Source organism: Limanda limanda, chromosome 14 (assembly GCF_963576545.1).
Source record: "Limanda limanda chromosome 14, fLimLim1.1, whole genome shotgun sequence".
NCBI lineage: Eukaryota > Metazoa > Chordata > Actinopteri > Pleuronectiformes > Pleuronectidae > Limanda > Limanda limanda.
Genome location: NC_083649.1, coordinates 3,771,779 through 3,915,957, shown reverse-complemented (window position 1 = coordinate 3,915,957; position 144,179 = coordinate 3,771,779). Strand labels below are relative to the sequence as shown.

Below are 144,179 nucleotides of genomic sequence, written 5' to 3'. Positions count from 1 at the left end.
GACCTATGACATCACTCTCAACAGATTCTGAATGAAAGGTACGAGCGTGAGAGTGATGCTGAAGCAGGAGATCTGACTGTCTTCATGGAAGGTAACAACTTTGTGGCTTTGAGCGTTCATGTGGCAAATGGAGCTGAAAGTTAGAGAACTACCATTACTAGAGTATTAGTATAGCTTTAGCCCTGAAGGAGGTTTCCAGAAATCTAGTTTACTTCCTCACTCACCTTCCTTCAGACAAACGCTTATTCACTTTTTGGCAAAGATTCAGATGAGATCATCAAAATCTCTGTCATGTCAGTACGGTAACTTTGAACCAGCTGCCATGAATCTTTACAACAGCCTGGTTTTGACCAAAGTCTATAAAAACTCTTGCTACTAGCGACTGGAATGTGTGAATATGAGATTTGTGGTTTTCCAGGAACATTTCTTTGCAGTGACCTTCGCTGGTGACCTCACGGTTCCCCAACCTGCTGCCTGTGAACAACACGTTATCCGGAGCAGCCGTCTTACCAGTCCGGCTCGGCTCGGCCGCCCGCCCACGGAGGAAGCCACCGAGCTGACGGAGCTGATGGAGGAGCTGCTGGGGCTGTGGACCAGAGAGGAAACGCCCATGGCCATGCGCTTGCTCTTCTTGGCCTTGGCCGGGCTGGTGGAGGGGAAGCCGATGCGGATCACCTTGTGGATCGGAGCGAAGAGGCCGAACTTCTGAAGACACTGAAAGTATCTGGAGAGGAAAGAGAGGAAGAGGGTCAGAGAGGAAGACCTGAACACGGAGCTGATTTATAAGAATATCATATAGAATATATATATCTCCTGCAATCGAGATTTGACTTTTAATTTGGGGTTTTAACATTTTTTATTGGATAGAGTATTTAAAGTGTTTATAAAGGTATTTCAGTTTCAAACAGGTGTACAGCTTCTCTGGGTTTCTCATTTAATTGTCCTCAGATTAACTTTAAATCCTATTTGTGAAGGTTAGAAACTTTGGAAAAACTAGACTCAATCTTTGGTATATACTATAAAACAGGACTGCATCTGGATTTGGATTTCTACATGAAGAGCGTCAGTGACTTGGCCACTTGGACAACTTTTTATTTCCATTCTTGGCTCTATATTTCCAGCAGCGCTCCAAAATGTCTGTGAACCGACAATATTTCACCCGTTTTAAACAGTTTCCCACGTCGGCCAGGAGACAGAATGTTGTCAGACGCTGAAAAATGTGTGTGAATCCTGGAGGGTGAATTATCGCAAATCATAAATAACCATAAATGTGATAAACATCATGAAGAAACAAGCAGGACCAGTGGGATTTCATGGACGAACACATGAAAAGACGAAGGAGTCGATGTCCTTTTAGGGGCAAAAGCAAAGGAATTTGGAGAGTTTGAACCGTGTGTGTGTGTTTGTGTGTGTGTCTCTGTGTGTGTGTGTGTGTGTGTGTGTGTGTGTGTGTGTGTACCTTGTACCAGCTACTGCCCCATCGTTCTTCCCCAGGGGCTCGTCCAGCTCCACCCCGCACCACTCCCCCTTGGCGAAGTCCGTCTCTCCCATGTAGCGGATGACCCCCATCTTCGATCCTCCCACCTGGAGACAGAGAGAGAAACACACTCGACTGTCAACATTCATAAAAACAAACAAAAACAAAACAGAAACAATTAAATCACATTAAGCTGCTGATGAGGAATAATCAACACTGATTCTTAAATCATGTTTCAGCTGCTTGAGGATCATTCTCACAGTGGGTGTGGTGAAAACTTTACTTTGACAATAGTTTGTTTTAAGAAACCCCATTTCCCATGATCCTCTTTGCTTCTGTAACCATGACGATGCTGCATGGATCACATGTGTGATGACGTCATCGCCCATAACTTGTTGCATACATAATAATAGTGATGTATATGTATGGATCATTTACTATATACTGCTATTGTATTGGTATAATTACTATCATATATAAATATATATTATGTTATATTATATACTATATATGCTGTACTATTTTTATATACTGTCTAACAATAACATTACCGTCATATCATCAGTACTATTACCATCATCTTGCCACTGCACCTTATCTACCTATTTATCTTGTGTTTCTGTTTTTATTCTTTCTACCTCAATATTTTTTATTTTATTCTATTGTATTTTATTGTATTCAAATATACCGGCTGCTATGACGACTTATCTATCTATTTCCTTCCAAAAATAAGTGAGATATGTTTTTGTATTTTGAAATAATCTCTCTGTTATGTAGTTTTCCACAAAAGACATTTATTAACTAACAAGTTTGCAGAATAATGTTCAGAGTTAAATGAGCTGGTGTGAAAGTGGCAGAAACATCAGTGTGTGGATATGACACATGTGTTTGTCATAGATTGCTAAAGTGATGTGTGAGTGTTGTGTGTCTTGATGTGCCTGAGGGAAACTCGTCTTGAGTGTTGGTCATGTGACTAACAGTGCGTTGTTGTAAAGTGTCCCTCATGATGTTTCACCCGATGAGCCTCACCCCCCCACTCCCCCTCTAAAGTATCTTTATAGAGTTTCTTGAAATATGTGAATCATCAGCGCTTGCTCATAAAAGTCAAGGTGCCACATCTGCAGTTGACACATTTTCCCAGTCAGACTCAGTCAGTCAGTTTCCTGTTAGGAAGTTTAAATACACACACCCCCACACACACACACACACACACACACACACACACACACACAAACACACGCACACACACACACACACGCACACACTTGGGTCAAGGAGCATGCAAAGCTGACTAATGCATCTGCTGAATGTCGTCCACACATGGTGACCACATGCATGAGACGCAGATTCATCAACGTGTGCAGACATCTCACTGCGCAGTGTTTCCTGAAAACCTCCGAGAGGAACCTCCACACAACATACTGTACTGATTCACTTTGATTGACTCAATTTACTCATTCGTTTTTAAATCTTCCAGCTAATTACTTTAATTCCCACTGCATCTCTACCAGTAATAGATTACATTTACAGGGAGAGGGATCCCCTTCCCAGGCAGATGTGGACAGAATGTACAGAAGGAGCAACAGATGTTTTCCCACAACATCTTCCCACAGATTAGAATTTGATACCAATCGTTTATTTAATCTGTAAAGAACCATTTAAAATGAAAGTCCACTTCCTGCTGCTGTTTATAAACACACCGAGGCCAGAGAGGAAAGTGCTGAGTCACTGGTCAGGAACCTGCGCTGGTTTGCTGTCAGCTTGTTTGTGTCCTGTCCCAGTGACTCAGTGTCAGAACAGCAGCAATGCTGAGACACAGGTCAACACCGGCATCCATCTTGGCTCCTGTTGTTTCCAATCCAATCTAAAAGCTGCAGGAAAGTGATTCTGCAGAGGAGATAAATCCTGGAGCAGGATCCTCTGGGTTTCAAAGACACTAGTGGTGAATGTAAACTCATGATGTAAGACTGGTTAATGTCAAATCAATATAGATTATATCTCCGGTTCTATTGATTTGAAAGAGTTGAAGCATTACCTCACAACATGACGTCATGACGACATCATTCCTGAGGAAACAAGGTAATAAATCCACACGACTGATTCTTATACGACTGAGTTCTGCCTGATGGGAACATTTCACTGACTCACGGCCATTTCTGTGGCTTTTCCAAAAATCCAGATAAACACCAGACGCATCACATGCAAACCCACAGAAGGGAAAACGCTCAATTTAACCTCCAACAAACTGTTCAGACGGCCTCTGGTCCACAGCTCGTGGAGAGGAGGCGTCAGAGGAGACTTCAGAAGGCCTAAGATATAATCATGTAATCAGGCTCTGAGGCTGTTTTGGGAAATTGTTTCTGTTCTCTTTTAAAAAGTTTTCTAATTTCTCTTTAGGCACTTATCAGAAATTCAAGTGTTGACCTCGGCTCAGGATCAGACCAAGACCAGGACCAGGCTCCACAAGGTCGTAAGTCTCCATCAAACACAGCATCAGTCCCTCTAGGTGTTCCTGACATATTACATTCACAATAATATAAGGTCACTGGGACCTTTGACCTTTCAAATCAGTTTAACATTGAGTCCAAGTGACTTGAAGTTGGTCAAAATCTGAAAATATTCCCTAAAAACGTCACCATTGACTTTCTACCATCCAAAATCCAATACGTTAATCCTTGAGTCAAATTACACGTTTGTACAAAGTCTGACAGGATTCCCTTTACGTGTTCCTGACATTTTGCATTCATAATAATATGAGGTCACCGTGAACTTTGACATTTCAAATCAAATCAGTTTATCTTTGTGTCCAAGTGACTTGAAGTTGGTCAAAATCTGAAGATACTCCCCAAAACAGACCATTATATTTTACCATCAAAATCCAATCAGTTAATCCTTGAGTCCAATTACACGTTTGTACAAAGTCTCACAGGATTCTCTGAAGGTGTTCTTGAATTATTGTGTTCACAAGGCAAAAAATATGTTTCATAAGGTGACAGGGACCTTAACCATTGATCACCAAAATCTAATCAGTTCATCTTTGAGTCCATAGTGAATGTTTGGACCAAATTTGAAGAAATTCCATACCAAAAACCCACAAACATAACGTCCTTTAAAACGTGAATAAAGACAAGGAGTCCTACTTTCACTTAATTCAACACCAATGTGTAGGCGGAGTGATTCTCTTTGTGCCTGTCTCGCTCCTGCTTGAGTTGTGTCTCCGACGCTGCAGGTGGAGGACGGCAGCACGTCCACGCCCCCCCCCCCCAGCCAGATGGATTACATGGGAGAGGCTTTGGAAATAGATGGATCCACTGATCAATGTGTCAGCAGTGGTCTCCCTCTCTCTTAAGTGCTGAAAGTAATCCGGAGTGATTTACAATATTGACCAGCAGGAAGGCTCCTCCTGCTCCAGCCCCCCCCCACCCCCCTTTCCCACTGCACAGTATCTGATGTAACTGTCCCCGGGGCCCGGCAGTAAATGGAGAGCAATGTGACCCGGGCAGAGAACATGGTATATACACACTCACGGGAACATAAGCAATAACACAGCGGATGAAAATGTTATTTCTCCAGACGTCTCCGTGGGATTCGAACCTGCATCAATTCTTCTCTAGTGAAAACCTGCAGGAGATTGTAATGAAACCTGGGATGGGACTCTGAAATATGATCTGTATTGAATTACAATAGAAAAAGACTCAATACATGAACTAATGTGACTTTAAATGGCCAGAAACGATATTAAAAACACTTATAGGTATAAAATCTATATAAAATAACTTGCTTATATGGTAAAGAGTTCATTTCATACGCTTCACACTTGGCATGTTTACTGTTGAAGGCCCGAGGAAGTGCAGTGTTGAATTTGAGGGAATATATTCAGTATTAATAAACATTGAATTTTTAATTCTCCAGTTCAAGCTGCTTCTACTGAGGCAAGGATCACTTTGTATAAACAGATGAACAGCAAAATTTGGCACAATGTGGGAATATATTATTTGTTCCTGTTAAGTTGACATGTCAACAGTGCAGCTCTATTAAAAACACATATAGGGAAAAGCATATATAGCATATACCACATTCTGGAGTGGACAATTACTATTTCTTTACCTCTGGTTTTATTTTCATTTTACTTGTGTTTTCTTTTTTCTTTTTCTTTCCTTTTTTAATTTAATAAATTATGTATGTAATCAACTATTTATTCTTATTCTTATCCCCCCTCTTTTTCTCTGGGAGTGAGCACTGTTTGATGTTTGTTGTTCTTTATATGCATTGTACACTGTACTTGACTACCATGTATAACAATATTGTATACAATTGAAAAATGGACAAAGAAAGTAACTGTCTGAAAATGCATATTGTTTTGTTGAAAACTAAATAAAAAATAAGTTAAAAAAAAAAAAAAAAACACATATAGGTATAAAAACTATATAAAATAACTTTCTTATATTTAAAAAAGTTATTTTTATAGGCTTCGCACTTGGCATGTTTACTGTTGAAGGCCCAAGGAAGTGCAGTGTTGAATTTAGTGCATTTTGAAAGAGCCATATATTCATTATTAATAAACTTTGAATTTTGAATTCTCCAGTAAACGCTGCTTCTACTGAGGCAAGGTTCCATTTGTATAAACAGGTGAACAGCTTCACTTCAGTCTCTGAGGTATCAAACCATAATGTGACAAAAGTGGGAATATATTATTTGTTCCTGTTAAGTCGACATGTCAACAGTGCCCCTTCTTTAAAAACACAATCTTCTTTAGACACTTTAAATGACTTTTCCTGTCAGATAATAAAAATCATAAACTCCTCTGTCACTCACCAGAACTCGGTCTCCGACCCGCAGGTCCTTGTCTCCTCCCTTCTTCACCGAGCCGCTGTCGGACATGTTGGACCCGGACTCGTTGCCCGTCCTCACCGTGCTGTTGAGCAGGCCTTCTCTGAGTGTCACTACCACCCTCTGGCCAGTAGGGGCTCCACCTCCACCCTGCTGGGTCTGGTTCTGGGCGGACTGGGAGTCGGTGGAGTGGCTGTCGCTGCCCTCCCCGGCCGGCTGGCGTGTGAGCTTGGAGGGTCTCGTGAAGATGCCCTGGAGCGCCTGGCACTCGAAGTAGCGCACGCCACCCACTGAACCATCGTTCTTGCCAACTAGGTCGTTGAGGATCACGCCGGCCCACTGGCCCGGGGCGAACTGGGTCTCCCCGAGGTAGGCGATCACTCCCAGTTTGACCCCGTTGACCCAGACCTGCTCGCCCACCGTGTAGTCGCCCAGCACGTCGTCGCCCTCCTCGGAGATCCTGGTCTGCGTGGTCGGGTTCAGTGGAGCGTCTGGAGGAGAAGAAGAAGAAGAAGAGAAACATGACGTGTTATTTGATTCACAGGGGAAATAAACGTCCATGTGCAGGGAAAGTGAAGCAGTTTTTCCCTCTTATCATCAGTTTCTCTCAGATAAAAACCTTCCTCTGTGGAGCGTGAGGTTGGAAACACTGAGCACATTGTGAGAAGATCCTCATTCACAGTCCGGCAGAATCGCCCTGGCAGCGCTCGTCCTGCTGGACCGTGGTTAAAGAACCCGGCTCGGGGGGGGGGGCAGCAGCCAACACAACAGTGCAGTTTGTGCAAAGACTAGGCATCGTTAGTCTAATTCCTCCGGAGAAGTGGGTCAGAGAGATGCTATCTGTGCCGGTGATTAACCCGAACCACGCCGCCCGGTGATATCGCTCGTTTGCGACATAGAGGAGCTGGAGCTCGGGGGTTTTTCCACAGCAGCATTAGCACGCGGTCTGCTGCACCACACACTGCTAGAGTCGGCTGCGTTTATCTGTCTGTGTGTGTCTGCCCCCCCCCCCGACACCCTGAGAGCCGGCCTGAGGCTTCGTGGAGCCCGGTGCTTCCGGCTCTATGCCCCAATCGCTCCCATATGCTGTTGATGTGAGTCACATTCTGCAGAAATGTAAATGGGTCCAAGTTCAAACGGGGTTTTAACTCGTGTTTAGGGTTGCAAAATTCCGGGAATATTCAAAGTTGGAAACTTTCCATGGGAATTAACAGGAATTAACGGTAATCAACTGGAAATGTTGTGGGTAATTTATACTAACTGTATTTACCTTGTCATATACAGACATAAATATAAACATTTTGTTTTGTCATAGGCTGATTTGAGCCCTGAGGAAACTTTGGGCACTTGACTATATGCTTCTGCATCGTTGTGTCATTCTTAACATAGGTCTTTGCACAGTATTTGCAAATGTACACAGCCTTTCCTTCTACATTGGATGAGGTGAAATGTCTCCACACATGAGAGAGTGCACGTGGCATTGTTCTGTAGAATAAGATGAGAAAAAAGTTTGTAAAAAACACTAATGCGGTGCTAGAGATATAAATAGTTAGCCAAACAATTGGAATCGTCTGTGAAAATATTTTATAATTGATGGATAAATGAATGGAAATAGGCTAGATGAACAGATGAACAATCAATCAGAAATTTACCGGAAACTTTCCGCCCCTTTGCAACCCTACTCGTGTTATTTCTTCAGGAATGTGGTTCCTCACGTGGAAAACACTTGAGGTCAAACAAGTCCAGTCTCAAACAGGAGGAGATACTGGCAGCTCTCAGACTCCTCATCGATCGGCCTCAAGTCAGAATGGACGTCTGACGTGAAGCATCAGTATCGGGGGATGAGGTCACTGGGTGTTTGACCCCGGCCGGTTTGAGCAGCCGGATCCGTTTCCAGCACCAGAGACGGTTTGAAGACGCGTCTGAGGAACGTTCACGAGCTCACGAGGTCAAGAGGTCACGAGCTGATAATCAGGATTCCACTTAACGGCCATTTCATTCACTTTATGAGCGACAAGGGAATGAAGATTGACGACATGACAGCTCCTAAAAGTGGAGCCAATATATCTGGAGCTGACTTGTGATTGGTCAAGCTCCAGTCCAAGATGGCAGCGCCCATATTAGGGATGTCTGGGTTTCATCCTTTGTACAGTAGGAGGAAGAGAAGAGGAGGTTTTAAAGCAGATGCCCATATTTCTATTTATCCCCTTATTGCCTGAATTAATTTCCAATTATATAAAAAAAAATATTATTTGTGTTTTTGGCTGTCAAACAGATGCTAAATTAAGTGGAGATTGTTAGTTTCAATATAGCATATACAATAGATATAAAATGTAGGTATGAGGCAAATTAGCGACATTAGGCATAATGGGGCATAACCGTATTTTAACAAATTTTTCTAGTCTCTGGTATGTAGATTATTATATTGATGCTGCTTTTGCTTGAAATTGAATAACAACATATGTTTCTGTACAATCATTGCTGTTCCATCAACACAGTTGTATTTCAAATATAATATCTCAAAATAACTTTGCTGCCCAGTACCAAGGGGCTAGTATGTATTTTCCACTCCGACCACTAGATGGCAGCAGAGTGTTTCCAATACCTTCATGGTATGTGTAGTATTTGCACCATCAGGCATTAGTGGGATAAAAAGACCGGAATGGGGTTTGAGGCGAATTCGCGACATTCGTCTACAAGGGGTTAAGTGTTTAAAACAGTTCACTCTCTTGAGTTTCAGGGTTAAACCGAAGCCTCACGTGAAGCGAAGCCGCATTTAAAACCCAGAGCCGACCCATGATCTGCGTTGCCGGGGGCAACAGGAGAGCGAGGGTAAAAGGATCCTGGGCAGAAGGACGACTGGAAACACAGGCCTTTACTTTCACTATTGTGTTGGTCCTGCACCTCCCACCACCATCTGAATCCCACTATTCATCCGCTCGGCACAATGAACCCTCCACAGCTTCCTCCTCCTCCTCCTCCTCCTCCTCCCCCCCCCCAATTATCCCCTCATCTCTCCCTACTTTGGCTACACTTACACACACACACACACTAACACACTTTCTGTGGCCTCCTTAACTCTGTTTGTTTGTGATTATTTCCCACAAAGACGATTATAGAAGTGGTTGTTTGTGTTTTAATGGGAGTTTATTGGTCAGTGGAGGTTGATCCGGTGTCTTCAGGTCGCAGCAGCTGCGTTTAAACGTCTGAGCAGCAGGGACGGGAACAGATGGAGGGGTGGGGGGGGCAGGCTGGGCTTTAATGTTCCTGACTTCTTTTAATGTGTTGCTTTCAGACGCTCTTGTGCCTTTAGGTTAATCTAAGTGTGTCCATAAGGGAAACCAACGCAACATAAAGTGTATAAATCCTAATAATAATGCTGTTTCATTCTATGTTTAAAGGACAGAAAAGTGGAGAAAAACTGGATTTGTCCTGATTCTACTGAAGGAGCCAAACAGAATAGATTTGTGTTGATATTTAATTTACTGGGTCGTTGTGTTATGATTGCCATTGTTTATTAATTCATTGGAAGAGTCAGAAATGTGTCTTTTCCCACAGAGTCGTACCCATGAGTCGTAAATTAATTTCTCCTAAAGCAGATAACAACCAACATGTAGACGGGAGTTTATCTGCAGATGATTCACTTTTTAAAAGTTGTACAGACAACTTTAAGGTGAATGGAAATATGATCTGATGATATGGAAAATACACCTACAGCGCTTTTTCATTCACAAATCATTCACACAGTCCCGGATGAATCTGAGGATTCAGTTTCTTGCCCAAGGACACGTTCCACCTCCTGAGCCGAAGCCACTAGAATAACAGAGAAACAATCTGAAGCTTCAATAGATCAGAAAGTGGTTTATCATCATATGATCTGAAAATGACATCATGCAGAGTTAAAAAATGCATTAATAAGATGCAGGTATTTCTGCATCATATAGGACTTTAGACACGACCTGAATAGGCAGGAAACAGTGGCCCTGTGGTACAGTGGTTAGTAATATAGCTTCAATGCAAGAGGGTTCGAGTCCTACTGTCTTTCTCATGTTCTCTACATGTTCGTGTGGGTTTTGTAGTTTGTAGAGTCTGTAAATTGTCCATAAAAGTGAATGTAAGAGTGGATGGTTGTTTCTCTGTATGTTGGCCCTGTGATATGAGACCTGTCCAATCGCCCAGTGTCAGCCACCCCACCATCCCCCACCCGAGACCCTCAAAAGGAGAAGCCGTATAGATGATGGATGGATGGCAGGGATGACATCATCATGACGTCACTATGAGGTCAGAAAATGACGTCATATTGTAAAGTAATTCGATGAGAGACAGGAGTTCTATCTAATTTAGTTTTAAGAATAATGATATAATCATACGATATGGTATTTGTTCTGAGCCATCGTTATCACTATAAGCGGTTGATTCCTCTAAAGGAAGTAGCTTGTGGATGATGGTCCTGAGGCTTTGGAAAATCTTATAAGACTTTAGACCTATATAGACAGGAAACTGTGGCCCTGTGGTACAGTGGTTAGCAATATCACTTCAATGTAAGAGGGTTCGAGTCCCACTGTCTTTCTCATGTTCTCTACATGTTTGTGTGGGTTTTGTAGTTCTCAGGTTTTATCCTGTAGTCCAGAGACAAGCAGCTTACATGGACTGGAGACTGTAAAATGTAAATTGGAGAAGATGTGAGAGTGGATGGTGGTTTCTTTGGCCCTGTGATATGATGGCAGGAATGACATCATCATGACGTCACTATGAAGTCAGAAAATGAGGTCATATTGTAAAGTAAGTCAAATAAGACCACCTTTGTTCTGAGCCATCGTTATCACTATAAGTTGATTCCTCTAAAGGAAGAAGCTTCTGGATGATGGTCCTGAGGCTTTGGCCTCTTCTCACGATCCTCTCGGTCAAAACCAACAGACACGTGGGTTGAGGTTCGGAGCCGGAGGCCGGGTCAGTGTGAGGCAGGAAAATAATCCCTCTGTGAACTCACTGTGGATTCAGCCCTGTCAGATATTCTCTGAGTGTTTCATGTCAAACTCAACAAGAAGAGGCCCATGAATTAATCGTTATCATCATAGCACAAAGCCTCTTCATAATTAAAACACAGCAGATCTTCCCCTCAGTTTAATAAATGATAAAAACTGTGTGATGAATCCTTTTTGAAATCATGAAGGCGTCTTCACAGGACCGGGAGCTGGGAGCAGTGAACACATCCCTGACGCCTGTTAATAAACAGGAAGTGAGCAAACTAATGAGTTCACGAATGGCCCAAACAAAACTGTTTTAAGAAAAAAATAAACAGAGGCGAGAGTTCAGACGAGCGCCGGTCACGTGACCACAGCAGCAGCTGACGGGAGCTGTGACTTGGAGGGATTAAGGTTTAGAGCTGGTTAATGGACGAGTTCAAGCAGGGAGAAACTAAAACGACCTTCAGGCTCGTAAACTCGGGACAGATGAGAGAAAAGCAATTTGGGTTAATTCTCTTTCACAAAGGTTCTTAAAGGATTTAAACAAAGCACGGAAAGAATATTTGTACTATGATGAGACGGGTTTAGAGGCATCATCTGAAAACACATTCTTTAGAGTTTCTTCTTCCTTTTAATATGATTATTTTAGTTTTCAAGATCTTTGAAGATGAGGAAGTCTTACTGTAATTTAAAATTCACAGCAGGTAGAAGGTTCACATCCAATCATTATAAACTGCAGTACCACAGAAGTACTTTAATACTTCACAGCTTAGTCTCTCCCTGTGATACCATTACTAAACATAACATCACACTAGAGCTGCACTCAGTGGAGCACACCCCCCCCGCCATGTCTCCTAAAACTGAATCAAGCCGTATATCTAAAGCCACATTGCTTCCTCTCAGCTGCACTTTGCTGGTACTTACAGGTGTGTAGCTCTATTAGTTATCGTAGAGTGGCTGAATAAAGCCTATACACGCCTTATGAAATCACGTTTAAATCCATTTCATCTGCATCGAATGGTAGAGAGTCCCCTAAATGTGGCTGATTTGTATTTATCAAGATCCGTGAGTTATTCCCGGGGAAATCTGCGAAACTGTCAAAAAACAAAACTGTGTGAGATTCATGTCTTATGTGACGGAAACAACTTGTGAAGCTGTAATTGTGTGTTTTTTTTCTTTTCTTCCATGAAATTCCACATCCAACGTGAACCCTGATTCACTTGTAGCTGCCTCTGATGAAAAGGCACAAGCAGGGCACTATCAGCCGAAGAAGGGCGACTATTCTTCTGGGGCGTTTGCTTCAGCTGCAAGGGAAAGCTGTAATTTAGCAGAAGTGACGTGTGCGTGTGTGTGTGTGTGTGTCTGTGTGTGTGTGTGAGTGTTTTTGCTGTGCTGTTATTCAGTAGCTGAAGGATCAGAGCCACGATGAATTATAACTCTGCTCATATCTTATACTTCTGTTATTTTAAGGACAGAAGCCAACAGAGATTTAGCTTCGCCCTCAATACTTTCCAACTTTCTTATCCTGCATCTCAAACCGTAAACTTCACTTTACAGTTTTTCCTAAAACAGCTGGGCATCGTAGTTTCCTTTCACTCAAAGAGGAGTAAACAGTCTATTTCAAAAGAATCGTGTGTGTTGCCAGGTTAGTCATTTAGATTAGATTTATTTATTCCAACATTTGCTGTACGTCCCAGTGACGGAATCCTTTCGGTGAAATACAGCCATAGACATTTATTGTCGTGTCCTCTGGAGTTGGAGCTCACCACTCTGTAATTGCCGGCTGCCAGAGCCGTGTAGAGGGTGTGTTGCCACCGGAGTTAAAGTGTAGTGTTAATAAGACACGTGTGGTGATGTTAGTGTTGCCTGTGAGCAGGGAAACTATTCCAGTACAGAGATCAGGCACCGACATAAGAAACCGAACTCTGTGCTGTGGTGAAGGAAACAGACTTCGGAATAAAAAACCTTAATAATTAGTGACGGGTAACTTGAGCTAATTCCTGATCAAGAGAACGCAGCACGTTACTGTTCTCAGGAAAAACAGCACGGAGACAGATGACTAATCGTTTGTGCATTTATAATAAATGGTGATGTTGCATAACGGCAACGGGAAACACAAAAGATATCGAGAGGCTACGCAAAAGTGATGTTTTTCTGTCTTTTCTCTGACATTTCAATCCAACGAGAACTCGCATTTGTTTGAAGTAACTTTACAACAAGAGAGAAAAAGCTGCAGTGGAAGATGAAGCTACAGAAACCAGCTTCTGTGGTCGAGCTCCAGTGAGTCACAAACACAAACACACGGTCTGACCCACTTCCGGGGATGAGAAGGAAAACAAGTGGGAGAAAGAAGTTTCCTGTCCTGTTTTCCACGGGGTCAAGAGGAGGAAGTGACTTACTGTCTTTAGGGGGGACGGGGCTGGAGGCGGACCCCGATGAGCTCCTTCCCACTGGGCTGGAATGCTTGGGCCCGCGGCCAGGGATCTTCAGTCCGCTGGACTTGAGCATGTTCATTCTGTGGCGGCGGGGGGGGGGGAAGGCCCGGGGACCTGAGAGCTCCTCCCTGGGCGATGAAGGTCTGTGGATCAGGCACTAGACGTGGGAGTGGTGGCTGTCGCGCTCCATGTTGGGCTGTCAGGAGAGAGAGAGAGAGAGAGAGAGAGAGAGAGAGAGAGAGAGAGAGAGAGAGAGAGAGAGAGAGAGAGAGAGAGAGAGAGAGAGAGAGAGAGAGAGAGAGAGAGAGGAGGGATGAGGACGTTGCACATATGGGAACAATTGACAGAATATGTAAGAGGCAAATAGGGAAACTACCACATGTGTGTCAAACCTCCACATCTGTATGACTGGACTAGACTGGACCACGAACATGGAGGCTGACAGGATGTGAAATATTTATCTCAGAGTTTGTTTGGAGGTAAAAAACAAAACCTCATTGGCCGACGCAACAGGATTTGTTTACGTTTATGAGTCAGATGAGTTTCACCATCTTGTGAAAAGTAACACTTTGCCTCAAGGGTTTTATTTCTGGATATGTTCTCATGGCTTTCTTCCCACATGGCTCTACTAGACTTCTTCTGTTGTGCCCCTGAGCAAGGCAGGGAAGCCTCAGCTCATTAGTCATCAACCTTAAGGCTGGATGAGAACAGAGAAACTCCATCAGACCAAACATGACATATGGTTTAGTCAGATTTCCATAAAACTTGGTCGGAGGAGGAGACAAGAGCTGAAAAAGAATTTTGGGCCCAAATCCAGATGTGTTTTTATCACTTTCTTTGACATTGTGAGATATAACACGTTTATTTTTACTTTTTCATTAATTTCCCAGAGAATAATTCATCGTTCTTGATGAGAAACCAAATCCGACATATTTGGGAGACTGATATCTACGAGTGTTTGGTTCAGCTTGATGGATTTAAAGGGCTGTTGGGCGTGAGTGGACGTATACATTCTCCTGATTGGCATTAGAGTTTTTTTGTTTGTTTGTTTGTTTGTTTGTTTGCATAAACTACTGAAAGATTTCCATGACACCTGGTGTGAGGATGGGACCCGGGTCAGAAGAATCCATTAAATATTGGAGCAGACATAGAGAAATGTGCTCTATAGTCAGGATTATGCAAAAACGACGTCACTGATTTTATTGATTTAAAGGTTCAGGGTGTAGAATTTGGTGACATCTAGTGGTGAAGTGTCATGTTGCAGCTGAACACCCCTCCCCTCATCCTCCTCTTCCAAACATGACAGGGAACCGGTGATAGCTTCAGTTGTCATCAAAAAATCAAAAGGTTTAGTTTGTCCCATCTGGGCTACTGTAAAAAAAACATGGGTGCCTCCGTAGAGAGGAGCCGCTCCTGAGGTAAATATAAAGTATTTAAATATAAAGGAACTATTCTAGAGTAAAGAAAACAATAATTTAGATGAAACAAACCAGTGAAAACATCACTGGGAATATTTCAAAATCAATTTCTGCCAATAGTAGTTTCCCCTAAATCTCACTGAACCTTTAAGGAGGCGGATCAAGGATTTATTTTCCACTTTCTTTAATGAGAAAGGACAGTTTTTTATTTACGCTTTCACCAATTTCCCAGATAACAATGAATCAATATTGATGAAAATTATCAGACCTATTTATTGGACTGATCTCTTTGAGTGTTTAAGCGAATTCAAAGGGACTTGGTGCAATAAGAGTATTTAAGATTGTTTTTGACTATTTTTACATTAGCTTCGTTCATTAAAACACCTGAAAATCCATCTGAATACATTTAAAATCATGTCATTAATAAGAATAATACAGATTTGAATCATTAGTCACTGTTATCATTAATAACACCCCAGTTCTTCTAATGCTCAACTTATCAATTTCCACACGCAGGCTGTGAATATGACAGAAAAGCACAATGTGGGCCGGTGGCCTGCTAACCACTGCAGAGACCACCAAGCAGATACAACACCAGTACAGCTGATAATAAACAACACACATCTGGATGAGGCTTTGCAGCTGGACCCTGGGCACCAGGGGGAGAAAGGGACAGATTCCAGGCATCTCAAGTGCAGATTATGACATTTTTACATCTATAAAAGCAATAAAAGCCCAGTGAGCCAGTGGTGGATGATGGTTTTATCTGGGATTTGGGTTGGGATGGAGGCCTCGGAGTGGTTTCCACCCACAGGCCTCCTCCTGCATGCCGCCTGATCCCAGTGAGCACAGGGTGAGGGGATGATGGTGCACCTCCACCACATGCAACACAGTTTGATCCATTGTTGTAGCTGCAGCAGCAACGTGCTCCAGGCTCCGGCTCCTCCGCTTCTCCTCCTCCACCCGGGCCACCAGAACCACCACCAGCCCCACAATAAACCCTCTTCCACACATGATGTCCACTCACCTGCCGGGGGTTTGAAATCCGAAGCTGCAACTTGGAGCCTGTGCCCGGGATGAGGAGGAGGAGGAGGAGGCTGCCACTCCCTGGGCTGCAGACCTGGATGCTGATGCGGGGGGAGGCGACGGGAAGAGCCGGCGTGGAGCTCCTGGCTGGGGGGGATGGGGAGCAGCTGCAAGCCGGGTCCAGGAGGCTCGGGTCCCCGGGAGGAGAGGACGGACAACGGGGACCGAGGGGTGGCGTGACGTGTAGCCGGGCTCAGAGTGGCCCAGCCCCGGCTCGCTTCCACAAGAACAACCGCAGCATCAGCGGGACTTAAAAGCAACTTTCCTCGGGCCGGGCTCCGGTGAAAAGCCGCTAACCGGGTCTGGAACAAGGCGGATCGGTGGGGTCCGGTTCTCCTGCAGCCGGTGGTGTGTTCTCCGGTGTTCTCCCCGGGTTCCTGGGGCTCTGCGGGGGGTCTGCCTCCCTCCCTGCCTGACTCAACCCACCGGCGACACGGAACAAAGGGGCTGGGAAAGAGGAGACGGGTGTGCGAGGCTATCTCGTCCCCAGCACCACACCCCGTCGGGAAATGTGCAGATTTAAACTCAATTGGGCTTTTCTCGTCAAAAAGCGTGACTCAGCAATAATAAATCAACTGTGTTAGCTGTTGTTAACACTCGTTGTTAATTCGGCTTCAATAAAAACTCTCAAAAAGACGTTTTTCTCACTGAAATCCTTCCATTCGTCCTGCGACCCCCTGTGTTCTTCACCTCCTTCGACAGCACGTCTTCACATGGAAAACATCTGGCGTAGCAATGATAAAAGTCTGAATTCACAATAAAACGTCAAGTGAAAACGAATTTACATCAGCCGATTTAAAAAGTGGGTTCCCTTCTTCTATAATAAGAACTTAAATATAATAAAAGTGCGATATATTTTCGTAAGTAAGACAGAAAACGTTAAATAGAGGAGTTTCTCAATTAAGTCTGGTACGAAGTTCCTCTTTAAACTGTTTTAAAGATATTTTAAGTTATTATTGTTCATTAAAAATATTAATTATAAATAAACCTGCGTCTAAATAACAGCTGTTTACACGTGAAACGCAAAATACGCGTGGGCGGGGCCACAGCCTGCTTTATATGGACCTCTGTGGCGTTTCCGGTCGGATTTAAATATTTTGATTAGTCACAGCAGCAGCACTCGGCTTCTGAAACCTCCTGTGATTGGTCAGATTCTCTGCTTGTGGGAGGGACCCAGTTTGACAGCTCTGCCGCGAAACAGAAGAACAGAGCCCCCTGCTGGACTACATGTGTAATACTGACACTACTACTATTACTACTATTACTACTAATACTACTACTGCTACTACTACTACTACAATTATTATTAATAATCATATTATGATAAAAAAAATCAACAACAATAATACACATTGTACATATTACATCAGCTATTTGTACTGGTACTTTTTAACTCTTAACCTGGGAAGGACCTGAGACTGTAAATACTACACATATAAGTAGTATACTACCCAAATAAGTACTCATATTCTACCCATATAAGTAGCTTATGTAGATGAGAAATCGTTTGTATAATTGTCCACTTATATTATTATATTCACCGATGCATAATCTGTAATTTTCTATGTTGTCTTCTGATCAGAATAAACCAGGTAATTTATATACAAACCAAGCAGAAGTCATTCTACATTGTGTAGTGTAGTTTACAACGTGTAGTTTATCTACAGTAAATATTATCACCCAGTACAGCAGGTCCACAGTATTGTACAAATATTTGAACATGTGTGTACAGAGATTGAGTTGTGTTATGTTTGAGATTTGACATTTGATAAAACTGGCTCCATGTTGCTGAGTTGTCGACTTGTTGAGGAACCTGATGAACGAGGAGCTGATGGAGTTAAAGAGTAAAGGCCAATTTATGCCTCTCCGTTTCTTCTATTACGGACAGATAAGACCGCCCTATCCGTCGTGAAACGTCCTCTCCGAGCGCCTCCGACAGCTTTTCGTACACGTCTGATTTTTCTAACTATCCGTCTTCATGTTGGAGACCCGACGGACCGCTCTTGGCTGTGATTGGTCCGCGAACGACATCATTTCCGTATGACGTCATTTCCGTATTTCCGGACCTCAAACTTTCTGTTTACATGTAGCAACAAACACGAACACAACTATGATTCTACGATTAATGTGACGTGTGTGTTAAGCCAGCGGAGTTGTCCGGCTGACGGTGGCTCGTTCGAGCACTGAGGGCATGTGTGCACGGTCACAGACGGTTATAACGAGCTTTCAAAACGGCGCTAGCAGGCTAGGCTAGCGGGCTAGGCTAGCCACCATGCTAACTGCGGTGGTAACAGTGCAAAAACCCGCCGTCACGACTTTAATTCCACTTCTATCATGACACTGTTTCTATAATACCGTCAGGTTAGAAGCAAACACTGGGTAGTAGTTAGTGTCGGGAGTCCCTGCTGACTGTGTGTGGAAGCTGGAGGGGAGCTAGCTCCGGGTAGCTTCTAGCTACATGTAGCCTCAAGCAGATTCAAGCTGTGGAATCAGCAACACAGTTCGGAAACAAGACCGGGGAACCGCTGCGCTAAGAAACTATAACATCAGCATCTTGACCCGCTGGGTGTCACTTTATTTAGTTCTGTTAGTTGCCATGGTTCAGTGTGTGGGAGGCAGGCTAACATGTAAACAGAGACACGTGGACTTCTTCTTCCCAAATGGGGAAGGCTTCTCTGAGCTCGTCTTCCGTTGCGCCACCTATGGGTTTGGCGGGGAATTGTTTTTAGACGGATAGTCGTCGGAGAAGTAAAAATCAAAAAGACACTTTGTCTCCCGCTGAGACCTCTCCGAGAAACGGATACGTAGAAGTATATAAGAGCCTTAAGAAAACACGACTGGGGGGGGAAGTAGCAACAAGTGGAAATATTAATGGAAAATATCTTAAATGACACAGTTCTGGGAAACGTTGGTGGAAACTGATGTTGACAGTATGGAATTTTCTGTGTATTTAAAGTATTAGTATGAACAACGACAGTTTGTGTTACAGCCATTTATTTTCCTCAAGAGCAAGAACAGCTGGAAAGAAAGAAACGTAAACTTCACAGACTCTGGAGAACATTTGAGACGTTCAGCCTCTGCAGAGGTTGAGCGGGTGAATGTGAGGAAGTTGTGTCCGTGTCCGTTCAGCCGCAGAATCACAGACAACGACTGACCCCTGACCCACAGGTCGACTCTACCCAGCATGCCTTGCATCGTAAACAGACAGTTTAAAGACAGGGTCACCTCCAGGCCACGGAGCCGAGGTGGAATGTGTTGAAAATACGTTTTCCCTCATCACATACAGGAAGTAGAAATAATCTTAGCTCTTTTTAAACAGAGTAGCAGATTTGTATATATAAATACTCAGTAGTAGTCAATACAATTAAATAAATATGTAGATCAAAGATTTAAAGGGTCAGAATAGATTTGGGTCTATTTCCTGTTGTTCTGCTTTGTTTGTCAGATAACGTCAAATCAAGTCTTATCATTTCTGCCAAAGATGCAGAAAGTTAAAGGAATCTTACTTTAAAGTTTTTAATTTCCCATCATCCATCACTCCTCAGACTGCAGCTGGAACACAGAAGGTTCTTTAGCACCATCTAGTGGCACTGACTAAAATCCTCCTCAGGTAAAATCTCAACAGCTGGATTCAAAATATGTTTTCTGTATAAACTTTACTCATATTGAAGTAGTCTGGCTTTTTTCAGATAAATAGAAACAGGATTTGATCATTTGTGTGTTAAATAAGAAAGTGAAGCCAGAACAACTCATTTGTTTGAGGATTTGTATGTTTTTCACTTATATTGAAGAAATATTAAACTCTTTCTTTAACTTCAACATCAAATACCCCTATTGTATATGTATAATACATATAGTAAGTAGTATAGTAAAAGTATTTAACCTAATAAATTGGATTTGCCTCGATGACAGTGATTACTGTGTTTCTCTCTGGTGGCACTGTGGTTAAATTACACATGATATGGTCAAAAGTTTGTGGACACTGGATTCTCTTTTTTCTGGAGCTGATGGATTTAGCTTCTTATCTTCACTGAGGTCAAATCCTATTGGACAGATTCCGATTTTTGTTTATGTTTTTAAAGTTTCTAATCAAGAGGATGTCTCAAGGTTATTGTGTTTTCCTGTTGAGCTGCAGTGGAGCAGTGGCAACAAAACAAGGAGCTGAATGAAAATGCTTATGTAAAAAAAAAATCCAGAAACGAAAAGATTACTGTTAAAAATCAGTGATGAAATCGATAAGACTCTTATTGCTTTTGAATGAAGAATGGAAGGAAAGAGTCTGGTCACTGGTTTCTTAGAGATTCTGCACCAAGTTGTTGTTTCTTATGCGATGATCTCGAGAGGATGATGCAAAATAAATGTGATAAATGAACAATATATTGGATTGTTTGTCCTACAACTGACCAGAAGTTGTTGGAAAGTTCAGCTGGACGAGGATTAAATGAGGCAGGTTTACAATGATGCCAGGAGTAAAGGATGAAAATGTGTGAAAACAGAGATTATCCAGGATTAAATGTGATTGTTGACTGGTTCTGCAGAAAAAACAATAAACAAGGGAAACATTTAGCATTTAATTAAATCTATTTTCTGCAGTGAAAAGTAAAAAAAAAAAGCATAAATCATGAAGGACAAACACAAAAGACACCAAATGAAACATGTTTTCATGGAAACACCAATAAATATTCATGTAATCTGTATGCTAGTGATGTTCAGATTAACTTTAAGCATCATTACAGTCAGTGTTTCCATCATTCATCCTCAGTAACGGATTTCCAGCTCAGCACCAACAGTACAGGACCTGATCTGCCTCATTTATATGCAGCGTTGCCATATAAAGCCCCTCTGTGGTTTATAATAATGGCTCAGTGTTTTGTGGGTGTGTGGACGTTGCCCTCTCAGTCTGCTTCATAAGGGGAAGTGACTGGATTACACGCTAATCCCATTATGAGGCCGCTGCCATGTGAGGCCGGCTGCAGGGATTAGAAAGCAAAGGGTGGAACTTCATCAGGTCGCTCCTGTAACTACACACACACACGTGAGCGTCTCAGATGAGACTCTGAGCGACGAGGGACCTTCACATGTGGGTATTTGTTTGTTCTTCTATAACTTCATGCTTTTGATTTAATCTCATCAGAGGTTTTCAAACTGCAAATACCTGATGGATGATGAAACACAAGCTGCAGCCAAGTCCGGTGTGGGATTAAAGGAGCTGTAAATTCTCATCTTATTAGGGCAGAGGGAAAATACAGTAATACACTGAAGAAAGTTGTTTATCATCTGTAAAATTAACAATTGTGTTGGGGGTAGTTATGTTTTCAATAAGTAAACCAATGATTATCTTTCAGTGTGTGGAGTCTCAGAGGTTTCAACCAGATGATTCTCAATATTTACATTGTTTGATTATAAAAATATAGTATTTACATGATTTTATATCTAAATACATTAATAAACTAAAATTAAATGTACTCAAGATAAAAATAGGAGCATTATTCTGTCTTTACATGATTAATTCATGTTTAAAAATATTAATAATTATTTAAAAAAATATTATTTGTCATCACAAAAATGTATTTAAACGTCTTGTTATTTCATTTACAAACAAACAAAAATATTATTAATTAATCATGTTTAAACACTGATGAAGCACATATTAGTGATAACTTTCCACTTTCATTCTCATATTGTATGATGAAGTATAGCTTTAACTCTGTGTTATCTATATAATAAGAATAATAAGAAAGTGAGGACCAGCACACAAACACTTCACCGTCTGTGTGTCTGAAACGTCTCTATGAGAAAACCCATGACTAAAATATGCAAAGATTAAATTAAACAAAAATAAAAAAACACTATTTGAAAACTTTTCTCCTTCCTTTTGCTTCAGGGCCTCGTTGTTTTTTGCCGACTTTAATTAAAAATAACTAAAAAACGCTCTCGAGCAGTTTCTGCAGAGACTCTATTTCCAGTGACATGAAAGGATAACTGATTTCAAAGCTCTGTTCTTTTTTAATAAAGTCAAATCTGCGACCATGAAACAGATTTAAACCCAACTGCTGATTTCCTGAAACGTTTATTCACAGGCTCCAGTTTTTGTTTTTGGACCGAGCTGCTGCCGATGCTGTGCCAAAGGTCTGTTTTGGAAGCAGGAGAGAGAATGATTAACCCGACTGGCAAAGAGGACGAGTGTGTCACTGTCAAAGCTGTCACTGTCACTGTGTGTGTGTGTGTGTGTGTGTGTTTGTGAGTGTGTGTGTGTGTGACAGGAGGTGAAGGTCTGGATGAGGGACAGACCTCTCACTCTCAACAAACACAGCAGAACATCTGAGCGGGACAATGTGCAGGACCACAGGCTGTGACCGTGTCCAGAGTCCTGCAGCCTGAGCAGCCTGTAGCTTCTGCAGCAGCATCTATGAGACACAAAGGATTGTAGTTCCTCCTGAATAGCACATGATCTGAAAGTGTGCGTTGGCTCCAAAGCAGCCAGTCGAGTAAGAGCCTTTTAAAACTCAGCAGTAGCACAAGAGCTGCGACTATGTCTGAGGAAACACTCAGAGTCTGAAACAGCCAGAGAAAGAAAAGTCGAGTTTCTCTCCCACTGAAGAAGCTGGAGCGGTTTCATTAGAAACACCAGTGGTGAATTTGCAGCCTCCCCTGGATCTTCATCATCGTTCTCCTCCTCCTCCTCCTCCTCCTCCTGTAACTTCAGCTGCTGCAGCTCGTCCACAACCTGCAGCCGACTCAGGTGAGTTTCTCACTGTGAAGCTGATTCCTTAACTTTGCATTAATGGTTAAACTGTCAGTGAGATAACGATCCAGGGATACTGGTTTCCAATTAGCAGCATTTAATTGATGTGTTGCCATTAGCACTAGAAATCGACGGCAACAAAACAGATTCAAACATTAGGAATCTGGAAATTAAGGACCAGTCACGAGCTGAAACTCACCAGTGCAGATTTGATAACTGTTACCTAGACGACCTACATATCAGTATTGGCAGTGTTGATTTAGAAATAGTAATTTTCATGTTGTGTTGAACCAGTCTGCTGTTGTGTTGTGTGTTTGTGTGTTTTTGGACTTTGCCTCATAGAACAAGTGGGTTTAGTTTCCCAGAAACAGATCATTGCCTAATCACAGAGATTGGAAGAGAACTAATTCTTTCACAAAACTGATTCAGCAGTTTTTGTGTAATTCATCCGTCTAAAAAAACAGACAAAGAAATGCTGAAACGTTATTGGCTGAGGTGGAATAACAATCGTCCACGTTGGCTTTGATGTACTTTTGAGATCAAAGGAATTTCTGACACCTGCAACAAACTTTGGTGAAATGGCTTCAAAAAGCCCAAAACTCTCACTAGCGGCAAATTTATCTAAAAACACTTCTTCATAATCCTTATATTTAGGCCCGGTATCTTAATCTGATGGATAAATTGAGAATTTAAAGAAGTTAATTCCATAATTTGCTACAAATAATGCACAGAAGTTATTATTTAAAAATGAACAGCCCTCTATCCATTGAACGTTGGTTCAAAGGAACACTGGCAATTGACTTGTTGACTTTGATCTTCTCCTCCACCCAGGCATCGTCATGGCATCAGCAGCTCTGGAGCTGATGGGTTTCTTCCTGGGCCTGGTGGGATTACTGGGTACCCTGGTCGCCACTGTTCTTCCGTACTGGCAGATCTCCGCCCACATCGGCTCCAACATCGTCACGGCCGTGGCCAGCATGAGGGGCCTGTGGATGGAGTGCGTGTACCAGAGCACTGGGGCCTTCCAGTGCGAGACCTACAACTCCATGCTGTCCTTGCCCTCCGACCTGCAGGCCTCCCGCGCCCTCATGGTCATCTCCATCGTCCTGTCCGTCCTCGGAATAGCCCTGGCGTCCCTGGGGATGCAGTGCACTCTGTGCCTGGAGGGCTCTCCGGTTAAGAGTCGCGTGGCCGGTGCCTCCGGCTGCTTATTCCTCACCGCCGGCTTCCTGGCGCTCATACCGGTGTCGTGGACCACACACGAGGTGGTCCAGACCTTCTACAGACCCAACGTACCCTCCAGCATGAAGTTTGAGCTGGGAGAGTGTTTGTACACTGGTCTGGCCTCAGCGCTCATCTCTATGCTGGGGGGGGCGATGCTGTGTGTGTCGTGCTGCGGCGAGCCGGACAATGGTCGTGGGAGACGAAACGCTGGAGGGTATCCATATCCTGTAGGAGGCGCCATGTCCGGCAGCGGCGTACGGACAACCTCACAGCTCTACCGCAATCCCAACCTGCAGGGGGTGGGGCTTAACCTGCCCAGCAGGGGGCAGACGCTGGTACGCAATACCAGCGACAGCACCCACTCCAGTGCTCACGTCCAGGGCGCCAAGAAGCCCACGGCGGCAGGATATGACATCACAGGATATGTCTGAGGTCACGGCTACTCCGTCACACTTTGAACTGACAACGTACATCCACTGTTATGTATTTATACAAAGTATTTAATCAAATGTTGTCATCACGAGACGCTGCCGCTTCGTCTTCTCTAATTTGTTGGTGGATCTTTTTATTCTCTTGAGCTTTTTGGAACATTTGTCAAGTAAAGAGAAGTTGTGACTTTTCACAGGAAGAACAGAAAAGATGATGAACAACAACAACAACAACAACACAACAGGGACTGCAACTGTTTATCATCTCCCTGCAACTTCTCTCAAGACTCGACTCTTATTTTGAAATTTCGCAGGATGTCACATCATTGTCTAACATGGGTAAAAACTAGATTGTTAAGTAGAAACGTCGTAAATCTGTTTATCATTTGTATAAAATATATGAAAATATAAAAGTAAAAAACTGTTGGATTTTTGTTATAATTTAATCATTTAGACTCTGAGCTGCTGACACTCAGTGAAAGGAACTCAAATGTACTTTTTTCTGTCAATATTCTGCAAACCAACCTTCACTGGAGAAGCTCCACCCGACTCTGACCTTTGTGATGTGAACCCAGTGAAACTCTTCTCACACTGAACCTCATCCCCTGAAACTCAGACCAGTTTTTCACGTGAAGTTTAACAATTTAAATGTAGCTCAGCATCAGTCAGAGACTGTTCATCGTCACTGTGCCTTAATATCACCAAGATCTTATGTTTGGATTGTAAAGGAGTTTTATTTTTTCACTTTTCTACTTCTCTGTCGATCGATGTAAACCCAGTGGATGAATTTACTGACTTGTTGTTTCACAATCAAAAAATCACATTTTCTTCTGTAATCTTTATTGTTTTATTCTCTTTCTTCATGTCGTTCTTATTGTGTCTTTTTTTGTTGTTGCACATCCATGATGATTTTCAGGGATGTTTTTACATTTCCATGTTTCAGCTGATTTGCGCAAAGCATCAATATTGTTTTTATTATTATTTTATATTTTGGAAATAAATGCAAATATTTCTTAGAGGCACTGTTTACTCATTTTTTCAGGCACCACAAATGGTTAAGTATGAGTCAGGCTGACATATCTCCAGCAGCAGGTGTTTGGATCTGGTATGGGAGAGAAAACACAGGTGTATAATATAATATAAGTTTAAATGAAATGTCGGTTTTAATCTCCTTGTTGTGGGTTGGACTTTTTTTCCATTTACTGCTCTAAATTTACTGAAAGTCCAAGTTTACAGTCTAAACATTGTTATAAGTGGCGGATGAAGGCCTCTCTATTCTCACTAAAAGATAAAGAGTGATTCCAGGCGCTGGTGTTGTTAAAGTGTGGAATGGGGGAAAGATCACAGCCCTGAACTGAGAGCAAACAGAACATCAACACAAACAGACCTGATCAAACAAAGCCTCGGCTCGAGAGGACGGTCGATGACGGTTTGAGTTTCACCAACGGACCGATCGTTACTCTGACCTGCTCCTGTTCACCGGGTCACTTTACTGTGATAGAGCTTTTAATAGTCAGTTTTAGATTCAAGGCTCGGAAGGTGGGGGGGCACTCGTTGTATTTGAATCAGTGCAGATGTTCATGAGTCTGTAATCGACCTTTCACAGGGTCAGAGAGGAGTCTGATGTGAGCAGCAGACACTGGACCTACAGGGCAACACATAAACACTTTATTATAAGTCTAATGGGTTTTATAATAGAATAAAGACACTGTATTTCTACAGTTATGTTCAGTTTTTAAAGTGTCCAGAGTCTTGAGGTCAGGTGGGATTCAGGTTATTTGACCAGTGGTGTTTGCTCCTACTCACTTTTGGAAGAATTCAAACAGAAACCAGCGCTCCAGCTCGTCGAGCTCGGGGGGGAATTTGGAATCTGGGGACTGAACTTGACCGAGGGAGCAGCAGAGATAAGTGAACTACATGGACCAGCACACACTGAAGCTGTGAGAAAGACAAACACGAGCAGTGGCGTTTTATTCTCTTTCTTTATTCTAAGAAAGAGAATAAAACGATAAAGATTACAGAAGAAAATGTGATTTTCTTGATTGTGAAACAACAACAAGTCAGTAAATTCATCCACTGGGTTCACACCGATCCACAGAGAAGTAGAAAAGTGAAAAAATAAAACTCCTTTACAATCCAAACATAAGATCTTGGTGATATTAAGGCACAGTGACAATGAACAGTCTCTGACTTATGCTGAGCTACATCTAAATTGTTAAACTTCACGTGAACAACTGGTCTGAGTTTCAGGGGATGAGGTTCAGTGTGAGAAGAGTTTCACTGGGTTCACATTACAAAGGTCAGAGGTCGGGTGTAGCTTCTCCAGTGAAGGTTAGTTTGCAGAATATTGATAGATGCAGTAAAAAGTACATTTGAGTTCAGCAGCTCAGAGTCTAAATGATTAAATGATAACAAAAGTCCAACTGTTTTTTACTTTATTTTATACTTATATTTTCCTTTATTTTATACAAATGAAAAACAAAAGTAATTTAAAAAAGCTTACGTCATGTTGCCAGTGGAAGGCGCCATCACTTTAATTACGTACAGACTCATATATCTGTTCAAGTAGGCGCTCTGATGTAGCATGAGCAATTTTGTGTCAATCGGAATATGTTACCACAACGTAATTTTCACACTGATCAGAAGGTGGCGCTATGACCCTGAACTAATATTAATATATGGATGTGTTTAGGTCACGATTGTGATCATAGGTCAGTAGTTCGGAGCCGGTTGGATAATGCAGAGTGGATTTACAAAGTACTCAGTAGGTGGCGCTATGACACTGAGGAAATAATGACACATAGAGCTGTAGTTCCTGATCATGAGACAGCAGTTTGGTGGTGATAGGACAATGTGGAATTATGACAACATTGTCTCCTTCGCCAAAGGAGACAATGTTGTCATTGATGTGCGCACATCAATGTTTACACGGTTTGAGGAAATGTCACAATGCTGACCTTGACCCAATTAGGTGACTGAGCTGTTTGGCACCCAGGAGTAGTGCATCAAAGTATAAAACATGTCACCTCCTGTTGCCAGCAGATGGCGCTGGGATTTTAAGTCATGTCTGTGAAAATGTCATCAGGCCAGGACTCTTGTCTTACATGTCTAGTTTGGACCCGATTGGACCAAATATGCCAGAGATACAGAAGCTCGTGTTTTGATGTTGTGTAATCAAACTTTGTTGGCACACCACGGTCACACCGTGTGATGAAAACAAATATGCCGAGGTACTTCATATCTCCGTCTTGTTGAGATGACATTCCCAGAAGTTGAAGTTGATCTGATGAAAGCCTTACGACAAGTTCGTCAAAGTACAAATGTGGAAAATGACCAAATTAGTGTCATGAATCCATTTTTCTAGATGTCGGCCAATAGTAGTGCCGGGGCTGCTCTTTATTGGGCCCTAATCAGTTATTTTGCCACGCCCATTCCTTAAAACCATCTGAATGTATGCAGGGGGGGGGGGGGGGGGGGGGGTATGTGTGATAAGGGAAGGTCGGTGTTTGATTGACAGCTGATCTCTGTGCGGAGCAGAAACGTCACCACGACGAACTTTGATCAACAAACATGGAGACAAAAGAAGTTAAAGATTTACACACAGAATCTAAATCACTGCTTTTAATGACTCAAGTCTATTTGAGTTTACAGAACTCAGCTGTGGATCCAGGATTAACCCAAACTCCAGCATAGAGAGGCTGAGTGAATGTGGTCTGGACTCTGTGGAGGAGAGTCATGGTGTCAGAGACGCTGTAGAAGGACAGAACACCTGCTCTGTGATCCTGGTACACTCCTACTGTGCAGGACACAGGCTCTGACACTAGAGTCTTGATGCTGTTGTAATAAAAGTCATAATTGTTTTTATCACAAGATAATGACCAAGATTCATCATTGTATCCAAATATACATGCATGTGTGCCTCCTGCTCTCCTGATATTCTTGTATGTGACTGCTACACCAACTTCTCCCCACATCCCCCTCCCCACCCCCACCTCCACCTCCCAGTAACAACGTCCAGTCAGACTCTCTCTACTCAGGACCTGATCCCAACAAGTGAATCTGTCTGTGTGATCAGAATAACACTGAGCTTTTCTCATATGTGTTACTTTTCTGTTTCCCTCAGATAATAACAGATATCTGTCTGCTGTGTTTGGATCCATTGTGATTTCCTGTGAATATTTTAAGAAGTCAGCTCTGGTCTCTGGCTCTGGTTGTGGCAGTAAAACATCCACTTGAGACACAATCTGTAAAATCTTTGTCTCTGTCTCACTCAGAATGTCCTGTAGTCGACCTCTGACCTGGGACACAGCTGCTGTCACGTCCTCAAAGTCCCTTAGAGGACGGATACTGATGTTGGATGAGTGTGTAGATCCACTGAGTGGTGACAGTGAGGGGTAGTTTTGTAGAAGCTGGTTGTGATCCTCTGTGTCTGAGAGCTGCTTCAGTACATGGTCTTTCCTCTTCAGCTCAGTGATCTCCTGCTCCAGTCTCTCCTGAAGCTCTCTGACTCGACTCACTTCAGTTTCCTGCTGGGATCTGATCTGCTGCTCCACATCAGAGCTTCTTTCCTCCAGCAGACGGATCAGCTCAGTGAAGATCTCCTCACTGTCCTCCACTGCTTTATCAGCAGAGCCATTGACGGCCTCCTCCTCCTGTTGAAGCAGCTTCACGTCTTTCTCTGTGTCCTGGACTCTCTGCTGGATTGTTTGTCTCCTCAGCCCGAGCTCTCTCTGCCTCTCAGTCCTTTCTGCTGCAGCTGACACTGTGTTCTGGTCTTTATGTTCCTCCACAGAGCAGAGATAACAGATACACTGCTGATCAGTGCGGCAGAACATCTTCATCACCTCGTCGTGACGAGAGCAGATGTTCTTCTGGAGCTTCTCCGAGGGCTCCACCAGCTTGTGCTTCTTCAGTGGAGGTGACTGAAGATTAGGCTGGAGGTGTTTTTCACAATAAGAGGCCAAACAATTCAAACAGGACTTGAGAGCTTTCAGTTTTCTCCCAGTGCAGACATCACAAGCCACATCTTCAGGTCCAGCATAGCAGTGATCAGCAGGAGCAGCTTGGAGTCCAGTCTTCTTCAGCTCCTCCACTAAATCAGCTAACATGGTGCTTGTCTCCAGGACAGGCCTCGGTGTGAAGGTCTGTCTACACTGAGGACAGCTGCAGCTTCCTCTCTGCTCCTCTTTGTCCCAGTGGGTGTTAATACAGCTCTTACAGTAGCTGTGTCCACAGACAGTAGTCACCGGATCCTTCAGTAGATCCACACAGATCCAACAGGAGAACCTTTCTCTGGCCAGGTGATTTTCTTGTTTCTCCATTTCAGCAGCTGCCAGAGACTGTAGAACAGATTCACTTCCTCTGAACAGAAACAGATCTCTGCTCCTCCCTCTCTCCTTCACTTCCTCTTTCCCCCACGTTTGAACACACTATTGAAAAGAGCAACAGTCTTACCTCTCCTCAGCAGCTGCTGCCTTTATGCAAACTGTTTAAAGGCAGCTGCCTTTAGTGTAGCTGCCTTTAGTGTAGCTGCCTTTGAACAGTGTGACATACTGTTTATATGTTTAGACTTTGATGCTGGCCAATTAAAAGTGGATGGGGGGCCGCAGTTGGCCCTCGGGCCGTGATTTGGACACCCCTGGTCTAGGCCCTGAAAAAGCAAAATATGGCATATAATAATAATAAAAGGAAAAATCCTTACAATTTCAATAGGGCCTCCCACTGCAGGTACTCGGGTCCTAATAAGTTTTATTAAAACATAGAAACAAGAAAAAATCACAGAATCCAAATTAGATAAAAGAAAGTAATTATCATCTGGATTTGACTTTACACCAGAGGATTTCAAGTTATGTTATTTAGGGCCCGAGCACTGACAGGCACTGACAGGTGAGGCCCTACTGAAATTGTTTTAATTGATCCCTTTAGATCAGTGGTGCCCACACTTTATAGGCTTGTGAGCTACTCTTGAAATGACCAGCTCAACAAGATCACCCCCCCCCCCCCGTACAAAAATGTACTGGAATAAGAACAAATGAGGGTTAAGCTGCATTGTTTCAAATCAATTAAGAGATTTATTAATAAACTAAAAGGTAACATGGAGCTATAGTTGTAACTTTTACTTAAAGGTGACATATTATGCCCATTTTACCACAGTTGATATGGTTCCTTGGGGTCTTAATGAAATGTCTGAAACATATTTTGGTCAAAATACCACAAGGAGCATTTAAAACCTTCTTACCCTGTCTCAAGCAGCCCTCCTCAGAGTGACCTGTTTTGAGTAAAGCAAAGGAAATAAAATGTGTGCAGAGGAAATTCAAATAAAAGTACAAGTACATCAAAGTAAAAATGTGGAATATGGCCAAAATGGCCACTAAATTTAAAGTGGCAGGCTTCCTGTTGTGTTTTTCCAATTGCACCTGGAGACTTTTTTGTTTGTCTGGTCATGATACACCTGTATATCGATTTTTGTGAAGATCGGTCAATGTGAACATGTTCCAGGGGTCTCGGGGGGGCACCGTTGAGCCCTTTTGCGACGCCCATTGAAAATTCCTTCAGAATACGTAAATTTTCACCACTTTCTAACTTTCTGCAAATTTTGGTAAGAAGTTGAGCATGTTAAAGGCCTCAACAAGCCAATTCATCCACTGAACAATTTAGTTTTTACCCATGTAATACAACAAATTGACATCCTGCGCAATTTCAAAATAAGAGTCGTGTCTTGAGAGAAGCTGCAGGGAGATAATAAACAGTTACAGTCCCTGTTGTGATGTTGTTGTTGTTATTGTTGTTGTTCATCATCTTTTCTGTTCTTCCTGTGAAAAGTCACAACTTCTCTTTACTTGACAAATGTTCCAACAAGCCCAAGAGAATAAAAAAGATTCACCAACAAATTAGAGAAGACGAAGCGGCAGCGTCTCGTGATGACAACATTTATTTAAATACTTTGTATAAATACATAGTGACGTCACATCTAAGATGGAGGCAGACAATGACTCAAGGATTCATTCTTTTTTTCTCTCTCTCTCTCGCTCTCTCACACACACAGACCCACACATCACACACACAGACCCACACACAGACCCACACACACACACACACACACACACACACACACACACACACACACTTTGATAGACACAGACAGGTACACACACACACAGATACACATAGATGAATACATGTGTTTTCTAAATTGTGATAAATGCTGCTGCTGTTGTGATCTTTGAAATATGGGAGTTTGTTAAGATGATGAATCATTAAATAACACTAACTTTATTTCACATGCACACACATAGACACACACACACAGAGAGACACTTTGACACCGACACACACACACCGAGACAGACATACATAGGTAGACCGCAGGTTACATGTATTTTCTGAATTGTGATAAGTGCTGCTGCTGTGTTTATCTTTGAAATATCGGAGCTTGTTAAAATGATGAATCATTGAATAACATAACTTTATTTCCCCTTTTTAATAAATGCTTTTGTAATTAAAGTATCTGTAGTCTGTGATTATTTGTGCATATGTATGTGATTGCAGCTGGATTATAATTGCCTGTGCTCGAACTTAGAAGCCTTCACTGTTTATTAAGTAATCGTTAATATTAAAATATTGAGGTTATTAATTTGACATTTATCATTATGAGACTGATAATTATAGTTTGACTCGTTGGTCCCTGCAACCAGGGAGGTGCCCCTCTACGATAAGTTATGGCCTTATCATTTTTTTTTATTATTTTTAATAAATAATATTTTATTATTTTAATAATCATATTTCATGATTATTAATAATTAGCCAACGTCAAGTCTACTCCTATTGCCCAACACCACTGCCGGACATGGCGCCTTCTACAGGATATGGATACCCTCCAGCGTTTCGTCTCCCACGACCATTGTCCGGCTCCCTGCAGCACGACAAACACATCAGCCCCCCGCCCAGCATAGAGATGAGCGCTGAGGCCAGACCAGTGTACAAACACTCTCCCAGCTCAAACTTCATGCTGGAGGGTACGTTGGGTCTGTAGAAGGTCTGGACCACCTCGTGCGTGGTCCACGACACCGGTATGAGCGCCAGGAAGCCGGCGGTGAGGAATAAGCAGCCTTTACTGTGATAGAGCTTTTAGTAGTCAGTTTTAGATTTTTGAGGCTCGGAAGGTGGGGGGGGCACTTGTTGTATTTGAATCAGTGCAGATGTTAATGAGTCGGTAATTCACAAGGTCAGGAAAGAGTCTGATGTGAGCAGCAGACACTAGACCTACAGGGCAACACATAAACACTTTATTATAAGGCTAATTGGTTTTATAATAGAATAAAGACACTGTATTTCTATAGTTATGTTCAGTTTTTAAAGTGTCCAGAGTCTTGAGGTCAGGTGGGATTCAGGTTAAGAAAGATCTAAGAAAGAGAATAAAACGATAAAGATTACAGAAGAAAATGTGATTTTCTTGATTGTGAAACAACAAGTCAGTAAATTCATCCACTGGGTTCACACCGATCCACAGAGAAGTAGAAAATTGAAAAAATAAAACTCCTTTACAATCCAAACATAAGATCTTGGTGATATTAAGGCACAGTGACAATGAACAGTCTCTGACTTATGCTGAGCTACATTTAAATTGTTAAACTTCACGTGAACAACTGGTCTGAGTTTCAGGGTTTGAGGTTCAGTGTGAGAAGAGTTTCACTGGGTTCACATTACAAAGGTCAGATGTCGGGTGGAGCTTCTCCAGTGAAGGTTGGTTTGCAGAATATTGACAGATGCAGTAAAAAGTACATTTGAGTTCCTTTCACTGAGTGTCAGCAGCTCAGAGTCTAAATCAGTGGTTCTTAACCTGGGTTCGATCGAACCCCAGGGGTTCGGCAGGGGTCAAGACACACACAGTATAGCCCGGTTCACACTGGCAATATCTGGCCGTTTTTGTCAGCCGTCAAAAAATTGGCTGCAGACAATTTTTCTTCGCCGTGTCAGATTACAAATATTTTGTTGCTTAGTAAAAATTAGTTACACAAAAGAAATTCAGCCCACTCGTATTATTCGTGAAGTCCCCCTCCGCTTGGCTTTCATTGGCTGCAGCTGATCACGCCACATTGCTTAGCTTTGATATCTGTGCTGCAGGGAACTTGGTGCGCTCAGTAGTCGACTTGTGGCTGTTGTGATTGTACGTCATTCAGCAGAGACAGCTTCAACAGCAACTCTTCAGAACAACAACGCTCTCAACGTTTTGGTGACCCTTAAGATACTCACACAGTTTGTTACAACTTATTTTTGCGAGCGATGCTTTTCGGGGATGGTAGACATGAAAATTATGAAAAGGAACGGGCTTTGTTTGAAAATGATGTAAGAGTCGCACTTGCCAAGGTGAAGCCGGGCATTTCTGACGTTGTATCTGTAAGGCAACAGCAAAAGTCGCATTGATTTGAAATAAATATTATTTATTATATTAGTTATGTTTTTGTGTGAAATTCCTGTTTGTTGGTTTTGTTCTTTGAACACAGTGATTTTGTGTGCACCTGATGCATGGTTAATTTTGTGCACTAACAAAATATATGCCTATGTTTTGAAGAAATAATATTTTATTTGTCCAATTACGAAGGGTTCGGTGAATGCACTGATGAAGCTTGCAGGGTTCAGTACCTCCAATAAGGTTAAGAACCACTGGTCTAAATGATTAAATGATAACAAAACTCCAACTGTTTTTTACTTTTATACTTATATTTTCATATATTTTATACGAATGGAAAACAGATGTTGTGCAATAATGGTTAGGAGTGATACCATAAGATGGTGTGCCTTTAGGCATTCAATAAATTTGGTTATCAAAATAAAATATAAAAAATTAATATTTAAATTTTTTATATTAAATCAGAACTTTAGTTTGTTTAAGTTCTCGCAGGGCCTAACCCTAACCCTAACCCTAACCCTAAGGGAAAAGATAGCCAATTTATTGATTAAGATCAGTCTCATTTAGATCTAGTTCAATTAGAAATCTTAATATTTACTATTAAAGATTACATAATGAACAGTTAAGGTTTATAGAGTTCTTGGCAGTGTAACGGTTGGCAAAATTCACTTATGCAACATTAATGACAGGACAAGTTTAAAAGAAAACATTTATTATGAAAATAATAAAATATAAAAACACAAATTATTAACAAAATATACTAGCTAAACCAAGGTGTGTGTGTGTGTTTGTGTGCGTATGTAAATTAGGGTGCTTTCAGAATGGTGGTTTGACCCCCTAAGATAGCACCCCCATTCTTCTGCAGAAGTCGTTTTACGACATGCAGTGGGGTCTGAGCTAATGAGGTGAGGAGATATGCGGTGTCTGTGAAAATGCTTATTAGATAATGGCAGAGTCTGAGTAGAGCCTAGTTCACATTAACTTTCATTTAGCTTGTAACTACAATAACACCACATATATCAAACTTTAAAAACACCACACAGAATCAAATAAACAGTTTTGCTTCTAGTCTATTCTCATTATTAAGCCCAGTATGTTACCAGTCCTTGAACAGGGAGAAAGTTGCTGTGCGGTCCGCAGTTCGTCCTGGCTTTGAAGTCTCTGGTTCGTGTGGTCTCTGCTTCCGCGGTTCTGTTGAGCTGTGGCTCAGATGCTGGTTCGAAGTTCTTACTTACAGGACACGAATCGCTGCAAGGAGTTCGGAAGATGCTTGAGATACGTGGAGGTTTCCTTGAGAAGATGAGCTGTGCAGCTCGACCTTTGCCCTCCGGTTGTTGGATAGAGAAGATTTGAGCTTCAGGCCGCTGGAGACCAGGGCGCTCTTACGGCAGCAGTAACGGAATACAGTTACTCATAATTTGTATTCAAAATACGTAACGCCGGTACATGTATGCCGTTACTCCCCAACACTGCACACTGCACACAACAGCAGACGGGTTCAACACCACATGTGAGCAGGACACTGGACCTAAAGGGCAACATATAAACACTTTATTGTAAGTCTGTGGGGTCTTATAATAAAATAAAGACACTGTATTTATTTTGTTATGTTCAGTTTTTAAATTGTCCTGAGTCTTGAGGTCAGGTGGGATTCAGGTTATTTGACCAGTGGTGTTTCCTCGTCCTCACTTTTGGAAGTATTTCAAACAGAATTCAGAGCAGCAGAGATAAGTGAACTACATGGACCAGCACACACTGAAGCTGTGAGAAAGACAAACACGAGCAGTGGCGTTTTATTCTCTTTTTTTATTCTAAGAAAGAGAATAAAACGATAAAGATTACAGAAGAAAATGTGATTTTCTTGATTGTGAAACAACAACAAGTCAGTAAATTCATCCACTGGGTTCACACCGATCCACAGAGAAGTAGAAAATTGAAAAAAAAGAAACTCCTTTACAATCCAAACATAACATCTTGGTGATATTAAGGCACAGTGACGATGAACAGTCTCTGACTCATGCTGAGTTAGGTTAAATTGTTAAACTTCACGTGAACAAACTGACGATCAATGAAGGTTCAGTATGAGAAGATTTTCACTGGGTTCACATCACAAAGGTCAGATGTCGGGTGGAGCTTCTCCAGTGAAGGTTAGTTTGCAGAATATTGACAGATGCAGTAAAAAGTACATTTGAGTTCCTTTCACTGAGTGTCAGCAGCTCAGAGTCTAAATGATTAAATGATAACAAAAATCCAACTGTTTTTTACGTTTATATTTATATTTTGATTTATTTTATACAAATGAAAAACAGATTAATGACGTTTCTACTAAACAATTTAGTTTTAACCCATGTAATACAACAATTTGACATCCTGCGCAATTTCAAAATAAGAGTTGAGTGTTGACAGAAGCTGCAGGGAGATGATAAACAGTTACAGTCCCTGTTGTGTTGTTGTTGCTGTTATTGTTCATCATCTTTTTTGTTCTTCCTCTGAAAAGTCCCAACTTCTCTTTACTTGACAAATGTTGCAAAAAACTCAAGAGAATAAAAATATCCACCGACAAATTAGAGAAGACGAAGCGGCAGCGTCTCGTGATGACAACATTTGATTAAATACTTTGTATAAATACAAAACAGTGGATGTACGTTGTGAGTTCAAAGTGTGACGGAGTAGCTGTGACCTCAGACATACTCTGTGATGTCATATCCTGCCGCCGTGGGCTTCTTGGCGCCCTGGACGTGTGCACTGGAGTGGGTGCTGTCGCTGGTATTGCGTACCAGAGTCTGCCCCCTGCTGGGCAGGTTAAGCCCCACCCCCTGCAGGTTGGGATTGCGGTAGAGCTGTGAGGTTGTCCGTACGCCGCTGCCGGACATGGCGCCTCCTACAGGATATGGATACCCTCCAGCGTTTCGTCTCCCACGACCATTGTCCGGCTCGCCGCAGCACGACACACACAGCACCCCCCCGCCCAGCATAGAGATGAGCGCTGAGGCCAGACCAGTGTACAAACACTCTCCCAGCTCAAACTTCATGCTGGAGGGTACGTTGGGTCTGTAGAAGGTCTGGACCACCTCGTGTGTGGTCCACGACACCGGTATGAGCACCAGGAAGCCGGCGGTGAGGAATAAGCAGCCGGAGGCACCGGCCACGCGACTCTTAACCGGAGAGCCCTCCAGGCACAGAGTGCACTGCATCCCCAGGGACGCCAGGGCTATTCCGAGGACGGACAGGACGATGGAGATGACCATGAGGGCGCGGGAGGCCTGCAGGTCGGAGGGCAAGGACAGCATGGAGTTGTAAGTCTCGCACACGAAGGCCCCAGTGCTCTGGTACACGCACTCCATCCACAGGCCCTTCATGCTGGCCACGGCCGTGACGATGTTGGAGCCGATGCGGGCGGAGATCTGCCAGTACGGAAGCAAAGTGGCGACTAGGGTACCCAGTAATCCCACCAGGCCCAGGAAGAAACCCATCAGCTCCAGAGCTGCTGATGCCATGACGAAGACTGAGGTGGAGGAGACCAAAATCTGAAGATAAATGTCAAGAGATCAAAGGACCCGGACATCAAAGTGCAAGATTCTTTAAAGTCAATTGCCAGTGTTCCTTTGAACCCACACTCAATGGATAGAGGGCCCTTTATTTTTAAATAATAACTTCTGTGCATTATTTGTAGCAAATTATGGAATGACCTTCTCTAAATTCTCAATTTATCCATCAGATTAAGATTCCGGACCTTAATATAAGGATTATGAAGAAGTGTTTTTAGATAAATTGGCCATTGGGAGAGTTTGGGGCTTTTTGAAGCGATTTCAACAAAGTTTGCCGCAGGTGTCAGAAATTCCTTTAATCTCAAAAGTACATCAAAGCCAACGTGGACGATTGTTATTCCACCTCAGTCAATAACGTTTCAGCATTGTCTGTTTTTTTAGACGGATGAATTACACAAAAACTGCTGAATCAGTTTTGTGGAAGAATAAGTTCTCTTCCAATCTCTATGATTTGGCAATGATCTGTTTCTGGGAAACTAAACCCACTTGCTCTATGAGGCAAAGTCCAAAAACACACAAACACACAAACACAACAGCAGACGGGTTCAACACCACATGTGAGCAGGACACTGGACCTAGAGGTTAACATATAAACACTTTATTGTAAGTCTATTGGGTCTTATTATAAAATAAAGACAATGTATTTATTTCGTTATGTTCAGTTTTTAAAGTGTCCAGAGTCTTGAGGTCAGGTGGGATTCAGGTTATTTGACCAGTGGTGTTTCCTCGTCCTCAGTTTTGGAAGAATTCAAACAGAACCCTGCGCTCCGTCTCGTCAAGCTCGGGGGGGAATTTGGAATCTGGGGATTGAGCTTGACCGAGGGAGCAGCAGAGATAAGTGAACTACAGGGACCAGCACACACTGAAGCTGTGAGAAAGACAAACACGAGGCTGAAAATCAGATGCTCCTGCACACGCTCTGTCACAGTGGGAACATCCACTGGTTCCTGGGGCACTGGGCACACAAGAGCTGCTGGGAATAAATACATACGGTGGAAGAAAACATATATATGTGAATAAAATACATACAAGCAATAACACATGTACTGTTTCTGATCTCAGATGGTAAAGGTCGTTCAGCAGCTGCTGAAGCCTTTTATTTTCTTTCAAGAATATATCAAACTACGAGTTATAGCTCATATTATTCCCTCTATATCTTGACGCTTGACCCCAACACTATTCTATAGTCTTCATATGTCCTATGGTTTCTATATAAATTTTATTTTAATGTTGAGATTAAAAACACATTATTCTTTTAAAGTCAATGTGGTTAAATCGGTTAAATCTAAATTCCCGAAAACAGAAAAGAAAAACTTTTAGGGGAACATTTATTTTCCTCAAGAAGAAAACTATTTTTGTTGTTCATAGGAAACATCAACTTTTCAAAATTCAGTAGAAAGACAAGCTGAGTCTTCAACAAGCGACTTTATAAGTATATTATATTTATTTTTTAATGTGTATGTTTGAGGGTTTGTGTGGATACTCTCCTGATGTTAATGGTGATGACTGAAGAACTCCATCTAGTGTCCAGACTGAGAATGACGTATGTGTTTACAACAAAAAGTCTCATTCATATAAAAATGTTCAGCCATTTTCGATATGGCAGTTTATAAAGACATTTGAAAGAAAATATTAAAAATATCAGAAATTAAATACTTATTTATATGAAGAACTATTGAAATTTGTATTAGTCTAAACATGATATTAAATATACATATTTACATGTTTGAGGCTGATCTGAATTAGTTAAGGAACCAAATCAAAGTAAAAAGGATAAATTCAATTAACTATTAATTGAAAACATGAGAATGAACAATAGTTTTCTGTTTTTGCTTATGCTTATGTTGTCATAAATACAGAATTATCAAAATAACAATAGAAAGTAAAAAGAGAAGTTTTAATATTTCATAATAACACTTTGATGTAAAACAGCCATTTATTAAAAACGAAACTGCCGAAGATTACATGCTACAACTTTTTTACAGTAAATAAATATGTACTGATGTATTATTGATGTTTAATAAACATTATAAATTATTTTCCTCCTCCTGCTGCTCTTCAACCACAACCTGCAGCCGACTCAGGTGAGTTTCTCACTGTGAAGCTGATGCCTTAACTTTGCATTAATGGTTAAACTGTCAGTGAGATAACGATCCAGGTATCCTGGTTTCCAATTGGCAGCATTTAATTGATGTGTTGCCATTAGCACTAGAAATCAACGGCAACAAAACCAATTCAAACATTAGGAATCTGGAAATTAAGGACCAGTCACGAGCTGAAACTCCTCAGTTCAGATTTTATAATTCTTACCCAGACGACCTACATACCAGTATTGGCAGTGTTGATTTAGTAATAGTAATTTTCATGTGGTGTTGAACCCGTCTGCTGTTGTGTTTGTGTGTTTTTGGACTTTGCCTCATAGAACAAGTGGGTTTAGTTTCCCAGAAACAGATCATTGCCAAATGAGAGAGATTGGAAGAGAATTTATTCCTCCACAAAACTGATTCAGCAGTTTTTGTGTAATTCATCTGTCTAAAAAAACAGACAAAGAAATGCTAAAACTTTATTGGCTGAGGTGGAATAACAATCGTCCACGTTGGCTTTAATGTACTTTTGAGATCAAAGGAATTTCTGACATCTGCAAAGAAACTTTGGTGAAATGGCTTCAAAAAGCCCAAAACTCTCACAAGTGGCCAATTTATCTAAAAACACTTCTTCATAATCCTTATATTTAGGCCCGGTATCTTAATCTGATGGATAAATTGAGAATTTAAAGGAGCTAATTCCAGAATTTGCTATAAATAATGCACAGAAGTTATTATTTAAAAATGAAGGGCCCTCTATCCATTGAGTGTGGGTTCAAAGGAACACTGGCAATTGACTTTAAAGAATCTTGCACTTTGATGTCCGGGTCCTTTGATCTCTTGACATTTATCTTCAGATTTTGGTCTCCTCCACCTCAGTCTTCGTCATGGCATCAGCAGCTCTGGAGCTGATGGGTTTCTTCCTGGGCCTGGTGGGATTACTGGGTACCCTAGTCGCCACTGTGCTTCCATACTGGCAGATCTCCGCCCGCATCGGCTCCAACATCGTCACGGCCGTGGTCACCATGAAGGGCCTGTGGATGGAGTGCGTGTACCAGAGCACCGGGCCCATCCAATGCGGGATCTACAACTCCATGTTGTCCTTGCCCTCCGACCTGCAGGCCTCCCGCGCCCTCATGGTCATCTCCATCGTCCTGTCCGTCCTCGCAATAGCCCTGGCGTCCCTGGGGATGCAGTGCACTCTGTGCCTGGAGGGCTCTCCGGCTAAGAGTCGCGTGGCCGGTGCCGCCGGCTGCTTATTCCTCACCGCCGGCTCCGTGGCGCTCATACCGGTGTCGTGGACCGGGTACGAGGTGGTCCAGACCTTCTACAGACCCAACGTACCCTCCAGCATGAAGTTTGAGCTGGGAGAGTGTTTGTACACTGGTCTGGCCTCAGCGCTCATCTCTATGCTGGGGGGGGCGATGCTGTGTGCGTCGTGCTGCGGGAAGCCGGACAATGGTCGTGGGAGACGAAATGCTGGAGGTTATCTATATCCTGTAGGAGGCGCCATGTCCGGCAGCGGCGTACGGACAACCTCACAGCTCTACCGCAATCGCAACCTGCAGGGGGTGGGGCTTAACCTGCCCAGCAGGGGGCAGACGCTGTTACGCAATACCAGCGACAGCACCCACTCCAGTGGGCGCCAAGAAGCCCACGGCGGCAGGATATGACATCACAGGATATGTCTGAGGTCACAGCTACTCCGTCACACTTTGAACTCACAACGTACATCCACTGTTATGTATTTATACAAAGTATTTAATCAAATGTTGTCATCACGAGACGCTGCCGCTTCGTCTTCTCTAATTTGTCGGTGGATTTTTTTATTCTCTTGAGCTTTTTGGAACATTTGTCAAGTAAAGAGAAGTTGTGACTTTTCAGAGGAAGAACAAAAAAGATGATGAACATAACAACAACAACAACAACAACAACACAACAGGGACTGTAACTGTTTATTATCTCCCTGCAGCTTCTCTCAAGACTCGACTCTTATTTTGAAATTGCGCAGGATGTCAAATTGTTGTATTACATGGGTAAAAACTAAATTGTTTAGTAGAAACGTCATTAATTTGTTTTTCATTTGTATAAAATAAATGAAAATATAATTATAAAAGTAAAAAACAGTTGGATTTTTGTTATCATTTAATCATTTAGACTCTGAAATGGGGGGGGGGGGGGCACTCGTATTCGAATCAGTGCAGATGTTTATGAATCTGTAATCGACCTTTCACAGGGTCAGAGAAGAGGAGTCTGATGTGAGCGGCAGACACTGGAGCTACACTGCAACACATAAACACTTTATTATAAGTATATTGGGTCTTATAATATTTTGTCATGTTCAGTTTTTAAAGTGTCCAGAGTCTTGGGGTCAGGTGGGATTCAGGTTATTTGTCCAGTGGTGTTTCCTCGTCCTCAGTTTTGGACGAATTCAAACAGAAACCAGCGCTCCGGCCCCTCGAGTGTTTCTGATCTCAGATGGTAAAGGTCGTTCAGCAGCTGCTGAAGCCTTTTATTTTCTTTCAAGAATATATCAAACTAGGAGTTAGCTCATATTATTCCCCCATAAAATTACATATGACTTCTTGATGTTTGACCCCAACACTGTTAAGATCACGGTGATCTAAGACTTTTTACTTTGTGCCTCCTGCATGTGTTTTGTTATTCCATGTGTTTCCCCTGTTTATTTATGTTGTCATGTGCTTGTTGTGTTTACGTTGTCAGGCCATGTGTTTTCTGTTATTGTCCGGAGACTCCGCCCTCTGCTGCTTCCCGCTCTTTGTCCCTCTCACCTGTTCCCTATCATTACCCTGAGTGTTTGCCTCATTTGATCACCTGTGTCTTGCCTTTGTTCCTCCTCCTATATAAGCTCAGTCTTTCCGTTGTCCCCTGTTGGATTGTCTCGTTTGTTCCCTGTGAGAAGCAATGCCAGTTTTTTGAGGTCTGTTACCTGGTATGTTATTTGGATTTCTGATTTTTGAACCTCTTTATTTTTACCATTTTTTGGAATTCTGTTTTGCCTTTTTGGATCCTTGTTTTTGCCATTTTTGAAAAATAAACAAGTATTTTTTGCATTTGGTCTGCGATTGGGTCCTTATACTGAGAAAGCCTAACAAACACTCTTCTATTGTCTACATATGTCCTATGGTTTCTATGTATATTTTATTTTAATGAGATTAAAAACACATTATTCTTTTAAAGTCAATGTGGTTAAATCGGTTAAATCTAAATTCCCGAAAGCATCAAAGAAAAACTTTTAGGGGAAATTTATTTTCCTCAAGAAGAAAACTCGTTTTGTTGTTAAATAATAAACATCAACTTTTCAAAATTCAGTAGAAAGACAAGCTGAGTCTTCAACAAGCAACTTTATAAATATTTTTTTTTTATGTGTATATTTTAAGGTTTGTGTGGATCCTCTCCTGATGTCTATTATGACTGAAGAGCTCCATCTAGTGTCCAGTCTGAGAATGACGTATGTGTGTAAAACCAAAGGTCTCATTCATATAAAAAGTCATTTCTGAAATGGAAATTTATTAGACATTTTAAAAAAAACATTAAAAATATCATATATTATTAAATAATTATTTATATGAAGAATTATTGTTCCTGAAAGAAATTTTTATTTCAGTCTAAACATGAAATTAAATATAAATATATATATATTTATGTTTAAGGCTGATCTGAATTATTTGAGGAACCAAATACCAAGTAATTTATTTAAAACTGGAGATAAATTAAAGCAATTTATTAAAAACATGAAGAAATATGAGTTCATTTTTTAAAAATAAAATCTGAGGCTTATGTTGTCATAAATACAAAGTTATCAAAATGACAATAAAAAGTAAAAAAGAGAAGTTGTTTTATTTCATTTTAACAGTTTGATGTAAAACAGACATTTATTAAAAATGAAACTGCTGAAGACGACAACTTTTTACAGTTAATAAATATGTACTGATGTATTATTGATGTATTATAAACATTATAAATTATTCTCCTCCTCCTGCTGCTCTTCCTTCTGTTTCTCCTCCTCCTGTCGCTCTCGGCCAAACTCGACCACCAGCGGTTTCCCTAGCAACCGGTATCCATGGATCAACCGCAAAGCATTCTGGGCCGTTTCAGCATCTGCCAAAGGAAAAAAAATGAATGCATCTAATAACAGAGGCACTGTGGAACATGATGTGAAGTACGGAGCTGAGGTTCAGACCATCAGGACCAACAAGTCCCTGGTCACAGAGGGTCGGAGGCTCCATCCCTCCTTCCCTCCCTCCATCTCCTCCTCCCTCTGTTCCTCCATTACCTCATCTCCCTCCCTCACCTGGCAGAGTGACGAAGGCCTGACCCTTCATCCTTCCCGTCAGCAGCCGGTAAACGACTGAAGGCCCGTGCTCCGGCTCAAACCTGGAGAACAGCGCCACCAGCTGGGCCGCGGACGCCTGTGCACTCAGGTTCTTCACACACAGAACCTACAGCGGGTCACATGAAGACAGACATGACGAGGACGCACACATGTGAGAAGACACGTTGTGGAGTGTGTCTGCATCACATCCTGTTCGTTGTGCTCGTGAACGTCCCCCTGAGGTTACAGCTCAGACATGAAAGTCACATCCACATTCTCATCTCACTCCTGTAAAGACAGCAGATCACCACATGTACAGTCGTCTCAGTCCACAGCGAGTTTCACTCTGACACAAATCAAATCTGTGCGTCAGTGGTTCTCACCCCACTGATGTTAATCTTTCTCAATTCAATACTTTTGAAGATGTCAAAGATCTGCGGATTAAACCCGGTATGTTCTGATGCTCTCATTTTCTTCCTGAGGGACGTCACTGCATTTCAAAGTGTTGAATACGTTTTAAAAGCAACATTTTATGACTGTTTATCACCAGTGACAAATAAAACTGGAAGTCAGATTCAGAATTTAAAGTATAAACTCTGATGGACCACAGTTAGATGGAGGTTTATACTTTGAGGTGATATAACATCTCTTATTGTAGCTCTGTTGCAGAAAATAACGACTGGAGAAGAGCTGAGAGAATTTCTAAACTAGCTTTTGTTTAATACATTTAAATGAATGTGGACTTTCTGTACTAATGGTAATTCTTTAACATATTTTTTTTTACAGTTTTTCTCTATAGAAACATCTGATGAGCTGATTAATAAGATCGTCTTGTTTCCTCCTCAGATTCTAAATAAATAAAGATGGACGACATGACCGGTCCGTAAAAAAGTGAAACCAAAACCAAGTTTCTTTTAGGTTTGTTCAGGTGTTCATGTTACTGATACGTTTGGTTATTTGAAGATATAAAAACATGGTGAAACTTCCGAGACAGCGTCTGATGCTGTCTCGTGATTGGTCGAGTGCGTTTATCGGTGGGAACCTTGATAAAACTACAGCTCAGACTCTGGCTCTAAATGACTTCACCAGCACAAGATGGCGGCGCCCATATCCTGAATATTTTGGAAGGAAGTGGAGATGTGACGTCCATCTTTACTGACAGTCTATGTTTGTGGCCACTAGGTGTCGCTGTCTGTACCTTGGAGGGTTTTCCTGGCTGGTAGCTTCGGAACCTCGGGATGCTCCGGATCCCGTCCTCACATTCACGGTTCTGCAGGATTTCCTCGTCCGTGATCGTCTCGATCTTTCCTCTGAGAGTCACTGGCCCCGCCTTCGCCGCTCCATCCAGACTGCCGATTGGCTGGTTGATCTTCATCTTTGTCGGAGGAGCTGGTCGTGTCGGCTCCTGTTTGTGTTGCTGCTCTGAGGCGTCTCCACCGGACTCTGGTTCCTCTGATGATCTCCTGTTTTCATCCTTCGGTGCTGAGAGATTCTCTGTCCTGTCTTGTGATTGGTCGTTCTCTGTCTGTGAGGTCTGTGATTGGTCAGATAAAGTTCTGTGTGTGGACACTTGTGATAGCTCCTCCTCCCAGTCCTCTGAAGACGCTTGTTGTCTCTCCGCACTGAGAACGTCTCTGTAGAGAGTGTCCATTTGATTGGAGGACGTTGTCTGCTGTTGTCCATCGTGTTTATCTTCCTCTGAGGAGAGAAAACACATCAACTTCAATGAGATAATCTGATTTAAACAGTGTCTCACTTCTGTTGTTTCATATAGATTTATTCATCCTGTAATAGATTCTGTCAACACAGGCCATTTATCAAAATTTTATACATATTTCTTATACTCTACATTCTAACTTCTTTAATTTATGTGATAATTCCACGATCATAGATTTGTTTGCTTGCTGATTTTATTGCTTTTGATTTGAAAGATGTTTATTTCAAATAGAAAATTAGACCAATTTTACAATGAGTCAAAAGTAAAAACAACGACTGCTTCTTAAAAGAAACAAACTCCAGTATGTTATGAAGTAAAAAACAACGTATTTAAGACTTTAATAACTGATTTGAGGATGTATGGAGGCTTTGATTAAAGGCCTGATATGTAGATAAGATCATTTTACCTAATTTAGCTTTTAATCCATCTATTCTCATTTACTTTAAGCAGTGAATAAACCTGCTCTTTTTTCTTTTGCATCTATTATGTTTGGGCTTGAGTGGCTCCATCTATTCATTGTCTTCCTTTATATCCAAGGGCAGGATGTAGTGGCACCAGAACTAAGCAGTAAGTCCCAAACAATCTTCTCCACATCTCCTGACGACTCTCTAGCTTTCCGTACCTCGGTGGTAAAGTGCAGAGAGGAAACCCAGCCGCTCGTTTCCCTGGAACAGAGCTTGTTCGATCTCCATCTCCCGGCGTGACAGCGGCTGGCTGGTGGCGAAGCGCTGTGGGCGGGCCAGGAGCTCGTCCCGCGCTTCGATCTTGTCTCTGATCACCTGGAGACGCTGCTGCTTTGCCCCCGGAGCTACGCACACTCCGTGGGACTGTGTGGGCAAAAAGACAAGCGTCAGAGATTGGTTTAGGGTCTGGTTTATATTTAGCGTGTACTTCTGTGATAAAGGAAGTTCGATTTGGTCGTTAAGAGAATATATATACATATGCAAAGCAGTAGAAAATGGGAGAAGGGTTTCACACAGAATAAAGGACACCGGAGTTGTCAGGAAGCTCACTGTCTCCAGCTGGTTTTACCTTCTCCATCGCCCCAGGTGTGTCTCTGCTCTGCCACACCTGGATCTCAGCATCAGTGAGGCCCAGCTCCCGCAGACCGGCCTGCTCCTTCTCCCCGTCCTGCAGGGCCTGGAACTGGGACAGGCTCCTCACTCCGGCGGCCTGCTCCCCGAACGGCTTGTAGAGCGCTGCTGGGGCGAAGCACTTCTTCTTGGCTAGACATCTGTGAAAAACAGCATAAATATGAGCGTGAGATTGTGTAAACGATGACATAGGATCCACTCACAGCTTAAAAGAGGCGGCTCTGTGGGACTCTGTGAAGGTTACATAACAGAGACTTGACTGACACTTTCATCCAAAGCGCCTCAGAGTCACAAGAGTGTTGGATTTTCTTTTTATACCCACAGAGGATTCTGGTAGAGATGATGCTGCAGACACTCTGTTCCCACAGAGCAGAGACAAACCAGCAGGTCGGATTTTCTCAGTTTAATCTATGTTTGTTTAGTGTTGATTGTGAATCGCTGCTGTACAATTCATCCATGTACTGTCACTAGGGTTGCAAAATTCCAGGAATATTCAAAGTTGGAAACTTTCCATGGGAATTAACGGGAATTAATGGGAATTAACGGGAATTAGCAGGAATTAACGGGAATATACGGGAAATGTTGTGGTTATTTATACTAACTGTATTTAGCTTGTCATATACAGACATAAATATAAACATTTTGTTGTGTCATAGGCTGATTTGAGCCCTGAGGAAACTTTGGGCACTTGACAATATGCTTCTGCATCGTTGTGTCATTCTTAACATAGGTCTTTGCACAGTATTTGCAAATGTACACAGCCTTTCCTTTTACATTGGATGAGGTGAAATGTCTCCACACATGAGATAGTGTACGTGGCATTGTTCTGTAGAATAAGATGAGAAAAAAGTTTGTAAAAAAAACACTTATGCAATGCCAGAGATATAAATAGTTAGCCAAACAATTGGAATCGTCTGTAAACATATTTTACAATTGATGGATAAATGAATGGAAATAGTCTAGATGAACAGATGAACAATCCTCAATCAGCATGCTAATATGTTTTCCCAGTAATATCATGGAAACTTACCTGACTAGTCCTTCACTCTACAGCAGGCCTCAGTAGCCCTGCTGTAGAGTGAAGGATGCTGGGAGTTATCTGTGCATGTGATGGAAGAATGACCAGTGGAGGGTTGAAACTCAACGTTCCATACGTCTTTAAAATAGAGTTTTGAATGATGTTTTTATTGCTCAGCGTTTAATTTCCCGAGCTTAATATTCCCGTGGAAACTTTCCGCCCCTTTGCAACCCTAACTGTCACCATCACGTAATGAGAGGGTTTAAAAACTGTATTCTTTTAAAACTACCATGTCACATTTTCATTCTAATAATAAAATCCCTCCTCAGACACAGACAGATGTTCTCTGACCGTTGGAAGTCCACGTCGGTGTGAAGCTGCTGCAGCAGGAGGCTGTGAAGCTGCCGCTGTCCCTCGGTCTCCTGCTCCTCCAGCAGAGGACCATCGTCACAGGGCTGCCGGCTCACTCTGAGGAACACAACACGGAGAGATGATCTTACAACAAAACTCAAATCCTCATATCACAGGATTCTGTGTAGAAACCTGCTCACTGTACCACACCCAAACTGTTAATGTATCAGAGCAACTAAAATATATAACACAGGAAAAACACATTTTGTAGAAGTAAATAGAAGCTATGCAAGAAGATAAATACATCATTTTATCTTAGAAGATGAGTGTGGGGCGGTAGATTATTTGCATTTATTGAATTATTGGATGCTTAGTCAAATAAATGATTCAAACCAAGAAGATATTCAGATTACAATCTCCTATTGAAAAAAGAAATACAAGTTGAAGTCTGCGCATTAACCAACAAATTGACTGAATTAACCCAAAATATGAATAAATGTCGGAGATTTTTCTTTACTTTTAATATGTAGTTGGGATCCATTTAATATCTTCTTGTGCATGAAGCCATTGTAGGGCAGTTTTTTTTACAAGGAAATTTGATAAATTAATTTGTATTTTAATTTGTCAGGTAATGTTTTCTGTCAAATACAATCTGGATTTTAGTTTACTTTCAATACTTATCATATGATATTAAATATATCATTTGGTAGATTTCATCAGTAATTTCTCACTCAACCACGTATTTACAGTATCTGACGTATCTTAATTACTTTTAAACATTTTACAGGTGTAATAGTCCAAACAAAAACTGTAAAATGTATTAGTCAGCTGATGATTTATTATTTCCCTTATATTAACTTTCCTTGCTTTGCTGTCCAAGCACTTTGTAATATCTGTTTTTAGAAAGTTCTGCATTAATAGAGGTTATTATAATTATATTAAATATGAACATAAATAAAAGACACGTGTTTCTCCAGCTGCTGATACAAACCACCTTCACCAGTTTAACACACAGAGGAAAAGATACTCATTTGCTTCTACTACTTTTAACTTTTAGATTTCTTTATAATTCGCTTTATTAATAATTTCTCAAGAACCCGGATGAGCACAGATGCTACACGTGAGTCTATGCTAAGCTAAGAGTTAGCACAGTACGTTAGAATAAAAGTAAAACGTCACATTTAACATGTTTTCAAATCAAAACATAAAGCGTAGCCAGCTAGCCACTGCTAGCTTAGCAGGCTGCGGCTATCTCCATGACAACAGCGCTGCCAGACGTGAACTACGTAAAACGTACGCAACGTAAAGTTATAATTAAATTAACCATGCAGTAAAAACGAGTTCAAAAATAAAACAAAACACAGTTTAAATATTCAAACTGGTGTAAATGTACGTGTGTGTGGTTTGTGTTTACCTTCGCATGCTTCCGTCTTTACGCTTCCGGTTCCGGCGAATGGGGCGCAAGGGATCATGGGAAATGTAGTAGATTCACGGTTTGAGGCCCAAACGAAACTCAAGTGCGATTTTCTCTCATTCTGTACCTTCTGGCTGAAAAAGAAACCGACAACAAAGACTCCAGGTTCATTTAGAGATCAAAAATATAAATATATTATATTATATTATACATATTATATAGAAATAGATGAGATGGTTTGGATCACCCTCATTATATTTCCTTCATGTAAAATATGAATCCTGAAACGTGCCACACCCTGCTTCATTACCCGGGGTGTGGTGCTATCTGTGCTCGACTGTGTGTCCCGGTGAAACAGGCAAAATGCTGCAAAGCCTCACAGAACCCCCCCACTCTCCTCCACCCTCCCCACCCAGCCCCAGTGTCCTCAATTAGCCTGCTGGCTGGCTGGCTGGCTGGCTGACGTCAGTAAAGGTGACAGCAGCGGCTCTTCTCTCCACTGTGAGCCGCCCCGCTGCTGCAGCAAGGCATACATGGATGTGGATGTGGAAGGGGGGGCTGCACTGTATGTGAAGGTGCCTGGTTGCATGCATGTGTTATTTAAAACAATGATCGTGCACTAGTGAGGTGCTGGTGCTCCTCCTGCAGCCGGTGTCAGGTGGCCTGGCCTGGCTCGGCTCGGCCTGGCTCGGCTCGGCTCGGCTCTCCTCTGCAGGGCTGCGCAGCTCCTCCTGACTGACAGAGAGAGAGAGAGATGAGGGGTGGGGACGCAGGGTGGGGTCACGAACAGGGAGAGGCGGAGGAGGAAAGAGAGAGAGAGAGAGAGAGAGAGCCCAGCCCTTCGAGTTACAACAACACGCCGGCACGCAGAGGAGAGAGAGAGAGAGGGAGAGGGAAAGAGAGAGAGTGAGAGAGAGAGAGAGGCAGCGAGAGGCAAGAGGTCTTTATTTTTTATTTGGGGGGGTCGAGGATTTTCAAACAAAAAGCAAGGGAGGCTTTCGACGCTGCGGATATGAACTGGAAGAGGCAGGGACACCCCGAGACGTCACTGTAACAAAAGGTGGAGAACCAGCCCCCCCCCCTCTCCACCTCCACCCTCCACACCTCCTCCAGCCCCGGCTCTTACACCCAGCTGCTCCACCCCTCCGCTCCGCCGGAAACCGAGATGCACACGGAGACCCGCAACAAGAAAGTAAGTGCACCGTGACTTCTTTACACCCGGGTGGTGGTGGTGGTGCCATGGAGGAGTGGAGGAGGAGGAGGAGGTGAAGGTGAAGGAGGTGGAGAAGGAGGTGGAGGAGAGCCTCGGTGGTACCTGTGTGGTGCGCCTTTACGCACGGAGGGAGGGTTGTCGCTGTCAGATCAACATGTGCCAGATATATGAGAGAGAGAGAGAGAGAGAGAGAGAGAGAGAGAGAGAGAGAGAGAGAGAGAGAGAGAGAGAGAGAGAGAGAGAGAGAGAGAGAGAGAGAGAGAGAGAGAGAGAGAGAGAGAGAGAGAGAGAGAGAGAGAGAGAGAGAGAGAGAGAGAGAGGGCCAGTTTATTTTGCAATTAGCTCAGGAGTTTTGTAACAGCGACCTCATTACAACAAGAGAAACCCTCACCTCTCTCTCTCTCTCTCTCTCTCTCTCTCTCTCTCTCTCTTCTCCCTCTCTCTCCCTCCCTCCCTCCCTCTCTCTCTCTCTCCCCCTCTGAGGTGAGGTCGGTTCTGGGTCCACAATCCCTGAAATGCTCTGTGATCTCAGAGGAGGAAACGGAAGGCAACACAAACTGCAGCTTGTAGGACACCATCTTCTCTGTTAAAGGGCCAGCAGCCTTCCTCTGACACACACACACACACACACAGACACACACACACACACACGCAGACACACACTGGGCCTGGGAAGCAGCCAGGTGCACTGCCTCCAGCTACACTTTCAAGGGCCCTGCTGCCTGACTTGTGCCTGTGAGTGAGTCCCTCCTCGGCCTGATTGTGTTGTTGTGTGTGTTGTTGTGTGTGACAGTCAGGCTGCCAGGTCGATCCCAACACTGGGGAGGACATGTGGTGATGGGGTCAGACTGTCGGGGGGGCACGTCAGATCCACGTCTGATGGTTTGAAGAAGGATGGAGACACGAGAGTCAGAGGCTGAATCCACCTGTTCTACATCCACACGACCTCGGATGTCTAGAGCCGCTATAACGGAGAAGTTTGGTTTCGCTGTTTTAGTTTGAAACTTCTTAGCTACGTTTGCGTCTGGACGGGCTAACAGAGATTTTGGGAAAACACCCGTTTGCTGATGGTCATCGTCATTCGACTCCGAGCGCCATCAGGGAAGATGTCCTGTCACAATCAAATCTTTAACGAGCCAATCAGCATGCATTTGTAGAATTCTGTGTGTCTTTGGGAACACCTCCTTCCTTTTAAGAGAAGCGATAAATAATACAAAATTTGTCTGCGTGGAACCGTTACTAGTTTAAAATTTGGGATTTGATCCAGTTTTCCTAATTCGCATTTCCTCCGAAAGAGAATGCTCCTCTTCATAACTTTACATGTACATCACCCACTATAGTTAATCCAATTAAACCTGTGCAGATCAGTGACTGGTTATGTTCTATCAGTCTATCAAATCCATCCACGTGTGTGTGTGTGTGTGTGTGTGTGTTGCTGGTGTTGTTTTCTCCCTGTGAGTTGTGTTATCTTGGTCAAACTTGGTCCTGGAGACACTGAGTACAGTGAGAACGAACTCAGAGCAGATTTCTACTTCTCTGGCAGTTTATTTTATATCTGTGTGTCATAAATGTGCAATATGGCATCACAAAGGATTTACAGGTGTGTGTATTTCATAAAAACGAAAGCAAAGCTCAAACTTGGGTGTGGTCAGGTTTGAGTTCTGAGGAATCCTCGGTCAGAACGTGTATCACAGCTGGTCTGAGGCCAGTGAAGGATGAACTCATTAGAGACGTGTTTAACAGACGTATAAATAATACAGATACTGTAAGTGTTTAAATATGGGACCTAAGTGGAAACCGATAGATGTGTGTGTAGCTGTGTGACTGAAGGAAGCTCTGCTCTCTACACTGCACTGAGTCACCGGCTCCGGATCGGCCAAACACACAACATCTGCAGCCAGACTCCTCAGCTGGTTCTGAACAACACAATGGAAAAAAGATTCAACCTGAGCTGCTGCACATTTGTCTTTGTCGCAGGCAGATGTGTGAGTCTGGGAAAAAGAACACAAGAAGTTCAAGCAGCAGGATTGAGAAGAAATGACCAAAGACGAGCAGCATCTTCAGGTTGATGATTTTAATTAGTGTAATAACTTGAAAAGGTTCACGTGCTGTAATGTTCAGAAAAAGTCCTCAAACTGTCCGTTGCTGCAGCTCCTCTTTTCAGCCTCTGTCTGAAACTCCTGGTTTTAGCTTCTGTCTCTTTAAGACACGCCTCCTGATGACGCCATGGTTGCTCTCATTGGCCGGCTGGTCGATTATTTTGTGATTGGTTTTCATCTGCTCTCGTTCAGCCTGGACAAAACAATCTAGCAAAAAATATATAGTACACAAGCGGTGTCGCCTTAAATATCCTTTTGTGATACGAAAACGTTACAACTATGGCGGCTGAGAAGGTCAATCCTGGCGTTCTTATGTAATTGACATATAATAACTTCATTATAAAAATACTTACAACAAACACGTCTTCTAACATTTTCAGTTTATGCGAACACCAAACAGCAGCTGCCCAATTTTTTAGAAAACTGTATCTATTCCGATGTGTCTCTGTCTTTTTAACAAGGGGCGTGGTTCATACACGAACGCTGCTGATTGGCCGACACCCACCAGACCAGATAAAAACATAACTTGAACCTTCAACCTGGAATCTGTAACAAAACGGTTTATGTTAGTAGTTGTGCCAAACTATCAGCGACATACGTTTGTAATATGACATCCTGGGAAGTTTGGTCAAATTTTACATCCACACAAAAAGGAAAGAAACACCAAAAATCCTGATTTGTCTCCTTTAGGATTCCGTGTGTTGAATTCAGATAAAGTTTGGACTTTGTTTTCACTTCATCTGAGTATCCATGAGGTCGTTGTTGTGTGTGTTTTCTTTGTGTTGCACTTGTGGGATTGTGACACAGAGGTTTTCCGCTGACCCCTGTTAATCCAGGGTCTGATAACTTATTATCATATTCAGGCCGACCCAGGTGGACCAGGGCCAGCTTGTGTATCTGTGGCTCCCAGCTCACTCCCCATTGGCTCTGATCATGTGGTGTTGGTATAACCGGTGCCGTCAGAGGAGAGTGTGTGTGTGTGTTTGTGGTGTGAAGTTCAGTAAAAAAGTATTTTAGTAATTATTCACAGTTTGGATCCGGTCCCGTTGTCCTCGGTGAAATCTTCTCTTGCAGCTGTTTGGGTCACATTTCTTTCTTCACTTATAAAAAAGTACTTATCAACTCTTGTTTAAAACTTAGACTGTAAAAGCTTTTACGAGAACACTGAAGTAGAAGTATTTATTCAGACTGTCTAAATATTGTGAGTTATTACTTTAAGTTGTGTGGTGTTTCCTCACTTTCAGAAGAAGAAGTTCCTGTAAAATGTAATTTAATACCAGCAGGTAAAGGGACTATAATGAACACATGAGAGGATTTGTCATGGTTTCCTCATTAGTGGCTCAACATTAAAGTTTATGAAACTCTTGTGAAACTTTTCTGTCCCTCTGACTTTGTGTTTTTTTGTGACCTTTGATCCAGTTGATCAGTTTTTTTGACACGGTCTTATCAGAAATCAATTTCCTCTCATTGTTGTTGAGGTGGTGCGATATTGGAAGCGAAAATAACTGACAGCGGCGCATGCTCAGCTGTGGTGTGTGTGTCTGTGTGTGTGTGTGTGTGTGTGTGTGTGTGTGTGTGTGTGAGTGTGTGTGTGTAAGTGTCTGTGTGTGCGTGTGTGGCCGGAATCAGCTGGGCTGTACATTCCTGGGCAGGGCATAAGCAGTAAAGGCTTCTTGAATACAAAGTCTGTCTGTGTGGGAGCATGTGTGTGTGTGTGTGTGTGTGTGTGTGTGCATGTGCGTGTGTGTGTGTGTGTGTGTGTTTGAGTGTGTGTCAGTGCGAGAGCCTGTGTGTGTGTCTATGGTGATTCCGTACAGTAGCTAATAATTAACTTTGCTGTACAACATTTGGCCAAACTAGTCGGATATTGGACGTTGTGTCTGTGTGTGTGTATGTATATGGCCCCTTCTCCACATAGGAACAGAAACACACACACACACATGGTGGACACACACGCACACACTCAGCTTACTGAGTTGTCAGGATGACATGGATGGGTGGAGGGACTAGAATCAGCCAGCTGTTGCCAGTGTGTCACGCCAGCCTCCAAATTTCAGTTTGAATATCCGAGCAGCGACTCTGTGGTCAGATCGACACTCGTGGTTATCTGTGTTTAAAAACATCTAATTAATAAATACAGATAATAAAAAACTGTTTGATCAGCATCTTGAACGTTGTGAACTTGATGAACTGAGTGGTGTCAACGGAAGAAGATGTTACACAACTCTTCATTAAACAGGTTTTCATGGGAGTAGTATGTACACAACGTCAGGGATACCAATTCTAATTTTCCAGTCATGGAGTTTTGGTGAACTGTTATTTGAACTGGTTATTTCAACATCCTCTTCGGTTCATTGAGCAGAGCAGAGACTGGGTGTTGGTTTGAGGAAAACACCTCCTCACCTCAGCTTAGTTTATACACCACTTAGTTTTCTCCCTGTCTGGACACTGATATGTTCATGATTATTTGTTTCTGACTGTTTGCTACAATCATACTTTTACATTTGAGTTTTTTATGCTACATTCATTAAAACTCAGGGGTCATGTTTCAGTCTGGAAGTTTGGAAACAAATTGCTCTCCTCTAGAGGTTAAAGCAAAGTGTTGAGACGTCAGTAACAGTTCAACCTCATTGTGGGTCCAAGAAAAGAAACTCCTGCTCTAACTTTTCACCTTTACTGTTTCTCATTTGTAGTTCATCAACCAACCTGCTTCCTGTTTACAGCTGCACACACTTTATATGGTCATGTGCGGACGATAGACGGACAGAGATTATAACTAACAGAGCTATTGTCCATAGCCTCTGAACTATATCTATACTTTCTTCACTTTCATTCTCTGAGCGTAAACACCTGAAACTCTTTGGAGCCCCAGTGCAAGGGCCCGTCTTCCACCTTTAAAACCTCTCAGCCTGGATATCAATCACAAGAGAGGACAAATTCTGCCTCTAATTCTGGGTTTTGACCCAGGAAATGGTTTGTGTAACAGTAATTACACGAGCGATTGACAGTGGAAGCGTACAAGTTGATTTACAGCCACCGACTGCAGGTCTTCCACAGAGAGGAACCCATGTGGGAATCCTGATTGTGCAGCAACTTAACAGCAACACTGCAGAAAACATTATAGCTGTTATAAAGAGAACTGCGTGGTGTCCAATATGCGTTCTTGCTTCTTTGTAAAACACCGGATCCACTTAATTTCAATACATCGTTAAAATCAACCTGCAGAGACTTGTGCGAACGGCGTCGCCCACAATGAAGCGTCACCTTTATGTGTTGTTGTTGTTGCGTGGCAATGCAGTAAACACCCGAGAGTGATTTGAGGAAAATAACTTCATTGCAATTCAATTAACCTCAACGGGACATCTGTGTTTGCTTGTTTTTCTTAAGTGGTACTTTTCAGAAGATCGCAAATCGTGCTCCGATTTCGGAGCTTCCTTGAATGTGCCACCAAATCGTTTTTTTTTAAAAACTGCTTTTAAAGACGGAATGTGACCTTCGCTGTCGGCCTGACCCGGGAGCTCTGGTCATTTTAAAAAGTGGAAGCAGGGGGAGGACAGTTTCAGTTGAGGCTCAGCGAATGGAAGTGAAAACGTAGTTAGTTATTCGTTGAATCCACCAAAGAGGAAACGTTTTTTTTAAACTCTCGTCCAGTTGTTTGTTGGAATACGCAAAAAACATTAGTTTATTAGAGTTATTTGCAGAGGAATTACCTGTTTGACAATCTTGCGTCAGGTTTTTGAAACGTGATGTCACAGATGCTCAGTGCACCAATTCCCCCCCGGTAATGGCTGGTGAATGTGACCTTGCTGTGACTTCTTGGAAACGTAGGAAGACCCACAGTGAAGGAGGTATATGAGGTAATGGTTGAAGGGGAAAGGAGGAGGAATCGCACCTCCTCAACACAAAGATGGACTTGGCACATGCTGGATGTCATCAATCGATTGTAATGAAGTAGAAGAACCTGGGGGTGCATTTGTAATTTAAAGGCGGGTGGAGATTAGGGCTCTCACGCCTCGCCGGCTGAGCTGAGCTCCCTAATAAGTGTGCGGAGAGGGTTCTCCAGGTGGTGTGGAGGTGTCGGCGCGAACTGGCTCACTGCACTTTTCCATTTTCTGTTTTTATGCGATGCTCTTATTTCAGAGTAATTTACGGCGGTCGCAGCGGTGCAATAAGGTTCAGTTCCTCGATCGCCAACATTAAAAAGCGACCAGCGGGGACGATCGGCAAGGGGACAGATGAGGGTTGAGTGTGCCGACATGTGTAATGTCTCGGTGAACACTGGGTGAGATGGAGAGCCGGGGAGAAGAAGGAGAGGAGAGGTGAGACGGTGATGTGTTCCCTCATGGTGGCTCGTTTCCACCTTTAACCAACTCGGCCGGCTCGCTGCCTGAACGCTGGTGTGTGTGTGTGTCGCCGACAAAAGAGATAAATCAGAGGCACGAAGACACAGTGTGAGGAATGGACTGGGTGCGTTAGGATCATCACAAGGGTCATTGCTGGCGAGTGGCGTTCTGTCCGGGGCCATTCAGTCACTGAATCATTGAGAATTAATGGGAATAGAAAGGCTGGAGAGCAGGAGGGAGGTGGATGTCACCTCATCCGTCTCTGTTGTCTGTATTAGACCACGGAGACAAATAAGAGCTGCACAGATAAGCAATATTTTCATTAAGGTTTAATTTATCATAAAGAAACCGACATTTATTTGGATCTGCACCAAACTACTCACAGTAGACATCAGTCCCATAAATGTTAGATCCATGAATTACCTTCTGGGAACTTGCTGAAAATAATAATATAATAAATGGATTTGTTTAGCAATCATCTTAACAAGGTTTTGCTTCACAAAATTCATGGCAAAAAATGAATGAACCAAAACAAAAGCTATTCAATTCAGTTCAATTTTAAGAGACCTTCAAAATGTATAGAAACACCCAACATTTAACATGCGTCCAAATTTAATGAGTTTTCACTCGGCCTTCCTGGTTTTGTGGAAATCCATTCAGTAGTTTTTAAATAATCCTGCCAACCAACCAACCAACTAACCAACCGACAGACAGAGGTGAAAATAAAACCTCCTCGGGAGATGTGATATAATAAAAATGCATCTACAGATACCTTGTAAGAAAATGCCTAAATTATCAGTTATTTGAGCCTCTTTCATATTCCTGATAAAGTATATTTTGACCACGTGCTGTATTAGGTGTAAATATAAACTTCAGCCAAATTAACCGAGGGCTTTACTGAGACAAACAAGTAGTTGTTGTTCAGTGAAGCCGGAGTTTCTGGGATGGAAGAGAGAGAAGGAAAGAAAGAAAACCACACTGATCCTATAAAACTGCAATCAGTGACACGCCGTTTCATTCATGCTCTCCACTGTGAGGTTATGATACACAACGTGATTCATTCTACACTTGATCCTCTGCTGACGCACGATCGAGGTTCATAAAATTTGTTACAGGAAGAACAGTGAAAATAAAAAACCCAGTGAATGAGTTTCTTGAGAAGGAAAAAAATCAATATCAGGAGAGTGCAGCTTAATAAAAAACCCACTATTCACCTGATGAGAGAAGCGTCTTCCTTTAGAGCAGGAAGTCCCAACATCTGAGATTCCATCTTTCAAAGAACATTTCAGGAAATTAACACTTTGACAACATGATTTTAAGATAAAGTTAATCTTTGAAACTCACTCAACTTGAATCCTATCTACAAATTTGGATTCTTGTCTTTTCGATTGCTTCGATAAGTTTGAGGCGTTTCCTCCTTTTTCATAAAAATCCTCCCTATTTGGTCATATTGGTCATATCGTTACCACAGGTCGTAGTACAACATTCCTTCCTGTCCCACTCGCTGCTGCCACTGGTGGTTGGAGGATGAAGTACATGATAGTATTGGTGGAACATACTAACATCTAAGCACATTTTCCTCATCGGACTCCACAGCTCATTGTTCCATTGTTTGGCTCCTTGTTTTACATTACAGCCACTGTTATATTTTTGTTGTCCAACTTTGTTTCAACTTGCAGCAAGCCAGCTCCATAAAGAAGTGGTTGTCTGAGCTTTCTGAGCTGGTGTGGAACGACTTGAATGACCTGCACGGAGCTGTGAACAGGGAGATCTTGCCTTTTCATGCTGGATCTCATTGATGCTCTTTTGGCCGAATGAGAGCAAATCCTTGCAGTCGGATTTTTGTATTTCTTAGGGAAAAAACTGAAACGAGATGTTTGAGTCCGTTGTAGCTGCAGAGAAATGACGACGGATTTGAAAAGAGATGATGAATCACTCGTGTTTGATTGTGAGGTTTGGTTAAGTAATGAAAAATGGTTTAAACTTCCTTCTGAACAGAAACATGTTGCGTGAGGGTCTGATTCTGCTCAGATCTGGTGGGAACGGCACATCTTCAGATTTGGTCGTCCACCCTGCGTCTGCATTATTCAGGCGAGAAGGCGAGTTCACTTGCTGTTAATCTGCTGCTCTGGATCCTGCGGTGTCTGGGAGGCAGTTTGCAGACTTTCCTGCCTGGACTCAGCAGAGCAGCTCAGGGGAGAAGCAGAGTTGTTGGTGGTGGGTTTTCTGTTTTTTCTTCCTGTTTTTGCCAGGCAGCCTTGCTCAGGCTGGCCTGCTCCCGGGGTTTAGAGCTATTTATAGACACACAGCAGCATTTACATGGCGATGGCAGAGCAGGGAGAAACGGGCGGATTCCACCGTCACGAGACCAGAACTCAACCCTTGACACCGTCGCTAAGTTCACGATGTTTTGAAGCTGATAAACACCGAGCATCGAGCGACGTGTGTCCACGCCTCACACAGAGTTCAGAGGGCGATGCTGAGCTGGAGGCCCGACCTTCATCTTTCAATCTCCTCTTCCTCACAACTCTGAACCAGAGCGGAGCAGCTTTCTCACCTGCACCGAGGCAGATGTCAGAGTGAGTCCATGGAAGAATACAGAAGGATCATTTCAGCAGAATTCCCAGTGTAGGTGGGCTGAATGAAATTATACATCTCAGAACACATCTCATATTCATGGAAATGAACTTTGTCAGTTGAGAAATATTAATGGTGGCCTCTGAAATCAAATATTCCCTATTACTTCCTCATAACTCTTGTGCTTCTTCTGTGGAATTTCACTCAAACAGAAACCCGTCACCCTGTTCTTCCACTATTTGTCAGATCCGTCAACATAATACTTCCTTGTTCTCCTCCTGGCCCGAGAAGTGTTGACTCGTTTTTAGGGGAAATGGGATCTGGTCCAAGTTGTGATGGACACAGAGACAAGAAGTGGACTGTACCTCTTCATCCTCTTCCTCATCTTCATCCTCCTCCTCCTCCTCCTCCTCCTCCTCTTTATCTCCCTACAATCAACCATCTGGAGGTGACTCTGAACTGGAAAGTCTCGTCACCTCTCGCCTCCTCTCTGTTGGCTCGCGGCTCGTCGGTCTCTGCCACACCTCAGCATCTGTCTCATCACTGTTAACTGGCTGATTAATAAATGAGATTAATTTGTTGGTTCAGCCAGCGAGGGGCGGAGGAAGTGACACCGAGCGCCCGGCAGCTGGAAACCTTGAGATGGAGAATATTTTAAAGGTTAAACAGACTCAAACATCGATATTCATTTGGCTAAAGGTGGATTGGGATTGTGGGATAAAAACCAGGGAGACCTTGTGGACAGTGTGGTTTTCTGCTTTGTCCAAACCTGATATGCAGGATAAAAAATTCATGTAGATAAACCAGCCAAGTTTACTGAACCCGTCTTGAACCTGAATATAGTTTCAAACTGTTCGTCCAAACCCGACATGAGCAGTGGCATCGTATATGTCAATAACTCGAGCCGTACCAATATGGATTTCTGGGGGCTGGAGGCCATTATCAAAGCTTTATGGCAAAGACATGTGATTTGAATCTTCACATTTTATAGTTTAAGCATAAACTGTATTATAACTAACAATTTTTTACAATAGAATGTTAATAAAATGCTCATAACTTTTTCAGTTTTTGTGTTGTTGCCTATTGGACAACAGGTATGTCCACAAACGGCTCATATCGGCCTTTTGCTTCCGACCCATAGAGAAGCTTTTTGTCTTGCTGGTTTCACACCATGTGCCAAACTGGGGACAGCTGATCTGGTTTCCTGTTTTATTTCTCACTGACAGTTTACCACGGGGTCAGCCGGCGGTGAGCAGGGTGTCGGCCCGGGTCATGGCGTTCTAACGGAGCCCGGTGTGGCTGGTGTTTGTGGAGCCGGCGCCCTGAGTCTCCTGGAGAAAACAATACGGGCTCTAATAGTAGGAGCAGGGTTTAAGTTTATCTGAAGGTCATGGAGCTGCTGAGGGTTTGTCATGTGAGCCGCGGCTCCAGAAGGGAAGGCTCTGTTAGGACTCTGCGGTTGAAACCGCTCTCATCTCTTCCTCTCTTCCCCTTTCACCTCCCCTGCACCAACCCTCCTCCTCTTCCTGCCCTTCATTCACTTTCTGCATTAGATAAGTACCGATCTCAGTCATGTGTTGATAATGGCTTTCCCTGCTTCACTGTTAATTATCCAGCCACATGCATCCAGCCTTGTTTATGAGCTCTGAGCCAAATGTGTCCGAGTTCATTTCCGTTTGGAGATTTCTCCTCCACGGAAGGTTCCTGCTGTTTCTCCTTTATGTGCCCTTATTTGGAAGAAGCTCACATATTTAGCATTAGCTGCTAACTCTGCCCATTAACCTACAATTGGAGAAGCAACTCTTACTCAACGGCGTCGTTCAGGAATGTGTGAATTAACCTGTGCTGGTTTGAACGCAGCTTCCTGGCAGCAAAACGGCACTTCCAAGGAAGACAAACACACACACACCCCACACACACACACACACACACACACACACACACACACACCCTGCATGTGGAGATTAAATCAGCAGTAACACGTCAACACTGACCTGGAGTGTGCATGTTGCTTCTGGGCATGGGTGTGTGCAGATTGTACAGATAATGTAAGTGATAATTAAGATCTTGTTCAAATGATCAAGAACCTTTGGGAATCGAAAAATAAAACGGTCACATGGTTAAGTGTTAGTTGTGTGTTTTGAAAAAAACAAAACCAGATCTAATATTATGGACTGAGTCACGCACCTCTCTTTGAGCTGCTCCTGTGTTTCACTTTAATATTTCCTCACCAACAAGAACTCTGATCGTTCTTTAACTTTGTGTGATTTTCCGTCTCGGTGCTTATCGGTGAAATAATGACCTCACGTTATCTGGAGCTAGTTCAGCTAATGTGCAGCTGATATTCAACACACACACACACAATCACCGACACACACAACGCACAATGCTCGTCGCATATTCAGGTTGAAGCAGTGTTCGGGTTCGCTGAAGTTTGTGTTGCTTCGGATTGAAGGGCCGCACCTCGGAAAGGTTGAAGAGTGGGTGCAGTGAAAGTGTAGTGTTTAGCTCAGTGTGTGTGTGTGTGTCTGTCTATGTGTATGTGTCTGTCTGTGTGTGTGTGTGTGAGAGAGACGAGAACTCTGCAGATAGAAGAAGAGGTTTGTTGAATACGAGAAAGGGAAGAAGCTTTTGGTGCTGGATGCTCAAGAGGGTGCGTGTGTGTGTGTGTTTGTGTGCATGTGTGTGTGTTGAGGTCTGTATGTGTGCATATATGTATGTGTGTTTGTGTATGAGTGTGTGTGAGGGGGTTCATTATAAGAGTTTTGGGTGAATGTGTGCCTCTAGTGGGTGTGAACAACGTGAATGAGTGTGTGTATGTGTGAACTATGTGAATGTTCTGTATGTGTGTGTGTCTGTGTTTGTGTGTTGAGGTGTGTATACGTGTATATATATGTGCTTGTGCGTTTGTGTGTGTGTGTGTGTTAACGACATGAATTTGTGTGTGTTGAGGTGTGGGGTGTATATATATGTGTGTGTATATCTGTATACACACATTCTTCTCAGTGGGATTCTGTGAATGGCCGCCGCATGCCAGCGTGCATTCCGGTGTGTGTGTGTGTGTGTGTGTGTGTGTGTGTGTGTGTGTGTGTGTGTGTGTCTGTGTGTGTGTGTGTGTGTGTCTGTGCGTCTGTGTGTGCGTCTGTGTGTGTTTCTGTGTGTGAGTGTGTGAGGATATTGGCCACGTCACCTCAGATTAGGCCTTGATGCGGTGGTGGTGGTGGTGGCGATGAAGAGTGACTCCCCCCCCCCCCCCCACCCCATCAACCACGCCACAGTCATTAACAGAGAGTGGGGTTGGGGTTGGGGGGGGGGAAAGAATCCTGTCACCATGGCAACGCCTGCTGCCCTGCCAAAACGGCCACAATGAAAAGAAAAGGGGACGTGGGTGAAGGGAGGAGGGGCCGGGGGGGAGGGAGGGAGGAACGGCGGAAGAGCAGGCGGAAGTGGGTGAAGGAAGGGGGGGGAGGGTGGTGTTGGGTGGAGGTACGAGGTGGGGAGGGTGTGTCTGTAATTGTGCATCTGCATGTGTGTGTGTGTATTAAGAGATGGAGGTTGTGGCAATGACATAGGGAGAGAGGGAGATGATTGGGTAATCAGGTCACACACGCACACACACACACGTGCACACACACACACACACATACACACACACACACGCACACACACACACACACGTGCACGTTGTGTTGATGCTGATTCTGTGTCTTGGTCTTGATGACTTTGTCTTTAACACAAAGATGGACGACACACAACAGTCTGTTTCATCACGTTCTTTATCATTGTGCGATTGTTTGTCATTCTCGTTTCTTAAGGAATAATCAATGGATCCTGATACTGTTGGCGGAGGAAGTTTAACACAAAACTTTAACACAAAAGATGAAACAGTCATAATGCACCTGTTGTGTGTTTGACAGAAGGCGTCATGTTGTGCGTCTGTCGGTGGCTTCTTTTTGACGGCGTCTGACAAACAGGAGCCGTGTTCGGATTGTTTAATGTCGGTTGGTAAATCATTGTGAGTTTGTGTTTGTGCGTGTGTGTCTGCACACACACTCACCAGTGTTTGAGGTTAGTTCTGGCCTGTAAGTACTTTGAATCGAGTGTGAGCTTTAGAGAAGTGCTCTGACCACAGCTTTGTGGTTTGAACACGTGTGTGTGTGTCTGTGTGCGGAGGGGTTATATGTATTTAACTAAGTGCAGCGTACACCAACGTTGTGTTATGTGTGTGTCTGTGTGTGTGTCTGTGTGTGTGTGTGTGGATAAGAGGGTGTGTAGGGAAGTGGAGGCCAGTTTTGCGTCAACAGGGTGTGGTGTGATAACACAGCTCTCTCTCTCTCTCTCTGTCCCTCTCTCTCTCTCTCTCCCTCTCTCTCTCTATCTCTCTCTCTCTGCCAGCCAGATGGAGACACACCCAGTTCTTCTCTGCACTCTGCTGCATTTACACTGTGTGTGTGTGTGTGTGTGTGTGTGTGTGTGTGTGTGTGTGTGTGTGTGTGTGTGTGTGTGTGTGTGTGTGTGTGTGTGTGTGTGTATGTGCTTTCAGACCAACATTTTAAAAAAGAAAGTAAGAAAAGAGGCCATGTCGTAGTTTTTTGTTGGTTTGAATCCACAGAGTAAAACACTTGTATAGACGTGTTTTAAAGTGTTAAAAGTGTGTTTCCGTTTCCGACACCTCGACACACCCGGGTCACGTTTGGCTGGTTGCCAGGCGCCAGCATCTGTCGGCCGTTAACGAGCCAATCGGAAGCGGCGTGTGTCGACGGAGGAAATCAAAAAAAGAACAAAAACAGCGTGTCAACAACACGGGAACAGTCTGGAGAATCACGACAACATCTGGAGACACAGACACACAAAGTGGCCACAATCTGAGACTCAACAACCGGCACGACTCATGAGTGTGTGTTGATAAAGTTCATTTAGCTTCGTCACACTCGTCTCCAGACAAATATATAATAAATATATGATAAACATGTTTAATCTTAACGACCTCGAAGGAAAACAGAAACATTTATTGACGTCAGCGTTATGGACAGAAGTGGATTCATAAACTGCAGCAGAATATCTATTATCAATATGTGTTGATCCATATTGAGAGTTTCAGTCAAACTGCTGCTGATGAAGGTGATTAAGTGGATTTAACACAATGTGTTGTGTTGATTGTTGAAAGTAAAGTTATTAAATCAAGGACTGGGAATCAAACACACTAAAGGATTCTGTCATAATTCCTTATTTTATTCACTTTTAAGATTAAATGTGAAACACAAACTGCAGCAGATTAATACAGAATGTCATCTGTCATTATGATAATAACAAAGAGAACAAAACAGGAAGCTGCTAAAAGCATGTGCATTCACAAGGTCGCACAAAAACTGATAAATAACACAAATTAACACAATGCTATGAAAATATATTTTATTCCACCTGATATATAAAAGCATTATTTGTATTAACTATGCAATGTGTGTGAATAATAAACAATGATTCACCTGAACTTTCTGATCTCTGACTCGAATTAGAGAGAGAGAGAGAGTATCGTGCAGCAGCCGTGACCTTTGACCCCGGGGCCGGTACGCCCCCCCCCCCCCTCTGCTTGGTCAATGTTGACTCGTCCAGTCCTGTTGTTGTCAGAGCCGACGAGCAGGCCGGTCGTCAGCTGTTGTTTTGACTTGCACTTCGATTCGAAGCTCTGAGGTTAGATAAGTGTGTGTGTCGGGGGGGAGATAGATAGAGAGAGAGAGAGAGAGAAAGAGAGAGAGAGAGAGAGCGAGACCTGGAAATGAGATCTGATCACAGGTGGTCACAGGAGACGCTGATCCCAGGTCTGATCCGGGTCACAGAGGGAGTCATGTCGTTGTGATCACTGCAGCAGCAAAGTGGCAAATATTTTATCTTATGGTTCAGTCATCTCTCTCTCTCTCTCTCTCTCTCTCTCTCTCTCCTTCTCTGTCTCTCTCTCTCTCGCTGCTTCCAGACGTGCACTGAACCCCAGATAATCTGCTGACATTCTGCACTGGGTCTTTGTCTGTCAGAGTGATGTAAACACGAGAATCACCTGAAACACCACCTGTCGGGAGTTTATACCTGAAAATAGATTGAAAAAAAGATGGAAAAAAGGCCAATTCTTGCCTGATATCTTTATTAAAACGATAAAAATCCGTTTGGTTGCCATCAGAACTCTGTGACTTGGAGTATTTTGCCAAATTCACAGATTCAACAAGGACTGAAATCTTTGAAACTTGCACAGATTTGTGAGATAAGTGGTTTGTTTCCCATGCTACCGTCTTGTGCTTATTCAAGATGACAGTCTTCCTCTTCCTCTCCTCTCCTCCTCTTCCTCCTCTTCCTCTCCTCTTCTCCTCTTCCTCTCGACATTTACAACATGATGCTGTTGCTCTCTTGGGGAAGATTGGGAACTGAATATTAGCCTTTTAATTCGGAAAACTACAGTTAGTACGGATGTGTGCATGGGTATATACATGCGTGTGTGTGTATATATTTATATATATATATATACATGCGTGTGTGTATGTGTGTGTGTGTGTATATATTGAAAATAAACTATATTTATTATTTACCAACCTTGTTTGTTTGTTTTTACATCTGATGGTTGATGCAAGAAGTTTATTTGTTCCTGGAACTGCAAAATAAATGGATTTAAAAAAATCAAAACCTCCTCTTCCTCTCCTCTTCCTCTTCCTCTTCCTCTTCCTGTTCCTCTTCCTCCTCCTCCTCCTCTTCCTCTTCCTCTTCCTCTTCCTCCTCCTCTCCCCTCCTCCTCTTCCTCCTCCTCTTCCTCCTCTTCCTCCTCCTCTCTCCTCCTCCTCCTCCTCCTCTTCCTCTCTGTGGTAACCTGGTCCACATGTCATGTTTCCTCATCGACTGTCACAGCAGCTCTAACTCGTCTGAACCTCCAGTGAGATGCATCCGGCCCCTGTGAGCAGGACCCTGGCCCTTTAAGAGGCGGTGGTGGGGGGGTGGGGTGGTGGTGGGGGGGGTGAAAGTGTCAGGGAGTGTCCGGGGCGGTGGGGGGGGCGAGATAAGTTTGTCCTCTGTGGCTCCGAGTGAAGCTGAAGTTTGTTCCCCTCTGCACTCGTGTGTTTGTTTCCTGCACATTTTGTTTGTGTGTATTTGACTTTAAACACAGAGATAAGAGAGTGAAGGACTGAGGTGGTTGTGGAGAGAGAGAGAGAGAGAGAAAGAGAGAGAGAGAGAAAGAGAGAGAGTTAAATAAAGAGGAAGAAGACATGTGAAGTCACAGCTGAGAGGGGGAGAGAGAACTTTCACTTCTTCCTCTCTGTCTCTCTGTGCTGTTGTTTCTTGTCTTTCACACTGACTTCTTTGGTTTTTATTTTCCTCTTCAAGCTCCTCCAGTACCCTCCTTCATCTCCTCCTCTCTTTCTCCTGCTCTTCCTCTTCTTCTATCATCCTGTTCCTGTGCCTCTACTCTTTATGTTTCTCCTGCTCTTCCTTGTCTTCTCTTCTCATCTCCTGTTCCTCTCCGCTCCTCTTCCTCTCCAGCCTCCTCCAAAACCCTCCTTCATCTCCTCCTCTCCTCTTTCTCCTGCTCTTTCTCTCCTTCTATCCTCCTGTTCCTGTTCCTTGCCTCTCTATGTTTCTCCTGCTCTTCCTTTTCTTCTCTTCTCATCTCCTGTTCCACTCCTCTTCCTCTTCAAGCGCCTCCAGAACCCTCCTTCATCTCCTCCTCTCTTTCTCCTGCTCTTCATCTTCTTCTATCCTCCTATTCCTGTTCCTGTTCCTCTCATCTGTATGTTTCTCCTGCTCTTCCTCTTCTTCTCTTCTCATCTCCGGTTCCTCTTCTTCTCTTCTCCTCTCTGCTCCTCTTTCTCTTCAACCTCCTACCAAACCCTCCTTCATCTCATCCTCCCCTCTTTATGTTCTTTCTCCTCTTCCTTTACTCTTCCTCCTCCTCTCCTCTGTATGTTTCCTCCCCTCTTCCTCTTCCTCTCAGTCTCCCTCCCCTCTTCACTCCCTCTTCCTCTCTTCTCTTCTCATCTCCTCTTCCTCTCCCTCTACTATCTTCTCCTCTCCCTTCCCTCTCCTCTCCTCTTTACTCCCTCTTTCCTCTTCACTCCCTATTCCTCTCTTCTCATCTCCTCTCCTTTCCCTCTCCTCTCCTCTTTACTCCCTCTTTACTCTCTCATCCTCTCTTCTCCTCTTCCTCTCCTCTCCTCTCCCTCTTCCTCTCTTCATCTCCTCTTTAAAATGGTGCATCACCCACTTTGACCTCGGATGCAGGATTTTTTTCAGGCCACATCCCTGCCGCTATGTCTTTGCATCGCTGTTGCTATGGTTACGCCTGCTGTCCAGGGCTACAACACAGAAGTTTGGAATCGCTGCTGCAGCCGGTTTTTTGTCTGAAGTCCTGAAGACTCTCGGATCTACAACACACAGCTGCTAGACTCCAGGAAACAGGAAATATAAACTTATAACATATCATAGAGCGTATTGTCTCACTGGAGCCTGAACTCAACACATCTGCATTTCTGATACTTTACCCGTTTGTTTCTTGTGTCTGAGGTCGAGATGCTAAACGCTGGAAGTTCTGTGAGACTGAGTTTAAAAGAATATTCGTATATATTGTTTCCAAATGTGAAGCTTTTGTGTTAACTTTGTAGTTGATGGTGAAATGAAACCGGTTGAAAGTGGCATGAAGCCTCCGCACAGCAACCGACTGCATGTCTCATCTGTGTCGCTCATTAACCAAGCTCCACCCACTGACACACACACACCCACACAAACACACACACACACACACACACACACACGCACACACACACACATAGAAACAGAAAGTAAGTAAGTGATGGAGGTCAGAAGGCGAATGAGGAAACATGCAGGCGACGAGCAGAAAGAGAGCAGTGTGTGTCTGTGTGTGTGTGTGTGTGTGTGTGTGTTCGTGCATGTGTTAATTTGTCTGCATGAAAGAACAGTAAACACTGATAGCTCTCACACACACACACACACACTTTTGTACTTGTACTTATTTACAACTTATTGTGTGAAAGTCAAACTCTGGTTAAACTCCGGAGCCAATTCTCCAGATCTCACCCGAGGGTCACTTCTGAAAAAGGCTTTGGAGTGTTTTCCTTCTTCTTCCTTAAGTGAAGGTCGACTTGTTTCTCAGGGCCGGGTGTGGAGCTGTGTGTGTGTCTGTGTGTGTGTCTGTTTGTGTGTGCGTGTCAGCGACTCCAGTTACAAGAGTTGTACAATGTTTGGACCCACAACTGGGAAACCAATGGGAACTGACCTTCCTCTCTTGGACTTCTCGTGACCTTCACTTGAACTCGTCCTGCCCCTCGGGCGTTTCCTTCCCCCGTTGATAACCGACCAATCAGGGATGAAGTGATGTCACATCCACCTGTTTGTCAGAAACGTCTGAGTGACACTCCCAGACACTGAGTGAGGCCTCCATTGTTCCCAGTGCACGGCCCACTGCTCTCCTGAGCTGTTTGCTGCAGACGCATGTTTACAGTGATTGTGCAGTTTATTCCTGAGTTGTCATTGACACAAGTCCAACAGACGGATCCGTGTCTGGGAGCAACATCAGCTTCTGGGTTTGATTATCTCATCCGGGCCGATGAGCAGCCAAAACCGCACTCGTACTGTGAACAGCTGCAACTTATACACACTTTCAACGCCAACTCGTTTTACTGGAAGTAAAAGTTCAATCGAATGACGACTTTAGAACGGCCCAGAGAGCAAATGGGGCTAATGCCAAAAAGAGTCGTACATCTTGTTATGTTAAAGAAAGTGAAACAATAAATCCTTGGTCCAGATCTGATAATTCTGTAGATTTAGGGAATATTTTAGAAAACAAATGCACAGATTCCTCAAAAGTCAAACAGAGAGAAAGACAGCCCACCTGTTATTATTACATTATTACATTGCATTTAGCTGACGCTTTTATCCAAAGCGACTTACAATAAGTAGCACTTAAATGGCACTTACAACCCCGAGGGAACAAACCAAGAACAACAAGAATCAAGAAAGTACAAGTTCTTCAAAATTAAAGCAAAACTACAACATTTTATAAGTAAGTGCCATTTAAGTGCTACTAAATTGTTAGTTTCAAAAATTGTGAGTGTTATTTTTACATTTTTTACATTTTTTTATTCAAGGTATAGTCTGAAGAGGTGTGTTTTTAGTTTGCGGCGAAAGATGTGTAAACTTTCTGATGTCCGGATGTCATTATAATTCACTTTGTTGAATCACTTTGTTTGTCAGCAGGATTACTTAAAAACTACTAAATGGATTTCCTACAAAACTTTGTGGAAAGATGGGACGTGATTCCCCATCCGTTAATTCATCTTGATGAAAGAACCTGCCATTGTTCCGCAATATGATTTTACGATCTGCATTGTGTTGTCTTCACGTTGCTTTGAAGCCTAATTGAATGTACAGTTGAGCCTTCTTGAGGGGGTCCGCTCCATCGGGGGCCGTTCTCCTTTATTGAAACGTGGTGGATGGTGATATACGGAATCCCCCGAGCGCAGGTGGTTTTACAGCAGCTATAAACCCTTCTGCTGTCTGACGAGGTCGGATAACTCTTCTTATAGAACATAAACCGCCGCTTAAACGTCAGAGGTTTTAGTGTTGGTGATTTGTCTCGAGAGCAGGGAGCAGTTTCCAGGAGAGAAGCAGGAGGAGCGTGACCAGGCCGAGCCGGGACGTTTAGGACTCCAGACAAAGTTGAACTCCCCAAAAGGAGAAGAGATATTTTGCCAAGTGTCACAAATTACTTTAGCTTCAGGACGTCCCAGCGGTTTTCTGAGTTTGAAGATGCTGACCCAGAATTCAAAGTTTGAGTTTCTCGCTCCTTTCATCTCCCTCCTCCTCCTCCTCCTCTCCCATCCTCTGTCGTCTCTCCATTGACAATATCCCCAAACACTCCAGAGCCAGACTTTGAAAACCTCGTCTTTGTCCCTTTTTTATTTCTCTGAATAATCCCGAAGGTGTCACAAAAAAATCCCTGAAGATGCGTAGCCGCCTCCTCTACCCGGAACCTGGAGCTTTGACTGCTTTGCATTCAGCGCTCCGACAAATTACTGGGTTTTTATATTTGAATAGTGTCAGTGGCGTGTCGGGCAGGAAGTGTGACGGCGCTCTGAACTGAGCGTGAACCCACAGCGGGACGAGTACAGGCGGCCATGATGGGGAAATAAACCCTTCTGCTTTTCTCTGGAGTTCGGTGATTTCTCTTCCACTTCTACAGCTGATTGTGCTCTTTGTGTGTTTGTGTGTGTGTGTGTGTGTGTGAGTGTGTGGGTGTGGACCTTCACAATTCTTTGGAAGAGCTTGGGAACATTTTTTTTTTTTTGGGTTAGTGGGCGTGGGCATGACCATACGTGAAGTGTGCTACTTCTGCGTGTGGGTGGCATGAACAGAGTTGGGTTGACTGGGGCAGTCCCCCACCCCCCACCCAAAACACACCCATGCACACACATTCACACACACACACACACACACACAGACACACACATGCAGGGCCGGGGGCTTTGGAGAAAGGCAGCGGAGCAGTGACAGAGCGGAGAGCGCTGACCCAGATAGTCTCTCTGCCCCACCCTCTCTCTCTCTCTCTCTCTCTCTCTCTGCCCCACCCTCTCTCCCTCTCTCTCTCTCTCTCTCTCTCTCTCGCCCGCTCATGCATGCTGTAAAAAATAATCTCATCAACCGTTTTTATTTTACACTCGAGTCTCTTCAATTAATGTAATAATGGATTTAAACGATATCTACTCCTATGCTCATTTTTATCGAGAAAACAATTCGTCCACATTAAAACCTCTTTCATTTTTTTTGCACGTTGCTGCAACAGAGATGTGAAGGACAAATGAGAAATATATATTTATATTTTTTTAAAGATTCCAAATTGCCGCAGTAAGACGTCACCGACATCTGCTGTTTCCAGAATGATGTGAACGCGGCGTCAGGAATGTAGTTTGTGGAAAGGAATGATCTCAACATGCGGATATGTCATTTTTTTGGCAAATTGGAATCAACACATTCTGTTTCGTACGTTAACTTCGTATAAACAGACAAGGAAATAGAAATAACGTGAAGTTGAAGGAAGTGATCGGAGAGTTTAATGTCGTTATTTTGCTTTGCTGTGTGTGATAGAAAAGCGTATATATTTCCATAGGCTGTAAATAAAGATGGACGACATGACAGCTCTCGAAAGTGAAGCCAAAGCGTCGCCATGGCCCTCTGGTGGCCGGCTGCAGTATTGTTCACAGACCCTGCCTCATCCATGGTAGCGGATGGGACATACACCATGAAATAATAATACAAAAAAGATGGTTTCTGTCATTTTACTTTGTTATTTATGCTGATGCTTCAGAAGTTCATATTTTGGATAGATCTGGTTTAATCTGTTATTTGATGCTATAAAAACGAGCTGAAACATCGTGATTGACAGCTGATACTAACTGGTGATTGGCTGCGTGTGGATTGGGGCGGGACCTTGATGACACGGCTCCACATCACGATCACCACTTCACAGACTCTGGCTCCCAATGACGTCTTTGGCTGATCTGAGATCTTTTGGCTTCTGGACGGTGTGAGGAAGAGGAGACGTGTTTCCCTTCTTCATCATTTACAGTCTGTGATTAAACTGCACTGTCACACACAGTCAGGAAGTGATGCATCCCACAAAAACCCACTGGTTCACCGTCATGTTTCCATCGTGAGGAAGTGACAGGACCTGAACTCTGCTGCTCTGAACCCCAGAGAGAGAGAGAGAGAGAGAGAGCACCCCCCCCCTCTCAGCTCTGGACTGGTTGTTCTGAGCCGGTGTGAATGTGTGGAACTGTACGAGGAGGAAGCCGAGTGTTCAGTTCACGCTCAGTCGGCCTTCAGCGGATATAAATAGATTTTTCTAAATATTCAGATTGGCCCGTTGGAGGTGCAGAGATGGATCCTCTGGTGGACGACTGCAGGTACTGCGTCTCCCCAGTAATACACCCAGTGATCAGTGGTGGGCCTCTGCACAGGAGCCACTGAGAAGGTCTATAGGGATTGATCTATTTATTATTCTGTCTTTTGATTTATCATTGAGTCTATTTTACACGTTTAAACAGAAAAATTCAAGAATTGAGGAAATTCCTTCGATGTGTTCCTTTAAAAGAATGAGACGCACAAACTGAAGCATTAAAATACAGTAGCAAAACAGGACATCATCAAATATAACAATACAAAACCCCAAAATATTAAAATCATCATAACCTAAAAAAACCTGGATCTGGTCCATTATCAAAATACTAACCCTAACCCTTATTTTAATTTCTACTGACTTTCACTGATCTCAGAACCGACCTTGAAGTTCAAGTTATACAGTTTTTGGAATAATCACAGATTTGAATCTCAAATTCTGAAAAACAAATTCCTCCAAAAATGAGGAAGTGATTCTAAAAAAATGTTGTTCCCACGACGGAGATCAGCGTCCGTCCGGTGTGGTGAAATAATAAAAATCAAATAATCAGAAGGATCTGGGACAGATATTACTGCTGACACGGCGGTTTTGTCCTGCGGGCCGACAGCTGCTGACCTCTGCTGGAGTTCATCTGAGGACGTAGAGGAAGACGTGTTCGGCTCAGTTCACACACTGAAGCCCCTCCCCCCCTTGCACGCCGCCGCTCGCCTGCTTATCCACATTTAATCAGTTTTTAAGCATTTTTTAAAATTCAACACTTGCACATCCTCGGGTCCTTAACGATACATTTGCAGATCCTCCGTGTTTTCTCCGTGTGTTGTCATGACAACCACGTGATCTCTGCCGCGGAGTTAACACGTCACTTCCATTTGAAGCTGTTGTGAACGTGTGACTGCAGGACACCCCCCGCTGGGTCGTGCATGTGTGAAAAGCAAAAGGTCACGTCTGAAATCGGCCTCATAGAAAGAGAGGAAAACAAACCCGTGGGTTTCAACACGGCTGCTGCTACGTTGTGAGTTTTGTTGGATGCAGAGTTTTAGATTTTGTGTGTTTTTTTGTATCTCTTTCCTCGACTCAGCGACTCAGCGACTCAGTCTCAGTCAGAAAGTTCGGTCTCTGTCTCTTCTGCAGCTCGTCCCTCTCTACCCCCCCGCTGACTTCCTGTGGTGGGATCAGAGGCTGACAGGGTCACACCCACCCCACCCTCTTTTATTCCTGGAACTCCACAGTGGGACCCCTCCTCCTCCTCACACACACACACACACACACACACACACACACACACACACTCTCACACACAGAGTCTTGTCACTTCTGGTTTACACACACAACATGCGCATATACATAGTCATGCAGGGTCTCGCTATCACTACTCGTTAGTGCTGGTCTACACACACATGCACACACTCACTACACACACACTCACTACACACACACACACACACACACACACACAACTCCTGACCCGTCACTGTACTCCCGGCCCTCCTCTGCCAGCAGATGTGGATCAAGTGGGATTTGCAAACCAGGACCGAGGGTGTGGTCTATAAGCTGGAGCAAGACTCCAGAAGAGTCCAGACAACTTGGGATTCCACTCCCTCCCCCCCCACCCCACCCCCCCCTCCTGTGATTTACTGCTCGTCTGCACGGAGGCGTCCGCACTGTCCTGCAGAGCTAGGCTCCACCCGGCTGCAGCTCCACCCGGGTGCAGCTCCAGATTAGGTTAAAACAAACTCCCAAGAATTTGGTGCAAATCCTGTTCGATCAAGGTCTGAGTAAAACCTCCAGAGTGAAACGCTTCTCCACAGATTCAGCTCAGCTCAGGCATTAGACAGTTTCTGGCCGTTAAGAATCATCCTGCTCCTTCAGAAGTTAAATGTTTCTCTATTTCTTCATCTGACTTCTTATAACGGTTCATCTTCTAGACGTAGGATCGTGAGTTTTCAAAGTAAAAGGACTTTATCACGTTTCCGTGTCTGACTCTTAGGCGCTGGTGGAGTTCTGCCCTTCAGCTCTTTCCCAACAGACAATAACAAATCCTCCCTCCTCCGGCTCGTCTGACACGAAACTAAAAATGTAAACAATACGCCGGCTTCAGTCGAGTCTGGAGAAACAAATCTGATTCACTCCTCCACAAACTGGACATCACTGTGTGGAAGGAGGAATGTGTTGTGGCACCGAGAGGTCACTTTCCATCCTGCGACCAGACATCGGCCATTTTTAATTCCACGCGGCCTCCACTGAACTGAATGGACAGATTCAGATGAGAACCGGCCAATCACAGAAGAGAATGAAGGGATAACGGAATCAGTGAAGAAACTAAATGCAGTTGTGTATCCTTCACAATTATCGTTGTGTCTGTAACTCTGCACAACCACAATTTATGCATTGCTAACAACTATTTAAAGTATTTCCGTGGGAAGATTGAGGCGAGGGGCGGAGCCTGTAGAGCAGTAGGGGCGGAGCTTGTAGAGGAGCAGCAAAAGGCCGGACATGACGTATAAACTCTGCTGTGGAAAGATCAGTGTTGTTGTCTTTCCAAGTTGTATCTTCGTCGTCTACGTGCACTGCTCCTCTTCTTCATCCTGAGATAGTTGCATTATTGTCGTTTCTACTTCCTGTTTCCTGTAAAAATGTTATTTAAGCCATTTTTTGATATGTATTGTTGTGGATTTGACCCCAGAGTGTAACCTATGCTGGTGCCGCAGTGCATTCTGGGATATGCCCGGCTCTGGTTGTGTGATTGTTGAGCGTTGGTGAAACTAGTCAGCTCCGGAGAGAAGAAGTCGTTTCACTCAGTGTTTCACGTCTCTGGACATCTTCTGCTTTTATATTCAACCGTAACTAAACATGTCACGTGATCTAGATTTAGTAGATCTAGAACCACCGAGTGTGCGTTGGTTTGATGTGTTGGTTCCCAGTTTGGGTGGGGGGGGGAAGGTGTGGCATCAAGCTGCCGTCACCTTTGTTTAGACGCACAGAGGGGGCTCTGTGCTCGCACAATGGGCCTGAGAGTCCTGCATGTCCCCTGTGTGTGTGTCTGTGTGTGTGTGTGTGTGTGTGTGTCCCCTGTGTGTGTGTGTGTGTGTGGGTGGGAGAGAGGGAGGGGGGGGGGGGCGCCTGCAGCCACACCCTGGCTGATTGGCTGAGGCCGCACCTCGCTGTGGAATCCACTGGAGCCAGGTCACATGTCGAGAGTCAGAACTAAACACAGTCGAGAACAATACTCGTTAGTGTCGCTGGAGGAAACGTTCACAGACGATGGTTTTTATGGATCAACCAGGATTTCGTTTTTCTCAGCGACGAATTCTCGATAAAGAAAAATCCGACAAAGACTCAAAGGTTTTAAGCTTTTTTAAACTCTTACTCTTTAAAATACTGGTTAAAAACAACAGCATGTAAGGTTTTTTTGCTGGGAAATGTGATCAAATATAGAAAAAAGAATAACATGTACATTAACAAATAATAATAATGATAAAGAAGAGAAACTTGTGTTAATATATTGAGTCTGAAACTCTTAATAACTCGATATAATATTATAAAAAGTTTGTTTCTAAACTTCAGGGTCTCTCCAGCTGCGCTAATCTAATTCTGTTTTAAGTGTTTATTGATTTAGATAAAGACCAAAACCAGCCCAATATTATTTATAAATACATTTTTGGATTTTGTTAAATGAAAAAAAGACACTTTACCTTGTTCAAACTTTTGTATCAAATCGAGTATCGATCCCTGGGTTTTGGTATCGGTAGTTTATCGGTTGTTTTCTCGGAGTTGGCTTCACCTTGATTTATATATCGGGCAGATGAATTTCTGAAATCTGACATTTCAAACGTTTGGACTTGGAGAGAAATCAGAAGAATATCACAGAGATAAAATAAAGATGTAAAACTTGTGGTGGATATTGTTGTAGATTCTGTTTATTTATCGTGGAGCTTGTTCATAAATCAGATGTTTATGAAGCAGCCGTAGTTTTCTTACTCCAACCAAACATGACTGCTCCTTTTCTATCTGCTATTATTAGAAATCTCTCAAAGCAGAAAACACCAGAGGCGAATAACGATCATCAAAAAAAAAACACAACCATCGTCTCCATCCAGCAGAAAACCTCTCTTTAGTACATTTACTGTACCACTATTATCACTTTTAATAATAATATAAACTCTTACTGATTATACTTACATTGTTTTGCTTAACTAAAAACATTTAATGCCCAAATTTGACTGCCAATAATTAAAAACTTGTATTATTTTAAAGTTAAGCTCTACAAATAAAACATATAAAAGTCCTTATATTATTATTATTATGAATATTATCTGTATGTTTTCCCGCCTGCTCTTACTCTTACCGGTAACCACTTTACTTGATTTAAACCACGTCACAGTGCTGAGTTCACTGGACTCTTTTATTTAGTCTGGATTAATTTAACAGAAGCACACAGACAGTTATTACTCATAGAATGAGCTGCTCTACATTTCCCATAAGGCAGTGGGGTTGTGCGGTGGGTCGATGGTGCAGACAGGATGTGGAGAAGTGGTTTTGTGTATCTGAGAATCAGTTTCATTGTGAGACGACGATGATGATGATGAAACTTTGTGTTAAATCGTGTTTCGCTGGTATTTAACTCAAGTAGAGACATCAATCCAGCAAACGTATTTCTGTGGTAAAACAACAAACTATAATTCATCTGAAACGTCGACGCTGATGTTATCATCATCTGAGCTCAGCGGGGAAATACAACAAAGAGGTTGAAGGGGAAGTTGTATTTGTTTAATATCTTTGTGAGAAGTGAATTAAACTGTAGATGAAGATAAACATGAGTCAATATCTTTTAATACAGGAACAGCAAAAGTTTTATAGACATGTCAATTAAGAGTCACTTCCTCCTGGTTTAAACTGAAGGAAATAAGGTCGGGCAGAATCTACAACATGGAAATCAAGATTCTACAACTTTGATTCACTAATATCGTTTCTAGGAAATCAATCTGTCATTTTAACATTTTTTGCAGCCAAAACTAGAAATAGCTTAATTCAATATCTTCCACTTTTATTATTTTGTTACTAAACCATCCTGTTATTCATATGTATTGATCTAATTCAATGTATTTATGGATTAGGAATCTAATAAAGACCAAAACAGCTCTTATGCTATTATCTATAAATTATCTTAATCTTTAAAACTTAAATAGATCAGATAGATTTAAAGCTAAAAGTTTTCTATAAGCTAAACTTTAACTCTTTTGGTTCTAAATCTGTCGACTAACAGATTCTCAAATGTTCTTTTTCATTTAAATCCCAATTTTGCCAATTTCTCCAAATTATTTCGCCAGAATTCTTCGATTTCAACGACGTTTAATGTTTAAAAACTCAAGTTTCTTTAGTGAAATGAAAGAACGACACAAGCATGGATCCTCGGGTTCTGATCTCAGTTCCACTCGTCCGCTGGTTTGTGTTGTTTTGTCGACTCACGACACATTCAGGTCACATTCTCCCTCAGAGTTGATGATTTACATCCGAACGCTGTGAATAAGTTTCTGTAGAGTTTGATCTCAGAGAAATGTTTGAGGGAGGAAGTGGACGAGCTCAGAAAATGGAGCCAGAGAAGAAGAAGAAGAAGAGAAGAGGGTGTGTTGTGTTACTAGAAGAGTGTGTGTTGACTCCCTCGTCCACGGCACTCCCTCTCCCCCTCTCTCTCTCTCTCTCTCTCTCTCTGTGTGTGTGTGTGTCTCTCGCTCAGCTTCCAGAATAGGGTGTGTCCGCCTGCCTGCCGCTGAAAGGGAGGGAGGGGTCAGCTCACGGCTTCTCCTCCCTTCTCTCTCTCTCTCTCTCTCTCTCTTTCTCTTTCTGTTATTTCTCTCATTCCCTCAGTGGCAGCCTCAGGATCAGGCCTTTGTGTCTCTACCTCCTCTGCCTCTTCTCTCTATCTTCACGTCTCTCTCTCTCTCTCTCTCTCTCTCTCTCTCTTTAAACCAGAGTGTGTGTTTTTCTCTCCTCTCCCACCTCCTCCACCTCTCGGCAGATTTTTTTTTTTTTTTTTTAGAGGAGTGGTTGTTCCTGTAGCTGAGAGGTAACGCTTCCTATCTCTGAACTCGTCGCTTCCTGTCTCGCTTCCTCTCCCACCTCCTCCACCTCTCGGCAGATTTTTTTTTTTTTTTTTAGAGGAGTGGTTGTTCCTGTAGCTGAGAGGTAACGCTTCCTATCTCTGAACTCGTCGCTTCCTGTCTCGCTTCCTCTCCCACTTCCTCTTCCTTTTTTATATTTCCCTGCTTCCTTCCTTCCTCCCCCCACCCCCCCATCCCTCTTTACCTCTAATTCTCTTCAATCCTTTCACCCAATCCCCCCCCCCGCCCGGCTTCTCCCCCCTCTCCTGGAAGTTTTGGCCTTTCCTTTTTTTTTTAAACACCTCTCACTCTTTCCTCCCCCCCCCTTCTTCCCTCTCTGCAATTCCACCCCCTCCCCCCTCTACTACCCCCTTTATCACCTCTCCTCTCATCTCCTTCCTTACCTCCACCCCCCTCCCTTCTCCTCCTCTCTACCTCCTCTCACCTTCTTCTTCTTCTTCTCCTTCTCCTCAGTGCCAGTTGAGTCCTAAGCAGAAGAAGAATGCCGGCGGCGCCCAGAAGAAGCAGAGGAGCCCGGCCAAGCCGAGCCCCCTGACCCGGAAACAACAACAACAACAACAACAACAACAACAGCCGCCGCCGCCGCCGCCATCGTCATCACCTCCACCACCTGCAGTCCAGGAAGAGGAGGAGGTGAAGGAGAAGGAGGAGCCTGTGACCAGGCCTCGGTCGCCCAAGGAGGAGGAGGAGGAGGAGGAGGAGGAAGTGGCCGAGGAGGAGCGAGAGGAAGTGGCGGCCAAGTCTGTGAGGAAGAGGAAGAAAGGAAAGGAGGAAAAGGAAAAGGAGGAGGAGACAGACATGCCGTCCGTACAGATCAAACCGGAGCCGGAGGAGATGGAGTGCACGGTGAGGAGGAGGAGAGGGAGGGAGGGATGGAGGGATGTGATTGGCTGATTGGTTTGGGCGGAGGTGTGTGACGGACAGGTGGGTGGATGATCGTCAGGTGGGCGGAGCCGGAAATCTGACGTGTTCGATCACGCAGGATTTTATGTGGAAGTTACGACTCATCTTGGCGTCGGAGAAGTTTTACAAATTAGTCGGTGATTAACTCCGAGGATCAATTTGTCAAATATTAAGACGAGTCTGAACCTGGAAGCTACGAGTTTAACAGCCGATCTCACGGATGATGCTGAGTCAGCACAACATTTTAATTTGGTCTAATTTCACCGATGAAGATAAAGTCACAGATTTATTACCCAAACTGTCAATTTTTAAATGTCACAGTTTGCTGCTTCAACTTGATTCAGTTGTTTTCAGTTTTCCACCATAACAAAGGATTATTAACTTCCTTCCAGTTGTGCTTAAAATTATTTGATGAAACCTTTTGCTTGTTTACAACCGTCCTGGTCACGTGACTGCTTGTTTCTGGTGACATCATAAACACAAACGAAATAACAAGACGACAAACGTGACACTTGAGGTTTAAATATCTAGAATAAGCATCGTCTTGAGATTCTACATCAAGAGTGAGTCGCTCTCTGCTTCCTTCAGTTTTATAAACATTAAGCTAAAATATTCAGGATACGAAAGCTGATGTGGTTTGATTTTGACGTCACTTGCATCACGTGGTTGTTTCAGACACGGATTTATTCATGAAAGTTATCAGATGCTGAAACTCTGCGGAAACTTAACGACTTGTAAAATAACAAGGAAGGATTTCACTGGACTTATCATTTTATCTCATGTCACCACGATCGCTTAAGACAATATTCAGAAAGGAAAATCTTTTGCTCTGCTGCATGTTTGAAATGATGAGGATCTGGATACATTTTTCCGGCTGTGCTGTTGTGTATGTGAACGCAGCTTGACTAAGTTCTGACACCTTTTCAGATGCCGGACATGGATCAATATCTCTTTTAGGGTATATATTGTTTTACCTTTGTTATATCACAACTTTACACTGAGGCGTATATTCAGTGAAAACATAGCAGCCCCTATACTTTTTATTATTTCTCTTGGTTCAGCAGCAGTTTGAATTTGCAGCGAGACGAAACTACCAAATATTTGCTCTGCTGAAAAGTTAGTTTCTGTTTTTTACTTCCTGAACTTTCAGATCAACAAACACTGCAATTAAATCACTGAGATTTAAATTGCATCAGCTGTTTCTCACCTCTTCCCTCCACTGAGTTTAATGTCATTTGTTTTTTTTTCAAGAACCTGCTGAGAGACACACAAACAACACAATCACATTCTTCAAAAAACACACAATTAACTTTGGCTTTTTGACTCTGAACAGAAGGTTGTGCGGTGAAATATTGAAAAGCTAAACCCAAAGCTGTGTATTGAGACATGAAACCAGTCTCTTTGTTATCCTGTGAAATTAAATCCTATTTTTCTGAAGTATTTCTGATCAGATTCTCTTGAGCTGAACTCAGAAGCTTCTGTCAGATTCTCAGGATGTTTCTCTCACACGTGGACAGATGATCACAGATGATTCCTTACAGTGACGCAGCTTCAGTCTTTCTTCACCTCATCCTCACGGTTTCATTTCAGAAAAACAATATTAGCCGCGAGAAGTTTCCTGTAAATGAGAAACAGAGGATGTGGGCGAACGATGAAGAGGAGGAACAGAGTGAGATGGAAATGAGAGTGGATTAGTGGGCGGAGCTCAGAGCGGGGGGGTGAGGCGCTGATTGAAGGAAGAGGAAGAGGGAAATTGACGTGGGGGTGGGGGGCGTGTGGGAGTAAGAGGGGGATGGACTGGTCCATGAATGGTGGGTGAGGAGAGGAGGAAGAGGAGGAGTTTGGGGACAGAGGTTAGAGTCATCAGATGCTTTTGAAAGGAGGGAAAGTGGTCATGTGAGATTCTAGTGTTGGCAATTACATCTCTTCTTCTCCTTCATCCTCTTCTTCATCATCTTTTTCTTCATCTTCCTCTTCTTGGTCTTCTTCTTTATCGTCATCCTCTCCTCATTCTTTGTCCTCTTCTTCGTCCTCTTCTCCTTCATCCTCCTCTTCTTTTTCTTCTTCGCCATCTTCTTTATTGTCGTCCTCTCCTCATTCTTTGTCCTCTTCTTTGTCCTCTACTCCTTCTTCTTCTTCTTTTCTTCATCTTAGTCTTCTCCCCCTTCGTCCTCCTCTTCTTCTTTTCCTTGAGTTTTGCCTCTTGTGGACAGCAGTGGTCTTATTTCTGAGGACACACAAGGATGCGCAAGGCAGCTGGACCTGTTTTATTTTGAAAACTCTCTGGTTGTTTCTTCTCTTTCCTTTAAATCGTTATCTAAGATCTTCCAACACTTGTTAGTCATTCCTAAAAGTCAAAGGTGGAAACTCAGGTTGACCTGCTGATGCCATCAGGACCTGAGGCTCTGGAACTCCTTGTGTGAGGAGATTACTTCTTCTCAGCACTTTATCTGTTTGTAAATCATCATTTGAAGCAGATTTCTAACTGGTTTTAAACATATTCTTTAGTTTTTGTGTCATTTTCCTTTTTTCGATTAGTGCTATAGAAATACAGTTTGGATATTATCATTATTATTTTCGTCTGGACAAACAGAAGATCAGACTCTTGGAATCAAAGAGGCCTCAGACTTTTAAAAGCATTGCTAACGTTTCCTGTCGCTCTAGGAGACGAACCCCCCCCCGACCAGCACTTGAAAGGTCCTCTTCAGGCGTGTCAGTACGGACCTAAGGTCACATGTGACACACGGAACTAACATGTTTTGGTTTTTAAAACTCCAGCGTTTTGATTCCAGCAGCAGTGAATGATTTGTGAAGCAGCTCAGAGCAGAAAACAAACCTGTGACCTCTGCCTGGCCTCTCTGGATATATAAAGATGACGGGATATATTAAGATCCTGATGACTCCACTCTGTCAGCGTGATGTCAGCGGGCCGGGCCGGGCGGGAGCAGGTAGAGCCGCCTCACGCCGAGCCGCACGCCACCGTTAAACACGTCACCGACCGAAAACACTTTGCTCTCGCGCCGCTGAAGTGTGTGTTGACATTTTGAGGGTTTTGCATTTCAAGCGGCTGGCGTTGACCTTTTGTTCGTTATTGTCCTGATGGACTTTGAGGGAGAGAATCAGTAGAATGAGCTCCAGGAAACAAATAGCGGTGAGGTCGGAGGTCAGAGGTCGCTGACAACAGGCTGCGTGAATCATTGGGAGGAGAAAAGCTTCTCTTGAAACCAAACTCCTGCCGGGGTCGAGCTGCACGCCGCCTGAACTCTGGAGTTTATCTCTCAGGATCAAAACCGTCTGAGATTTCTGTAAATACATAAAACATGTAGAGCAGTTTTATGATTTACACCGAATCAGAGAGTTTCTATAAACTGGAGGAGTTGATGTTTCTTTTTTTCTCAGATTGTGTTAGTTCATGAGAACGACTCTACCTGATTTCCCAGAGATATTTGTTTTTTGTGACCTTTACTATTTAGTCAGTTCAAATCGGAGCAGATAATCAAATCCAAATGTTTACTTACACTGTTTATTCGCTGATAGAACAGTTTTCTACCATGAGTACGGTTAATGAACAGATTTACACAAGAATATTATCTTGAATATGACAAAAAAACATGATTACTTCAAAGCAAAATTCTTTATAAAGGTTTCTATGTAATATCTGTGTTGTTTAGATTCTGCTTGTGATGGTGGTTCCTCGCTGCAGATATTATTACATGTCAAACATTCCTATTGTTCGATTACATTACATTACAGCTGATTATTGCTGTAATTTGATATTTAACTTTGTCTTGGTTAGTTTGTTGTGGTGCTTGTGATCACAGTTTAATGGATTTCCACAGAACTTGGTGGAGGAAAGTGATTTGATATTTTTCGATGTTTGTATTTGACTTCCCAGAAAATAATTAATAGAACTCAATGAAAATGAGGACTGAGATATGTGTGGATGTGTAATTTGGTGCAGCTTTATTGATTTTAAGGAGATTATTAAACCTTGATGACATATGAGCTCAACCAGGTGTTTTATTCTAGTATCGTCATATCCTCGTTGGCTAGTTTATTTTATTAGTCACATGTCAAAGAATGCCAGACTTCTTTTTTTATTATATTACATGAAATTGATTTTATCCAGAACAATTTACAGTAAACACATTCATTTCATTGCTGAGAAATACAGTAAACTGTGAAGACAGTTAAATTAGATTAAAGCCTAATGCTTCTTTCTGTCTTTATATTTTTATGACGCACATTTTTTACCATACATCACTTATTTTGTATAATAGTATATATTTATATTTTTGTCTTCATGAAAGTTGATGATATTGACCAGTGGTTATCAACCTCGGGTTTGAGACCCTGACACTGGATCCTGTGATGAATCTAAAGGGTCAACAGAGGTTTTCTCATCAGTAAATAATAAGAAAATACTCAGCAAATCATATTTACTTGTGTATTTTTGGGGCATTTTTCAAGTTTGACCTCATTTACGATCACACACTCGAAGACTTAGAAGAAAAAGCTTTGGAACTGACGTGAACAAACATTTAAAACAGCAGAAACATCCACGTCGGTTATCGTCGCCGCTCTTCTGAATTTTCCAGCGCCAGCGTGAAGACGATGAGTCGCTCGGCGTTCTCTGTTATTATCAGAGACTGAGGAAGGTATAGAATAAAAGGGTGTGAGCCCTTATGATACGGTGAGGCCTGTCCCCGTCACAGGCGCCGTATAGAAACCATTAGCCCAGCCTCCATACTGAGCTGAGAGGGGAAGGGTGTTGTCAGCTGGATGGGTGGAGGATGGGTGAGGCATGGAGTGAGGAAGCTGGAGGAAGTGTAGAGGGAGGAGGAGGAGGAGGAGGAGGAGATAGGGAGAGAAATAGAAAGGATTTGGTGGCGAGGAGGCCTGATGACAGAACGCAGATGGAGAGAGGGCAGATAGGAGGGGAAGGTGGAGAGGTGGCGAGGGTGTGGACGTGCAGATAACGACGGGCTGCACTCCAGGATTATGACTTGTGTCCGTTTTCGTCCTCTGCCGTGAAGCTAGCTGCTGCTCCCCTTGGTTTTCATGAGGAAAGCTAACAATGCTATCAGGCAGAGAAACTGCACAAAGCCAAAATCACAGAATAAGGTTGCACAGAATAAATGAACCAAGAGTAAAACCAGATTTTATTCAAGAAACGCTTAATAATCCAAATGTGCAATAAGTTATTTCAGTAGTGGTTTAATTATAGGTTCTGTGCATTCATACAAATATCAAAAAATAAATTTTCTCTGTGGTTATTCCAGATGTTTTCCTCCTCTGAAATCATTAGAGCGGCTTTGAGGCAAATGTCCGTCATCGTGACAAATGCTGGTTTGTGGTTCGTTAGCCGAGCACCTGTCACTCCCGGTGATGTGGCCCCTTTTTGTAATTGTAGAGAAAAGGAGCCGGACGTCAGCCCGATGCCCGGACCCTCAGCGAAGGCATGGCAACAGCAGAGGGGGGTTATTATCCTGTTACCTTCACTGGAAGGACCACGGATGTCGTGACGCCACCTGAAGAAGAATCTCTCAGCCTGTGAGAGTTATTCACAAGCCGAGGGTTATGGGAGATTGTTGGAAAGGTAGAACTGGGAGGGAGGAGGAGGAGATGGAGGTAAAGGTGATGTTTGAGTCACATGACGGAAGGAAATGAGCTGTTCGTCATTCTCAGCTAAGAGATGACGAATCTGTGGAATCGTGAGTCTTTGTGTGACGTCGGTTTAACCTTTAAGGCTTTTAAGTGAGAATTCAGCATCATCTTGCACAAGTTGTGATCCACGGCTCCGTGATTGATGAGATCTAACAAATCGGACCAATAGAAAACGAGCTGCAGAGACTAAAAGCAATAAAAGTAACGTTAACATATCGAGCAAATGAAGGTTTTGTTGTTCCTGAGTCTCTTGGTGACTTGATTTAGCTTAAATCTCGTTTTATAATTGAGTTTACACTTGTGTTAACTGGGGATTAGTCTAAAATCTCCAGGCCTGAGTTTTTATGAACTCTGAGTCCACAGAGAAATAATTAAATAGTAAATGAATAATCCTTTATGGCAGTGAAACAATAAGTCTGACACCTGTGAAGAGGTGGATATACTAATAAAATGAAAATAAAAAACACTTCCTCGATGAGGTACATTTGAACACGTGACTGTTTGGACTCGTTTATCTTTAGGGGAATAAAAAGCGATACCATCACACCTTTGATTAATGAGTTTATTATTCTGATCTGTTGTATAATATCAGTAATAATGTGGATCATTGAGATTTCATCAAACCGGCTTGTGCCTTTAATGTTTGTCTGGACAAGGTGGAACATTTGCTCCTCTGTTGTGTCTTTTCTTTTGTGCAGATCTCATCTTAGACATTTGCTAAACTTCTATTGTCGAGGAAACGGAAACAAAATTCCCTCACACCTGTCCAGACATGACACTGGTCAGTCAAGACTAAAACTCCTTTTCCAGTTTGTCTCTGGATCCATGACAGAAACACTAATAACCTATTTACTGTGGAGTTCCCCAAGGCTCAATACTTGGTCCTCTTTTATTGATACTCATACTTCCATTCACTGAAATGACACCAATGAGTACAGTAGCTGTCATGTTGAGGCTCTTTCACAATAATAAACGTATTCATCAAAAGGTGCTGGATCACTGTTTATTCCCCTGAAGACAAACGAGTCCAAAACAGCCACTTGTTCAAATGTATCTCATGGAGGAAGTGTTTTTTATTTTAATTTTATTAGTATATCTATGTCCAGACTTATTGATTCAAGTAACAGTAGCAGGTTACTTTTGAATTGTTAAATTACCATTTCTAAATTTGAAATTTGAGGATTGTAGTGGAAGATGAAAACCTTTACTCTGCAGGAGGAAAATATTTATATATATTTCTTTGAAGGTTCATGTTTCCAGTCATTATTGTTTCATCTGAGTCTTTATTTTGCAGAAAGTGAAACGTCGACTGTTCACCTGCTGTCAGAAAATATAATTTCACATATTTGAAAACATCTCTCGTTTCACAGGAGAGAAAAATAAAAAGCAGTGTTACGTTAGTATGTTCACATGAGGCTGTGAGGGCCGAGGCCTGGGGGAGGGGAGTGGTGGGGCCTCATGTGTGTGTCTGTGTGTGTGTGTGTGTCTGTGTGTGTGTGTGTATCGCATCGGTGTTTGTGGCATGGTGTGGTTTGGGTTAGTGGAGGGTGGGGGCTGGGTGGAGTAGTGTTGCGTAAGGCATCATTAAGCAGAGGGTGGGTGTGTGTGTGCGTGTTGGTGTGTGTGTTGGTGTGTGTGTGTGTGTGTGTGTGTGTGTGTGTGTGTGTGTGTGTGTGTGTGTTGACCACACCTCTGTAGCTCAGAGGGGAGTGGAGTTTCCTGTCCAAAGATAAAGTCTCCAGGAAGCTGATCCCTCCTGTGCTCACATGTCACATGTTACACGTCTCGTCTCAGCGTTAATTCTTTATTATCACTTTGAGTTTGTCTCGTCCAAGACTGAAAACAAATAATATTTAATCTACATATTATTTTGCTTGTGTAATAGATATAAAAATGGTAACTACAGGTGATTGTGTTTCTCAAATACTGAATCTTGTCCAATCTTCACATCTTAAACCTTAAGATATTTGCTAAACTTTGAAGAAGCAAATCTAATTAACTAAGAAGCTGGATCCAGACACATTTTTAATTTTTCACTTTTTAAGTAGCCTAATAGCCGAGGTCAAATTCTCAGCTACACATCGATGGTATAGTTACATGTCTCGAGCACCAAAAAGCCTTCACCCCTCTACATTCATTTTTAAATCACTCATCAATATCAACCGCCTCAATATGTCTGAGATTTTCCACATTATTCTCTGAGAAATCAAGGAAAATGATATATATCACAATTTTAAAGGAAGAGAAACATACTTCCTGGATCAGCCTCCTGAACCGGATCCAAACCAAAGCTTATCGGGTTCTTAACGGACCCGTCCCTCATGTTTACACCAAGTTTCATCGTGATCCGTCCATTAGAATCTGCGTAATCCTGCTGAACAACAAATAAACAAAAACAGATGAAAACACAACCTATTTTGCGGCTGTTCTAATAATTATCTGCAGGTTCTTCTCTGATTTCAAGCTCGTGTCTTCTGTTGATTTTTCCAAACTGCAAACTACAGTGTTGACCCACAATAACAACTAATACAATAACTCCCTGTGGACTGAATAGAGCTGCAGAGGAAAGAGAAGAGAATGTGAAGTAGAAAGTTTGTCTCTTGTCTCACATGAAGAGACGAGAGACAGAAGCTGGAACCTGAGAGAGTCGAACGCCTTCTGATAGTTGTGTTGACCCGAGTTTAAAAAACTTGTGTTAAAGTGATAAAAGAACGATGGAGAGGGAGGAGAAGAAGGAAGAGGGGAGGATGAAAAGACTGGTTCAAAGTTTCTCTTGAGTGTCAGAACGAGGTCAAAGGTCATTGAGCCGCCTCGTTACGGCTCTCGAGCAAAAGTTAAAACTTTCTCTTGTTTTTCCCACGACACACACACACACACACACACACACACACACACACACACACACACACACACACACACACACATGTCATCTCTCTTTCCCGCCACTCTTCTTCTCCAGCTTCTCCTCTTCCTCCTCTCTCTTCTCTTTCTTTCCCCACTGTCTCTCTCTCTCTCGCCCTAATAGGATATGTCGAGGGAGGCTCTGCTTCCGCTCGCCCCGTCGCCATGGCAACCACGGCTCTGGCGGGAGTTGCCGAAAAGACTGTGCTAGCCTGACCCCCCCCCATATATACACACAGTCACACCCCTTCCTCCTCCTTCTCCTCTTCCTCCTCCACCTTTCCAAGCTTCTCTCTCTCTCTCTCTCTCTCTCTCTCTCTCTCTCTGTTTCTCTACCTCTCTCTCCCCCTCCCTGCCCCCTTCTCACTCTATCTCTCCCCTCTTCTAATTCACCACTTGAGCCAAAGGCGAACACACACACACACACACACGCACACACACACACACACACACACACACACACCCACACACACACACACACACACACACACACACACACAGACACACACACTCTGAATACCTGCCAGCACAGTGCAGTGAATAGCCCTGAAATGTCTCTCTCTCTCTCTAGCTCTCTCCCTCACAGACACACACATGCACACAAATAGAAACACAAACACACAATGAGGTCCTCTGTGCATATGTGTACTTGTGTGTGTGGTGTGTGTGTGTGTGCGTGTGTGTGTGTCACACTGATGTATGCACATAAACAAGTCAGTTGTCCTCCGGCAAACAGGAGCAGTCATGCACAAAGACCGTCCACAACACATGCACACACATACACAAATGTACACACACAACTCTATTACTCCCTGTGTGTCCCTATGTGTGTGTTCGTGTGTGTCTGTGTGTGTGTGTGTGTGTGTGAGAAGGAGCATTGGACATAAGAGGTTAGGGGCCTATTTACTGTGCTTTTGCCAGGAGGTCTTTGCGAGCCATTGTGTGTGTGTGTGTGTGTGTGTGTGTGTGAGTGTGTCTACGTGCGTGTGTGGTTGTGTGTTTGTGTGTGTTCAGTCCATTCAGAGGACAGCACATTCACAATTTTTGGGTTACAGGGAGAAAGAGAGAGGGGGATGATGTGAGGGAAAAAGAGGAGTATATTGCAGATATCGGTCGGTGCAGTTTCCTCTGCTGGTGCAGGATGATGATGTCATCGTTGGCAGTTCCACTTCCTGCAGCGTGAAGCGTTCAGGAAGTAGAAAACAGCAGCTGTGTGTGTGTGTGTCTGTGTGTGTCTGTCTGTGTGTGTCTGTGCGTGTGTGTGTGCTGATCTGAGTTATCTCCAGTCTATTAAATCTGCTGATGTTTCATATTGATGATAGATCCCGTTATGAGATGATGTTAATAAAAGACAGATTATTTATCTGGAGACGTTTCAATTAGAGCAAGTTCAGTGCTTTTAATTTGTAGGACCGATATTGATGTTAGGTTGTTATAAATGCAGTTTATTTTGTTAAATAAAATGTTTAAATAACTTCAAACCCAGATACATGAATGTCTGTGAAAGGCTCATACCTAAGGATTTATTAATTCATAAATTAGGAAACACAGCCCCATTTTAAAGTTTAAATTTTTACTCTGGTTAGCAGAAACAATCACATTCGCCTCCTGATTGGTTCTCGTCAGTCACATGACTTGACCACCGGCGTCATCGCTCAGAGAAAATAAATTCCTGCTCTTAGCTGATATAGGATTTGATGTAACTAAGCAACCAACTGCAGAGTAGCTTCTCTGTTGACTCCACATTTTAGTTTTAAAACTAAATAACTTAAACTAAACTTGATTAAAGTAGGAAGTAGCGTGGATGTAGCCTCAGAGAGTTTTTAAGTAGAGACTCTATATCTAAATGATTATAGTGTCTCTGTGTGATGGTCGACTTTTCACCTCATCTTCCAGATATGAGCAGTTTGGACATTTTTTTCTGAACATAACTCGACTCTGAGGCTCATCACACAATCTACCTTCTTCTTCCTGCTTCGTGTGTGAGCAGCACCGATCACATACATGTGCGTGTGCTCTGTGTGCAAGAGGAGGATCTGGAAGTTTATGGATTTACACAACGTAAACAATGGTGACACTCGTGAATTAATCCGACTGAGGCAACAACAAAAGAGAAGAAGGTCACGTCTCAAAGTTACTTATTGTTTTATATCTTATTTCACCTGAAAGTTTCCGTGTACTTGAAGGCGTCGTTGAACCCAGAGAAGCTGAAGAAACACACAAGATATTTATAAGTTTACACTTTAAGATGAAGAAATATCACCTGTTGGGTGAAAAAAAAATTTGTAATTATATATATTAATAGAAGCAGAGACAGTAACACACAAAAAGCAAACACAGGAAACTGATTATTAAAACAGAACAAACGTAGAAATATACAGGAATCAAAGGTAAAAAGGAAATAGAAAGCAGATGTCAAAAGTGTGGCTGAGTGATCGACTTGTAAAGAGCTTTATGAATATAAACCATTACAGAAAATAAGTTTTATCTCGATTTTGAAGAAAGAATCACCAGTTTTCAGCAGAACATTTAAAATCCTACTTAGATATTTTTAATATATTCATTAAAATGTCTCGTTATCGTGTCTGTAACTGACATTTATCTTTAGATACAAAGTTTGAGTATTAACGAGCTTCACTGTACATTCTACTGCACGTTTACTGTTGTTCACAGATTTCACTTTCATCCCCTCTTCACCTTCACCTTCGCCCGTCTCTTCATTTCTAAAATCACCACGTTAGTAAAACCGGTTCCGCCCTGGTGAAATGAATCCACCTCGCTCCAACACAAATAGACTGTTTCCCGAGTCCGGCAGCCGAGGTGTCGCTGGGCGCCGGCGTCCTCTGTGCCGAGCGTCTCCCGGTGTTGAAGGTTTCCGTTGCCAGGACGACTGAGCCAAGTATCTGTGGTTTTTCCATTTGTTAAAAGTGATGATTTCTGGGGAAAAACACGAAGGGTCAACGGACAGTTTCATGTTTCCTCTCCCTGAAGCACGAGGGAGGTTTTCAAGAATCCACAGTTTTCCTTTTAACCCTTTTTTAAAATGTCAGTTCATTTAGATGCTGGTAATTGAGATGTTTTATTCTCAGGAAAACTGATTGTGCCTCAGCTGGATAACGTGGAAACAGATTTTAAAGAGATGCTCTACAGGAAATTCTAGATGGTGTCAGCTGATACTCCACACATTCCTGAGCATGAAGAGATAAGTTTGATTCGAAACTGGATTTGTATTCATCATAAATCCAGTCAGGTTGTGTAAACTTCTTCTTTGGAATTGAAAACAATAAGCGTCTGAATCCGCCTCCTGTCGAGCTCGTTCCTCCACATTGTCTGTTTCTAAAAAGCTTTGTTAAAATGGGTTTGTTCATAACGTAAAGAAAACAGATGAAACGAGAGAAACAGGGTTTTTATTTTGTTTCATGAGAAGTTGTCAAAATGTGCTGAGACTCAAATGAGGAAACTGTAGGAAGATGTAAATATGGATAAAGGATAATTTATTCCTTTTAAAAGTAACTGTAAGTGAGAATAAGATCCAGATCCAGCTGAGTCACTGACGTCTTGCTGTGTGTCTACATGTGTTTTTACATTTGATCTGAAGTTAGATCTTCTATTATAAAGTTAGGTTTCTGCAGAGGCCTTGAAAGGTTTTTTAAAATTCATTAATAATTAGGATTATGAGGCTAAAGAGAAATTAACTTTTGTCGGCATTTATACTTTCCAGTTTCTCACTGTGTTTTACTTGTTTCTCTGGGAAATAAACACGAAGGATATTAATTAAAAAAAACAGATAAAGACGATGATCCTGTCTCTGTCTGCAGCTTTAGAGATAATGTGGTATTTCCAGGGATATAACTTCACTTCCTGGTCTTAAAAAGTATTGAATTCAACTTGTAGGAGTTGAGTAGACGCCCAGGATTCCTCTCTAAACCTTTTCTCTACTAATATAACATTTTATGCCGATTTCAAAAGTGTTTGAACCCTTTGAGTAAAAATCCTGAAACGTCTCTTGCGTCTGAAGATGAGAAACCTGATGTCTCTGCTCCAGCAGATCCAGCTTCAGGGTTGTAGACTCTCGTCCTGTGTGGGCGCTCGGAACAAGAAGCAAGTTACTTAGCACCCAGGAAATCCACACGGGTGACTCCTCTTAGGTGACCGGGGGGGCGCGGGGGGGGGTGACACAGGGTTGAGGAGACGTGGATGTTCACACTGGTCTGGGATCAGCGAGAGAGAACAGGTGGGCGAGCGAGAGGAGTAGACTTACCGTTCAACGCAGGGCGGGGGCTGTGGGTGCTGCTCTGGGCGGGTCAGGCTGCAAGAGGTGGAGTGGGTGTGTGTGTGTGTTTGTGTGTGTTTGTGAGTGTGTGTGTGTTTGTGTGATAGGCGGGGCCGCGTGCTTCGTGGTTAATATCTCCCCCAGCTGTTGTTTTTCCTCTCTGTCTTTATTATGTCGTCTCTATCTGCCTTCACACTCTCTCTCCTCCAGTGCACACACACAAACACACACACACACACACACAGACACACACAAACGCTCACACAACACATACAAATTCACATTTAACACACTCAAACACACACATTCCCAACAAATCAATGCTTCTGTCTTTATCTCTCTCCTCCATCCTGTCATCATTTTCTCCTTCTCCTCCCTTTACCTCCCTCATTGTCCCTCCATCCTCCTGTTACCTTGTGTGTGTGTGTGTCTGTATGTGTGTGTGTGTGTGTGTGTGTGTGTGCGCGCGTGTGTGTGTGACCTCCAGACCTATGGATTTCATCCTGTAGACGGATCAGCAGCAGAGACTCAGCCCATCAGCTGGAAGGAGCTCTTGTGATTTCAGTGCATTGTGTTGGGACCTGACTCAGTTTGGGCAGAACCGGTAACTTGGCTCCGATTCCTCCAAACACCTGGAAAATACTCGTCGGTTTAGCTCAGGACCTGTTTGCTTTTCCAACGTTTTGTTTTCGTGACCTGAAGAACCTGTAAGGGACGACGAACTTGTTCGCTGTGTCATGTTTTGGAAGAATAGAGTTAAAGAGACGCTCGGAGGTGGAGATGTCCGCAGTGGCCGAGAGAATCTGCAGATGTGAACTTGGTTCCCTTTCTGGTAATGGAATAATTCATCTATGACACCAAGGGCTTGTGGGTAAGTCCCAGCAAACAGATAAAAGCTACCTCATTAAACCGCATGTTATCTATATCTATACGTAAGAAAACCTGGAAAAAATGCTTATTTATAATAATAATAATCTTTATTCTCTGGTATCTATTAAAACAATGATTCCATAAAATCATGTGACTGTAAAAGAAGTTATAAAAAAGATCAATAACTGGAGTTTGTAAGAATAAAACCGCAGACAGTGATTATGTATTTCAATAGAATCTAAAGCTCAGTGAGAAAACATCACATCGATAAACTGTAATTTCTGAAACAGACTTCTGAACCGGAGCCGCTGTCGTCGGCCAAACTTTTCTTGTAACCTGTCATCGGTGATTTGTGTGTGTGTGTCTGTTTCGTCTGCTCGGCTGCCGACAGATTCCTGACACGCCTTCACTCATAAATTATACATAAATAGTTATTACAGCAGTTAGACGTCTGCGATCTTTGAGTGGAACTCGCTTTAGTAACAACAAGTAGCTAATTCAAACCAAACGTTTGAGTAGCAAGATACACACACATCAGTTTGATGAGAGGAACCACTTTTACTCAAAGTGTATGAGTTGATCCCATTCACTAACATGGAGGAGGCGGGTTTATGACCTGTAGATGCTGCAGCCAGCCACCAGGGGGCGATCCAGATGATTTGGCTTCACTTTGGGGTTTTGTTTGTGGGTCATTTGGGATGAAATAAGAGAAACAGGACAGAGAGGTCCTCTGTTTAAAGTCACATGTTCTACACATGATGCTGTAATCACACGTATGTGGTCACATGATCTCACCGTGGCCGAGGCGTGTTTTCACCTCGCCGCCGCCCTCACAGCTGCTTCCTGCTTCTATTCAACTTGGAGATCACATGAATTAATTGCGAGGCAAAGACTGGGTGACCCCATTTAGTGTTGGAGCCGAGCGGCGTCCCCGGCAACGACCACGGCAACGCGTCTGGCGCTCAGGAAGGCTCCTCCCTCTTCGTCATGCTGCATTCACAGAGCAGGTTTTATTGTTTGTAGGTGAATTGAGTCGTGGCAGATTGTTGTGATTGTTTCAGAGACGGTTATTTTGTGGCCTCGTGCCAACGTCTGATTCGCAGAGACGTGACTGGAGCTCGACTCTGACACAGATTACAAATCATTTCTAAAGAATGAGATTAAATACGTGTGACACAAATCAGTTAATTTCCTCAAACAACTTAACTCTATAGATTCCCAGAAATGAAATAAGCAGCGATGGAGGAATATATAGATCTTTTATTTAAGTAAAAGTACAAATACAACAGTGTAGAAATACTGTTATAAAAGTCCTGCATTTAAAAAGGTTACTTAAGTAAAAGTATGTCAGGAAATTGTACTTGAATTGTACTTGAATCTTGAATCTAAAGTATAAACAGATATAATTATTGTTGAGATGTCGCTGAACTTTTCATTATGGATTAATCAGAGAAATGTGTTTTTGACACCAACCATAATTTAAAGTTGCTATAGAGTAAATCAAATGGATTATATATATTATTCTAATAAATCTGGAATCGTAAAACACTCACAGATTACAAATCATTTAAAAAGTATTTGATTAAATACGTGTGACACAAATCAGTTAATTTCCTCAAACAACTAACTTGAACTTTATAGATTCCCAGAAATGAAATAAGCAGCGATGGAGGAATATTTAGATCTTTTACTTAAGTAAAAGTACAAATACAACAGTGTAGAAATACTTTTATAAAAGTCCTGCATTTAAAAAGGTTACTTAAGTAAAAGTATGTCAGGAAATTGTACTTGAATTGTACTTGAATCTTGAATCTAAAGTATAAACAGATATAATTATTGTTGAGATGTCGCTGAACTTTTCATTGTGGATTAATCAGAGAAATTTGTTTTTGACACCAACAATAATTTAAAGTTGCTATAGAGAGAATCAAATGGATTATATATATTATTCTAATAAATCTGGAATCGTAAAACACTCACAGATTACAAAACATTTCAAAAGTATCTGATTAAATACGTGTGACACAAATCAGTTAATTTCCTCAAACAGCTAACTTGAACTCTATAGATTCCCAGAAATTAAATAAGCAGCGGTGGAGGAAGTATTTAGATCTTTTACTAGAGTAAAAGTACAAATACAAAAGTGTAGAAATACTGTTACAAATTTCCTGCATTTAAAAAGGTTACTTTAGTAAAAGTATGTCAGGAGATTGTACTTGAATTTTACTTTAATTGTACTAAATCTAAAGTATAATCCTTCTTTTTGTATTATCAGGTTATTTTTACACATGTATTCATGTAAAAGGAGGATTTTACTGTTGTAGTTTGTTGACATGTCGCTGAACTTTTCATTATGGATTAATCTGCTCATTATTTTCTCCAGCAATCAACTGATTGTTTGTTTGGTTTCTCAGAATAATGAGAAATTCAGAGAAATGTGTTTATGACACCAACCAAAATTTAAAGTTGCTATAGAGCAAATCAAATGGATTATATGTATTATTCTAATAAATCACGTCTTGATACTTTGACTGGAACATTTTGACGAACGTGTAAACGTTGTGTTGTCATTGTGTTCGGCCGTTTAATGACAATAAAGAATTTTGATGTTGGAGCCAACAACTACTTTCTTGTGAAAACTCTCTGAGTAATGAGCCGAGGGTGAAGTCACATTTTCTCGGTGCCAGCTTCCTCCTTCTCTTCCTCCGGCCCCTCCCTTATTTTGATCGGTGAAGACGATGAAGGTAACGCCCGAGCGAACGAGTTCCTCTTCTGCTCTGAGACGTCTTCCAGAGACAAACAGTGATGACACACCTCAACCTCATGTTGTTCACACCCGGCGGCTTCAGCTTTTAATTATACGTCCAAACTGAATCTTTTAAAAACACAGGACGAAGGATTAAAGGACCTGTTGGTTTTCACCTCTGCCCCGGAGCTTCTGTTTTCACCACTCTTTGTTTCTGTGTCAGCAAGATTACACAAAAACTACACAACATATTTGCATTAAATCCGGCGGCAGGATGGAACATGAGAGATCTCGTAAAAACATGTGGGCGGATCTGTTTTTTGTAAAATCGTTTTCTCGTGGGGTGTGTCTGGAGATTTTCACCCAATTTCCCAGAGAATATTTTTATGGATCTTGATGAAGCAACTCAGGATATTTAGTGGACAAATATGACGCTGTGCAGTTTTGTGAAGATCGAAATAAAAATCAGGATACAGCAGATTAAAATGTGGTTTCATAAGTGAACAAAATTATGACATTCGTTATTTTAGAAAATTCTTATGATGATAAAGTGCAATTATGAAAAACTGCTTTTAAACAAAAGAAGAAGAAAGTACTGGAACATGAGAGATCTCTTAAAACTTGGGGGCGGATCTGTTTTTGTAAAATCATTTTCTCGTGGGGTGTGTCTGGAGATTTTCATCCAATTTCCCAGAGAATATTTTATGGATCTTGATGGATACAGCAAATTTGAATGTGTTTTCATAAGTGTAGAAATTACACTAATGCTGATAAGGTGCAATTATGAAAAACTGCTTTTAAACAATAGAATAAGAAAGTACTGTGGAGTACTGTGGAGTACTGTGGAGTACTGGAGGTGCTGATGCTGGGTGTGATACCATCATGGTGTTACCATGGCAACCAGATGAAGCGCCTCATTCATGTTCTCCATTAAAACAGAAAGTCTGACAACACAACCACGTCTACAAACCAATCAGAGTCCATTATAGGCCGACTCCGCCCACGTAGGTGATGACAACGTGAAACCAGAACAAACCAGATCTAATGAAACTATGGAACCAACACGTGAAGCTTCAGACTCTTGAGGTCAGAGATCGACCTGAAGTCCATGTTTCATCTTCACTGTGAATCAAACTGTTCCTCTGAGTCTGAACCAGAACTCATCACAAGTCAAACTTCCTTGAAATCCACAGAATCAGTTGAATTTCACTCTCATCACTTTCTTCTAACAGGACAAACTTAAAAATACTCAAATACTTAAAAGTAAAAGAGTCTGGAGCCGTTTCCCTCGGCTGAGCAACGAGCTGCTTCCACATCAGAAACTCTCTCTCTTCTCCTTCCTCCTCTCGCTCTGTCTCTCCAATCAGAGCTTCTTCTCTTTTTTATATTTCTACATTTCCGTCTCGTTGTCGAGAGTCTGACAGAAGTAGAGCGGAGAGAGAGAGAGGGAGGGAGGGAGGGAGGGAGTGGGTGGAAGGAAACAAAGGTGTGGTCGACTGTGAAGAGCGTGTGATGCTGGAGGGAGAGGTGGAGGGGGGTGTGGGAGAGAAAGGTGAAAGGGGTGTGGTAGAGAGAGAGCGTCACGATCACTCCATATTCTTTCACCTGGGAGGAAGGCGGGGGGGGGGAGGAGGAGGAGGACAAGGAGAGGGTGGGGGAGAAGGGGATGGAAAGATGAGGGGACTGGGTGGGGAAGGGAGTTGGTGGTGGGTGGTGGGGGGGTGGTGGTGGGGGGGGGACCAGTGGAAAACATGGAGTCAGCTGATAGCTCCCAGTTTCCATGGCAACCCTAGGCCTTTCCCACCCACTCTCTCTTTCTCTATCGTCTCGTTCTCTCCTCTCTCCGCCTCACCCACTCCCTCTCTCTCTTCTTCTTTCACACTTCATTTTATTTTCTGTTTTTTTCTTTCTTCATTTTTTTTCTCTAAGGCCGTTCCTCAGTTCCAACGTTACAGCCCTGCTTCCTTTCCTTTCCTTTCCTTTCCCTTCTTCTTGTTCCCTTTGATTCCTTTCCTTCTCGTTTCTTTTCATTCCTCTCCTTCTTGTTCTTCTCCTTTCCTTCTTCTCCCTCTCATTTCCTTCTTATCCCTCTCATTACCTTTCCTTCTTCTTGTTTGATTCCTTTCCTTCTCGTTCCTCTCCTTTCCTTCTTCTCCCTCTCATTTCCTTCTTCTCCCTCTCATTTCCTTTCCTTCTTCTTGTTTGATTCCTTTCCTTCTCGTTCCTCTCCTTTCCTTCTTGTCTCTCTCCTTTCCTTCTTACCCCTCTCATTTCCTTTCCTTCTTCTTGTTTGATTCCTTTCCTTCTCGTTCCTCTCCTTTCCTTCTTCTCCCTCTCATTTCCTTCTTGTTCTTCTCATTTTCTTTCCTTCTTCTTGTTTGATTCCTTTCCTTCTCGTTCCTCTCCTTTCCTTCTTCTCCCTCTCATTTCCTTTCCTTCTTCTTGTTTGATTCCTTTCCTTCTCGTTCCTCTCCTTTCCTTCTTCTCCCTCTCATTTCCTTTCCTTCTTCTTGTTCTTCTCCTTTCCTTCTTCTCCCTCTCATTTCCTTCTTATCCCTCTCATTTCCTTTCCTTCTTCTTGTTTGATTCCTTTCCTTCTCGTTCCTCTCCTTTCCTTCTTCTCCCTCTCATTTCCTTCTTATCCCTCTCATTTCCTTTCCTTCTTCTTGTTTGATTCCTTTCCTTCTTGTTCTTCTTATCCCTCTCTTTTCCTTTCTTCCTTCCTTCAGCCAACTTCTGTGTCTTTATCTGTTCCCTTTTCTTTCCATTTCCTTAAATTCTTCCTTATCTCCACCAAGTTTTGGTGCATTTCTCTATTTCTCTTTATTCTTATTATGATAAATATAGAATAGTAAACACCATGCACACAATCCAGGGCTGTTTTGGTTATTGTGGATCCTCTCACCTGCTCGCCGACCCCCTGGTGGCCACAGTTGGATTTACTCTTCAGACACTAAATGGTTTTTCGGTTGACAAAAATAATTCTCCCATCGCACTGAATGTCACGTGTTGCGACCTCTGATGCAGCCGACCCTCCGGCGTGCTCCTGTAACGACGGTTGACTGCAGACGGGTGTTTACCACCGCCGCCATCGGAGCCGTGCGACCTGATAAAAGGGCGTCGTCTCCACCCTCGCCTCCTCGCCCAGCTCCCCTGGCCGAGGGCCAACTCCTGCACTGCTGCTCCCTCTCTCACTCCTCCCGTCTCTCTCTCTCTCTCTTTCCATCTGTACCAGTCTCTCTCTATGCCCGTCCAGCACTCCTCTATCTGTCCCCCTGTCCCCCCCCCCCAGTGTACCACACAGCGGCCATTGTTCCCGCGGCACATTGGAGCTTCATGGCGGCCGAGCTTCTCGCCGGCTGTGGTGACTCGTTCCTCTGAGGAGAGAAACTAGGTCGTAGCTTGAAAGAGTCAAATTATATAAAGTATGAAATCACCATAGAAACATCTGCCTGCAAATATTTGTCAATTAAACTCAATTAAAATAGATATAAGATGTTAAATGTTGAGCTGGTTTCCTCTGACAAGTTGTTTGTTTGAAACTCGGTTGAATCGTGGGAAGAATTGATTATTTTTAGGAATCGGATGAAATTGTTCTTTGGTCTTAATCTGTGATGAAGATTTGTTTCATATCTCATTCTTTCCAGCAGGCAGATGCATTGATGGACTAGGTCGTAGTTTGAAAGAGTCTGGTGCAAATGATTGAAAGTATGAAATCACCATAGATTTCATACCATAGAAACATCTGCCTGCAAATATTTATCAATTAAACTCAATTAAAATATATATCAGATGTAAAGTGTTGAGCAGCTGGTTGTTTGATTCTGACACCAAAACGTATTTCCACGAAACTCGGTTGAATTGTGGGCCACAGAAGAATCGATTATTTTTAACTGGATACAATTGTTCTTTGGTCTTAATCTGTCATAAAGATATGTTTCATATCTTAATTTTCTACATTTCCTCATACATAGATACATGAGATACATGGCAGCCGAGCTTCTCGCCGGCTGTGGTCACCTCGTTCCTCTGAGGAGGCGAGAGGAGAGAAACTAGGTCGAAAGAGTCTGGTGCAAATGATATAAAGTATGAAATCACCATAGAAACACCTGCCTGCAAATATTTGTCAATTAAACTCAATTAAAATATATATCAGATGTAAAGTGTTGAGCTGGTTTCCTCTGACAAGTTGTTTGTTTGATTCTGGCACAAAAACTATTAATTTTAAGGCGCCGAACTGGATAAAATTGTTCTTTGGTTTTAATCTGTCATGAAGATTTGTTTCATATTTCGATTTCCTCTCATTTATCATCCTTCCGAGCAGGCAGTTGCATTGGTGGACCAGGTCGTAGTTTGAAAGAGTCTGGTGCAAATGATAGAAAGTATGAAATCACTATAGATTTCATTCAATAGAAACATCTGCCTGCAAATATTTATCAATTAAACTCAATTAAAAAATATATCAGATGTAAAGTGTTGAGCAGCTGGTTGTTTGATTCTGACACAAAAACGTATTTCCACGAAACCCGGTTGAATCGTGGGCCACAGAAGAATCGATTATTTTTAACTGGATAAAATTGTTCTTTGTTCTTAATCTGTCATAAAGATATGTTTCATATCTTAATTTTCTACATTTCCTCATACATAGATACATGAGATACATGGCAGCCGAGCTTCTCGCCGGCTGTGGTCACCTTGTTCCTCTGAGGAGGCGAGAGGAGAGAAACTAGGTCGAAAGAGTCTGGTGCAAATGATATAAAGTATGAAATCACCATAGAAACACCTGCCTGCAAATATTTGTCAATTAAACTCAATTAAAATATATATCAGATGTAAAGTGTTGAGCTGGTTTCCTCTGACAAGTTGTTTGTTTGATTCTGGCACAAAAACTATTAATTTTAAGGCGCCGAACTGGATAAAATTGTTCTTTGGTTTTAATCTGTCATGAAGATTTGTTTCATATTTCGATTTCCACTCATTTATCATCCTTCCCAGCAGGCAGATGCATTGGTGGACTAGGTCGTAGTTTGAAAGAGTCTGGTGCAAATGATAGAAAGTATGAAATCACCATAGATTTCATTCAATAGAAACATCTGCCTGCAAATATTTATCAATTAAACTCAATTAATATAGATATCAGATGTAAAGTGTGGAATTGTTTGTTTGATTCTGACACCAAAACGTATTTCCACGAAACCCGGTTGAATCGTGGGCCACAGAAGAATCGATTCTTTTTAACTGGATGAAATTATTCCTTGGTCTTAATCTGTTATGAAGATTTGTTTCATATTTCATATTTTCCTCTCACCCTCCCAGCAGGCAGATGCATTTGTCGACTGTCCGCAGCCGACCGACCTGAAGGTGAAGACCGAGTCGCCGGTTTGCAAGACGGAGCCGTCCTCGCCCGAGCCGCGCCCCCCCGCCGAGGACCAGACGGAACCCGTGGACCTGTCCCTCAACAAGCCCCGCCCCTCCTCACAGCCCGCCTCCACGACGAGCACCACGGTCAACCCGGCGCCCAGCTGCGTCATCACGCACCACAACATGGCCGCCACGTCCATCCCCTCCTCGGCGGTGCAGTCGATCGGCTCCATGGTAACGACCACGCCCCTTCTCCTCCACTGTGGTGACGCTGTTGTTGTGGCAACCAATCACACGTCTCCCCTTGTTGTGTCCCCGCCCCTCCAGGTCCTGTCCCCGGGCTCCATCCTGGCCACGCAGGGCGCCGGCGGCCAGCAGATCCTGCACGTCATCCACACCATCCCCTCGGTGAGCATGCCGGGCAAGGTGGGCCAGCTGCAGACCATCCCGGTGGTGGTGCAGTCGCTGCCCGTGGTCTACACCACCATGCCCACCGACGGCGTCGCCACGGCCGCCATCACCGTGCCGCTCATCGGCAGCGACGGGCGCTCGGAAGGATCCGGTGAGCGCCACCAAGCAAAACACCCTTTGATTCCTTTCCTTCTCATTTCCTTTCATTCCTCTCCTTCTTGTAATTCTCATTTCCTTCTTCTCCCTCTCATTTCCTTCTTATCCCTCTCATTTCCTTTCCTTCTTCTTGTTTGATTCCTTTCCTTCTCGTTCCTCTCATTTCCTTCTTATCCCTCTCATTTCCTTTCCTTCTTCTTGTTTGATTCCTTTCCTTCTTCTTGTTTGATTCCTTTCCTTCTTCTCCCTCTCATTTCCTTATTATCCCTCTCATTTCCTTTCCTTCTTCTTGTTTGATTCCTTTCCTTCTTCTCCCTCTCATTTCCTTCTTATCCCTCTCATTTCCTTTCCTTCTTCTTGTTTGTTTCCTTTCCTTCTTCTTGTTTGCTTCCTTTCCTTCTTCTCCCTCTCCTTTCCTTCCTATCCCTCTCATTTCCTTTCCTTCTTCTTGTTTGATTCCTTTCCTTCTCGTTCTTCTCCTTTCCTTCTTCTCCCTCTCATTTCCTTCTTATCCCTCTCATTTCCTTTCCTTCTTCTTGTTTGTTTCCTTTCCTTCTTCTTGTTTGATTCCTTTCCTTCTTCTCCCTCTCATTTCCTTCTTATCCCTCTCATTTCCTTTCCTTCTTCTTGTTTGTTTCCTTTCCTTCTTCTTGTTTGCTTCCTTTCCTTCTTCTCCCTCTCATTTCCTTCTTATCCCTCTCATTTCCTTTCCTTTGTCTTGTTTGCTTCCTTTCCTTCTTCTCCCTCTCATTTCGTTCTTATCCCTCTCATTTCCTTTCCTTCTTCTTGTTTGATTCCTTTCCTTCTTCTTGTTTGATTCCTTTCCTTCTTCTCCCTCTCATTTCCTTCTTATCCCTCTCATTTCCTTTCCTTCTTCTTGTTTGATTCCTTTCCTTCTTCTCCCTCTCATTTTCTTCTTTTCCCTCTCATTTCCTTTCCTTCTTCTTGTTTGCTTCCTTTCCTTCTTATCCCTCTCATTTCCTTCGTATCCCTCTCATTTCATTTCCTTCTTCTTGTTTGATTCCTTTCCTTCTCGTTCCTCTCCTTTCCTTCTTCTCCCTCTCATTTCCTTCTTATCCCTCTCATTTCCTTTTTCTTCTTCTTGTTTGATTCCTTTCCTTCTTCTCCCTCTCATTTCCTTCTTATCCCTCTCATTTCCTTTCCTTTGTCTTGTTTGCTTCCTTTCCTTCTTCTCCCTCTCATTTCCTTCTTATCCCTCTCATTTCCTTTCCTTCTTCTTGTTTGATTCCTTTCCTTCTTCTCCCTCTCATTTCCTTCTTCTCCCTCTCATTTCCTTTCCTTCTTCTTGTTTGCTTCCTTTCCTTCTTCTCCCTCTCATTTCCTTTCCTTCTTATCCCTCTCATTTCCTTTCCTTCTTTTTGTTTGATTCCTTTCCTTCTCGTTCTTCTCCTTTCCTTCTTCTCCCTCTCATTTCCTTCTTATCCCTCTCATTTCCTTTCCTTTGTCTTGTTTGCTTCCTTTCCTTCTTCTCCCTCTCCTTTCCTTCTTATCCCTCTCATTTCCTTTCCTTCTTTTTGTTTGATTCCTTTCCTTCTTCTGCCTCTCATTTCCTTCTTATCCCTCTCATTTCCTTTCCTTTGTCTTGTTTGCTTCCTTTCCTTCTTCTCCCTCTCCTTTCCTTATTATCCCTCTCATTTCCTTTCTTTCTTCTTGTTTGATTCCTTTCCTTCTCGTTCCTCTCCTTTCCTTCTTCTCCCTCTCATTTCCTTCTCATCCCTCTCATTTCCTTTCCTTCTTCTTGTTTGATTCCTTTCCTTCCTCTCCCTCTCATTTCCTTCTTATCCCTCTCATTTCCTTTCCTTCTTCTTGTCTGATTCCTTTCCTTCTTTTCCCTCTCATTTCCTTCTTATCCCTCTGATTTCCTTTCCTTCTTCTTGTTTGCTTCTTTTCCTTCTCGTTCTTCTCCTTTCCTTCTTATCCCTCTCATTTCCTTTCCTTCTTCTTGTTTGCTTCCTTTCCTTCTCGTTCTTCTCCTTTCCTTCTTCTCCCTCTCATTTCCTTTCTTCCTTCCTTCAGCCAACTTCTGTGTCTTTATCTGTTCCCTTTTTCTTTCCATTTCCTTAATTTCTTCCTTATCTCAACCAAGTTTTGTTAAATTTCTCTATTTCTCTTTATTCTTATTATGTTAAATATAGAATAATAAACACCATGCACACAATCCAGGGTGTTATTAATAATGTATTCGCTGCTCAGTCACATGTGCAGCAGCCGCAGAGTGTGTGTGAACTTTTGTGTCCTGGTCACACACTCACTCGCTCACACTGTCGTTTCTAGGTCTCTCTCAGACCAGTTCGGTGACAGGGCTGATGTGTGTTCATGGTTAGTGCTGCCGTCTGTCTCCCTGTCTGTCTCTGTTGCCCTGGACTCCTCCCACATGAGCCAGGAGACTGATCTTCCCACTGAAACGAGGAAACATGCTGAAATAAAACATGTTCCTACTTTGCACTTCACGCGTCACGGTTCTCAACAGCTGATTCTGTCCGCTGATATTTTGTCGGGGAAAGAATCCAGATGGTTCATAAATCAAAACAGGAGCTTGGTGTACAGATCGCTGTTTGAGTTATAATGCGTCTTATTATTTTAAACGTGCATCAGAGGAAGAAAAACTTGAATAACTCAAAAGTTCTCTGACACATGAACTCTGGTAAATGTCCAGAAGATCGGATCTCAAGATTCAAGATCTTGAGATCCAAGATTTTTTATTGTCAAATGCACAGAGATAACATGAAGCAGTCGCTGGCAATGAAATACTTGAGTCACAGGCTCTCTTTAAGCAATGCTCAGTCATTTCAACCAAAAAAATAAAATAAAAATAGAAAAAGTATAAAATAGAATAAAATAGAATAAAATAGAATATCAAAAATTAAAATAAGTTTTAATATATATATATATATAAATATATATCTTTACAGATGAGGAGAAAAATAAAACAACATTAGTTCAATTTGTGCAGTAGTGCAAATATTCAAATATGCTTATTATGGTGCTGGTGCAAATATGCAGATATGCCAGGGTGCTGGTTTGGTGGAGTTGTTGCAGTTCAGAGGAGTTTAAAAGTCTTATGGCCTGGATCTGGATGTTTTCCAGTGTTTTTCTTTAGCTGATGAAGAAGCAGGAGGAGATTTTTCCCGGGTTCGACTTGTTTCACATCCAGTGACGACCCGATCACCAGCTCTGGAATCTCCTCGTCAGTTTCATGTCTGAGTTCCAAGAGCAACTGATTTGCAGGAAAATGTTCTGGACTCAGTCTGAAAGCAGATGAACATTTACCCGTGTGTGACACAGGCGAACAATAGTGAAGAAGCAGTAAAATATCCCGTTAATCAATTAAAGAAACAACAAACAATGAGGTTGAGGAGCTGTAATCATCCCACAGGAAACCCGAAATGTGTTCAGGCAAACCACCGCTGTGATGAACTGCAGTAAGTCTGGTTCTCTGTGGTCTGGATCCCGAGCAGGAATGTAAACCAGGAAGAAACCTCCACAAGAATCTGCAGCTCACAGACTGGAAGCCTGAAGACTCTCTCACCCTCTCTCACCCTCTCTCACCCGCTCTCACCTCAACAGTCTGTGACGTGTGAACACCGCCACGAGTGTTTGTGTCGCACTGTGTTAGAATCCACCTTTTCTTTACTGGGGAGAATTATAATATTTCCTCTTTCAGGAAGGAGAATATCTCATCTAGAGTCATTTCAGAATCCAGATTCTGTTTGAATCCGTGTGTGTCTCCTTCCACCTGACGTGAGTGATTACACAGCACCTTTGTTTTACAGGTGAGCCTCGGGCTGCTCACAGTGAAAGGCCACAGCAAGATGCAAAAAAAAATGTTTAAATGTCAAAATGTCGCATATGTTGTTAGCTGTGCTGCAGGAAGGTCGACCAGGGTCGTGTCTGCAGAGTTAAATGTCCATTGTTTCAACCAGCAGCAGATTAAAGAGGCGTTTGGGAGGAAGAGTTTGGGAGAGTAGCGAAGAACTGTGAATAAAGATGGAAGACACGTCTACACCTCCTCACGACGTACAAAAATGAAGCTATAATATCCTGGATTAATGTGCGTTAGAGCCTGAACAGTAGTGATCGTTGTGTGTAGCCCGATATTGAGTTAATGCAAACACAAGCAATCGACCAATCACGAGTCAATCATGATGTTTCACCCCCTGTTTCCAGCTCATCAAATAAGATTCAAGATTCAAGATTTTTATTATCAAATGCACAACAATAACATTAAGCAGTCGCTGGCAATGAAAAGCTTGAGTCACAGGCTCTCTTCTATAGCAATACTCAATAATAACAACCAAAAAAATAAAATAGAAATAGTATAAAAATAGAATAAAATAGAATATCTAAAATATAAAATATAAAATAAAATGTATACATCTAATAATATATATATATTATATATATATATATATATATATATATTAATATTATATATATATAAATAAATGATTATAATCAAGCTCATCAGGAACATGAACACTTGAACATTTATGAGAAGGATAAGAACCACCTCAAATGACAGAAACCATCTTTGAGGAAAATATAACTTGGACTTTGAAATTAACATTTTAATTTGGTCCAGGTCCCATTCACTAACATGGAGGAGGGAGGGTTTATGAGCTTAACTGCAGAAAAGTCAGATCAGGACGGGTTTTGCTTCTGCTTCTGTGAGTTTCGTGCAGGAAACGGTGAAACACTTCACGTTAAATCAGAAACTCGCTCTGGAACCTGTTTACAGTTTGACTGCGATACAGTTGCTCAGAGTTTACTCAGTAATTGTTTACTCACGGGAACCAATCAGGCGTCACCTGAACTAATGTGATATGATCTGGTGAGACGGACCGAGAGGATTCTGCCGTTTATTCAGTCGTCGGTGAAGGAGACACTTGTTCCTCAAGCTCGAGCTGAAACTTGTTTCTGTCGCTGAGGAGAGCAAACGTCAAACCGGGGTTAAAGATGTGAGTGGGACGAGAGGAGTGAGGGAGGGACGAGAGGAGAAGAGGAGGGAGAAGGAGGCGGATGGAAGGAGAGAGAAACTGGGTGGAGGAGGTGGAGGTTGAGGAGGGATGAGGAGGAGAGGAGATGGCCTCGTTTCCCCTTTGAAAGAGGCAATGGCTGAGGGGTGGGGGGGGAGCTTAATTGTCTCCAGAGACAAAGAACACTTCTATTGGTTTGTGACCCTCCCCACACACACACACACACACACACACACACACACACACACACACACACACACACACACACACACACACGGATACTCCACCCAAAATTCCTCACGTCACCCTTCCAGCCGCCCCGCCCTGCTCTCTCTCTTCAGGGCGAGTGGACTTTGAACCGAATGGCCGCCACATTCCTGCCGAGAGAGAGAGAGAGAGAGAGAAACAAATTATTCAACCAGATTGACCAAAAACTCAATTCATTAACTCAGTAGCTCATGTTTCATAGTTTCCTCTAATCGATTAAAAGTTAATCAACTCTATCCTCATATCTTCAGATTGATTCATGCACGTATTTAATGTTACATCATATCATCACCAGTTAGAGAATCAACAGAGGTTTGTGTGTGTCCACCTCCCTGAGTGTAGCAGGGCTTTTCTCTGTGCATTGTGTCTTCACTCTGGTTTTAACAATCCAGACAGTTGATGTTTACACTTTGTTTGAAAATGGCTGAACCGAACCCATCATGCAGAACGTCCCAAGGTCAAACAACCCCACACATGCCCAGTTCCTAAAGCTAAAATATAGAAGAAAACACGAATTGGTCTGAAATGATTTGTCATTAAACTTAGTTCCAAACTGTGGACATGAAAACCAATGTTGTAGGTTAGTAAAAAACATTGGTTACCAGTTGATCCATCTGAGTTTTCTAATGAGGCTACAAATATGACTGTGGCCAGAAGGTTGTCGGTTCCATCCCAGTCGCCCCCATCTGCAAGAGTCCTTGAGCAACATACTGAACCTCATAGTTCCCCTCATAGAGAAAGTGCTGCTCATAGATTCACCCATTGATAAGAAACCATCATCAGCAATAAATAAATACAGATCATTTATCTTTTACCGTCCTCGAGCCAAAGAGACGTATAAACAAAATGTAATAACATAATGTAAAAGGAGTAGGGTTGCAAAATTCCGGGAATATTCAAAGTTGGAAACTTTCCATGGGAATAAACGGGAATAAACGGGAATAAACTGGAAATGTTGTGGGTAATTTATTCTAACTGTATTTACCTTGTCATAAACAGACATAAATATAAACATTTTGTTTTGTCATAGGCTGATTTGAGCCCTGAGGAAACTTTGGGCACTTGACTATATGCTTCTGCATCGTTGTGTCATTCTTAACATAGGTCTTTGCACAGTATTTGCAAATGTACACAGCCTTTCCTTCTACATTGGATGGGGTGAAATGTCTCCACACATGAGAGAGTGCACGTGGCATTGTTCTGTAGAATAAGATGAGAAACAAGTTTGTAAAAAAACACTAATGCAATGCCAGAGATATAAATAGTTAGCTAAACAATTGGAATAATCTGTAAAAATATTTTACAAGTGATGGATAAATGAATGGAAATAGGCTAGATGAACAGATGAACAATCCTCAATCAGCATGCTAATATATTTTCCCAGTAATATCATGGAAACTTACCTGACTAGTCCTGCACACTACAGCAGGCCTCAATAGCCCTGCTGTAGAGTGAAGCATGCTGGGAGTTATCTGTGCATGTGATGGAAGAATGCACAGTGGAGGGTTGAAACTCAACGTTCCATACATCTTTAAAATAGAGTTTTGAATGATGTTTTTATTGCTCAGCGTTTAATTTGAGTAGTTTTTTTTTTTTTTTTCAAAATTCCCGAGCTAAACTTCCCATGGAAAGTTTCCGGAAAGTTTCCGCACCTTTGCAACTCTAAAAAGGAGTAATTGCACAACCAATGATCTTGATTTATCAATCCATGGTTTGATTCTCTTTGATCATACAGAAACAAACACACTGAAGAACTCCCCATAAACATGCAGATCTTTAAACATGCAACACCGTTTCCAACTAGGTTCAATAGATATGGTTCTGGAGTCTTTGTTTAATCTAGTTTCCAGACAAACATCTTTTCTAAGCTTCAATCTCAGCAGGATTTAACACACGCGGATGTTTCTCGGTGAAGTCTGTGTTCTAACAGCTTGACAAGAACCTGAGCTCAACCATCGGAGACTTGCGTCCTCTGGAGATTTGTCTTCCTTCTAATTGCCAATTAGCATCGTGCGTGTGATTCCTGCAGAAATGTTTTCATTAGCATCTGTCCACGCCGTACTTCCCGTCGCTCTGACACGAGTAGACGTCGTTGCAACAAGAGAGAATCCGTCAGAAAGTGTTTCGGGCGAAACGTTAAAACATGTTTAGAGATGTTGAGAAAGAAGTGGAAACAATGGCGTCGAGGAGAGAGAGCCAGCGAGTCGGGGTTGGCCTCCGATTGGATTCCATCAATTCTAGAGCCTAGCGGACCACACCTAACTACACACACACACACAGACACACACACACACACACACACACACACACACACACACACACAGACACACACACACACACACACACACACACACACACACACACACACACACACACACACACAGACACGCACCAAACACGTCTTTGTCTTGTTAAGTTACTGGAATCCAGGCAATTTCTTTTAAGAAGTTATTAACCCCCTGCTGTTCTCCTCTGTTTCCACCCCTCCTCCTCCCCTCCTTTATTCTCTCACTTCTTCCTCCTCTTCGTCCTCCCTCGTTCCCTCCTTCCCCTCTCCTCTTCATCCCTCCGTCTTGTCCTCTCCACAGTTCGCATCAAGCCGGGTTCCACGTCTCCGGTGGAGTACCAGAGTGACAGCGATGCAGAGAGCGGCACCGGGTCTGGCTCCGCCTCCCTCAGTAACCAGAGCATCGGCCCCGGGTGAGTCCAGCCTCCACACGGACTCAGGGACAGGAACTAAGTGAAAAACACACTTTCCCCACAGTGAACACACATTTAAATCACACATTGATGCAAACAAAATACAGGTATTTGTAACATATATGTAGAAAATGACAAGAAACGCTTAACTTGTGTGGCTGGAGCAGGGATTTGTTAACCCTTTATTGCCTGAATTAATTTCCAATTATATAAAAAATATATTATTTGTGTTTTTGGCTGTCGACAGATGCTAAATTAAGTGGAGATTGTTAATTTCAATAGAGCATATACAATAGATATGAAATTTAGGTATGAGGCAAATTAGCGACATTCGTCTAATTTTCCAGTCTCTGGTATGTCGATTATTATATTGATGCTGCTTTTGCTTGAAATGGAATAACAACATATGTTTCTGTACAATCATTGCTGTTCCATCATCACAGTATTTCAAATATATTATCTCAAAATAACTTTGCTGCAAGTACCAAGAGGCTAGTATGTATTTTCCACTCCGACCACTAGATGGCAGAGTACTTCCAATACGTTCTTGGTATGTGTATTTGCACCATCAGGCATTGGTGGGATAAAAAGACCGGAAAGGCGAATTCGCGACATTCGTCAACAAGGGGTTAAGGGTGGATTTTGGCCACTAGAGGTGCTGTGGAGCAATGCTTTATTTGAGGTTTTGTTCGGCTCTACCAATTAGCATTAGCTCACGGGAGATGTGGTTTAAATTCCCCTAATTCAGAGGTTTATCTATTCTGCCTGTACGCAATAAAAAGACAAACTTCTATTTTTAAGGGCATGGTCTCCTCACTATAATGTTTTTGTGAGGACACCCCCCCACTGTTGGTTGTGTAGCGTTAAGACTCTGCCTTGTCGCCCTGGAGGCCAAACACAGCGAGGCTAAAATAAAAAATAAAAAATAATCCCTCGACCTCCACATCAAATCAGGCATCTGTAAAAACCTGACAGGAAATAAATACCATGAACCGTGCACAACGCCATCTGGGTGGGTGGGGGGGGGCGGATGTACAGGAGCGTCTATGGGAAACGCCTGCAGTCTCCTGACTAATTACATTACTGCAGCGCTGCCGTGACTGGACACTTATATAACCCTATATAACCTCATATAACCCTCTGTACGGCAGAACTCCACCCAGGCTGGAGAGCAGGGAGACAAGTGTGTGCATGTGTGTGTGTGTGGGATGTGTGTGTGTGGGATGTGTGTGTGTGGGATGTGTGTGTGTCTGTGCATGCTCAGTACACACTTCATAGAAGAGGACATTTGGTTCTCTCGAGGAAAAGCTTGGACATTTGAACGTGTAAGAGTTAAAGGTTTTCATATTCGCTGTCACTAGATGTCGCAATCTCCCCTCCCTTCGTGTTCTCAGCCAGATGTTAAGCTGAATATACAATAATAATAATAACTCAACTTCATATAGCGTATATTAACGTGTCCACCATCACTGCTATAATGATCATGGGCCAACAGTTCCACAGGGAGGGGCTCACATGCCTGGAACAGCCACCGCAACAAACAGGGATCAGATCCATAACTCCACAAATCTCATATCTATAATGTGACAGGGAAGTTCAGTAGTGTGTGTGTGTGTGTGTGTAGGTGTGTGTGTGTGTGTGTGTGTGTGTGTGTGTGTGTGTGTGTGTGTGTGTGTGTGTGTGTGTGTGTGTATGTGTGTGTGTATTAGTAAGATCAGGATGGACCTCCTGCCACACCCTGATGGGCGAGGCCGCCTGTCTTTAACAGAAATTCTGGGTGCGGTTAGTGCGTATGTGTGTGTGCATGTGTGTGTGTGTGCGTACGTGTGTGTGTGTGTGAGACAGGAGATAGAGGCAGTAAGAAAGAGGGAGTAGGAGAGAAAGAAAGAGAGAGAGAGAAAGAGGGAGGGAGAGAATGCTTAATAGAAACAAAGAAAACAAGTGTGATTGAGGTAACTTGAGTTTTATATTGTGTGCGTGTGCATTGTAAGTGTGTGAGAGTGAGAAAGATGGATTGTGTGTCTCTGTGTGTGTATGTGTGTGTGTGTGTGTGTTGCTGGGCAGGGCTATCCCAGAACTGGGGTGTAAACAAGGTTACGTAATGCTTGGTGCCGTCACACCTCCTCGTAAAACCACAGTGGAGAGCTCTGCTGTGTTTGTTGTTGTTGTTGTTGTTGTTGTTGTGTTGTTGTTGTTCATATTTATTTGCAACGTGGTTATTTCATTTGATAGAATCATGAGTCAGACGATCACATCAGAGACATTCACACACGTCTGGAGAGAGGGAGGGAGATTTGAGTCGTGAAGGGTTTAGGTCGGTCGGATTCTGTCTGCGCCAGGTGAAGGGAGATGAAGAATGAAAGGATGAAAAGATATAAAGGAATAAGAGAGAGAGAGAGAGAGAGACAGAGAGAGAGAGACAGAGATAGAGAGCAAGTGAGCGAGAGAGAGAGAGAGAGAGAGAGACAAAGAGAGACAGACAGACGATGAGCGAGAGAGAGACATTAATGCTGAAGTGCAGCTGACTCACAGTCTGACTCTCTGTCGCCCTCTGGTGGATCAACTCTTAATCTCTCCTGCTTCTCCTTAAATACAAAACATAAATTCAACCAAATACATATAGAACTTAAATTGAGGAAATTAACATTATTTTTTCTTTGAAAGTCTCTTATCGATTTATTAATGTTTATGTTTCAAACATTAAGTGTAAGAGTATTGATTATTGATCTGTTTCCTGTCCCCTCTCTCTCTCTCTCTCTCTCTCTCTCTCTCTCTCTCTCTCTCTCTCTCTCTCTCTCTCTCTCTCTCCTCTCTCTCCCCTCTCTCTCTCTCTCTCTCTCTCTCTCTCTCTCTCTCTCTCTCTCTCTCTCTCTCTCTCTCTCTCTCAGGTCGGTGATGGACCTTGAACCCGTCGATCCCGACTCGCCGGACGTGAAGAGAAGAAGAATCCACATGTGTGACTATGATGGCTGTAAAAAGGTTTACACCAAGAGCTCCCACCTCAAAGCTCACAGGAGGATACACACAGGTGAGAGCGAACACACACACAACACAACACAACACACACAACACAACAACCATCAGCAGGAAACAGGTGCAAAGGTCAAAGAAAGAAATGAAAGTTAGTTTATTTCTCAGGTTTTATTCATCATTATTCATCTAGTAACAAAATAGCAGGTGTTTTAAATTTACTGTATTTATTTGGATCTGCACCAAATTTCTCAAACTCAAATCTAAATTTCAGTCCTGAATTTGTCAGATTGTTTTAAATCAAGATCCCCTGAATTATGAAAATATCAAGAAACGCTCCCACGATGTTAAAAGAGAGTGATTAAACAAATTCCAGATCGACAACTAAATGTAAGTTTTACTCCAAATTAAGGGGAAATCTGTTCAGTAGTTTTTGTTTAATCCTGCTGTCAAACAAACAATCTTAAGTGAATAGCAAAGTGAATTTCCCCCAAAAAATGTTTAAATTAAAGACTAAATGGTTTTGGTGCAAAGTGGAAAATGAGCAGAAAGATATTTGATAGTTTAAAGCTGAAGTGAAGTGAATTTTATTTAATACTTTGACTCTGAATAATCGTCCAGTGGAGAAAGATTAATTTCACTCAGACGAGTTTCTTGAAAATGTGATTTATCAGAAAAAGAAGCAGGTGTTCATTCTGTAAGGGATTCAGTTTCCTCTCCTCCTTTTCTGTTGCCTCCTCTCCTCCTCTCCTCCTCCTCTCCTCTAACCCGTCCTCTCCTCCTCTCCTCCTCTCCTCTAACCCGTCCTCTCCTCCTCTCCTCCTCTCCTCTAACCCGTCTCCTCTCCTGCTCTCCTCTAACCCGTCCTCTCCTCCTCTCCTCCTCTCCTCATGTCCTCTCCTCCTCCTCTTCTCCTCTCCTCCTCTCCTCTTCTCCTCTCCTCCTCTCCTCCTCTCCTCTAACCCATCTCCTCCTCTCCTCCTCTCCTCCTCTCCTCTAACCCGTCTCCTCCTCTCCTCCTCTCCTCTAACCCGTCTCCTCCTCTCCTCCTCTAACCCGTCTCCTCCTCTCCTCTACCCTGTCTCCTCCTCTCCTCCTCTCCTCCTCTCCTCCTCTCCTCCTCTCATCTCCTCCTCTCTCTCCTCTCTAACCCGTCTCCTCTTCTCCTCCTCTAACCCGTCTCCTCCTCTCCTCTAACCTGTCTCCTCCTCTCCTCTAACCCGTCTCCTCCTCTCCTCCTCTAACCCGTCTCCTCCTCTCCTCCTCTAACCTGTCTCCTCCTCTCCTCTAACCCCTCTCCTCCTCTAACCCGTCTCCTCCTCTCCTCCTCTAACCTGTCTCCTCCTCTCCTCTAACCCGTCTCCTCTCCTCCTCTAACCCGTCTCCTCTCCTCCTCTAACCCGTCTCCTCCTCTAACCCCTCTCCTCCTCTCCTCTAACCCGTCTCCTCCTCTCCTCCTCTAACCCGTCTCCTCCTCTCCTCTAACCTGTCTCCTCCTCTCCTCTAACCCGTCTCCTCCTCTCCTCTAACCTGTCTCCTCCTCTCCTCCTCTCCTCCTCTCCTCCTCTCCTCTAACCTGTCTCCTCCTCTCCTCCTCTAACCCGTCTCCTCCTCTCCTCTAACCTGTCTCCTCCTCTCCTCCTCTAACCCGTCTCCTCCTCTCTAACCCGTCTCCTCCTCTCCTCTAACCTGTCTCCTCCTCTCCTCCTCTAACCCGTCTCCTCCTCTCCTCTAACCTGTCTCCTCCTCTCCTCCTCTAACCCGTCTCCTCCTCTCCTCTACCCTGTCTCCTCCTCTCCTCCTCTCCTCCTCTCCTCCTCTCCTCCTCTCATCTCCTCCTCTCTCTCCTCTCTAACCCGTCTCCTCTTCTCCTCCTCTCAAACCCGTCTCCTCCTCAAACCCGTCTCCTCCTCTCCTCCTCTCCTTTCCTCTCCTCCTCTCTAACCCGTCTCCTCCTCTAACCCGTCTCCTCCTCTCCTCCTCTCCTCTCCTCCTCTCCTCTCCTCTCCTCCTCTCTAACCCGTCTCCTCTCCTCTAACCCGTCTCCTCCATCTCCTCCTCTCCCCCTCTCCTCCTCTCCTCCTCTCCTCCTCTCCTCCTCCTCTCCTCCTCTCCTCCTCTCCTCTCTCCTCTCTCCTCCTCTTCTCTAACCCGTCTCCTCCTCTCTCCTCCTCTTCTCTAACCCGTCTATTCCTCTTCTCTAACCCGTCTCCTCCTCTCCTCCTCTAACCCGTCTCCTCTTCTCTCTCTCTCCTCCTCTCCTCCTCTCCTCCTCTAACCCGTCTCCTCTTCTCTCTCTCTCCTCGTGCAGGAGAGAAGCCCTACCACTGCACGTGGGAGGGCTGCACCTGGCGCTTCGCCCGCTCTGACGAGCTGACTCGACACTTCCGGAAACACACGGGCATCAAACCGTTCCGCTGCACCGAGTGCGACCGCAGCTTCTCCCGCTCCGACCACCTGTCGCTGCACCGCCGCCGCCACGTCATGATGTGAACTCCTCCCCCTTCCCCCCCCCAAAACACTTCCCCCTGTCCACCGCCCCCACCTCACAGCACATCCTGTACCAGTGTCCCCGCCCCCCGAGATGAAAAAGACGCCGTTCGTCCTCCTCCTCTTCATGTTGAAAACGCAGGAACATCAGGAATGTGTGTGTTCATGTGTGTGTGTTTGAAGACGTCGTCCTCTCCGTCCATCCATCACGTGCATCCATCCAGCGGAGGAGGAGGAAGAGGAGGAGGAGGAAGAGGAGGAGGAGGAGGAAGAGGAGGAGGAAGAGGAGGAGGAGGAGGAGGAGGAGGAGGAAGGACACGTGTGTATTGTCTCATGTCTCTTCAGCTGCTTTTATTGTTCTGTTAGATTGTTTTTAATTGTGTTCATATCCAGAGTTGGGAAGTTGTGTTTGAAGAAGTCAGATTTATATCGGTTATCCATATATTATGGATTTTATTTTTGGAAGATAAATCAACTTTTTCCAGCAGAAGAACCTTTTCCAGGAAGTTTTTAGTAACTTCAGGATCTTCACCTTTGTCTCAGTGTCTGAAGGATTGAGGTCAAACTGGAATTCGTGTGATTCTGTAGAATCCAAACAAACGACCGGAGATTCGAACCCGACCTTTGACCCTTGATATTAAATTCTGATTTCACGTTTCTCACTCAGAAACCGAAACGTTGGCCCGACTCCTCGGAGCCGTCACTTCCTCTCGGAGGAGGAAACGGTTTCCGAAGTCGTTCCCGAGTCACCGGGTCGCGTTCGGTAAAAAGTTCTAAAAACAACAAAGTCTCTGTTGAATTAAATCGTTTGTTAATCTCTGATTTTTTGCATAAAGTTCTGAATCTGAGTGAGTTGTGTGAACGAAGACGCTTCCCATCGTGTGTGTGTGTGTGCAAGCAGCTGAAGTCCCCCCCCCGACCCCCTCCCCTGGTACAGGGAGCTACAAGACTGTGAACTTTATAAAGATTCATTTGTTTTTCATCGTTATCAATCAAGTTATTGTCTTTTCCCCCCCCGCACATCCCCCTGATTCTCCTTCGAAAAAACAGTATTTTTGCTTTTTGTCGTTGTGCGTCGTTGTGTTTGTTTTTTTAATAAGGCCTTCAGTTCTGTGTGTTATTTCTTCTTGTGTTGTTGTTGGTTTGGCTCTTAACAGAAAGTTAAAAAAGAAGAGAAGATTCTTTAGTTGTGTTTTGATGACGTGAAAACGACCGGAGACACAAATAGTTTGAGATTACACAACTCTCACGCAGGGAACAGGGGAGCTTTTCTGAGTGTGTGTGTGTGTGTGTAGTTGCGTGTTGTGTTCACGTGTGCGTGTGAGTGTGTGTGTCTTTAGTGTGCGTGTGCATGTTTTGAGACAAACACATAATCAGAATTTAAGATTTTTTTACAAGTGTGTGTTCCGGGCACTTGTTGTTCTTTTACCTCTTTGCCCGTCGAGCCTTAATAATCGAAGTCAATCTGAAAAAGGGCGAAAAACCAGAACCTGTGACAGGCGACGCCCCTCGGCCACAGGTGTGAGACTCCGCCCACAGAGACGTGACCACGCCGTTGTCATCCTGTAGACCTGTTTGTTCGGGTGTTTGGTCGGAGATGTACTCGCTGTTTACTACATCGTGGCTGCTTCGGGTTTCCTGCGTTGTGTTGAGCACATCCTCAGACGTTAGCGCTACTTGTCTGCAAGAAGCAATACACACATGACCAGTAGGGGCAGTGTGGAGGCAGCACGTGTCCTCCAGTGTCACCATGACGTGACTGTGACCTTTTTGACCTTGTGAACGCAATATTTTAAGAACACCTCAAGAGAATCTGTTCACATTTGGCTAAAAATGATCCCTTAGACTCACAGATTAACTGATTGGATTTGGATGGTTAAAGGTTAAAGGTTAAAGGTCACAGTGACCTCACAGTTCATGACGCATCTGGTTGTTAACGTGAACTTGTTGCTAAGCAGCGAGTAAATCTCCAACCTTTGACACCAGGAAGTGATCGAGGTCTGTTGCTGGGAAACTTCTTCTCAGTGTTTCACATCGTGACCATCACAGCACAAATCCTGAAGGGGGCGCTGTTCCTCCAGAGAGCGAGTGGATTTAAAACTTCAGCTTCTGGGGTGAACGTGGTCGCGGTTTGTTCGATGCTACCTGAAACAATGTCGAAAAAAACTTTGCACTGTTACGAAATCAGAGGATCCAACATGGCCGTCGGCTGTCAGCGGTTCGGGGAGAAACCCGGCACTGAGTCGGGCTGTCAGGGTCCTAGTGCCTGGGGGTTCAAACCACCGGGGAGCATTAAGCGCTCTCCTCACTAGCATTTCTACCACCCTGACCCTGCTATAACCCACAGCGTCCATGTCTTAAGTGGGGGCTCTTCTCCAGCTCCTGATCTGGGCTGAACTTGATTATGCAACTTATCGCAGACCTCGAGCACCCGCCGGGTTGTGAGCATGACCTTTAACCCCGAGGTCGAGTCCCTGAACAGAAGCAGCCTCTGAAAGCACCTGTGAGAAGCTAGTTAGCGAGAGCGGCGCGTCGCACGCCGGACGCCGGTCGGTGGGACGTGAGGTTGACCTTCAGGCGTCCTCCGACCTGAGTTCACGACCTGAACGGGTCAGATTGTCATGTGATCTGCACGCTGCAAAAAAAACACAACAAATCCCTCTCTGCAAGTCACTGAGTCTGGTTTTGATTTTTAAATATTGTTATTATAGTAGAGAGAAAAAAGACGAGATTAGCTGCGTTTTTTTAAAAGAGAAAGTTTATTATTTAAAATCGACTGAATTCACTTTCCTGTTGAGAGGGATTTAGTTTTTTGCAGCAGAGTGATGTTCCCGTTTCGATAACGTCCTCCTCTGCTTCGACCTAAAGACAAAAAAACATAGTTACTAAGCACATAGCACATCTTTCTAGAAGAGTATATGCATTTGATTGCAATTTTCCTTTCTTTTGTAAACTGTTGATAAAGACATTAAGGACAAATAATTAAGATAAATCCATGTACATAAATGTATATAATCAGAAAGTGCAGAGTAAATGTAACGGGTGAATTTCTATTTTTAACACTGACTAGATAATGTGAAAACATCTTTTCTTCTTCTTCTTCTTCCTCTGTTGGTTTGATGAAGTTCTTTCATCACGTGTTCATTTTGATTTCTCAAATCTAATAATTCATTTGTTTCGTAGTTTCTTAAAAAATAAAAAATGGTCCCACTTGTGTTGTGCACACTTGTGTTGCATGGAGAGTAGCCCTCTTGTTTCCTTCTAGTGACGTTGGTGAGCATGTCCGTGTGTGTGTGTGTGTGTGTGTGTGTGTGTGTGTGTGTGTGTGTGTGTGAGTGTGTGTGTGTGTGTGAGAGAGAGAGAAAGTGGAGTTCCTTTAACATTTAATGATCTGAGGTGGGAAATGAAAACCTCCGCTGAGAAATCACTTTGAAGATGATTAATTTGGCTTTGATTTAATACGACAGACTTTGATCTGTCTGCACTGCACCTGATTTTAAAAAATGTCACAAAGTCATGAAAGAGTCAATGAAATGTCAGATTTTGTTGGTTTGGGTCAAAAAAACCATTTATATAAACAGAAACTTTGAATTGAAACAGGGCTAAAAAATATATATATATATTTATTTTGGTTGTTTCTTGAAAAATGTACATGACGAGTGAGTCGACTCTTTGCAGATCAGTTCAGAGGAAAATTACAAAACATTCAATCTCTTACAACAGGAAACAAGCTTGCCAATATTTCATTTCAACATTTTTATCTTTGTGTTTGTTGCGATACGATGGGAAATAAAATATGGAAAATGTATTTTCTCCTTTTGGAAATTCTGACATTCAGGAACAAAATAACCTTCGATCTAATTTGGTATTAATCTGGTAAAATATACTTTTCCCTTTTTCATTTATCTCTGATTTTTTGACAGAAAAACGACATGTTTCATATTTCTTTTGAAAGATGCAACATTAGAAAATAAATTGTGTTGCAGGAGCTAATTGAACAGAACCTTGTGTCTTAAACAAGTCAAATTACTCATGACACCAAATTCAATTCTTCTGTATTGAACATATTCTTTATGGTCTTATTTCTAGTATCATTTGATCCACGGCTCACGTGTCAGGAGCTAAATTGATATTTCACAAAAACACAAACGCACTAAAACCTCCAGTGTGTTGCTGAGGATCTTCTCAGTTGTTGCCAGGAGACGGACACATATTTTCATCTATTCCCTCCATCCTGTTGTCTTCGTTGTTCCACTTGGTGCAAGCTTGTTTCCCTCAGTTTTCTTCTGAATCTGATGCATAAAAGCATGAATATCTGAAAACAGATCTGAGTTCAGGTCCGAGGGCGACGCCCCCGACTCGTGTGTGTGTCTGTGTGCGAGTGCCTCGACTCACCACCAATCATTTCCTCTACCAGTCTTTTTAGGTATTTTCTATTGAATGCAGTAACTTATGGGCCAGTACTATATTTACTCAGTGCAATGCAGTTATCATTATAATAATACAATTATTAATAATATTTTTTGTTTTCTTTTTGTTTTTCCTTTTTTGTATTTGTACAGAACAAATGTGTAAAGATCAGTGAGGAAGACGTGAGCTTTTTGATACTGTGACTCATGGTGTTTAAAAGTCAGTTTCTCCCTGTACAGTTGTGATTATTTCCCTCCCCCCCCCTTCTTCTTTTATAGAATAAAAAATGTTTTTGGTGCAATTTAACGTCGAGTCTCTGTGTGGATTCATGGTTCATCACTTTTTTAAAAGATGATATATTCTAATTTGTATTAAAGTCTCAAGTTGAAGTAAATTTTCTCCACTTTCTAACTTTCTGCAAATTTTGGTAAGAATTTGAGCATATTAAAGCCCTCAAAAAGCCAATTCATTTGCCTGAATAATAATAATAATAATAATAATAATAATAATAATAATCCTTACAATTTCAATAGGGCCTCATCTGTCAGGTCAGTGCTCGGGCCCTAACAAGTTAACTTTATTCCTCTCCACCATTTAAGGTTGAATTATTTATCATATCCTGTTTTATATGGAGAACAATAACAAAATAAAAGCATTTTTAAGAGAAGCAATTATCAAATAATTCTTTAGAAACGATTAGAGTCGAAGTTGAAAGTAGGATAACATGAAGTAGTGAGTAAATTTACTTAGTTACTTTGCCCCACTGTGCACATCTGTGTGTTGACACGTCTGCCACAGGAGGGCGCACTAACACAGAGGACGTGAGACCCACTGAAGGAATCTCGTCACAGAAGAAGAAGAAGAGCTGCACCATCCACCTGAGGTGAGTTCCAGGTGAAGTTCAGCTCCAGGTGTGAAACATCTGCTCGAGTCAATAATTAACTCACCTGAAACGTGGATTAGTCCTCGTTAATATAAAAGTATATAAAGTTTAAACAGGATCCTGTAATTCAAACAGAAGGAGAACAGAGAGATCAACCCTGGTTAATAAATACAGAGAATAAAGTGCAGGAACAAAGCCATAAAAACGTGTGTGTGTCTGTTTGTGTGTGTGTGTGTGTGTGTGTGTCTGTGTGTGTGTGTGTGTGTGTGTGTTGACCGTGTCTTTGTCGTTTGCTCTAAACGGTTTTACTGGCCTGCAGCCGCCATGTTGGGCTCAATCATTAACATCCAGCGTCAGTCTGTTGGATTCACACACATTCAGACGCACTCACATCAACACAATAAAGAACAGAAGCTTCTTCGTGCACGTTGAGTTTGAGCAGCGTGCACGTCACGGCGGCGCCTGGCGAGGACAGGAAGTGACCTACACGGATCCGCTCATCCTGATTCGTGAATCTAACCAGTGTTAGATTGGTTCTGATGGTTTGCTGCAGACACACACACAGAGAACGACTCTGCCTTCAATGCACGAGTTTTAACTTGAGTTGTTTGTTTTGTGTTTTTTTGCTGTCGCACAAGTCGACTCCACCTTGACCTTCCATCAACAGACTGTGTGTGTGACTCAGCGATGATTCAATCAACCACTTGAGGATCAACGGAGCAAGAAGTGAAATGAATCCTGTGATGCTGCAACGACCTGTTTAAATGACCTTTATCTCTGTTTACACTTACTTATATGCATATATTTCACTCCCCAGAGCTAATACCAATGTTCTTAAACGCACTGTTTCATACAGAGCCATGAAGTCATGGAACCTACGACCAACAGAAATTAAAAACGTTACACGTAAATGTATGTTCAAAAAGCAAATAATGAAACACTTGGGTGCAGCATACTTGTGACACTAGATGGTGATGTACTGTACATAAATGTGTAGTATTTTCTTACATGGTTTGCAGTTTTCGCTTCTATGGAATTGGATATATCAGTGTTTTATATCATGACAAAGGTAAAACTGCATAACCACAAAGTTAATTTTTGATTTCTGTAATATAGACTTGTATGATCATTATTTTATTGTATTTTAACTTTTGATATTTGTAATTTAACGTATGTTTTAAATGTTTGATATCTGTATGTAGGTCTTAAATGTGGAGCCCACTAAAAGTAGCTCTGTCTTAGGGTAGAGCTAATGGGGATCCTTCTAAATAAACAAATAAACAAATATACATTTATATGTATATCTGTTCTATTGTATTCAGTGTGGAGACGAATGAAGTTCACGCTGCATCATCTTGCAGGAAGTGTCCATTAGAAGAAGAACTGTGGCCATAAAGATAAATGGTCAGCGTTGAATTATTGGAGTTAAGAGGCAAGAAAACAAAACAACCACAACCAACAAGCTGAAGCTAAATGATCTTGATCGCCCCCTTGTGGCTGGCTGCAGTATAGGTTATAACTCCACCTCCAAGTTTGGTTTTAAATAGTTACTTTATGATATAGAAGACAAAGTGAATGTTATGATTGACAGCTGCTGCGATCACTAATCCACAGACGTCAAAGCTGGAACCTGCCAGCACCTGTATCTGAGATTAACCTCCCTGTCGTGCCAGGATAAACATTTCTTTACCAGACTTTCCAGTTTGCTTCTTGTCGAGTCGAACACTCAGACACAAACAAAGTGGTGTTCCTGAGCTCAGACACCATCACTCCCTCGGTGGATTAACTCGTAGGAAACACAGCGTTCCCCCCCGGAGGCGGCGTCCGACCCTGAGAACAGGAACTCGTGCAGCAGGTGCAGACGCACACAGCGGCCATCTTGTTTGATTCCTCTGTGCAGCACACCACCGCCTTCGCATCACCAGACAATCTATCCTCGGAGGCGGTGGTGGGTGTCGCCCATGCATCTCTTCACTAAACCTCAGGAACAATGAGGCTGATCCCTGCGTGTGTTGTGACAGCTTCGTTGGCTCGTTTCCCTTCTGCAGCGTCTCACATGTGCTCGATGCTCAGGAGCCTTTTGTCTGCAGCGCCGTCTCGAGTGGAAGCGGTTAAACACAACGCCTACATGCGGCAATACTGGTCCGGCGGCGTTTAGCAAGAGGTCGAGGAAGTTTCACACGAGGTTATTGTTGATCAAAGAAAAAAGAAAAGGTTCTGCACCTTGAGATGACAGTGAATTTTGATTTCTGCTGTTCAACACGTGTTCTGAGGAAGAAAATCCATCCTGCAGATGCCTGATGAGGCCGTCAGTCATTATGATTCTTCTGGAATATTTTTCTTAGATCACTGTTTCACCTCCTAAAGATTGAAAACATATGTTAGCTGCTATTTAATGGTGGAAACTGTCACCTGACTGTTTGCGCTGTGAAAGATGAAATGTAAAATTCCCAAAAAGAGCAGCTTGTAAAAACTGAGGAAGCATCAACGACATCCTGAATATCTCCCGTGGGGGGTCGACCAGGAATGTTGATTGGAAAAGGCTCGGCCAATCAGAGGGAGAGACTCCCCCCCGCCCCGGGGTAAGACTCAAACCTCACTTGAGGGAATGAAATCTATCCCATCTGGCCTGGGAACGCCGCGGGATCCCCCAGGAATCTGAGCCAGGAGGCGTGTCTTGGCAGAGGGACTTCTGGGATCCCCCCCACCTGGTCGACCACCTCCGGGGGTCCGAGCCTGGAAGACGATGGATGGATGCAGAAGTTTCATGATTGACAACTCAGACTGACTCGTGATTGGTGGAGCTCAGGTATCACCGGAGCTCGATCACTTCTGTGCAGCCTCTGGCTCCAAATCACATCACAAGAACAGAACCGATATCTGGGATGTTTCTGCTCTGAATTGGTCGAATGGGAGGAAGTGGAGATAACTCCTCCATCTTTGTAATCAGTCTGTGTTTCAGATCTTTGTATCAACTACTGAGTTTTGCACGATCCGAAGGTTTCTCAGCAGCTTCTCCCCGGAGTGAAGCCAAACTCCTCAGAGAGGATTCACAGGCAGCGTCTGTCAGACAAGTTTTAACACGAGTGTTTTAATGCTGCGACTGAGGAATGAGCTCTGAGCCGCGGCGACCGGCCACGAGACTCGGGCCAAAGAAAACGAACCCTGAGGAGGAAACCAGGACGGAACCGAGCAGGTAAACATGTGAGTCATCGGCGTAGCGTCAGAGAACAGAGTGTAACGCTGCTGCTGCCAAACTCCAGACCTGTTCCACCAGGAAGGAGAGCTTCCACACACACAGCAGGGGCCCTCAAGGGTTTATAAATGTCTGATTTGTGCTTCTAACTTCATGGTGATCGATCTGATAGTGTCAGGAAATGAAAGGAAACCTCACAGGACCACGGAGGAAAAGTCCGAGACTCAAACTCATCACTCATCTGTGAAGCATGGATATCAGTAGAGAATATCACTCTTATCCATCCCTGCATCTATTGCACCCCTTCTCTTTATAGATATATATATATAGATAGATAGATAATGATATATATGTGGAGATCAGAATCCAGGTCCCTTGTTCCTCAGGTGGGAATCACACTATCTTTTGGTTTAGGTCCAATTCTTCTGTTATTGTTTCCTTTTGATAGATTTAGTGAATGTTGGGAACTATATTCCCAACATTCACCTTTCAGAAGTTTTGTGTAGGGTTTTGTTAGTTTCCCGACAGCAGCCCCATGTGCACCAGGTTTAGTTTTTCTTGGGGGAAACATAATTTGATAGACATTTTACAACATGGGACAAGAAGGCCAATATCCCTTGTACATTGTGTATTTGTATATATATGTATAGCTTGAACTGTCTCAATTCTAAAATGCCTGATCAAAACCAGACATTAAGAATTGGGTTTCTTCACATGGGATTTTAGGGAAATCATCCTGGGATCAGCTGCTCACTGACTGTTTATGACCAGATACGGTGCAGGAAAGCAAAATGTGAAAAAGTTGAATGTCTGTTCTTGTAGTTCTTGGTGTTTCATGGATTGAAGAGTCGAACACTCTCTCTCACAGACACACAAACGTGCACAGAGGACATCACGTGTTGAGATTCAGGGCGTTGTCCCAGATGAGGAGACATATTTCTGCATCTTGGCACCGGCGCGAAGACGCCTCTCGCTGCCAGCAGAACCCAGCGGAGGACTCCACCCTCTCCTCCTTCTCGTGTGATACCATCTCATTATTTTCCCTTAATTGTCGTGAATCTTTCTCTCCCGGTCGATCCAGCAGGCTCTTTGTCACGCAGCCTCACGGAGCAGGTCACCTTTCACCCCCACCTGCCACATCACGACCACACAATCCGGTTTCTGCAGAGCCGAGGACTCGATGCAAGGAAATGATTAACTCTGCTTCCTCTGGGGTTTTGACGAAAGCTGTCAAAAAGCTCTTTTTAATGTTTCACCAAATCTATTATCTCCTCACAGATAAGATCTAAATCAAATCTTTGGAAGAGAACGCTGATGGTTTGTGAAGTTAATGAGTCAGATTATTATAAAACCAATATCTGGATTCATAAGAAAAGCACAAATCTCCCAACAACACCTCGATTATTTGAGTTTTTGTTATATCTGCATAAATGTAAGAGACTCAATTAATCACGTTACCTTTATGTCTGTGACACTTGAATCTGAAACAAACAGTTAATGCATAACTAAGATGAATAAATCAAGTTTGTCCCAAGAAGCAAGAAAACAATCTGGAATTATTTCATGAATCTTTTTATTATCTCATTGCAGCATTTTTACACAAACAGGAATAAAAATAAACCATTCTTGTTGTTCTTATTCATTTTACACAAACTGATAAATTCTCTCACACACGATGTATCAAAACCAAAACAAAATTAAACAAACATTCACATAAAAACCGATCTAAAGTCCCATTAGATAAAAAAAAGAAACAAAAAAATATTAATATTATAATAGGAAATAAAACCAAACGAATATTTACAAACTTGTCTGTTAAACTACAGTTATGTACACAGTGGGTGGTCAGTGCTGCCTCCTGGAGGACGGCAGAAGAACTTGTTTCCTTTGGAAGAAAGAATAAACGACAAAAGAGTTGAAATAACAAGATTGGTTTTCTCCTACATTAACACACATTGGACGGATATGGTTCAATCACCGCTTCGGGGTCCAAAGTGGGTTGATCCAATCAAATTAGCTAAAAACTGACTTTGAATACGTTGTTACAAGTGTTTTTTAAAATGTTCAGACGTCATCCTCCTGTTATCGTTAAAGATACGCTCCTGCACGTAAAACTCTAAAAGACACAGAGCTCCTGAAAAGAGTTCGTCCAGTAACGTCAGAGTCTAAAGTTCAAGGATTAGAAAGTGTATAAACACAAAGGAGCCATGAGCTCTTACTTTTACAAAATAGTTTTGATCCTGGACATGATGCTTCTTTTGTATATTTTACAGTTTCATTAATATTCGTACTTATTCTTTTAAGTGCAAGAAAAGAGAAGACAAAGACTCAGAAACCACAGATCAAGTGTTTCTGATCGTTGGAGAGAACGAATCTTAACTTTTTGGGACGTTTGTCGACTTCAAGTTAAGAAAATTTTGAATTATTCTGCCAGCAAACGAGCCGGAGGAGTAAATATTGTAGTATTTTCTACTTTTTACCCTGTTTCCAAATAGCTTGACTGTGCTGAACAGTACAAGACGACTTCAGGATGAACAGAATGTTTCAGAGCCGGCAGAACAAAGAGTATCACCGCATTCCTGTGGTGTCATTTTCTCCAAGAGGGAAAAGGTGTCAAGTGGATCCAGTTTTAAATCCGTTCCTCTTGTCACGTTTCCCAGATAACGACCATTTGTTCCAGTTCACAGGATCTAACCCTTCAATTGCTCTATGGAAATTCTTTTGTCTCCGTCTTGTAAATCTTTCTTCTTGGCAAACACAAACATGTGTGGGTGAGAAGTATTTTTTAAAAACCTGAAACAATCAAAGACGCCGCAACTTAGCATTAACGTGATGCAACAAAACGAACTGCAACCTGCAATTTAATGCAGTTAACAGGACTGACTCCATCGGAACAATCAGGAACGATTACGTAAGACTTGCATCCGCCCATCGCTCTCTTGTCTTGAGCTGAACAAACACAGGAGAAGGATCAAGACGCCGCTGAATAGAATCAAACCGTCATCAAGGCAGATTGGTCGCCGGGGCAACGGGTAAAGTCACGGATACAAACATTGGCAGATAGCTGCGAGCTCCGAGCTCGACAGGTTGGACTTGTGCTGAAACAGGCAGAGCGAGCCGATCATTAACTTTTCCATGGAGAGTTCTGTGTTTGATTGTTTGTTTACTGTTTTATTGACGTGGGATCGTTTTCCACTTTACTCATATTAACATTCAGTGTAAAAAAAGAAGAAGAAGAAGAAAGTTGTCAAGTATAAATCTCGGTACATTCGTCGTATTCTCACAGACACACACACACACATGCACACGTATTAACAAATATTTACAGAAGTGTTTCCACCTCTCCTTGAAAGTTCGTACCTCAAAATGATTAAAGATGGTGTCGGGGGGGTGGGGGGGGTGGGTTGGCAGCAGAGTTGTAGGAAAAGTTCATTTTGTTGTTGTTGTTGTTGTTGTTTTGAAAGGTTTGTCCGGGATGTGGTGAGCTGGAGTGTGTTTTTGTGTGTGTTTGTATGGAGTTGTGTGTGTTTTTAAATCAACACACGTGTTCTGTTGGATAACAGAATCCCCCCCGAGCGCCTGGTGGCTCCTCTGGTTTCACGTGATGGTGACTGACGGCAGGTGATCGGATTTATCTCACAACAGAAGTGAATCCAATCCTCGTGATCGCCCCCTGGTGGCTGATTGTAATATATATAATTTCTCACTCCTCCATGTTAGTGGATGTGACATGGACCAAATTAAAACCCAAAGTACAAGTTAAAAACTTTTTTATAAAAATGAAACGTTTCCCCAAAGGCGCCTTGATCGCCCCCTGGTGGCTGGATGCAGTACAGGTCATATACCCGGTAGCTTCTATGTTAGCAGATGAGTCGTACAACAAACTAAAAAGTCAAACTACACGTTAAATAAATATTTGTTAAAGATTCATCTGACATTTTAGGTTGTTTGTCATGATTGTCATGATTGGTCGAGCGTGTGAATCGGAGGGACTTTGATTCTGCGACTCCACGATCTCTTTCTCTGAGCGTCATCACGATAAAAGCTTCGGAACTTCGTACGTTGGATTCAGCCCGAAAACCTGCAGTCACTCAACCTGTGTTAGCATCGAGCTCCAGGACCCACACAGGCGCACGGGGAGGATTGTGTGTTTCTGTTCATATTGACGCCGTGACGTTGGAGTGGCAGTCACGTCCGGATGCTGCACTGTTTGTGTTCTGTACGCACGGGTTCGATGCCCGTGCTAGTTCTGGTGGCGCTTCATGTGCAGGGCCAGGTGGTCGGAGCGGGAGAAGCAGCGGCTGCAGGCGATGCACTTGAAGGGTTTGGCCCCGGTGTGTTTCCGGTAGTGTCGGGTGAGCTCGTCCGATCGGGCGAAGCGCCAGTCGCAGCTTTCCCATGTGCAGCGGTACGGCTTCTCGCCTGCAAGACAGAGAGAGAGAGAGAGAGAGGGGGTTTAACAAAATGCATACTATATACATTATAATAATATATATTGTTCTTAAATGTTGGTTCCAGAATTGGTCATGTTCATAATCAGAGGGTCCAGTTCAATCTCAGGGTTTTAAATTGATATTTTATACATTATTATAACTTTTTAAGATCAGAATTGATCGGATTCATATTCAGAGTTTCCAGTTCAGTTTTAACTTTGAATCCACGTATCATCAAAACCATAAAATGTTGATTTCTACATGAAACATGCACACGATTGAATAAAAGCTTTTCCTTTCTAACTCTTTATTATTAGTCATGAAAATCAACTTCTGTGGATTTGAAACTTTTGTGTGAGATAATTATTTACGAAATTTGTGAAATGATCCTTTTCAAAACCTGCTTGTTTACTCGTTTGAATCTAAACGACATGACGGCTCCACAAACATGAAGGCGAAGTGTCTTTATCGCCCCCTGCTGGCTGGCTGCAGTCAAGGTCATTAAATCTGCGACCTCCATGTTAGCAAATGGGACATGGACTAATCTGAAAAGTTGTGAGAAGACGATAATAAATCTATACAGGTGTTTTTTCCTCTTTATTACGTTTACTGGTGATGGATATCATCACAACACTTTTCAGTTACTTACAATAACGTAAAGTTTGAATGCACGTGAACATCGAACCGTCAAAGTTTGATGCAACAACAACACAACACAACAAGTGATGGATTCCTAGAGTCAGAATCACAAATTCACATGAGCACAGACTCACACCAGGTGTTTTTCCTTTTTCTGTCTCAGCTCCTATTTGTGTCGTTCTCATCAGTTCTATGTTATCAGTAAACATTAAAATGCCAAAATGTTAATTGTCTGCGTCCTGGTGTGAACCTGTGTCGTGTTTCTAAATGGAGCTAATGAGTGTTGAGGTATTTGTAAACGTGTGGGCGACTCAGAGTTGTGGTTTGCTCCTGTGCACGATGCGCTCGCAGCTCTGAGGTAAAGTTACACAGTGCACTGTTTTGGACAATGCACTGAAGAACTGGGTCAGGTAACACACACCTACTCACACACACCTACACACACACCTACAGACACGCAATCCTTCAGCAGCATGTCAGGATTGTTTTGGTTTGTTCACACACACAACAGCACAAGGAAGAAGTTTCTTCATTCAAAAACCACAGAATGTAAAACATGAACCATCGCAGCTGAAAGATGCTTTTATTAAATTCCTGAGAAGTTTGGTTTTTAAGGAGCTGACAGCAGTAACCACTGAGTGTGTATACGTGTGTGTGTGTGTGTGTGTGTGTGTGTGTGTGTGTGTGTGTGTGTGTGTGTGTGTGTGTGTGTTTAATGCTGAAGGACACACCTTTATTTATAGTTACATCTGTCATTATCAGTGTGTGTGTGTGTGTGTGTGTGTGTGTGTGTGTGTGTGTGTGTGTGTGTGTGTGTGTGTGTGTGTGTGTGTGTTTAGAGTGGAGAAGGAGCTTGTAACAGAAACAGTGTTTCAACTGATTCAATCTTTGGACAAACATGTAGCAAAGTGAAGGTGTGTTGGCAAAACAAATGTATTAATAGAATTATCTTAATCTCTCTCAGTCTGTTTTGTCTTCATGTTCTTTCCTGGAAGACGACAAAAATGTGTTTGTTTATTTGCAGAGTGTGTGACGCTGATCGAGACACAACAGGAACTTTCACGTGTTTCACCGACTGTGGAGTCATGTTTGTGTCTCGAGCAGAAAGTTAGCAAATGCACAAATTGCCATTATATATTTGAGATTTGTCAAATATAATTATCAAAGAAATGCAACTGAGATCTGATATTTTGCTTTATTATAAATGCACACACTTTCTGCAGGATTTATTCTGTAAAGTAAAAGTTTTCATATCAGCAAACAAACGCTGGTACTGAGGCTCATATCAGACGTTTTTTATCAGCTAACTCGATAAATCAGTTGCACTCTCATAAATATTTGGTTTCATGTGAAAGTTAGAGGAGCTTTAAAATGTAACTCTGCAACCTGCTCATTATTCACCGTATGTTACTGTTGATCATCTGAAGTAAAGTAAATCACATTGTTTCTTATTGGTGGTTTTAGATCAGCAGCTAAACAGAAAGTTCCAAAGCACCAAAGACTAACGAGTTCATTTAACACAACGTTAACACAACCGCACCCAAACCCTGACATTTCTTCGCTGTGAGCTAATCATCAACAAAGAGAAACGGCTCTGTTGAAGAGGCCGGTTTGCACAAGAGGAGGAAAGAGAAAGAAGCCGTCGTTCATAGCTGAGCTGGAAATGAATGTCTGGGAATCGAGAGCACAAACAAAAAAAACAAAACTGAAAGAGAGAGAGGACGATGAAACACAGATTTCCTCAATTTCTGAAAAAAGAAATCATTCCAGGATATAAAGGATCTGAATTAAAGACGGTTTCATCCAACTTCAATGTTTGTTAACTCTCTGAAACCTCTTTAAAGAAGTCAGCTTTTCCTTTTGGACGAACCCGTGTCCTGGTCTGAAGGAGGTATCTCTCCTCCGAGTCGCGGGCGAGCGAGCGTGACTCGCTCTCTGGTGGTCCGGGTCATTAAGTGCTCGTTAGCAGCTCCGGCCCCAGCTGATTAGATAACTCCCGACTATTGATCATCAATCACTGAGTGGCAGCTATTAGCAGAGTGAAGGGTTCAAAGAGCAGAGCAGGAAACGGTTTGACCATAAAGCACCAAAATAAAAGAGGAAGAATTTATTCGTGGTTTAATGAGAGAATGAATATGTTTTTTATAGATTTAATTAAAAAAAATCCTCTTGAAATGACAATAACGCAAAAATATCCCATCTGCAATTGTCCAATAGGTTAAAAACTGTAAATATATAATATAATTTATTCTGTAAAATTCTGTTTCAACATTAAATAAAACTTGATTAAGTTAAACCTGATAAATCCAAGCAGCACCTGAACCCCACATCAGAGGCTCAGGAGCACTTCGGCCTCCTGTTTGGACAATATCCTGTTTCTAGACTTCACTGCACTTGATTGGTGTGTGTGTGTGTGTGCGTGTGTGTCTGTGTGTGTGTCGCCAGTGTCTCCATATAAAAGGCTCTGGAGCTGCAGGTGTGTTGGTTTTGCTCTACAGATGAACTGTCGGGGTCAAAAGACTAATTTCCTCACGGCCTCTCAGGCTGAAACGCACACAGAGCAAACACAAGGCGCTCGTATAGGATCCTGAACAAGCTGCCGAACGCCGGAGATCTGTCGCATGCTTCATCCATCCTCACGAGCATCATCCATCCTCACGTGCACTCCCCTGAGATCTAAAGGAGTGCGTGACGTTTTGCAGAGATGGATGAAAATCACCCGCTTCCATTCGATGGTGAAATCGTGTCTGGATGTGCAGATTTAAAAAATTGTGCCAAAATAAAAGTGTTTTACTGTCTCAAGACTCAACTTGATTCGACTCGTCTTCAATCATGAGATTCAAAAAACAATCTGATGAGATAGAGGTTTGACAAACGAGAGACATTTACTAAAACTTTTACTTTGAAAAATGTACTAGAAGATAAAGTTTTACTAAAGTGATCATATTCCGGTGAAATTGGTTCTCAGCAGGAAAACTTAAGTAAAACTTTACTAATAAGTAAAGTTCTGCTAAAGTTAGCAAACTGTGCAGGGTGTGTTCACTTCCTCTTATTCCACTGATATTAAAAGGATTCGAAATCACATCTAAAACTATTATATAATATATGATAATATATAGCATGAGAGATTCTGATGTTTTTAGCGTCGTCCTCACTTCTTTCAAACTGTAAAAAGCTTTTACAGACAAACAAACAGCAACTGTTTGATCAGGTGGCTGTTTAGAAACGGCCAAACTATTATTTCACTCTCTCACACACACACACACACGCACACACACACACACAAAACATCATAAATCATAACAGACAAACACTCAGTCTCAGCAAAACACACACACACACACACACATACACACACAGCAATTACACATCAATCACACTGGGCCACAAAGCCCCTGTCAGCCTCGTGTGTACTTTACAAAGGAACATATACATCGTATATATTGACTCTATAGGAGGCTTCGAGTTTCTGTGACTCTCTGAACTCTCTGCGTGGAAAACTGATTCCTGCTTATTCCTAATTCCTCTCTTATAACCTTAGAACAATCTCAAATACTCTATTTTAAATCAAATTTAGTCTGAAACAAGTCTTTAAAGTAGATCCTACTTTGTGAGTATTAAGGCCATATTGAAGAAAATACATTTTCCAGAAAAATGTGTAACATTACAATTAAATTAGACAAGTCTGAATATTTTCAAAATACAAGAAAAACATTCCTCAATCAAATCAATACAGAAATAAAAGGTTTCAAGTGCAGAGAACCTTTCTCCATTAAAATCTCCTCTGACACGATGTGGCAGCTTCTAATCTAAAGTCAATTTGCATTTCAAATAAAAGACATTTAGCTGATAAGTGAACCAACTCGGAATGAGTCAAGACCGATGTTATATGTGTAATGTCAACTGACAGCGAGGAGAACAAAGTTCACGGCTAAATAACGGCAGTTTCCACCCACACGTCACCGTCAATCCATCAAATCTACGGCAAATACTCTGATAAGAAAAGTCAAAAAAGAGCTGAAAACTCGAGATTCTTCAAACCTTCGACTTCAAACCACAAATGACTAAACCAAGTGTGTTTAAACACGAGAGCAGAGTAATAATATTCACTTTATATCCAGCGCTGCTGTTTTTAGAGTGAGAGAGCAAACACGTCCACGACGCCCATAAACTCTTTGTGGAGCTCTCAGCTTTATCAGCAGGTGTTTGTGAAGAGGGCTGGAGGGTTCGCTAATCAGGCCGATAGCAAACCCGCTCTTTACATACACACACACACACACACAGGCACACAAACACTCGCACAATTACGAAAGTCCATGTGCAGGATTGCCAATGGCTGCCGGGGGCCACGGTCAAGGCTGCCCCCCCACACCCCCTGTTTAAGCAATGGCAGGGTGAGATTGTTGTGATAGCAGAGTTGAGGATGACCATAGATGGACATCAGCAGCTTCCGGGTGGTTCAGGACCTTGAAGACGGCTGCTTTTATTCTGGAGGTGCTACAGGAAGTCACATGAGCTGATCAGAGGGTGAAAACGAGTATTTTTATCGTTGTCGCAGATCGATTGCGTTCGAGGCTAACCAATCGATGGGAGACAGTTCGTCCAATCACCTGCCAGGATTTGGGTAGGTTAATAATCAGAATCTGTAGCAGAGGATTTGGTCGCCCGCAGGTAAACAGTCCGTATGGAGAGAGAAAGATGCAAGGACTTAATTCATCTGTTTTAATTTATAAATTTATAGAGATTAACCAAAATCTGGGTTTAAAACACCTTCAAAAAGTATCAGTGTTTGTGTTTTGTGCAGAGAAACGAATGATGAACTGAAGAGTCTTTGCTCGTTTATCAGATATTGTAATAATCTGTTACATATTTCTTGTTTTGTTGACCCTAAAACATTTTCCAAACACTTTCCCACAAAGTCTCCTCAGGTGCCTCAGGTTGTCTGACAAAATTTTTTTTAGGAGAACTTTGAGAGCAGATTCCCGCTTTAAATATCAACCGTTGAAAAGTAGGTTGAAAAGAGGAGGGGCTTAAAAAACTCAAGCCTTCATCAAACCGACACACTCACAACTTCCTGATACTGTCGCCTCGGGAAAAGAAAAAAAAAAAACCCATTTCATCCTCGTGACAAGGAAACAAAGCAGACGTACAGTAAATCACTGATGATGTTTCAGCCAACAGAAAACAATGCTAATTAAATATATAGATGAAGGAACTAAAGTAACATCATGGGTGTGGGAATTTGCCTTCTGGCTAGGCAACATCAAATTCCACATGGAACCTCCACATGCACGAACTGTGTTATTTAACCCAGAGCAAATAATAGTCCCTGTGATTGTAAGATAGGTTAAACAAACATGATGCATCTCTGATGTAGAGTTACAAAAACAAGAGAGCAACGATGTCAAATAAGGTCTCTGAGAAAAAGTGTCTCCGTGGAAACCATCGACTCTCACCATCAGATTCCAGTGAGCACGTGAAAACTCTATTGCAGATGTATTTCTATAAATTAGGACAAGATATCCTAGTTAATGTATTGCGATAGATTAAAAATGTCATGTAATCTGCAGCAGGATTATCAGGACGCACATAGAGCAAGTAGAGATTAAAGGGGACCTAGGAAAGAGCCTTGGGGTTCTCCACGGATCAGAGAATCCAGAATAACCATTAAAAACAATGAGGTTCTGTTTGAGGGATAAAAACTGTTTAGAGTTAAAGGGATTTTTGATAATTCAACATAATTTGTTGAGAACATAACATCAATATAGAAGAAGCTGCACGAGTCCGTTCCACAGACTCTGGTTCTGGTTTTGTTAATTTCTCTTGATTTGCCCGGAGTTCTTCTTATTGTCTCTCGAACATACTCGGGTCCTGAGTCATCAGCAGCTGAACGCGGAACAAGACCGGGCAGGACTCGTTCTGCCTGATCAGAAGTCAAGTCTGTTGGTTGGATTAAAAAATGTATATAAAGCAGAATAAAAAAGCAGTTGAATAAATGTCTCTTGCACGCTGAAGTCAGGAGCAGAAGAGAAGGAGCGCTGGTTTCTCTGCTTGTTAGACTTTAAGTGTCTTGAAATATCAATTAAAATCTATTTCTTTGTGACTTTAGTTCCTGTATTTGTTACTTGTCAATAACAGAATAAATTATTTGCAACCTGAGAAGGTTTAATCCCTCTGAGGAAGATGTAGACTCGTCTGAACTGTCTGCAGGGAAAACAGGAGTTTGACAGTTTGACAGTTTGATTAATCAGTTTGACATCGTGTTAAAAACCAAAAACCTCCCCCAGGTGCAAAATGGTTTTACAGCCGTGTGTTGAGAGACAGACACACATTAACTGACTATTAATCTCTATTAACAGATGCTGCAGGTTAATATGCAGAATCTGTAGCTGAGGATTTGGTCGCCCGCAGGTAAACAGTCCATGTGGAGAGAGAAAGATGCAAGGACTTAATTCTTCTGTATTTATAGAGATTTACAAATATCTGGGTTTAAAACACCCTCAAAAACTATCATTGTTTGTGTTTTGTGCAGAGAAACGAACGATGAACTGAAGACTCTTTGCTCGTTTTATCAGATATTGTAATAATCTGTTACATATTTCTTGTTTTGTTGACCCTTCACACTGTAGAGTTTACAGCCTGTTTGTCTTTTTCTGCTGCTGTGACACAACTTCCCCCCCGGGATCCATAAATCTGATCTGTTTATGACCTCAGAGATCTTCTTCTTCTTCTACTTTCAGTCACGTGTTCTCTCTCTCTTTCTGTCTCTCTCTCTCTCTCGTTTCCCACTGTGACATTAACCACATGAGTAAATCCATGAACTCCAGGTCTGAGATCCTCAGGTTTCATCTTACAGAGCAGGCAACGCATCGAAACCAGTCCCCTCCATCCTCTGACAACAGGACTGAAAAGCAGGAGGAACTGGTTTGGCCTTTATTTCAACGGTGCGCCTTCCCCCTTTATTTCCCTCGTCCTCCTCCCCTCCTCCTCCCTCCCTCCCTCTCTGTTATCTCTCTCTCTCTGGGGAAGCTCGGCCGACAGGTACGAGCACGTAGAAACACGCCGCAGGAAAAACAAAAAAACTCTTAAGCAAACCAACGTGGCTTCCCTGCTGCTTTGGCCTTTCTTTGAGCTAATCCCTTTTATAGTCACTGGGTGGATCGAAACTGCAGATTTGACAGGATGAGGAATAAACACACGGAATAAAGTGGAATGAACTCAGTGACTCGACTGGTTTGATCCATGGATTAGTTTGGAAATGCAGAGAGGAGGAGCCATTACATGTGACTATACAGGGAGACACACTTTCTCTGAATTCGCATTAATGTTTTAAATTAAAGATAATTTCTCTGGACAATTACTTTCCTCACTTTTCCCTAATCTCAAAACTCGAGATCTTATTTGACTGTTTGCTTCTTTTTATCTGTCTTTCTTTCAGCAGAGATGGAAACATGACACCCGGTGAACACACAAATTTCTTCATCTTTATTTTAACGCTTCACCTGATTCTGATGCACATTGAAACTTCCGGGCGATGAATGATTCTAAACTTATTGTTTTATACATAAGCAAAAGGGATATTTTTCTTTGTATCGTGAAAGATGAAACACTGGTGAGACAGAGAGGTTTCTGAAGCAAAGGTTTCCACATCATGAGGAAATGAGAAAGAAGTAAATTTCCCTTTTCAGTGAGTTTACCCGCATAAAAATGAAACTAAACACCTGTGTGTACCCACATATTTTCAAGTAAAAGAGGTAGAATACATGATATAAAACCAGAAGGCCGGTGGTCTGATCCCTGGCTCCTCCACAGCTAAATGAATTGTGTGAATGTGACTTTCAGTGGCCATTAGGACCAGAGCAGCTCTATTTGAATTGACTGCTTCCAGCCTCTGACTGAGGAGAAGGGTTCTCTCACCTGTGTGTGTCCTCTGATGAGCCTTCAGATGAGAACTCTTTGTGTAAACTTTGCTGCAGCCTGCGAAGAAACGAGAGAAATCATGAGACACGATGAAACATTTAAAATGTGATCAACTTACACGTTTACTTGGGACAATACAAGAGGAGCATAACTTTCTAGGTTTGTCTCCAACAGGATCTTTGGTGAAAGATGCTAAAAGGACCATGTTAAAAAATGTTTAGCAGAAATAAATAACTGTACAAAGATCAGGAGAAACAAAGCTAATGTATTATTATCATTTATGAATTCTTAAGTATGTATTTCTCATAATATGAAGCGTCTGCCAAGAGATGTCATGATGTCACCGGTTTCCAACAGAACTGCAACTTAAGTCGAGTTTATATTTAGTTGCCTTACACTTTTTTATCAAAAGTGCTCAAATTAAAAACTCTAAAGTTCAATTGCTGCCAAGAAAACAAGAGTAAACTCCACTTGAATAACTCAAAGTTTATACTTGATATCCCGAATTCAAACCACCAAGTTTTCCTTGAAGCAACAATAGAACAAAAACTTTCTTTAAACATCTCCCTGAGTAAACTTCCACCTCGGCCCGGACAGTTTAGAAACTCAAACCAGTCTAACATGAGACTTAATCATTTGTAGAGACGTGATGAATGTCCTGGCGACGTGTTATTAAGTTTGTCTGCAATCTTGTTTCTTTACAATTGTGTTTTGAGAGGCGGCTCGTTACTTTAAAGATTTACATCTGTGCTCCGGGACGAGGGTTTATTTACACAACAGGGACACTGAGAGGGAAGTATTCCATCCGACCTGTCGGAGCGGTTGTGTTGGAACTTGTTTTCAAAAGTTATTTTTGAATCAAACTGTCATTAAACAGCAGGAAAGGTCGCAGAGCTCATGTGTGTTTCTGTGCATCAAAGTATAGAGTGGATGCACCTCAGTGTGTGTGTGTGTGTGTGTGTGTGTGTGTGTGTGAGTGTGTGTGTGAGTAAGAGCAGGTATCAAATTGCATAGTGTGTTTTATCCGTGGCCTGAGGGCTTCTACACATGATCGGTTTTACAGCGGAGTTCAGACGAGGACACGTTGAACACGGGTCATCGAGCAGAAAGGTCGTAAAAGAAGAAATCGGACTGGCGACAACTTCATTATGATTTTCAGTTTTAACACAACGAGCTGAGCTGGCAGTTTTCCAAAATGAAACAATGCTGCCTGTGACCTCAGGCGACTTCACTTCACAATTTATCTTATAATATTATTATCAAGTGTATTTAGAAGAATTAAACACGTATTTAAACCCGTGTCAACTTCTGTTTGTCTTTCTCAGCTGCAACGGTTAAACATTTGGTTTTGTCGTGTCTGAACGCAGCTCTGCCTTCATTAGAGCAAGTTTAGATGTGTTGTGTCATAGTGATGTGGATCAGCTCCAGTGTTTTCTGTCGTTTCCACAGAACCTTTACTTTCACAGAGAACTTGGAGGAAAGAGAAACTCAGAAAACAGCATCGTGTGTCTCCTTGTTTTCACTAAAACCTGAAAGTGTAAAACCTGCGGTCAAGCTTCTGGCCTCTGGTGTTGAAATGTCTTGCACACAAAAAAGGAAAAGTCACTAAATCAAGCCAAACTAGTTTTGGGCGTTAAACAATGACAGCACGGACCTTGGTAGTCACAGAAGTGGATCCTCCTCTTCTCCAGCTCCGGGTTGTTCCTCCGGTTGTACTTGGGCCCGGTCAGGACGCCCTGGCCGTGAGTCATCAGCAGAGCGTGAGGGGACATCCCGGTGACCTTTAACCCCCCGAGGCGCTGCTGGTACGGCGGCGGCGACGCCAGGCTGAGCAGCTCGGCGTGGTCCGGGCTCCCGGGCTGGGAGTTGGGGGGTGAGGGCGGCAGGCTGTGGGGCGCCGTGTGCTGGTTGGCGTTGGGGTTGACGTGGTAGTAGCCGTGCTGATGCAGCTGCTGCTCCTGCATCATGTAGTGGCCGTTGGCTGTCGGCAGCCCGCCCCCCCCGAGGCTCATCATCGTCCTGCTGCCCGCGGCGCCGTGCGACGCCGGGGACGAGTGCGACAGCGTGAGGTCGGCGCAGCTGCTGGTGGGCATGTGGTAGACCTGCGACTGGGGGGCCGGGGGGCCGATGTGAAGCTCCGTGTCCAAACTCGACTGCTGCTGCTGCTGAGACCCGCCGACGCCTCCGGAGCTCATGTCGGGTTTGATGAAAACGTTGTTGACCACGGGCGGCACGCTGAAGACGGAGGTGAAGTCCGGCAGCGCCTGGGTGGCGCCGATGGAGATGGAGCACGGGACCTCCAGGCCCGGCTCGGTCTTGATCTGCTGGGGCGTGAGGGTCTTGCTGTTGGGTCGGTAGAGGCCCGTGCGGAGGTGGGTGGTGCTGGGGAGGATGAGGTTGATGTTCAGGCTGTAGGGAGAAGGTTTCTCCTCGGAGAAGAACTCGTCCACCACCGAGGCGCTGGACCGTCGGTACTTCTTATCCACGCACAGAGTCGACGGGTTCATGAGAGGCACGTGGACCTCGGGCAGGTACTTGTCCAACTCCAGTCGAATCTGGAAAGAAAAAGAAATCAATAATTAATAAAAGCTATGTCAAGGTTATTTTTAATACTCTTTTTATTGTTTTTTTACCGTTTTATGAGGACAAACATTAGAAAAACAAAACAAACAAAACAAAAAAGTCCCACCCCAAACTAACAATGAGCACTGCAATATATATCCTTACACACATATATATATATATATATTAGGGCTGGGCAAGTTAACTCGTTTTAATCGAGTTAACTCAAGTGATGAGTTAACTCGATTAATTATTTTATCTCGCATTCACTCAGGTTTGATTATTTATTGTTTTATTGTGAAAGTCAGGCTTTTATTTTGTGAAAGTCTGTTGCTGACTGCTGCAGAACAGGAAAAAAGAAAATAATTGGCGGATAAACAATCGAGTTAACTCATCACTTGAGTTAACTCGATTAAAACGAGTTAACTTGCCCAGCCCTAATATATATATACATACACATCCATGTATACACAAACACACATACATACACAATCAGCAGGATGACAGGAGCAAGGCAAGGGAATAGCGTGTATAAAATAAATAGAATGAAACAAAATAAAATAAAATAAAAATAAAATAAAAAATAAGTCAGGCCTCCCCTTCCAGAAAAAGATTATGAGTTATGGTTTCTGTAAGAAGGAAAGCACCGGTTCCCAGATCCTCCAAAACTTGAAGGATATTTTCAATCATGAGATCAGTTAAATCTGAGGGGTTGTGATCTACAACATTTTAACAAGGCCCGGGACACCCCCCCCACACACACACCTCAAGGATGTGTTAAATTAACACATATTATATTATATTATATTATACTGCATTACATTTCATATTGCAATTTGACACTGTTCACTGTTTTGCATGTTGCATTTCACTTTTTACTTCACTTTTTATATCTTTTCTATATTTTTATATAGATATGTTTATGTCTAAATTAATGTTACTTTGTATAAATATTATGAGTGAGTAAATATATATTGTTTTTTATTTTTTTTCTTATGTGTGGTGTATTTATTGTGTTTTTATGTTTCTATGTTCATTGTATGCACCAATAACAAGCAAACTCCAGGTAGGTGTGAACCTACTTGGCAATAAATACCTTCTGATTCTGATTCTGATTTAAATAACCCCGATCAGCACGGAGACACAACATGAAAACTCCCCTTTGGTTATTCAAACAAATTCAGAATTAAATAAACTAAATGTTATTGCACAATTTTTCCAGAAACCCCTCTGGCAAACAGAGAATGAGGAATTATCTTTTCATTTGGAATAAAGATCGTTAAGCTGTAATCCAGCCACAAAGAGAATAAAGCCCTGAACAAACATTACGTCAGGACAGAAACTTTTCCATGCACGTAGAATCCAACAATGTAAAACGTCAATGATGACGATGGTGATGACCACTGTTTGTTGTTGTTTTCTCAAGTTGCCACGGCGACACAACTGTCAGTCACTTCACTTGCACGACAAAACGTTTTCATGCAACAAGACTGGACAGGCTGAGGGTAAAAGAACTACACAAAACACAGGTGGTTGCCTCACTTTGGGTCGAGAGCATTATCTGATCTTCAGGATTTACTGGTGTTGTGTGTGTGTGTGTTTGTGTGTCTGTGTGTGTATGGGTTTGTGTGTGGATGTCATTCAGAGTCTATGAAGCATTCAATCTGTCCTTTAGAGGCGCACAAGCCGTTAAGTAAAGAATCTCTGCTGCAGGGACCACACACACACACTCACACACACACACACACACACACACACACACACACACACACAGACACACACACACTAACACACACACACAAATGTATAAATGCATGTGTTATAGAAATGCAAAAACAAGCAAATGTACGTACGCACACACTGCAGCCTCACATCGCACACTCGACCACGCACAGACACACAAACAGGTGGAGAGTTCCCGACGTGGGTGTGGTCTGTGGATTTGATTTGACGCATGAAGAAGAAGAAGAAGAGCACGAAAAAAATGAAAACAAAAGGCGGACGGCATGAGAACGAGAGAATCCTAAACAATGTGAGGTAAAAATAGAGCGGCCGGACAAAATGCTGCCAACGACAACAAGAGATGCACCGCCCTGCAGAGAGGAGGAGGAGGTGGGGGGGTAGAGGGAGGAAGAGAATGAAATGAATGAGAACAAAAAGGATGGAGAGAGAGAAAGGTTTTAATAGAACTGAATCTGTGATCGTGACGGCAGGCGACTGATCTGAAGATTCAACGTGTTTATGTATAAATGTGTTATTACTACTTTATTACATTTCTACTCAAACGTCTATGGAAGGTGTTTATAATCTACATCCTCAGCATTTGTTATTTATTGTTTTTTATTTTTATAGATATCTTTTATTCTCTTGTCTACCTCTCTCTGACCGGCTGCTGCTGTAACAACGGAATTTCCTCTTTATGTGGATCAATAAAGTTCTTTATCTTATCGTATCTTATCTGTTTTTATCTGTGTGCAGGATGGATTTTTGTACACATCTCTGCTTGCATTGTCTGTGTATATGCTGGAGTATCTGTGTGTGTGTTGTGTTGTGTTATTGTTGAGTTGTGTCCACAGGGTTAACGCTGCGTGTCCGTCTCTCATCGCAGGTGAACCCGCGGCAGCTTATCACCGCTGCAATCTGAGCGCTCGGTGAAATTAAAGTCTTGGGTATTTACTGGTGGGGGGGGGGAAACAAAAACAGCCTCTCTGTTTCCTGCTCACTGAGGACTCCTGTGTGCCGGGACTCGAACAGCGCCGGTGCTGTGTGGTGCTGGCAGCCGTGACCCGCTGGTGCCCTTGTCCCGTTTCCTGTCGTCCGACTCTCATCCCGGATTCATCTGCTTCTTCTCTCACCACCGACGTTTCTCTCTTTAGCCTCTTTATGCAAAAGGAAAAACGTCTGTGCAGAGAGAAGTGACTTGAGACTGTGTGTTGATGTAGCTCATGGGTCTTTGAAAAGAAGTCAAACACACAATAAACTACACAATGAAGCTCTGATCGTGTAAATCTCTGCCGAGGCTGTTTTATATGAATCATCGTCCCTAAGGTTTTTACCATCCACGCAGACAGTGGGACCTCATAGTATCAGGGGCAGTTGAGCATGTACTAGAACTTGTCTCTCAACAAAATTTGCTCCTGGATCTGCAACAACATTTAATGGGTTCCTTCCTGACCCACAAAGTGTTGTGTTGCTGTCCAGGACTTTTTGCACAATCCTGCTAACTAGCAAACAAACTCAGATGCAAAGATAACCTCTTTGGCAGAGGTGCTAGGTGCACAGAGCACAAACCTCCGCCAACGCCCACAAGTCCCCTGATAACAGATCAATCGGTACCAAATTGAAAACACTCGTAGAAATCAAGTCCTCAAAATAAACCTGAATTCATCAAGATCCATGAATTAATCTGCAGCTCAATCTAGTTCTCTCCTGACTGATAAATCGCCCACAATAGTTTTTTATGTAATCCTGCTAAAAACAAACAAACCAGTAAAACATAAGGTCCTTGGCAAACGTAATAAAAAACCCATAAATGATTTAGAACGAGTCCCTGACCAAAACCAGCTCCTGTTCTTACTCCTCTTCCACTGGAGAAATTAAAAACCTGAAGCCGTCAAACGACACGCACGGCAACATCAAAGGAAACCGGTTTAAGAACTACAATTAAAAAAATGTCTCCGTATAACTGAGCTCGACCACAGTAAACGATCTTTGGGGCCAAGACGGAGTCGGTTAATAATTGGAGAACACGTACAACTGCTCTCCGCTCTGAATCCTTCTGCCTGATAACAAGCCTGTTATCAGCTCCACTCAGGTTTATGGGATGGAGTGGGCGTGTCCACACAAACGACAATATGACATGTTCGACAAAGAGACTCGGCTCCAAGTGCTCCTCTTATCGTACTGCTTTTCCATTCAGGTAGAGAATATCAGCTTTCAGAGTCTTGAAACCGGGCAGGAGAGCTGATATGAGTCTTCACCTCTTTCTATAACAGAAACAGATGTAGAACAGATGTTTTCTGTACATGAAGCATGTCTAGGGGGCGCTGTTTGCCCAGGAAAATCTATACAAAAGAAGGGAAATGGCAACTTCTCTGCTGACAAGAGCAGCAAACTTAGTTCTGAAGGAATTCGACGTGAATATAAAGATGGACGACATGACAGCTTCGTAAAAGTGAAGCCAAACCTTCTCGATCACCCCCTGGTGGCTGGCTGCAGTATAGGTCATAAACTCTGCCTTCTCCGCGTTAGCAAAGTATTTTAAATGAACTCATTATCCCGTTATCTTCCTCCCGCTGATCAAAAAGCCTCCGAGCCACAACGTCTCCACCGGCGTCTCCTTCTCCTGCGCCTGCACGTCACTTGGACTTTATGGTTCTCCGGAATGCGGAGAGATGGCGCCCAGTCGCCTTTGGATCTCCATAAAGTGATAACGCCCGGGGCCTCCTGGTCTGCTCGCCGTTAAACAGCGGAACAGGAACCGAGACGGGTCATCAGAGCAAAAACACAACCTTTGAGACTTTGAGACCGGCGGGTTTTACTGCTG

At 42.8% G+C, this 144,179-nt stretch overlaps 8 protein-coding genes across 8 annotated transcripts in view; 3 read left to right on the top strand and 5 right to left on the bottom strand.

The window, feature by feature from the left end:
* Positions 1-13,856, bottom strand: part of clip2 (CAP-GLY domain containing linker protein 2) — a 31,812-nt gene extending 17,956 nt beyond the window's left edge. The window contains exons 1-4 of the mRNA XM_061086580.1: positions 13,674-13,856; positions 6,293-6,798; positions 1,460-1,584; positions 511-724 (exon numbers count right to left, since the gene is read on the bottom strand). Coding sequence (XP_060942563.1) covers positions 511-724; positions 1,460-1,584; positions 6,293-6,798; positions 13,674-13,788 — 960 coding nt within the window. The 5' untranslated portion in view covers positions 13,789-13,856. The remainder of the gene's footprint in view (positions 1-510; positions 725-1,459; positions 1,585-6,292; positions 6,799-13,673) is intronic.
* An 8,578-nt stretch (positions 13,857-22,434) lies between these two features.
* LOC133018938 (claudin-14-like) lies at positions 22,435-25,626 on the top strand. The gene is made up of 2 exons (XM_061085278.1): positions 22,435-22,955; positions 23,790-25,626. Exon 2 carries the CDS (start codon positions 23,798-23,800, stop codon positions 24,611-24,613), a length of 816 nt encoding a protein of 271 aa, XP_060941261.1. The 5' UTR covers positions 22,435-22,955; positions 23,790-23,797; the 3' UTR covers positions 24,614-25,626.
* Positions 25,627-28,216: 2,590 nt separating this feature from the next.
* On the bottom strand, positions 28,217-29,931 carry LOC133018936 (tripartite motif-containing protein 16-like). Its single transcript, XM_061085277.1, has one exon. It carries the CDS (start codon positions 29,929-29,931, stop codon positions 28,246-28,248), a length of 1,686 nt encoding a protein of 561 aa, XP_060941260.1. The 3' UTR covers positions 28,217-28,245.
* A 6,613-nt stretch (positions 29,932-36,544) lies between these two features.
* Positions 36,545-37,553, bottom strand: LOC133019373 (claudin-4-like). The gene has a single exon (XM_061085823.1). The coding sequence runs from the start codon at positions 37,514-37,516 to the stop codon at positions 36,701-36,703; it is 816 nt and encodes a 271-aa protein (XP_060941806.1). The 5' UTR covers positions 37,517-37,553; the 3' UTR covers positions 36,545-36,700.
* Positions 37,554-40,397: 2,844 nt separating this feature from the next.
* LOC133019521 (claudin-9-like) lies at positions 40,398-41,682 on the top strand. The gene has a single exon (XM_061086030.1). The coding sequence runs from the start codon at positions 40,539-40,541 to the stop codon at positions 41,322-41,324; it is 786 nt and encodes a 261-aa protein (XP_060942013.1). The 5' UTR covers positions 40,398-40,538; the 3' UTR covers positions 41,325-41,682.
* Positions 41,683-43,496: 1,814 nt separating this feature from the next.
* rbm41 (RNA binding motif protein 41) lies at positions 43,497-49,634 on the bottom strand. Its single transcript, XM_061086548.1, has 7 exons — positions 49,582-49,634; positions 48,168-48,284; positions 46,737-46,938; positions 46,327-46,531; positions 45,186-45,685; positions 43,967-44,114; positions 43,497-43,773 (listed from the first exon to the last, which is right to left on the bottom strand). Exons 1-7 carry the CDS (start codon positions 49,587-49,589, stop codon positions 43,631-43,633), a joined length of 1,323 nt encoding a protein of 440 aa, XP_060942531.1. The 5' UTR covers positions 49,590-49,634; the 3' UTR covers positions 43,497-43,630.
* A 1,059-nt stretch (positions 49,635-50,693) lies between these two features.
* klf8 (Kruppel like factor 8) lies at positions 50,694-115,596 on the top strand. Its single transcript, XM_061086547.1, has 8 exons — positions 50,694-50,773; positions 79,332-79,724; positions 101,555-101,833; positions 101,927-102,161; positions 104,462-104,506; positions 110,019-110,130; positions 113,019-113,158; positions 115,412-115,596. Exons 1-8 carry the CDS (start codon positions 50,747-50,749, stop codon positions 115,591-115,593), a joined length of 1,413 nt encoding a protein of 470 aa, XP_060942530.1. The 5' UTR covers positions 50,694-50,746; the 3' UTR covers positions 115,594-115,596.
* A 12,726-nt stretch (positions 115,597-128,322) lies between these two features.
* klf5l (Kruppel like factor 5 like) overlaps positions 128,323-144,179 on the bottom strand; it is a 21,658-nt gene continuing 5,801 nt past the window's right edge. Inside the window, exons 2-4 of the mRNA XM_061086549.1 lie at positions 138,726-139,626; positions 137,069-137,128; positions 128,323-128,501 (exon numbers count right to left, since the gene is read on the bottom strand). Of these exons, the coding sequence (XP_060942532.1) occupies positions 128,323-128,501; positions 137,069-137,128; positions 138,726-139,626 (1,140 nt within the window). The remainder of the gene's footprint in view (positions 128,502-137,068; positions 137,129-138,725; positions 139,627-144,179) is intronic.

Excerpts from the sequence above, each read along its gene's own strand:
- LOC133018938 (XM_061085278.1), top strand. The coding sequence starts at position 23,798 with ATGGCATCAGCAGCTCTGGAGCTGATGGGTTTCTTCCTGGGCCTGGTG.
- LOC133019373 (XM_061085823.1), bottom strand. The coding sequence starts at position 37,516 with ATGGCATCAGCAGCTCTGGAGCTGATGGGTTTCTTCCTGGGCCTGGTG.
- rbm41 (XM_061086548.1), bottom strand. Across the intron at positions 44,115-45,185 it reads AGCCAGGAAAACCCTCCAAG|GTTCTGTGTGTGAAGAACCT; the intron begins GTACAGACAGCG and ends GACCCGCTGTAG. Across the intron at positions 43,774-43,966 it reads GGCCTTCGTCACTCTGCCAG|ATGCTGAAACGGCCCAGAAT; the intron begins GTGAGGGAGGGA and ends TTCCTTTGGCAG.
- klf8 (XM_061086547.1), top strand. The coding sequence starts at position 50,747 with ATGCACACGGAGACCCGCAACAAGAAA. Across the intron at positions 104,507-110,018 it reads AGGGCTGATGTGTGTTCATG|TTCGCATCAAGCCGGGTTCC; the intron begins GTTAGTGCTGCC and ends TCCTCTCCACAG. Across the intron at positions 113,159-115,411 it reads TCACAGGAGGATACACACAG|GAGAGAAGCCCTACCACTGC; the intron begins GTGAGAGCGAAC and ends CTCCTCGTGCAG.
- LOC133019521 (XM_061086030.1), top strand. The coding sequence starts at position 40,539 with ATGGCATCAGCAGCTCTGGAGCTGATGGGTTTCTTCCTGGGCCTGGTG.
- LOC133018936 (XM_061085277.1), bottom strand. The coding sequence starts at position 29,931 with ATGGAGAAACAAGAAAATCACCTGGCCAGAGAAAGGTTCTCCTGTTGG.